Here is a 116922-nt window from a genome sequence, read left to right on the forward strand (position 1 = left end):
TCCAGGCACAATGGGATTAATTTGAACCGGCAGCGCTGTTCGCAGCACCGGTCTCTCCCTCCACCGCGCATGATTTATTTTATTAGAGTAGCTGCGCTTCGGTCCAACAAGCTGGCCATCATTAGAATCGTAAAATGCGGCGCGGACTGGCGTTCGCGTAAAACACTAATGAGACGCGGCTTAGCGGTTATGGATTTAAAGCGATTTCAGCGAAAGAGATCTAGCTCGAAATTATTTTAGCTCTCGACGATAAATAAATATGCATAGATGCGCGTTACAAATAATAATGGCCGGTTTAAGATGGAATTTCCGCGTGGTGATCCGCGTGGAAGTTGGAACACTCCCTCTTATTAGTCCGTAGACAATTACATTTATTCGGAAGGGTTATGCGGAAAGACGCTCGAAGGACATGTCAATTCCTCTTGAACGTGAAAGGACATCCAGGCGAATGATCGCCGCGAATAGTTTAGGGTGGATTCCCACCCGGGACTTTTGGGCGGACGGAGGGGGGGGGGGGGGGAGAGTGTTAATTCCATTTTAACGCTCGTTCCCTCCCCGCCGCTTACCGGATCGAAACTACCTTCTAAGACCGTTGCATATTTCATGGCGCTTCGAGGAAACCCAAAGTCTGAAGACTCGGTCCGATTTATAATTCACCTTCGTTCTCGACTAATATCGATTGGCAAGAGTGGCTTTGACGAAACTTACCCAGGTTCTTGGGGATAGGCACCCTCTATTTGCTCCCTGTCCCGCGTATTCTATTCGATCTAAAATGATTCCTGAAAAGTGAGTAGCCAAATATTTATTGAAATAGTTATTTCAATTCTACTCTTTACACGGACTACAAAGAGATTATCTTCTTCCACCTGGAAAATCCGATTCGATAGACTGAATAAAATATTTAGTTTCAAGTTAAACTCTTTTCTTGAATCAAGCGGGATACGAAAACGCAGCGCGATACGAAGACGATGACAAAATAATCGGGTAGGATTACGTCACAGGACACCATTGTGGTCTCCATTGATTTCAAGTGGATCGCCCCTGAGAGAAGCGTAAACATTTCGACGAACTCTCTTTCGACTGTTCTCGATGCCTTTTCTAAGATGAAAAACGGTCCGCCGTAACGATGGGGCGCGCGGTGTATCATGGTACCCCACAGACAAACGTGTCATGTGTGTAAACATAATCGGAGGGGTCCGCTTACCCCCGATTCAGCGTGTGTAACAAAAAAAAAAAGAAAATAATTCCCATGACACATCCCGAGACTTTTGTGTCATTCTGACGTATTAATCGTATAGGTCGTGTTTGGCTGCAATTCATTCGACCGTGGTGAATTCTTGAAAATAAAAATACAAATGGAAGAAAAAAAGAAGAGCAGATGCGCGTTGACTTTGGAACGCGCATGGACTTTTTATCGCGATCGACTACCATCGAATCAATCTGTGATCATGCATCGTATATTCTATAAAATTAAATCATATATATTCCAATTCGCGCGTATCTGTCATTTTAAAAGTTCAGCTAGTCTTTGCCGCGTTCGACGAAAGAATCGGAATTATTTCAGAATTACGAAGCGCCGGAAAAACTCAATTGAATTTCGCAGGCATTGGACGAAAACGGTCGAGAAGAACGATATTTTCGCATTTAATACGATCTCGCAGGAATTTCTTTAGATTTAATTTATCGTAAATCCACGTTGCCGATTGTAAGCGGTAATCCTAGCGGCTTAATCAATTGCAATTTTCCATATGCAATATCTGATAAAAAAAGAAAATATATATATATATATATATATATATATATATATGTAACGGGATAAAAGTAGCGTCATGGAAAAATTGTGTCAGGAAAAAGTTAGAGAATTTTCGCGATTTAGCTAAAAGCTCGATGGTTGTTTTGCAAGTGTAAACGACATTGAAATAAACGTCAGAGAAAATCCATCTAGTGTGTTTTTCACGAGACCAATGCCGGGAAAGTGCGGGTAGGGAAAGGCGATCAAATCGGATTAAGGCTGCAGCCTGGAAGGCATACGTCGAATCATTGTACAGCTAATCTGTTTTTCAAACATTGAGCAATGTGATTATGTCAGATCGAAGTACTTCGTATCTTGAGATCTTTGTATTTCTTCATTTCAAGCCTCGAGGATTCTCGAAATAATCTCGCTAAGAGTTTGAAACGACTCTCACATGACGAAAGAAACATCAACAATAGATCAATCTTTTAAACAAATTTTTTTTTTTAGATAAACTATTCTACTCTGTTATTTGTTTTTATGTATATAATAATTTTATTTCTCATTGTAATTTTCTTGGATTAAGCTTTATGATGGAAAACCTCTAATTCATAGCATCGTGTTTGTTGCCTCTTAATGCAAAAGAAAGTCTGTTAACAAAACAAAATTAGTTATTTTTCAAACATTAAGCAATGTGATTATGTCAGATCGATGTATCTTGAGACGTATCTTTATATTGCTTCATTTCAAGCCTCGAGGGTAGATCAATCTTTTAAGATCACAATTTTTTTTTTTTTTTTAGATAAAATATTCTACTCTGTTATTTGTTTTTATGTCTGATTTTATTTTTCATTGTAATTTTTTTTGGATTTGGAGGAAGCTTTATAATGAGAGAACTCACCTCTAACTCATAATATGTCTGTTGCCTCTTAATGTAAAAGCCTATTAACAAAGAAAAATTAGCATTATTCTATGAATGTTACTCGCTTGGCACGAACGATGGAAGGAAGAATACAAAGAAAATAAGCTTCCGCGACGGTGCACTTCTGTGGCGCACTCGAGAGGGGAGCGCGTCGTTGTCCTTTGTGCAAATCGCTCACCTGATTTAACGCGGACACAGCGGTACCAGGAGGAGTGATACCTGACAGATGTTTTGGGATTTCTTCGGTTCCACGAGACCGCACCGGGCCGGTGAGACTTTGAAGTAGCCGTTCTCGTTGCGGCGCCCTTGGTCGTGTCACGGTTGTCGAACGTTCTTCCGCGTAGACCTCCTCAAACTCTCCGGTCAATCTCCAAGGTACATCTAAGTCTCCGTACATCTTTACCCTCGTATTCTCGACCCCTGGGCTCGACCGCGAAAAAAACCGGTCGCGTGGCTCGTAATCCGAAAGCGACGGTGCTTAACAAATGCGCCAGCTGGAGCATTTTTTCCACGAAGCTATAATCAATGCCGGTTTAATACTAGCTTTTTCCGTTAAAATCGCGATTACATATCTTTATGTTTTTCCATAGTTTTACACTAAAGCGGACGAATGCTGATTATATCGCGAGGTTACAAAAACAATGCAAAATGCAAAAAGATTCTTATTATATTCTTATTATAATTAACATTATTTATTAAATTATTCTCTCTTTTCTTTATTTTACTTATTTTATATTACAAAATTAAAATCTTGATTATATATTCCTTAGTTTTTTCCATAATAATTTTACACTAAATTATTTTTTGTTTTCTCTGTTTTGTTTATTTTAATACAAAATTTAAATTTCGATTACATATTTTTAATTTCTTCATAGTTTTATACTAAATTATTCATTGTTTTTCCTGTTTTATTTATTTTAATACAAAATTAAAATTTTGATTACGTATCCTTAGTTTTTTCCATAGTTTTACATAAATTATTATTATTATTATTATTATTATTATTATTATTATTATTATTTTACGTAGATTATTTTTTCATTTTCTCATTTATTTATTTTACTACAAAATTTTTTCGATATTAATTTTTATCGTTTGCAATATAAATTGCAATTATATCATATACTAAACCAAGCAAATAGATAATGTTAACATAATAAGAATGTAATAAGAATCTCTTTACATTTTGCATTTCGTATTCCCGCTTTTCGCGATGTAATATATCGGCATTCGTATGCGACACTGGCGGTAGTAGCGGCGTGTGCAAACCAGTAATTCCATTGCGTATGAATCGCAAAAGCCGGACTCGTCGGACTTTGGGAGCCGTTGCAACTGCATCATTTCCCCTCCTCCTCCCCCTCCCCCTCTCGCTTCCTATCTCGGTCGCGCGAAAGTTATCGAGTAATCAGTCGCGTATTGTTTTACGAGCCGCTGAATCGGAACGCCGATTGGACCGGCGATCACATGCGCGACACCGATGATGGCTGCAGACTAATTTGGCGAGCAGAGAGAGAAGCAGATGAAAAAAAAAAAGAAAAAAAGAAAAAAACAAGAAAAAATAAAAGAGAAGAAGTCACGCGAGACATTTTCGCTCGTGGTCTGCGAGTGTGCTTCCGAGTGGCTGGCCATCGGCCAAATCGGCGGGATTCTCGGTCACGATTTTACGCCGCGAATAAAATCGCCCGGTGATTTCTCGTTTGAAAAATGTTTCTAACGTGTATGTGGAACGGAGGTGACTCTCGGAACGGCCATTTTCGGAACGACACGACGAGCGAAGACCTTCAACAGGTGGTGTTTAAGTTTCCTGAATTTAATAAGCTACTCCCGCGAGGGTGTCCCTCTCCTGTGAAAATAGCAATATTGAAAAGCCGCGGGCATTTCCCCGTTATCAATTATTGTGCTTCTGCATCTTAATATTTAATCGAGATATTTAATCAAATCCGTGCTTTTTGTCAGTAGAGTTTTATTCTAATTGAATATCTTTACGTCATTATCTTATGATCGGTAACTTATTATTAATTTAAGTACTAATGACGTAAGTATCTTTTTCATATTGGTCGCGTTTGTTACGAGTATTCTTCATCGAACGGATTAGTATTTCTGGGACATTGCTCTTGTGCAAGTAGGCCGTCACGCGAGTAACGGACACAGTGATCTATATAACATTTCCAGATGGTTTCGAGGATATTTGTCGGATCGTCGGGGAGAAAACCACCCGCCCGTGCCGTTGATTAGCGGTCGAATCAGTCGTAATTGTCCGTAACCGAAATAGAATTATCGATCGATCCTCTTGTCCGATTGTCGTGTGTAGTTTGCAAGTCGCGACTCACCGAGCTATAGATTGATAAAAAAGTCACGGCTCTCTCTCTCTCTCACGGGGGTGCACAGTCAAACTGTGTGTGGTATAAAGAAAATTAAAACATTATTGCTAAAATAAATTTAATTTCTGCAAATGCCTGTAATAAAAAGCTCATGAAACGATTTTTAATTGTCAAATTATTAAGCGACGCGCTTTTTTTTTGGGCTGATTCAAGCGATGAGTTATTTTAAATCTTTACAAAAGTTTTTTCGATTGTAATAATGCGGATGATTTTTATACCATTAGAGAGAAAACATTTTTTTTGCTGCCTGTATTTTTTTTTTGCTAGTTTACCGATCCTCGCGATTTCTGATTCCCCTCGTAAGGAACAATTGATTCATTCATCGGTCCATCAGTATCAGTTGCGTGGAACTTTATAATCACCCTGTACAGAATCGCGGAGAGAGGTATTGCGAGGGTGTTCGAGGGGAGGAAGAGGGTACGGGTCGAGGGATCGGGCGAGCTCGCGGAATGGAAGAAGGGTGCGGGGAGCAAGCGAGGGGATGGACTGAACTGACCGGGGGCGGTGGGGACGCGGACATATATACCTACCCGTGTTAGCAACCCCATTGATCTGGCGGTGGACGCGGCAAAAACGAGTAGAGGAAGGGTCGGGGGTTAGCGGGTAGGAGGAAGTGAGGCTCGGAGGATGAGACGACGGGGAGTGGGTGGTGGTCGAGTGGGTGGCGGTTGAAAATTTGCGGAGTGCCGAGCTGCACTGCTAGTATCGCGTGCTTTCTCTCTTCTCTCTTTCCTCTTTCTCCCTCTCTCTCTCTCTCTCTCTCTCTCTCTCTCTCTCTCTCTCTCTCTCTCTCCGCGTCTCGGCTCTCTGGCACTCTTTATATTTCTCTCTGTTACTCTTTGCGGGATGAAGCTTTCGTTGCTCGTAGCCGGTGTGACGTGGTGCATCGGTGTGTCATACCCGCGTTACGAGAGAAATCGTAGCAGCGAGCATCCGCACGCACGCACGCACGCACGCACGCACGCACGCACGCACGCACGCACGCACGCACGCACATACGTACGTACGCACGCATATATCGTCGGGGGGGGTGAATGCAACGTGTTTCTCGCTCTCTCATCGATGCCGCGGCGCGGTGGCAACCGCGTGTGCGGAGTGGCGACGGTGAAAACGCGGCCTATCCATCCGTCCTGTCGAGATTCGGTCGGTTTGTTGGTCCCGCGATATATGGATGGATTTGATCGGGCTGCACTCTTGCCGCGTGTAGATTCATCCACGCACTCCATCCTGCCTCGGACGCCTCGCGCGCTCTTCGCGCGTTCTCTCACGTCCCCTCGCTCGAGCCCCTTTCCCTTCTATCGCCCCCGCCGCGAGTATCAACCAGAAATGGGCTATCTATTTCACTGGGTTAGCGTTACGTCGCTACGCGGGTGTACAGGGATAGTTGCCGGGGTGCGCGAATACGTCTCCGAAAACTCGTTCAGTGACCTTGTCCCGGTGAACGTGCAGAAAGCGACGAAATCCTCGGCTTGCCGCCGAGAGCCACGAGCTGTCGACGAGGGCTCCGATAGGTTCGAAATTATTCGGCCCGTACACGCGCGTACGCGGCCTCTTTGAATCTAGTGCATTTGAAGTGGTGAAATCGGAGCCGCCGCCAAGCGTGCTCGACGTAGGTTTTGATAGGTTAAAATTATTTTTCTGCACACGGGTTCGATGCGCGAAGCCGCCGGTTTATATCGGTTATCGAGATGCGAACGCGTGAAATCGGTAAAGAGCGAGCAGTTGCTCGACATTTTTTTTGATAATTTTCTTTTTATTCACAATTTGAACTTTGAATCGCCAAAAGCGACGATCGTAGTACATATTATTTCCAGCCGTGTCCAGCCGAGGTCGTGTTATCGTTGGCTTTCATCGATCTGCAATTTTGCGCAAAGTATTCAACTTGAGGCACTTGTTGCCAGAAAGAAATAACAATCCGGTTTCTCTGCGCGAGAGAGACGTCGAGAAGTAATGTTAATTACCGGCGCTTCCGCAATGGATACGCGAGGGGCAAGTCAAACGGCAAGGGGAAAGCTCACTTCCTTTCGAAATATTTCATTCCGTAAGCCCAGAAATTTGAAAATACGAGAAAACGGACTCATTTACATATATCTCTGCTCTGTAAACGCGGGCGTATTCTAGTTAATGAGAGATTGAGTAGCGAGAAATACGATTAAACAGCCGATTTAAACGGTCGCGATAAAAATCGGTTTGAAGCCTCTAACTCTATCGATAAACTTTGCGGCCGAGTGGAGCGATAATAACGGTAGGTACATATATTCGACAAACGATATGCAATCACTGATTAAAAAAAAATTATCTTTCCACGAGCTTTGCTGTAATTATAACTCTATCGCACGGGACGATCGATCGAATTACAGTTTAATAGGGAATTATTAATTCCGCGCGATTTCAGCTGCAAAATTTCAAATAGCGCGAAACATCGAAAAGAGGGTAGGCGAGGAGGAAGGACAAAGGGAAGGAAAAGGGGAAAACTGTTTCGTGAAAGAAAATCCACCGTTTCGGAAAACCAATGGTTAGTTTGCAAAAGATCAGAAGAAGAAAAAAACAGAGGAGAGAGAGAGGGGGGGGAGAGAGAGAGAGGGGAGAGAGAGAGAGAGAGAGAGAGAGAGAGAGAGAGAGAGAGAGGGGAGGTAGCCGACCAGTCGTATTATAAAAATCCACAAAATAACCGACGCGGTAGCCATTAGCGATGCTCTTTTAACCCTCGCCATTCAGCTTCGCCCTCGTGATGCGTGTAAATTTTCCAGCGGCGGTCGCTCTCTGGCTACATTTTTCGTCGAGTGCCACTGTGTGTGCCGCTCGCGCGCGGATCCACGCCATACCGCGCCGCGCCAACCACCCACCCAACCTCGCCTCGCCTCGCCGCCGTCCATACCCCATCCCAACCGAACGCGGCCACCCCAACGAGAGAACCCCCCTCGAATCACCCTCCCGGTGGTAATCCGACTGGCTAGCCACTCGCGCCAACAAATACCCTCACCGTCAGCCACCCACTGCCACCACCACTGCCACTTCGCTCCTTCCGCGCACCCCCGCGATACTCCCCTCGGATACTCACCGCTCGGAGCGCTCTGGTCCCGCGCTCACCCCTCCCCCCTTGCCGCCCTCGTCCCGCACCGGCGTCCCCGCACACATCACTCCCTCGCCTCACCGCGCGCTCGCGTCCAACACCGTTGAGGACTCATCCCACCGTGACCCAACCCGCGGTACACTCTCTGGTGAACCACCCCCGACACCCCGAACACCGCGAAATGCGCGGTCCTGGCCTCGTACACGGGCCACCACACGTCGACGGGAAAATTTTTCACGGCTACTTCCGGCTTTCGAGAGGAATGAGCGAGCGAGCGAATGTGCGAGCGAGCGAGCGAGCGCACCCCCTGGAGCGGATCGACCGGGATTCCGCGGATCCAACGATCGCCCGCCCCGGCACACGCTGGCCACCGACGGCGCATGATTTTCGTCTCTCGTTGTCAGATGCTGTATACGAGTGAATCGCGCGAGGCTGGGCGGGTTTCCTGTTCCCTTTTTTTTTTGCCCCCGAATATGCGGTCGGCGGCGCTTGGTCGGTATTTAGTTTTCCGGCTGGTAATTTATCGTTTATTCTGTGGCAGGGATTTTCGTAGCGTTACTCGCGGAGATAGTGTCCGTAGCAAAATAGGTCATTGATAGAAGCACAAGGAGATTTTTGAGATCTGCGCGCAGAAGTTATGTGCTTGTATGTAGAATTAAGATACGATAACAATTATCGGAGAGAAAGGAAAAGGAAAGTTTGTCTCAAATTATAATTTTAAAGGAATATAAATAATATAAAGGAATATAAGAAAATGGAAATTAAAAAGAAGAGAAGAAGTTGAAATAAAAATCTAAACGCGCAAAAATAAAATTCTAAAATACACATACAAACTGATGTTCCAAGATGTTTCTCATCTAGAAAGTTGCGGAGCAAAGGAACGATACTAATTTTTGAGTTTCATTTTTGCGTGATTTTAACACACGTTATATTATAACGAGTTACGCACACAATCTCGATAAATCTATATGAAAATCTATACGTATTAATTCAATTACAAGAATAAATGTAACTAAACGCGTTCAGCGCTTATAAAACGATAGAGTAGATACTACTGACTATCGGCGATAGCCACGAGGGACGATGAACGTAGCGATCGGCATTTTCCAGCATCCAGCGATGTGTGTTCGGGCTGGGTACACGTACACAACGTGCGCTGCAACGAGGTCCAGAGCGCGATGCCTGTCATGGTCCTCCAGCATCCCCCTCCGTTATCCCTCCCCTGGCCTATCGGCCGTCGTCGTTCCATCGCGACCGCGCCGGGCGAACCCGTTCGGTTCGGTTTTTAGTTAATGCCACGAACCCGTCGCCTAGCCAGTCACGCCGATGGACTTTAACCCATTAAGGTTTATGCCTGTATCAGGGCTCGCGCGCAAAAAATTTCCCGCCCATGAAATTTGGCTGAGCGAGAGGTTCCGAAATCAAAGGGAAAACCGTGCCCCAACGATGGCCACGGGGAATCGACGTCCATTAGACCGCGCGGGATAAAATGCATCGGATCGCGCACTCGACGATATCGCGCGATAGTCGCGCGCGAGAACATAAGCGAGCGCGAACGAACGAACGAACGAACGAACGAACGAACGAACGAACGGACGGACGAGCGAACGAACGAACGGACGAGAAGCGGGGCCGGGTGAATAACGGTGAAAACGCTGAAAATAAATGAGCCGATGAATCGAGCACGACATCACACGCCCGTGGACGTGATAATTGGCCTTTTGCTTTTGTTTTCAGTCCCGGCGAGCGGGCGAAATTAAAGTTTCATCTTCCTAAAGCGCAGGAACGAGGGGGGAGAATTAGAGACGAATAGCAAGTGACAGAGCGACTCGTTTACCGGCGATAACACATTGCGGCGACGAGTCGGTCCAGCGGCGCCTGTATCACGGTTTACGTTTTGGTGGTCTTTACGGGCTCCATATCACACGGTTGTTTGTCTTCTCCTATCTGACCCCCGCGCGCTCTCAAGCGCGCAATGGCGAGCATGGGAGAAATTAAAGTTAAACGAAGGGCCGTTTCGCGCGTACAAAGGGGATAAAAGGAAACGATACACTTTCCGAAGGCTTCGGTCGGTCCGAGGGGATGGGTGGGGAAAAATACCGTCGACAAATATATCGCGGATATTGTATACTGTGATTTCCGTACTAGAGAGGGAAGATATTTACCCTCGTTTATGATGATTTCGGTTTTGAAACCGCGCGCGGCCGGACTTGCCTCTACTTGATTGATAATCGCGTATCGCTCGATTCGCTCGGGGCCAGAACATTTGATTGACTTCGCCTCGCCGGAACGGAAGTTTAAGCGTCTGGATAAGCGTAGGAAAATAATGGCCAGTAATTAATGTCCGTGCCCTTTACGCGCGCCCTTTCGTTCTCACGGAGAACAACGGTTACATTTGGGAGGGAACAAACTGCAGCCAGGTACTCGGCCGCGCTCGGCCAACCGGTTAACCGGCAATTAGCCGATCTCGCTCGTAAATGTAAATTAGCGCTGGGCGGTCGAATCGACAACCGAAAAAAAACAGTAAATTATCGCGAGGTGAGAGCAGGTGAGCGGATGCTCGCTGGCCGCGCAGAAGCGCGGGGAAGAAATTCCGTCTGCTTTCTGACGCGTGCGGCGGAAATGGTCGGTTATTGAACGATACCGCTATTTTAGATTGCGGGATCGTTAGGCTTTAATGTTTCTGTCGTCGTAAGACAGAGAGAGAGAGAGAGAGAGAGAGAGTTAATCGATCGACTCACTCCAATCCGGCAAACGTTAGATTCGATATCACGGTCTCACGGTTTAATGAGACACTTTTTATTTGCAAACATTTTGCGCAGTTTTACATTGGGTGAAAAGTGTGAATTATTTATAACAATATAATGGATTATCAAAATATGAGAGTGGCTTGATGTGAGCGGGAATAAATCAGTGAGCGAGTTTTTAATACAAGATCCGATTTTACCATCCAATTCCATTCACTCGTCATTATTCTATAATGGCGAGTCGATCGATTTCATTACATTTTTAATGAAATAATTTTACACCCGCGTCTCTCTCATTAGGGCCGGAAATCAAATTAGCTCGCGATGCATTAGTTTATGAATATGGCTTTAGCCAACGTGAAAATTTTCAGTCTAGATCCGCTTTTGGATCCGAGCTGCTCTTTCTTCTCTCGTTTCATTTAATCGTAGACACTCCAACACATATAGTCGAGTCGTTGTCGAGCTGATGGCACAGATTTCGAGGCGCTGATAGGAAGCTTCCGGACTTCCGGTGCTGACCCCGTCTCTCGTAGCCATCTCCGGAGACCCTCCGTCCTGGAAAATCGTTAGTGCGCTTCCGATCGTTGGCATTTTTCTTTTCGAATGTATATCTAACCACCGCAGTCGTGTTCCTCGTTATCTTCCATGTGTCTCCGGCACATTCGCGCGTTTTTTACCGTCCAAGAGATATCGGAAAACATTTAAAGAACATTATATTATACATCCACGTAATAATAACGTCGTTCTGTCTTATCAAAATTTCGAGAATATATTTTAAATAAAAATTAATTTGAGTAAAAATTTTTTTTGTAAAAAGTGTATATACAGCTACCAGGACGCTTTGTTGCGTTAAACAATAGCGTCCTATTGATATGCAAAGATTAATGAGTCGTAATGAGAGGCGAGGTTAATTCTAGTGGCATCCAGTAAACCGTCTGCGTATTCGTCGACCTTATGTCGTTTCCTCGAACCGCTCGGTAATTCCGAGTATCGCTGCAATTCCACGGCAGCTGTACGGTGAGATACCTTTCTTAATTAGCACACGTCTTAAACGCTCGTAACAGGGTACAAAGGGAATCGAAATTCATTCGAGGTCAGGATGTGGGGTCACGCGAATCCGAACAGGTGTGTCGAGAGTCCGGGATCAATTAGGGCTTGATCGATCGATCCACCGACTCGGTGGTTCGACTCCATCGCGGTCATAGCGGGAGAGAGTACGGCCAATTTCCACTTTCCAGAAAAACCTACTTCTCGTAATCAAACGTGTCAAGCGGCTCGTGAAAATCCAAAAATGTTGGTAACCGTACGAATAAAATTCTCTTGCGTATAAAAAAATCCAGCGGAAAAAGTTCTTTATCTTTCCGCTGATATTTTTCAATTCTTTGCGTATCGTTTTATATTTAAAGTATTATATTATAACGACATGCGATACGTTAATTCATGTATTATAAAAGATAAGTTATAATGTTGCGCTTACTTTCACATTAAACTACTTTTATTTATAATATAAATTATTGTAATAAGAGAAATAGTTGATTTCCCTCAATAATGTTGCAACTATTTGAAAAATGTTTTTTTTTGTGAATTGAGTAATCATAATAATTTCATTAATTTACAAATTAATATTGAAATGTGAATTTGTATAGATATTTTCATAGCGATTTCAGCAATTATATCGTAAACGTCATCACGCGCGAACTTCCTTCGCTAAAGGATACGATGGTATCAGTGCAAATTATACTCTCTCTCGAAAAATATGACTTTCGTCTATCTGCTGGGACATTTTTATCGTTGTGGAAAAAACAGACACGAAGTTTCCGTGCCTTCGTTTTCTGTCACCTCGCGACTTCACCGCTAACGGCGGTCGAAAAAGGTAACGAGCAATAAAAGCTCTAGTGAACGACAAAGAGAGAAAGAGAGAAAGGGAGAGAGAGAGAGAGAGAGAGAGAGAGAGAGAGGGGAGGAAAGGGCGAAAGTTTGAAAGTAAGAGAAGAGAAAAGATAGCACGATAGGGAAGGGTGAAGGGAGAGAGAGAGAGGGAGAGAGAGAGAGAGAGAGAGAGAGAGGGAGAGAGAGAGAGAGAGAGAAAACTCGCCTGACGTCACACACTGGTAACGGCGCTTTATCGAACTCTCATTACCACCGGGAGGAAGCGGCGGGAGGAGGGCGCAGAAAGGGGTAGGTTTGGTGGAGAGTGTGTTTTTCGGCCTCGTGTGGTCGGCCGCCACTCCCTCGTTGCACGCTAGCATTTCCCTCTCTCCCATACTTCTCTCTTTCTCTCTCTCCTGTGTCCTTCCGCCCTTCGATTCCCTCTACAGCGTTGCCTAACCCTTTTGACTCCCTCTGTCCACCACCCCCCCCCTCCTCCTCCTCGCCGGCCCCTCCCCCCCGCGGGCCCCGCACCCTTTCCTCTCGTAAACCGCCCTGTACCACCCTACGACCGCTGGACGCAATAATAAACAACCGCCGGTCGCTATGGCGACGCGTCCATCGCGCGCGAACAAAACACTGAACTCTCTCCCTCGCCTTGTCACTCTCTCTTTCCCTCGCTTTTCCTCGCACCCTTTCGCGCTCCTCTCTTTCGGCTACCCTGCCGACGCGCGGTCCCGTTAATCGTCCTCTCTTTCTCCACGCACGGTAGTCGCTCGGGTTTGTCGCTCGCGCTGTTACACGCGTGCTGGGGCCGAACGACAAAGTCGTACGTATACGGGTGACGTTAAAGCGGGACCATTGGCTCGGTCCAGATTGCATCGGATGTACTCTTGGTCGGATTGTTGAGGTTTTGGGGTGTACCTGACCGCCGGATACGCGCCCCACCCGGTAATCCGTGGAGAAGTAAACCTTTCGCTGTCGTTTAAATTCGGATGGTTTTGCCATCCGATAACCTAGATTATCTGTCATGATCCCATCATTACGAGCTCGCGAAGCGTTATGTAGTCGATACAAATATATATATATATATATATATATATACATATTTTCCGCTTCTATTTTGATATAATAATTTATCAAAATCAATGGCCTCGCCTTTAAAAATGTACGAACTTGACGTGGTTCAATTAATAGAGAAAAGTTAGAGATTCGAGAATTATCGGATCTTGTTGATTTAAAATTTATTTATATATGAAAGAAATTTTAAAATTTATGAAATAATTAAACTTTTTGCAAAAAAATTTTTTGTTTGTTCTCTATGATACTTTAGTTTTAATTGTGGTTGATTTTAAGTCAAGCATTTTACTGACGATTTATCAATTTTAGTAGATGTACTTGTACGAATCTAGCGGATTATGCGTTTATCTGTTTATTAAAGTGGTGTGAGAGACCACCTCTTTCCGTAATGGCGCGTGTCGGATGCTGCCTTGTACGATTGCTCGTAACTCGTATCGGGATAGATGGAAAAGTGCCTCTGTGTCGCCATCTCTGTATCCAGCTTCGAACGAAAGCGTCATTTCCTGCGTTTCTACGCCGGGAATGCATCTGGATGCAAAAAAATTTATTTATGTCAAATGTCAAATTAGGTAGAAAAATGAGATAATATAAATATTATTAAACGCAGAATTATATCCATTGTCATAAGATGTCACTGTTCAATTGGTGAAAAAAGAAGGAAAAATATATCTATATTTGGCGTATTTAATGTACAGATTTAAAAAAGTGATACCAGACGGATATTTTTACATGATTGCTTATACATATGAAATGACGTTGAATATACGAGACATCTGCCAACATACAATTTTGCTATTGGTTTCTTCAGTTCGTATGAATCTCTTTCGAGTTCGTTTTTTTACGATAGCTTCCCATGTAAAAGTTTTATTCGTTAAATACGTTGCAACATTGCTTTCGCGTTCGTAAAGAATTGCATATTTGCTCTAACGAAGAATAACACCCTTTTCCTCTTTTCTCTCTGCCGAGCTTTTAGTAACTACTTTTAGTTGTTCGAGAAGCCGTCTTCTTCTGCCGCATGTGTACCACCCACCCCTACAATTCTCTCGCTCACTCTTTAGGAGTCTGCAACCATCCCCGCTGAAACCGCAAGCCCCCTTCACCCGCCCTTCGCTCTCACACCACGTAGCTACTAACCGTTCAGGAAATGTTTATTCTGGCCTTTTACGGAGTGTTCCAAAGGATTTTTGGATTTTGTTCGTCCCCGCAATTTGAAAGTCAATGACTTCTTCTCCCTTGAAGTCCTCTACGACTTCTTTGATATTGAATTCGTTTACTCTTCCAGATTATCTTAATATCTTTTTATACGCCGTAAGATTATTTTTGACCTTCCTTGACCAATAATTGACCTTCTCTTCCAAATCTCGATCAACGTCATAATTGCCGAAATTTCTGAGATACAATAGACGAGAATGATTTAAATTAGAATTTGCTTTTAAATTTTGTTTTCGATTCAAGAAAGGGTGCTTCATTCTTAAAGATTTAGAGAGATCATGATTCGGTTTTGTTTTTACAAAAAATTTGTGCTCTTTACGTATTTGTTTCTTTATTCGTTATTATGAAATTCTAACAGTGACATACGTTTATGAATGAGCTGAAAGCCGTCTGGTGTCTTCGAGAATGGGAGTTCTCCGGCGATCTTAGCTCTTGCAGGGAGAAGAGAATGTGGATGCCGCCAGTGGGCTGGTCAGGCCACAGCACCGCCCCTTGACTCGACTTACTTTTGCCATCTTGCCTCCGATTCTGCGGTTAGCCCCACTTCGACCAGAAACCAGGGAAGCTGGCTTGTATCCGTCGGTCGCAAATCGGCCTCACGGATCGGACACAATGTATGATTGACAGGAAACGTCATTTTTTTCTAGGTCAAGTTATAATTTCGAAGGTTTCAAAATAATATATTTTTAACGTGCCCAATAAACAATGTTACAGAAAATTTTATTGCTATTCAAAATCGTTCTTTTGTATCACTTTATATATATATATATATATATATATATATATATATATATGTAATATTTATATATACCCATATTTATATATATACATATATATATATATATATATATATATATATATATGTGTGTGTGTGTGTGTGTGTGTGCGTGCGTAAACATTATTTTAATTTTAAAGAATATTGAAAAGAGGTTATTTTTAATTCGATCAACAATAATATTAAATATATATATGTAAATAAATATATGTACAAATAAGTATTAACATACGAGATGATTGAATAATGCATTTAACGATATGCTATTTAGGTAGAAATGAAACAAAAGCTATCGCTTTGATTCGCTGACACGGAATGCTATGTAATGATATTTTTCTTTCCATCCAATGACCAGGAATCGATGTGGGTATGTCGTGTGTATGCGTTTATTCAACGACGTTGTTTCGCCAAGCTTTCGATCAATGATGCATTTTCATTACGCGATTCGGGCTTTCCGCCGGGTATCATGCACAATAATAGAGATATTTTTAGCCTCACACATATACGTAAAGTATATATTCAGTTTTAACTTATGCGACAGGGATATTATTTCTTCCAAACCTTACATCAACTTTTATGTACGAGCTTGCATATAAAATAATATTATTTAAATAACATATATGACATATTTTTATTCGCGTGCGCCTATAAAGATAAATTTTGCAAAATCGCTAATAATATATTTAGATCTTTTATTTTAATTGCGAAAAATGTATTTAGTAGTACAATGTCTACACAATGTCAATCATGTTTATTATTTTTTTTTTTATTGGAATAAGATGTTTAAAATTGAAAAAAAAATTGGAAATTATTAATTTTTATTTTTAATTTTCCTGCGTCAAATCGGGCCATGGAATTGGCAGGTGGAAGGACATTGCGCGCTTTAGCCTGTCCAATATTCATCGGCTTGAGTGCCACGACGAAAAGAGAATCAAGGGTAACGAGGGTGCAGAAAATCAGCCGTCCTGCCGTGCCCCGTCATTCGGTCGGTGCAGCGCGGCATGTGGAACGCAGCGCGCGCGGCCATAATAATAATTTTTACAAGCCCGCGTGTAATCAAGGCTGCGCGTTACACATGTTCTGTCCGTGGGCGCCCCCTACTCACGGCACGTACGACCCCCCTCGCCGGCATCGTAGGGGTGGCTACGGCATGTAGTAGGGGCGGCCATTCGCGAGAGGGGGGCGAAGAGGAGAAATGGGGAGGGGAACGAGTTGGGGTGCCAGTGGGGTGGCTCGTGGATGGCAAGGAGAGGAGATCGACGCGCGGAACCGAGACGGAGTACAGTCAGGGTTGGTGGCGGAGTGTAGATGGGGTAAAGGGAGTGGTTGGCAGGGATGACGCGGAGGGGGGTTCGGCGAGGGGGTGGTGTAGTATTCACGCGGCACGATCGCTGGTGCTGCTGCTGCTGCTGTTGTTGCTGCTGCTTCTGCTAGCGCCCCGGTCTGCCGTTCTTCGCGTATTGTTGTCCAATCGAGCGTACCGACGAACCGGTTTTCGAGTCGGACCACACGCGCCAATATCGCTCGCACGGTATGGCACGAGCTTTTTTTGGGTGGGCGGTCATTGAACAACGGGATGTTATTGGTCGATCGCCGTGACACATGCCCGCGTGCATTGGGATCGGGAGATCTGGTGACGTTGCTATTTATTTCGCGGCGATTTTACCAACGAGTCGCGATACTCTCGCGCGATCATAGATTATCGGATCCGCATCGATTAGCATGACTATAGATCTTTAGCTGGTGTCATTCGTTTTTTTTTTTTTTTTTTTATCGTAGATCGGCAAATGTGAATAGTTTGATCCTTCGAACGTCATTGCATTATACGTGTTGTGTATCGGATTTTATTTGGTGATCCTTTTTTTTTTTTTTTTTATTATCTACTTGTCATTTTCATGGTGCTCAAGTGAACGCGTAACGATAAGCATAACTTTTTTTTTAAACGATCGTTGTACATACGATCGTTCGATCGAGGCTACAATAATTCTTTGCAATGTCCGCGCGATAATTGTTCGTTTTCCCTGCCACGTGTTCGTGCTTGGATCCGAAGATCGGCGTGGACGAACAGTGTTATCATCGATTGATTGTGGTCTCCTGTAAAACCCATCAAGCTTTGATGGGGTTGTCACGTGTCGGTGGGACGTTTGTGAGCTCGAGAGTCATCGTGGAGCGAAGAGTGTCGTGCTGGAATTGACTAGTCAGAATCTGCGGTGAATGATGGTTCTTTCGATCGATTGCAGCTTATGGCAACGTGCCGAAAGACACGACCATATTCGATTTATCCGAAAAGGGGGACTCTCATTTCAAAATACAAAAAATTAAGTGAGTATAATATTAAGTTAGTATAATATTATACTAGAAATGTGTGATGAGAATATCAAAGCACGGTTGCCAGGCATTATTTCATTTTGTAATACAAGCTTTTTAATCAGATGATCACGTTTATACCATAATACGTATATCCCATAATAAATTCTCATTAAGTTAATTTGTCATTGCATACGGATGCGAGATTGTAAACAGTACGCGTAGGCAAATAGATATTCATATTTTATTTCCTAGACACATGTAGAGACATCAGTATTTGCGATCAACAATTGTGTCGATAGTGCGGCTTATTAATTAATTAACGTCCTTCAATGCATTGCCATACGTTGTCGAGAAATGAATTCTGCAGCCTCACGATTATGTATCTAAGAACAGAAAAACCTGAAATGATATACCAATTCTTTTTTATAAAATATTGAAGCAATCAGATTAGTTTAATGTTTGATAAAAATATATTTTTATCACGAATAAATAAATAAAAAAGAAAAAAAAGGTGATCTTAAATAAGACACCTAAATATTGATAAAATACACAAAGGGGACTTTACGTTATATAATTATCGTTCTATCTTGCTATACTATCGTCATGGTGTTCAGAATTGCGATCATCTTACCTCTTTTCTACAAGCTCAAATTTGAAATTGTGAAACGACGGGAGGATTTGCGGATTTAAACGCGCGGGCAAAGAAAGACGGTGCTCGCGGAATAGCGAAGTACCTGGTTTGCCATGCCCGGCAGTTGATCGGAGCGTGACGAGCGGTAATTGAATGTAGGTATGGCATTTGCATTGACAAGCTCCAACAGAGATAATTCGAATCTCGTCGAACGCAACGGTCCACACGGGCGTTAGGTCGTTTGTCAATACGACGGCGGCCGTCCAGTTTCCACGTTTCCAGCGGTATCGCTGTTTGTCACCGTCTCGTCGGTGATCGTTCGCCACTGAATACACCCGGTGCATACTTCTGCGCGTTTCGTTCCGTTTCGTTTCGTTTCGTTTCGCGAGCCGCGCCGTTAAACGTCAAACACGGCGGCAAACCGTCCGAAGAATATTACCGGCCGATCGTCGCCGATAAATTGTTCTGCCTCTTCTCTGAAGACGAGAAAAAAAAAAAAAAATGAAGAAAAGAACTTTACCTTAAGATTTTTCATTCGATTTCAATCTTACTTCCAATATCTTCAGTTTGAATTTGATCGGCCGCCGATTACAAAAATTTTCATAACGGAATAATACAAGTACACGGAAAAAAATAAAAATTCGTCAAAAAAGGTTCGAGTAATGTTTTACGCTGTTTTTTTTTTTTGTAAATAAAAAAAATTGCATTTTTCTCCGATAAAGTTTTTAATTTAAACGTTGTTTCGTGACGTGCGATATAAGAACGCTAAAATTAATGCGGAAAAAAAAATCTTAACTTTGTGGATTTTCTATAAGTGGATCCGTACATATCCGTAGAACCTCGAGTGTTTGCCTGCCGGCAGGTTCGCGACCGGTTGGATATCGTCAGGATATATTCGCGCAGGAAATGGGTAGTTCCATTGTTTGCACATTCGTACAAACAGTGCAACTGCGAGGATGCGCCGGGACCTCTGTTTGATTTTCGAAAGTGAAGCTTCATTGTACGAGATACTGGCGTAATACGAGTGTGTTCCCGTTGCATATGAAACAACGATGCGTTTCGGAGGAAAAAAAAAATTGCAGTTCTCGATTGAAAGGAGCGATCGATGATCGCAGTCGAAACTGCGCGGATGATATTTTCATCGACTTTCGCGCGATACCGATACGTACGGATGCCGGAAATTTCGCACGTTACGCAAATTCAAACATCGGGCTTGACGTGATTAATTCCGCGGAAAACTTTTGCTCGGGGGGAGGGGGGGGGGAGCCTAATTGGAAGTATCGAGGTGTTGCAACACAGATCGCGAGTTACGCACGTGAAAGAAGAGAAAAATGTACGCGCGCGCGCACACACAAGCCGTAACGGAGAAAATCGGGGTTCGATAGATCGATCGAAGGCACCCACCGGCTCTCCACCGATGTCCAGCACGCGAGCCGTACCGCAAAAGGGTTGAGGGGGAAAGAGAGCGTGTGGGAGAGCGAGAGAGTGCCGAAAGAGAAAGAGAGCTGCCGTCGCGAGAGGGAGAGAGATCGGGTCCGGTGGGAGATAAAGCGATAAAGAGCGACGTGCGCGCGAGAGAAAGAGGTTACGTGCGAGACGGAATGAGGGACGGAAAGAGAGGGTGAGGAAGAGGACGAGGGAGGGAGGGAGGGAGAGAGAGAGAGAGAGAGAGAGAGAGAGAGAGAGAGAGAGAGAGAGAGAGAGAGAGAGAGAGAGAAAGTGAGAGAACCAAATAGGGAAGGAAGGTTGGAAGGAGTGGGGTGGCAGAGGGGTGTGAGAGAGGAACCTGGTAAGGGGAAAGGGATGCTGCGTGTGTTGGCATGGACCAGTGCGTCAACGGCTGTTGCCTCACACGAACCGCCGAAATTATAGTTAGTGACCCCCAACGGATACTTCGAAAATACACTCCCGACTACCGAGAGCGCTACACCGAGGTGGAACTGCCACTTTCGTACTGCACGCGGGGGACGAAGATGATTCGAGGGTGCCGCTAACGAACCGCCGAAGGGGTCCCTTAAGGGATCACCTATGGGGGGACTATCGTTCGTAGATTGTCCTTTGAGCTCGACCGAGTGATCTTGACGAGACGAACGTTTCGAGAAGATTACTCTCGATTATCGATAGCTCGTTTCAGTGAAGTGTGTCGTTTCGAAGAGGCTCGCGAACATATGTTCTCATTTTAATAGGACTACATACGTCAAAGTGCGTGATTATGCGGAGAGTTTTAGTGTCTCGATGAATGTGATATCGTGTAATATTTAATCGGTAACTGCAGTTGGACGAGTAATCAAGAATCCGGGATGCGAGGATTTTGAAAAGAGTTATTTTCAATTACTGGCCATTATTATTCCAAAAAAGTGAGTTTTTAGGAGTGTCATCTCGACATCAGTAACACCGAGGTACTTCTTGATTAGACGCTTTAATAAAATTTAAATAATGCCATGTGCAATTAATTACAACTAATATCATATCTCGTTGTGCCTTTTAAAAAGAAGATTTACATTATCATAGCGTTTTTTAAATCGGTCTTTTTGGTTTTTCAAAAGCTCCGTGCAATCTGGCACTCTGGAATGCTCAAAGAAATTATATTCCACATATTCAGTTCGTTTGTAATACTTCTTTATTTTTTTATGAAGTTTTTGGAAGTGGACAATGTGACGTGACCGGTACCATAAATTCTTTCCGAAAGACGGTAAATAGAACGAGTTTAAGAGATTTGAATGCGAAGTTAAGCGAGAATCTTAGTTGTCGCAACATCATTGAGCATTACAAAAAAAATCATAAGAAAACTAACGCAAATGTCATTATTACTGCTCTTAGTCGCAAAATTCTACATTCTACGTTACTTTTTTTTACGTGCTGTGTCAATTTTTAGTCGTGCCTCTAGAAAAATGTTTAGACGTAGCAAAACCGTTTTTCTCATTGTACTTTATATAATATATAACAATATAGATATGTATTCAGAAATTAAAGTAATTAATTGTCATTTATATGTCATATAGAATTAATGTAGTAAAATTATATTTCGAACGTTGTCCCGCGAAGTTCTTCTCATGTACGGCTGAATGTAGTGGCCGATCTCGATTAGCGAATAGCATATTTATCGTGTAATGAGCTGCGCTCGCAATCACTTTAATTAGGCTATCTTTATCTTATCAATTTAATACAGGCTGATTTCGTAATTCTGGGATTACGAGGCCGTCATTGACAGGAAGCAACGTGGTAAACGTAGCCACGTGCAGTTTGACACGCGGTCGTACGTGCGTAGGGGTTGGGCATTCGTGTGGGGGGATGCCTACCGGCGGGCGTTCTTTTTCCCCTATTTTTTCCGTCCCCACTACCGTGCCAGTCTGCCCCTCCTGGAACCACCTGGATCTGGCGTGTCAGCCCCGGTGACGTGCGCAAAAATTACTGAATGAACGGTGACGTCACGAGCCAGCCGCGTGAAAAGTGTGCGAGTCGTTCCTGTTCGTGTCAACCGTTTTTACCCCCTTTCGTTTCTCTTCGCGCGTTACCTGTTCGCCGTCCGACCACCCCGTCCATTTTTCCTCGATCGTCCGCGAGATATCAAATTGTCGCAAAAGCTGGAGACAATTCGGTTAAAGGATTTCGCTCGTGATAATGGCACGTAAAAGATTTCGTTAAACGGATTAAGAGCGGTTAAGGCATCGCCGGTCACCGACGGCCGCGAGAATTCCACGTTGCGACAAGAATTTTTCTTGCTAAATTAATCTTTTGATTTTTTTTTTATATTTGATTTTTTGATATAGCTAATATATTAGATTTTCTGATTAATAGAAATTAATAATTAATTGTAGAATTTAAAAATTTTTGTAACTTTATAAAAAAATAGTGATAAATTGTAGCAGAAATTTTGTATGTTAAAAACAGACTGTTTCGTGTTTCATTTCAGATATTTATGATACAGCTGCATATTAGAAGATAAAATCTTAGAAGAATAAAACTGCCTTGGCTCATTCCGTTGAAAAGTTCAATTTTTATAAAGATTGATATTACGCTCGGTAAAAATAACGAAAAATAATGCATTTTCCTAGTCTACCGCGGACGGTTTTAAGATCGAAAGAATAAAAATTCACTTCCGTATTTATACAACAATGCGTAGTTGTATGAAGGAGCTTGAAGAAAATTACGAGTCGAGTTGACTCTTCGCTTCATCGCCAGCGTTGTAAAGGAGAGTCGTTGAAATTAAAGACGTCTCATACACAAGCTACGCTCGCTTCAACGTTTTGGAAAAAAAAGTTGTGAAAGTCTCTTTCGCGTGGAATGTCAGGCCGTTGAGCCTGGCTGAGGAGGTCGCACGTTCTCGAAGGATGCTCGCGAGGCTCTTCTGGTTCAGCAACTGAACCGAATGGAAGGATGTTTCATCCGGTGTTCTGACTGCCTATGGATATATTCGGCCGTTGCAACGGCGGCGGCAGCGGAAGCACGGTAGCCGGAAACGGTGCTGGCTCAGTAAGGACATCCAGCAACGAGTCCGCGGGTGGTGGCGGCACGTCCAGCGGCACCAGCGAGAGCGGCAGCAGCGCAAGCGGCAGGATGCAGTTGACAGGAGCCTCGGCTCCTGGCGCGGCAGCCTCGCCGGAGTCGGGCGTATCCCCGCTGACCGATGCCTATACCAAGATGACCAGTGACATCCTCGCCGAGCGAACTCTGGGTGACTTCGTCAGCGAGCATCCCGGCGAGCTGGTTCGAACAGGTAATTGAGTGACGATCGGCAGATAGAGATTAGTAAGGATTATCGAAATTGCAAAGTACTCTCAATCTTGTATCGCACCTCTAAATTTGAGGTATTTTTTTTTTTCAATTCATCAATTTTTTCAGAAAAAAATACTTCGAATTTAAAAGTATTATGCAACACAAGATTAGTGAGAAAATTTTTGCATATTGTAATTTAAATGATGTGTTTATTTAGCGTAAGTAACGTTAGCCATGTTGCAGCTAAACGAAATCGGACATTTTGGTTGCAGGTTCGCCGCATTTGGTCTGCACCGTTCTGCCCGCGCACTGGAGGTCTAATAAAACTCTTCCGGTGGCTTTCAAAGTTGTAGCCCTCGGCGAGGTAGGCGACGGCACCTTGGTGACTGTTCGCGCCGGCAATGATGAAAACTGTTGCGCCGAGCTTAGAAATTCAACAGCTCTGATGAAGAATCAAGTCGCCAAATTTAACGACTTGAGGTTTGTCGGCAGAAGCGGAAGAGGTGAGTCGTGGTACTTTTTCATTTAAAAATTCATCGCCAGTGAGAATCTATATAGTATTCGGATGAATAATTTGTCACATCTAAACGAGAAATGAAGGTCCAGGCGTCGGGCGATGTTTTCTTGCCCTACTTTCCTCTTCATTCATAAAATTCCAAGGTTCCTCGGTCTTTGCTTGAGGCGTGTCGCCCTTCGCCTTTTATGCCGGAAGAAAATGCCGGAGGGGTGAAGCGCGACGGTGGAAACCCCTTCAAAGAATTCGTATACACCGCGTAGTAAGGGTAGGTCGTGGACGTCTTGAGACAACCCTCGTTTTTCCTTGACTCCTCGAGGAAAAGTCTCGCGTCTCCGCTCTAGGGGTTCCTTACGCGGGCGGGGTGGATCCGAGAAGATGCCTTGGGGTGGGTAATGGCTTTTATTTGTTCGCACCACCGTGCGACCTTCTCTTCTCATTTTGCCGCCCAGCCTCGTCGTGGAAAGGGCGAAATGAGAGGGACTGAGCCTCGCTCGAAGTCGCCGATGTCGACTAGACGCGCAGGGCCGGGTGATATTAATTGAGGTTTCAGTTGAGTTTTAATTAACGTTATTAGAGCCGGTATTTCGTCTAACTGCGTCTTTTGAACTTACACTAAAGCCCTTGATTAACGTAACTTAAAGTAGCGGTGTGTGCATCCGACCTACTTCTAATGATTTCGACAAAGTTGTTTGGCGTACTAAACAACATAATGTGAATTGCAATTTATCCTAAACATATTATATTAATTTTTTGTGACATTAAAGTTAACATTAACATAGAAATATAAAGGAACGTAACAGGAGTGTATGCGTGTGTATGCTTTTTTTTAACGTAATTAATAATTATTAATATCTACGCTGTCGTTATATTTTTGATGTAAGGTTAGTAAGAGAAGGCTAATCGTCTGAGAATCAGGAAACTCGCAGATTCCCTAGCTGAGAAGCGGGGAACTCTCCCAAGTTCACGGGAACGCGTCAGTCATTTGTCTGGGATTAGCTCTCAATTGTTTTCGCCGAGCACGGAATTAACATAAGCTAGGATGAAGAATGTAAGAGAAGTGTCTCTCTCGCCAGAGATTCCTAACGGCTCCCTGATTCCTTGAATATTCCCTGAAAACCGATGTGCGCCGAACTCTCGGGAATTCTTAATGATCCTTCCGTTTTGTCGAGCATGGAGATATTCGCATGTATGAATTTGTGATAATTTTGCCATTTTTCGAGATTCGACAAGTAATCTCTAAAAATTTCTTTCAGCTATAGCTTTTAGTTTATATCAATAGCAATATTAATATATTAATAATATAAAAAAATTTACGTATCTAGGGCATGTCGAAAGATCGAGATCGTGCATAACATACGTAAAAATAAAGACTAGTGAACTAGCGCTATTGCATTTTGATATATTGCTATCGCAATAAACTTAAGGGATCATTAAACGTAACGCCGACACCATGCTTTTGTCTTCGCCTAAAACCGCTTTTAGCCCGGACAAGATTGAGCGTACTGCCACGATAGTCGAGAGCTTTGCAATATCGATGATAAGCCGTAACCCCCTTCCCGCACGTTCGACCGTAATGCCTGCTCCATCACTGCAAAGTCTACCCTGAAGGTACCGGATTGTTTCCACCCCTTCGGCCCTAAGCCCTTTAACGAGATAGATCATTTGCGCGCTTATAGTTCCAACCCATAGCAGGCAAGATATCCTTCGACTTTGTTGCCGCGAATAAACTTCGTCATAGAAACATCGCCGATCTAACCAAGTTGCTTTAATTCCACAACACACTTTCTCTTGAACCTATTAATCATCTTACTTGTAATATAACAAGGCATGAACAAGAAGATGAAATAATAATAATTCGAGATAGCGACTGTCTAAGAACTGTCTTTTACGAGATTTAATATTAATAAACAGATAAATATCTGGAAAATGATCTGATTACAATTTGGAGAGCGCGTGTGCAATGTTTAAACATAATATATGTGAATAATTTATTGACTCTTCTGGGTGTAATAAAAATGATAATTAAAAGTAATAATTGCCTATGATAAAACCTTTTTTACGAGATTTAATTTTAATAAATAGGTAAATATCTAAAAAAAAATTGTATCATTATAATTTGAAGAGAGCACGGTGCAACGTTTAAACATGTATTAATATATGTGAAAAATTTATTGATTGTTCTGGATATAATAAAAATGATAATTGAAGTTAGTAACTGGTGATGAAAAAATCTTACGAGATTTAATAAGCAGATAAATATCTAAAAGGATTATTTTATTATAATTTAGAGAGCATGTGTGCAATGTTTAAACTATGTAATATATGTGGGTAATTTATTGACTTTTTCGGGTGTAATAAAAATGCGATGAGGTACGGTATCGGATCGATAAAATGCATTTATTCGCGAAATGTTGATTTATATTGACCGCAACACGAGACTCATTTCATTTCGAAAAGAAAAACGGCATTCACTCGCGGTGACGACGGCAGTTTCTGACCGTAATCAATTTGTTATCAGACTGCAATTGCGCATTTGCGTTTCGTTCGGGAAAATTGAAATTAATTAATTGGCCCGACAGTATACCGACAGCGTACAATGCCGAGACATGTGTACGCACGCGTAATTCCACACACACGCTTGCAGAGAACTATATGCTAACGAGCATAATCAGCGAATGGGAGAATGAGTTTCTCCATGTCGCATTTATTCTAAATTTGACAGCTAATATACGGTACTTGTGTAAAAATATTTAAAAAAAAGTCATCGGTACGGTTATATTGTTTTGTTGCTACTCGCATCTGAAACACAACAAATCGTCAATATTGTATTTAATATATAACTGAGCTAATATATAACGAGACGAGGACTCGCCGAATCGAAAGAGGGCGATAGGGCCCCCTCGTTTGGACGAGTTAACGAACATTTAAAGAATACGTAAAGATGGCGAAGCGTTCAAGCTCGGGCGATCGCGGACGACCTTTAATGGCTGTACGGTGGCGACTGGCACCGAGGGTGATACCCGTGTGCCTACGCGTACCTACCTAACTGGAACCATCGATTCTGAGACAGTAGAAGTGAAAAGGTTGGCTGGCAGGGCACACGGCGAGAATGGCGTGACTCGCGGCCAAAACCGAGGGGAATCCCCGCTAGAAAACGAAAAGCTCGCGGGGCGAACCGCCGTGTGGCCACGCTCGACACTCGCCATTATTTCTCCCCGAGAAGTCTCAAACCTCCATCTCCGCCGGTTCCTCTTTTTTTCCCCCTGCCTGCATCGATCATCTTACGTCATAGCGCGGCGGACCTGCCGTCTCTATCGACGCGGTCGGCGAGTTCAAGTCGACTCTGTGAACTCTGACCCGATCGATTATCGCATTCGCCAGAAACAGTACAGAAGCGTGTCTAATGGATCTGATAGAAAAATACAGTAAATGGCTGCTTGAAAGGGTAACGCGACGCGTTGTAATGCATTAGCGAAAGGACTCGTTTATGGGCGAATATAAATAACATAATGTGTTATTCTTCATTTTGTAAACCGATAGCGAATAAAAGCGTGCTACTTTTAATAGCATTATCGTATCTAATTTCAAGAAAACATGTTTTTGAGGATATCATCCATCGCGCAGGAGGTCCGTCGACAGAGGTCGGTTGATATGTGGGTTAGTAAGATGATCATTAAATTTCCGTCATGCGACAAAGCGGTGCTTGCAAACTATCTCCTTGTTCTCCTTGTCCTTGTTTGTCGCGGGCGGGGTGAGTTTGTGACGACGGAGAAGGAGAGATACGCGCGGCGATGAAAAAAATGGCAGGATTAAAATTGCGGTGAACCCTCCCCCTCCCTCCCCCCCTGCGCGTGCAATGGTGTTATCGCGCTCGCAATTTTTGCTGCGGCGACTTCTCGCATGCGGGACCGAATTGTCGCGAATTTTCGCGCGCTTTCGTCATATCACGTCGAATCGATGGTGATCGCGCGAGCGTTGTTTTTGCGGCGGCGGAGTTTTCGGCGCTTAATGCTCGCGGGATGAAATTGCGGTGTACCGTTGCACGCGCGTTTTCACCGGAGAGAGAGACAGCGGCGGCTGGCCCACCCCGGTCCACCCCGCTTTTTCCACGACATTATTTCGCGCGCCAACCAAGGCTTTTTAGCATCGCGCGCGCGAGAGAGAGACTTCCTCCCCCGCGCCGCCTGATCCACCCCGTCCGAACGTCCGGCCACCCTCTGTTCCCTTAACTCGGCCGCGCTGGCTGGCCACCGTCACCGTCGACGACACCCTCGATACATTACCGACGTATAATTCGGTTACCACGGAGTTTCGCCCGGCTAACCGCGTTTGCGAAACTTTCGACGTCGGCTGAATAGGCGCGTCCACGGAATCGACGCGTCGCGGGACGGAAATCGACGCTAAAAACCCCGCCCGGCGAACGCCGTCTGTCGTCGTCGTCGTCGTCGTCGTCGTCGTCGTCGTTTTTGGAGCTTGGCTAATTTTCCACCATCTCCATTCCGCGCGACGCGTCGTTATGATTAAAGCTGCATGCTCACGCCGTAGGCCTCGGGCATAAAATTTATAAAATGAAACCAGCGTGAACGTTAGAGAACCCGATGAGTCTTTCTCGTAAACAACGTACGTTGAACTTCACTTTCTGTTCCAGGCAAGAGTTTCACCTTAACGATAACGGTATCGACGACGCCGCCCCAAGTCGCCACTTATACCAAGGCGATTAAGGTGACAGTGGACGGGCCGCGCGAGCCGCGATCCAAGACCAGTGAGTATCACTGTAAGCATTACTGTTCTTATATATATTTCTTATACTTTATCTTTGTTAATAGTCGATAAGACGATAGCGTGTCCTGTCCCGCCGGACACGCCGGGAGCGCCCTCGTCGACGGCTTCTCGCGCGCATTCGCGCCTACCTCTCGCACCTACGATTGTCGGGATTTCCGATGATAACGGCGATGTTTCACAAAATTGCAAAATATAGGCAAGCACGCACGAAAACGGGCATTACCGGGGGACCCTCGACGCGAATCGTAATGTCTAACGAACGAGCGGCGTGGCACCGGAGGTAGTAAAAGCCGCAAGTTCGAAATGGCCCCAGAGTGCGGCTTCGTGCTGGTGGTCGGCCGTTTACCTTATCCAAGGCTAAGTTTCGCGCAATTGTCATTATTTATAACCGCGGGGGCACCGGGTTACTCGCCATAACATTGATAAAGAGCTGCGGGCGTCGCCCGCGGAGGTGTGTATCGCGGTGCTTTGGCCAAAACGCGGGGCCGACGCCTACAAACTTTGCGGATATCCGCTCGCGGAGAAACTCCTCCGCGAGAGAGCTACAGTCGAGACATACAATTACCGGGGGGAATTCTCCCCGTTATTTCGGTAGGCTGCCGTCGAGTCTGACTGCAGGGGTTCACTTCCGTGGAGGTGAAGAGAAGGGGGGACGTTCCTCACATCCTTCATTTATGTTATCCACCGTGTAACCTACCGCGTAACGTCTTGGAAAGTTCCGGTTAATTTGCGGCGAAACAAAAGTTTCTTTTAAAAGTTGTATTGTGATTCTATGCTTGAAAATTTGACAAAGGAAAAATATTTAGGTGTTGTTGGTCCGGCGATATTGCGTCGGAAAGTGCCGCAGGTATCGCCTGTTCGAATTGATTATAAAAGGTCTGTACGAAAGGAAAGAAAATTATTCTTAAATCGAGACACATATTCTCATACATAATATTTAAGCAAGAATATTATAATCTTGTTAAAAATTTTAGTCTTGATTTAATTGAATTTGTATTAATGCAAGCATTTTGCTCAACTCAAGACTAAAAGTCTTTTATATGAAAATTATAATATTCTTTACGTTTATACATGAGAATATATTCAATAAATTCGATCAAATCAAGACTAAAATTATTCTAAAAAGATTAATAGATAATAGATAAGGCTCTATATAATAAATAAATCAAGAATATAAAAAAAGGACTGTTCGAGTCAAAGAGCATTGTCATCTAGCTTTAACTCGAATAGATTTCTTTTTTTTTTTACGTTTCTTGATTTATTTATTTTAAAAAGATTATAACATTCTTGCTTATATATAAGAATATATAGTCTTGGCGTTAGACTAATCTTTTTTACCGTGTAAATATCTTGTTGAGAGGACTTTACCGTACCGGCTCATTTTCACTCGTTGTTGATTTAGATATCGGAACGCTAATACGCATAATGTCGTCTCGTGAAAGCGTACCAAAAATATCCGATAGCTTTAATATATCGAGGCGGTCGCTCTGGGTAGCACGGCATAAGTTTGGTACCTTGGGAAATTGCGACCACATCCGCCGGCTTGGCCGCATCTGCGGACCACCCACGAAACTTCCGTCATAAATCCAAAATATGAAAACGCGAAATTTCGGTGTACCGCTCCGAGATGCGCATCCAAGCAAAACACTACGTAACACTTCAGAGAAATAATTTCTCTTGCGATATTAATGCTGCCGTTTGTTATTTTATCCGGGATTAAAAATGAGATTTTTATTTTAGATTATATGGATCACTACGAAGATCGTACTTTTTTAACGGGGGGCAGACAGTTAACCCTAAAGCGGAATAATAAAATTCACTGTGACCTTACGATTTATCGAGCATAACGCGTTTTTGTAAGTAAATAACGGAAATGGAATTGTTAGAGATCGTTAAGGTAGTGTAAGAACGTCGGAAATAGACGTTCGTTATGTCGGCGCTTTGAATCTTCTGTGAAAATAAACCGTTTGCTGAATCAGGGACAATTTCAAGGGTGGCGGCGCGAGATGAAAGAGCCTCGGCTTTCCGGGTGGTCCTCATGCGTTTCTTTCGAGGCTACGATCTATGTGTTTCATCTTGTCTTTGAATAAGCTGCAAGGGCTTCTAATTATTATGTTTCAATACATGACAAGTTTTTTTTTTCTTTTTTTACACAATTTATATCGAAACACTTAATAATTTGTGAAAGATGCGGGGAAAGTAACATCTAAATATTTCCTTTCTTAGTTTGAATATATACTTTATTTAATAATCTTGATTTATTTTACGCAACTAAGGAAAAAAAATCGCAATTCTACGTATGAACGAATATGCATTCGGAGAAATGTGGCAAATTGTGCATTCGACGATCAAATGCGAGAACGAACGAATGAACCTTATCTAAGACAATACCGAGCGAATGCTTCCGAAGGGTTGTAATTAATTAAACAAGCAATTCATTACACATTCTACCCTCGTCTGGTAGCCGAAGGTGGCCGTTGCCGCGGAAAGGCTGCGGGACCAAGGAAATTGATTGAGGGAGGTTTAGCCCGGGTTTCGATGCTGCCTCGCGAGGACTCGCCCATCCGGAACTAGGATTCGAAGGTTCGCGGGGGTGCATCTTCGGCGAATGAAACGGTTTCTCGGAGGCGACGGGAAAGATCGAAAATGGGCGCTCTGCATTTACCACCAGCTCCAGCTCGCGCGTCGAGAGAAGCCGATTTCGTGACGCGGGTCGTGCGGGGTGAAGGGAGGAGGGGGGGGGGGGGCGGGAATTGGCGACGGGACGAAATGAGGATCTGTCGTTGCCAGCTGCTAACTCTCGAGAAATTCCCTGGCAGTCACGGCGCGCAAAGAGGGTGTCCAATGAAATCGATAGCCGCGACTTGCCGAGGACTTACGACTTTGTCCAATCATCAAACGTTTCCTATTCCGCGAAGGAATACATTCGAAAGTGTTGTCGAGGATCGACGACTGCTACGACAACTCGGAATAATTGGTAATGCTCGAGTTACTAGAAAGATCGTGACACATTTTTTTCAAAATATGCGCTAAAAAGAACGCTTTTGATTAGAGTTGGAGTAGTTATGTAAAAAATTGACCACTGATTATTTGGTTTAAATGGGAAAGCATCATGGGGTTTAGAAGGACGAACGATCACGCGTGCGTCTATCTGGAGGGACGCACGAGTGCTCGACGCCTAATGAAATACTGCGAAGAACGGCGGTGCGCCGAATTCAAAGGGTTAGGGTGGCGTGATAAATTCGTGGGTCGAGCGGCATAATTTATTAAATCTATCAAGCCGCCAACGTCGGAGAAACTACCAGCATCTCGAAACAAATCCTCGCTCGAAACTTGTCGTTTCTCTCGATCCACACCGGTTCCGGTCGCGTGGCATTCCGCATGCGTGTGTGTTTCTCATCTTGCAGCGAAGGCAACGTTGAAAATGGAATTTACACGTTAACTTACGACGCAATAAATAACTCGTCCCTTAGAAAAGAAAATAAAAGATGCGTCTCTGTTACGTTAAGAAACACCACGAGATCCCTAGAATTTTCTTCCGGGGGGGGGGGGGGGAGGGGGTTCTTCCTGCGGCGTGCTGGAATCGCCGGTCGTTTAACAGGATCTCGTTAGTCTCGGTACCCGTCGGTATTCCGCCGTCGCGCCCCCATTGTGTCCCCGGCTCGAGCGTACCCTATTCAGCAAACCGGCGGGAATTTCGGGTTGCCGAGTTAGAATTAGGGCTTCGATTGGATTATCAGGACGACGGGAGTCCGCCACCTCCCCTCCGTCCCCCGCGACCCTTCGCGTCGGTCTCTCTGGCCTCCGGTGCCTTCCACGTTGAATCGTTGCCTTTAGGGGAAGAGAACGAACCTGCATGGCGCACGACTGTCCTGTGCGGCGACCCTCCAGCCAGGGACAGCCGGGATAGGACGTCCGCCTGTTGGGACGTCTTTAATTGGGTTGGCGACACCGTAGCAGGGAAATAAAATGTATCGATGCCTCTCTCCATGTCTCCCTCGTTCGTTTCCGCGGCTTCCGAAGGGAGCCGGTCACGGCGTTTGGTTATATATACGTTCCGTCTGTACTGTTTCGATAAATGAAAGATGCGCCAAACTATTGTTAAACGAGAAAATGCAAAAATCATTTATCTACGTATGTCTGCGATACAGGAAAATTATAATTATCGTTTTTAAATTTTACAACTTTATAAGAATTATTCACGAATTATATTTGGAATAATGGCGCAAATGAAATAGTCGATCGGTACTGAGGCGTCCGCTCGCCGGTGCGACAGAAAGAAATGTACGATACGTAGTTAAAATATGCGATTGATACGTGTACCGGAGGTCCAGTGGGCAGGCGCACGGTTGATCGCAGTGCTGTCTCTTTTAGGGCAGCAACAACAGTTTCATGCCTTCGCGTTCGCCTCGCAACGAGGCGGTCCGTTCTTCGCCTCGCCCTTGGTGGATCCGCTGCAACCTCTGCCAAATCCGTTGCAACCGTTACCGAATCCGCTCCAGCCGAGGGATCCGCTGTCTTCTTTCAGACACGCGATGCCTGGCAATTGTCAGAGTAAGTAATCGATCGAGTTTACGCATGATCGTGTTCTCGCCTTCAATCTCGCCGTCGGCTTAGCTTTGAGTTTTTTTTTTTAATAACTTTCTTTATACATATATATATATATATATATATATATATATATATATATATATATGCATGTACCGTTTCTTTTGTAGCCGACTTGCGTATAAACGTTTAATTTCATACTTATATTATTTCCGAAGTAGTTTGCATATCGTATAAAAAGATTTCGAAGAAGTACATAGAGATTGAACTTCCGTAAGGAAGTATTTAAAGTAATTGTTTGCGTCAGTCTTTTGCTCGGTAACGTTATGAAATTTAGATAATTTTTGTCATCGAGAGGTGGCTTCTGTTCGGGAATATTTTCAACCAGACTGCTGCTGGGGGTCTGAGTACAGAAGCACGGCTTTTGGGTAGGCTCGGCAGCTAGCTTCTCGACTTCAGAGGCGGAAACCGCAAGCCTGTTCAAAGCTAGATTAAATATTATATTAAAGGGGTTGCCACGGAAGCGCGTCCCAGTCGGTTGGCTTCCAGTTTTGGAGGCGCAGCCTCAGCCTTCTCTCCGCGTTTATAACATAGATTCGCGAGTTTGCGCGTAAAGCGCGCGTTGTCAAAGTAATGCTGAGGGAATGTTATTCGTTGATTATTCAAAAAAAGAAGCTGCATTGATTAAAATTGTGCAGCTCTGATCGGCGTGATCAAGTCTGACCGCCGAACGTGCGAACGATATATATATATATATATATATATTTTCCTATACGATAAAATTTTTAATACTTTTCTCGAGCGCGTACATCGATAAACGAGTCTGATAACGCGCAAGAAGAGACGAGAAAAAAAAGCTTAAACAATAATTCGAGATCAGCCGTTTTAATGAGTTACCTCAGACGTGAGGGCTGACTGTTCCGTTACTAGCTAAATTTCCCGATAAAATACGAAGCACGCTGAATATTTCCTTTATTAACTTTTTTCCCTCATCGGGCATCTGGCCGTCCGATATAATATGCGTACGCGGCCATATTATTCTCACGCTATATGCTTGGCGAATTCGATTTCGAGGGACACTTTCATATGGTTACTTCTCTCTAATAAAACTGTATAGAAGAATGTAACACATTATGTCACGATTAATTATCTTTTTCCGCGCGATATATAATTAAAAAAGTATATAAAATAATATTTTTATTATGAAAGATATGGCAAAAAAACCGACTACACATAAACCTTTCTGTAAATGCAAAGTGAGCTCGAGGCGAGGATTCAACCAGATATTTGAATCCCGCAGCGATCCCCGAATACTTTGGGCAGAATACTCGTGCGCGAAACTTTCGGCGATTTTCCATAAAAAGGGAGGCTCCTCTTCGGACCGCAAGGAATCCGGTAATGCCGAAGGACGTGAAAGCACCGGGCGGCTAGCACTATTTAGGGTTAGCTCTCGTGACGACGGTCTCGTGGCGCTCGCCGAGGCGGGCTCGGTTATTTGAGTTGGCCCCAGCTACGCGGGGGATGACCAACCCTTTGATCTCGATGTACTCCTCCGTTCTCCTCGTCCCCCGCTGTGTCCGCCGTGTCCCTCTCGCGAACGCTCATGCTCGTCCTTTCTGCATTCAACCCCCGTGACTCATTGGAAAATTTATCGGGGATGCTGCCTATACTCCGCAAAAATACATTCGCCAAGGGGCGCACAGGACCGCCGCCGCCGCCGCCGCCGCCGCCGCCGCCCGCCGCCGCCGCCGCCGATGCATCTCGTCAAGTGATTCGAATTGGCATATAATCCGGCGAAGATTTCCCCGTGCCTTTTCACCCTTCTGTTGTTTTATCCGACTGTTGCGATTATTATTTATCTTTTCCGCCGATGCGCCGATGCGCCGTGTGTCATCACGGGCATTGCTATCGATGTTTTTATATTAGCACGCTTTTCTTGTACGTGTTGTTGTTTGACTGTGCTGCTGTGTCTCTCCTCGTTCATTAATTACTTTTCCGTGATCGACGACGTCTCGAGGACGTCTTGATGCTTTCGCAATTTAATTTTTGCATTTTTGCAAGGTATCTCCCGCTTTCTCCCCGTTTGATTTTTTTTTTGCCCCTCACACTCTTGGCAAGGCGTATCGCAATCGTAGATCGTTTCTCTAGATATGTCCCAGTTTGGCCTGACAGCGAGCAATTCTTGGGGATACGGTAGCACGGCCGGCTATGCCGGTTATCTTCCGGGTCCCCTCTCGTCGTGCGCCGCACAGGCCTCGTTTCCACCTCCGCCACCGCCGCCTCCGCCACCGCCGCCATCGTCCACGTTAGCGTCTTTCGCCGGCACGGCATCCATGACCACACCGACGGCACCGGACTCGACGGCGGGTTCGACTGTCACATCTGGCACCGGTAATACCGGCACCACGCCGCAGCAGGATGCTTTTTCCGCGGTCTCCTCTCGTAAGTTTAGCTCCCTGCACGATTATCATCGAGATTTTTTGCACGAGGTTTTGTACAAGTGAACGTAACAGTGAACGAGTGGACCATGGGGTGGTCTCATAACTGTTACTTTGTCGCGTAGTGCTTCGTTTAACCTTGACTCTATTATTTCATTATTTATTATAAATAATAAAATTGTATCAACGATCGAAGAGTCAAGGTTAAACAAAGCACTACGCGACAAATATTTCCGAAGCGTCATACCTCACGGTTGAAAATGTAATATCGTTCGAAAGATCAGTAGAATCTTAGAGTCTCGAGAAGCAAAATCGGGCGATTTTTAGCAAAACTGAATTAGCGTAGCGTCTCCTTCCTCGAATGTCACAGTCGTACCGGACACCACGACACCGGGTCAATCGGATCCGTTGGATCCGCTGAGCAGCCTCATGTCCGGCGGCTCCTCCAGTCAGAGATATCAGGACTACGTGTCGCCGAGATCACTGTCCACTGACTCCAGCACGACCGAGAGCCCGGTGCACGAGGAGCAGGGCTTCGGGCAGAATTACGGCAACTACTTTCCCACGCCCGGCGTGCTGCCCAGCATCCTTTACTCCCAGCTCTACGGGAATCAGTTCCAGAATCCCGAGAGCGCCGAGCAGAGGGCTGTCGCGGACAGTTGCAGCGTGAGGCAAGAGGAAGTCAGACCGGACAACAATGTCTGGAGACCGTATTGAAGGAACAGAAGTGATCGATATCTCGATCGATATCTCGATATCTATACAATCCATCGACCATCGAAAAATCGGGAAACTTCTGGAAGACAGGACTGGAAGTAACGTCTCTTAACAGATCGCTCTTGAGGACGTCGAGATCGTCGATAATTGTAATGTGACGTGATGATTCTTTGAGAACTATCGAAAGTCGAGGACCTTTCTCGACTGTGAAGTAGCACTAGTGGGCATTAAATCCGGAAAGAACTCGAGTCGGGGCGAGTTTCCGTTCGCCCCGAGGGATGTTCTTCCGGAAAGCTTCGGGAAATAAAAATTGTTTTACCGGTTGTGTGTGTGTGTGTGTGTGTGTGTGTGTGTGTGTGTATCTCACGCCAACAAATTTTAGGGGGGTGCAAATGAGCGGGGGGGAGGAGGGGTTGTAACTAAGTGAGAACGAATTGCGTACGAGAGAGCGAGCACGGGTGTGAAAGTGGTGATAACGACGACTACAATAATAATATCCACGGGATGTATATACGTGTATATAGCTAGGCCATTGTCGTTTCCATCGAATCATTATTCGCAGTCGTTTTGAGCGATCCGACGCGCTAATTTAGTTTCATCGATTACGTTTTCATAGTATAACTGCGAACGATCGCTGCGGGATCGTGCAATATCGTCGAGACTGTGACACATCGGCGACAAGCTCTCTTTCTTCCTTTCTTTCTTTCTTTTTGTAAATACATGTATCTTCCATCGTTGCGCGTTCAGTTTTCCGTTGACCCGCAGTTTCCTCAAAACAAAAAAGAAAAAGAAAAAAAAAGGAAAAAAAACCATTTTTTTTTTGGACTTGGAAAAAAACCGGCTTCGCGCTTTTGGCGAGATATTCGCAGCGACTCTTGAGTTACCTCGAGGAATCGACGCTGATTCGCGAAAGGCGATCACGTGCGGTCACGTTCGGATCGAGCCGACGATAAGATCGAATGGGATTCGATTCGCGAGGTGAGAAGGTCTCTTGTCGCATGAAAATGTCGTCGCGGGGAGCGTGCGGGCGGCAAAAATGCTCGCGAGTATTCAACAAACGAATGAACGAACGTGCCGGCATCGAAGACCTTACATCGAAATTTCTGCTAAAGAAACGAAAGCTCCCCCCCCCACGGAGGAACACAACTTCTCGCGAAATAGTTTCGTGAGAAGCACCGCGCCGCGTCGGCAGGAAGCTTGTCCGTTTTTGTAAACCGGCGATGAGCACTCTGCGTTTCCAAAAATGATTTCCGATATACATATCTACCGACCTATTGTTATCGTAGTTTTTGACCGAGTCGAAGTAAAAGTGTATTTCAAAATATAATCCGTAGTGAGTTTTCTCTTCAATTTCCCACATGTCGCTCCCACTTGACCTCGTCCCCGATTCGTTATTCTAGATTTTTCGTATAATTACAGAAGCACATATCTTTTTTTCCGTATATCTTGTTACTTACTTTCTCGAATCTCGGTTTATTTTTCCAGTGTAATATTCATATTTTAATTTCTCTTTTTCTTTTTAGTGTCTTATTTTTTGGACGGTATCCTTCCTCTCGAAGTCGTCTTCGCTCAGATTATCATCATCATCATCTCGAAGGACTAGCGGCAGATCTACATAACAGGTAGGTAGAGAAACGAATCTCTACAGGGGTCTCGGTAACGCCGAGGGTTCTAAAGGATTCTCACTGACGGAAGTGCGTATATGCAAATTTGCAAAAGATTTAATTAAACCTGGTCTCGGAAGGGGAATTCGCGTCTGCTTCGTAGCTCTAGCCAAGTCGTATGTACGTATATATGATGAAGGCGTATTTCATATTTAGTACACCAAGTTAAGCTTATCACCGTAAATGGCATGCCATGGTTGCGCTGCAGCGACGTATTTTTAAAGGCACGTCGCACCATGCCTCTCTCGAATATCAATTTTAATACAACTGTGCCAATGCAGATACATACTAATTACATTGATATCCGAAGAGAAATACAGAGCATTCGCTACTGGTCACGAGGCAACGATTACAATTTTTTTTTTTTGTCGAACAATTCTTTTTGAAAGGCTTCATAATTAATGCTAAGCAACATTCGTTATTACCTCTGAGTTTTGCAAACGAAGAGTGGACTTCAAATTGGTCAAAGGGGTATACTTTGGCGAAGTTTGACGCGGATTATGAAGCGGTCCACATAAAGCAGCGTACTTTTCTCATTCGATAACCGCGCTTGGGCTGGTGTTTATCGCTGTTGCGCACAGCAAGGTACAGGACAACGAGTAACCTGATGGACATATGGCGGTTCGCGTCGGAAGGGCTGGGGTGGGAGGGGGTGGGTACGACTCGCCGTTTATACGCGGTGCCGGCATAATGGAGTAGAGTGGAGTAGAGCACGGATAATGGAGTATGAAGAATAGCGTGCGGTGAATGTCGGGGATAGTCCCTCTCACCCTTCCGCTTCCCGCGGCGACTCTTCGTTTCTCTGTGTCCCCCTTCCTCTCCGCGAGAATTCGCGTCCACCGAGCCTCTCTCTCTCTCTCTCTCTCTCTCTCTCTCTGGCGAGGGGCGGCAAACTGGACACGGCTCGTTGACTCGAGCAGTTGGCCATACCGATTTATCGTCCCGCAGCCACGCCGCGCTGCCGATTCCACAGTTAAATCCACGATTCTGTCGGCATCGCCTGGTGCTCATTTTTCCTCATGCGATTCTCTCGCGTTTTCTTTTTCATCCTTTATCTCGCGGATATCCTTATAAGGATGCACAGTTCATCGTGCAAAGAAAATTAAAAGTTGAAGAGGGGAGGGGTGGATTTTGAAATATCGAAACTTTTTTATTACAACTGCGCGTACAATTCTGAATACTTCATGCGTAATGAAAAACAATAATTGTTTTGTTCGCAATAATGCAATTTATAACACCGACTATTTATAACGTCATCCTAGTTTTTCTAGGTAAAAGAAACAGTTTAATCTGAATAGGTTCGTAAAAGAATTCGAATGTATCATGTATTTTATGCGATACGTAATAATTTATGAGAAATTTGTTTTGGGTATACAACTTGAAATTAATCAATTGGTATTAATATTTAATTTTAATTAATATTATTGCGATAAATATTGTAATAGTAATTATAAAATATAAAGTATAAAGAACACTGATTTTGATATAATTTCTTTTTCTTTTACATTTCGTTTCGGCTGACATTATTGTATTAATGCGTCAATTATTTCACTGATTTTGTTATTATGTTAATAGGACAATAGTACCCGTCATAGTACCCGTTGATTTTTCGCTGAAACTAGAGATAAAAAAAGCACGAACAAAAAGTGCCCCAGAGCCCCACATACCAATCGAACCAAACGCATTGTACACACGTACGCACATCTCCCACATCTTTTCTACGCATAGAGCGCACGTGGCATTCCCCGTAAACGTTCTCTCTGGTCGACAGTGGCGGCAGCCGCGGTGGTACGGGGGTGGTTTTGGAGGTGGCAGCGAGGGAATCGCGGTGACGAGACGGCAGGGGAGAATGGTCGTTACACGCACCGGTCACTGCCACCCCCCCTGGCTATCGCCGACACGACCCCCCCTCCCCCATGCAAAATCACCCTTTGTCGCGCACGATGGGAAATTACTTTTTGTCCGTCGATTACGGGGTGAATTTTCGGACGACGAGACTCGATCATTTCGAACGAGATACGATTCGAGACGTTTTGGGGAAAAGATGTTGTATGAATATAACTGCGTTCATTCGTTTCTCTTAAACTGTCTCTAATTTGATCAAAATTAAAAAACATAATAATTATCTAATCAGACAAATTAAATCAATCTTTTTTTCTTTCTTTTTTTTTTTACCGCAGTTGTCAATCAGAATTTCTCAGTTTTATTGTTAATGAGATTAATTATTAAACTGTTAGGAAATAAAAAGAAGATAATTAAAGTATTGCTGATATATAAAAAATTATAAGAATTTAATTTTTAATACCACCTGGCGGATATTTACCAATAAAAAAAAATCCTATCGTAACAAAAGCTGTGAAAACCTTTTTAATTTTTTGTTTAACGTATGTGAGATAATTCTCTACTCCAAGATCGTGTAAAACTGTTGGTAGGCAGCGTCATATTAAATTCCACGCCGATTCGTGCATCGCATGGCAATGCTTGGAAATAAGAGAGAGACTTGACGAAGTGTGCCCGCGGGGCCGCCAGCCCTTGATTACCAAGATCTTCATCTACATGCTAAACATCGTTCTACGGCACCGTCTTGAATACTCTTGTACTTACGTATGTATCTAGATCCATGGCCCGCGGATCCCCGTCCCCATTCGCTTGCCGAGGTATTCCACCCTCCCCGATCTCCCTGACACCCCGTGAAACGCATTGCCGTACTATCTGTATGATGTTTGCTTAGATTAAATTAACCGACCGTGAAGCCGTCCTTTGTTCTTCGTGCGGCGCGGCGAAAACGCCGACACGGAACGAAAGGAACGGGGCAAGAGGGAACATTGGGGGGGGAAAAAAGCTTTGCTCGTACGGAGATTCTGGGATTTTTCATGTGTTCGGATTGTGATGTAAAATCAGACTCTGACGATTAATCAGTGGTACAAAATATTTCACGCTGAAATATAAGTGACGTTGCAATAATTCCTGTAATCTCGAGTGATAAATACTATCTTCTTGTTTTTTTTTATAATAGAAAAAGAAACGAATTTGATAAAATTAAAAGACTGTAACTTATTAATAATATTCTTTAGATAAGGCGCCATCTTTCTTGGCGGTGTCTAAGCGTACTAAGGCGGCTTCTTAAAAGGCGCTTGCCGGCGGTGCAACTTCTTTAAGAAAATATCCTTATTCTTTCTTTCTTACCGACTCGCGTTTTGCCTCAGGTTTAAGTTCAGTTGTTCACCTTTTAATCTTACGTCGATTCAATACCAAAATATATGACTTAGAAAAGTTAATTCTTTAAAATGTTAGTTTTTATACTATTTTTTTAAATCTCTATACATTTTTCTGAATTAAGAAACAAAGTTTTTGTGAGAAAAAATATTTCTTGCATTTTCCGAAAAATTATTAAAAAATTGACCTTTAAAGGATAGTAAATTAATGAATTATGTTTTATTAATAGTAGTCAATTTTTAATTTTTTTAAATTCATTTTTTTACCGACATTTTCGAGAGCTGCCTTACCACGAGGGTGACGTTTTCTTAAAGCTAAAGAAGGGTGCTAGAAAGAGGAGGGTGAGTCTTCTTAAATGTCTTTACCATCTTCCTCGTACGAGGGCGACACCAGTATCGCCTTAGGAAAAAAGATTGATAAGAAAATGTGTTTGTCTAAATTATAATATACAATTTTTGTTTTCTTTTTTAATTTGATTTTTAATTTTGCCAATATTAAAGATAAGTTTGCAAAGTTTTTTGTGGTGAGTTGCGAGAACTTTTCTATGTAATAAGTAAATGTTTCATTTGATCTTATTTAAAAGAGATTGAAAAAATTTATATCGTTGTATTCTACTTACGAATAATCTTATTTACTCTTCTTGCCTTTTACATTTAAAAGATATACTATGAAAAAATTTTTATGAGAATTATATTTGTAGCTCAAGAAAATATTTTGATACTTGTAAAGTAAATGAAGAACAAATTTCTAATATCATTTCTTGAAAAAAAGATGTATAAGAAAATATTTCTTTATACATAGTATCTACATATAAATATATTTATAATGTTCACATAAGTTGTTACATGTATTGACTTTAAATGATAATAAAGAATATTTGATTTACTAAGTTCTCATGTGAATCATAAGCGTCAGGGCATCGGGACATCGTCAAGTTGGTCGGTTAGCCATTTCTCCGCGTTCGATCCCCCGACTCCGAAGAACCTGGTCAAACGCGCCAGAGAAATATGCGAGAGCCCGACCTGAAGCAGTAGAGAGAGATCTCGGAGTATCTTGGCCGGGTCTCGCCGGTAGCTAGGCAACCCACCCCCAGGGCCCACGTCTCCTCCTTCTCCTCATCTCTGCTCTCGCTCTCTACCCCTTGCCACCTTTTCCTCCACGAGACTGTGCCTCCTCCTCTTCCTCCTTCTCCTCTTCCTCATCCTCTTCCTCTCCTCCGACTACCTCCGCCACTACCACCTCGACCACCGACCCTCTTTCAAAATCCCCCCTCCACTTTCTCGACCATCCATCCACCACCCCCCTCAACGGCCGCGCACTCACCTCCTCCCTCACCGCGGGTGCGCGGGTTCCCCCAGTCGCTGCCGCAACGGCCACGCTGGGGTACCTCAGAACCCCAGGCTGCAACCTGCCAGGTTGCCCACCTCCGCGAGGTGCCAAGACTCGTGAGAACTCTCACGGAAAAATTCTAGTCGATCGCCGTAACCTGACGACGGCTATTCAGAGCGGGCATCCCCGGGAGGGATGAAATAGGGACGCGACTTGACTTCTACGTGAATATTCTTCTTCGTATTGTCATGACGGATGTCGCTCTGTCATTCTTTTTCTCAAGATAAAAATATAAGATGGATTTAAAATCTTTAAAGTCGTATCAAATTACTATTATGCTGATTGACATATATATATCAAAAGAGTATCAAATTAGCAGTTATTATATAATGTAAGTTAATATGTAACGTAGATTCTCTCATTTTTTTTAGTCATATAAAGCAGGTAAAATACATTAATAACTAATAAAACGTGTTGATAATTTATTTAAAAGCAATTAAAATATTCGCCAAGATCTCTGTAAAATACATCTCGTTTAATAAATTTCTCTTTTTTTGTTTAAATATTCTTGATTATTGAATTCAATCTAAATTTCTTGGAGAATTTGCCTTTAATGCGAACTCGCTGAAAATCTTAACTGTTTCCTGGACTCCATTTTGTTTTGCGGTTAGAATGCGCGGTGCGTACATGAACGAGGCGGTTCTGCGCATCGTCTTGCGGTTGGTTTGTGGTTCTGGGGGTGGCTAGGCCCGATCATTGGCCGCGGGGGTGTCAGGGGTGGTTTTTGGGGGTGTGGTGGCACCTTGCGGTTTGCGGGCTGATCTGCCACCAGAAGGGGGCGGCCCTCTTATCGACCTTCCATTGGTTCTCCTTAGGATAGTGACGAGGAATTGACTTTAGAGTGAAGGGTTCAGTCGACATGTCGATTGATACTCCATAGTTTCTGTTATATTTTTTTTCTTTTTACTGATTATTCAGGAAAAGAAAAACTATACATTTTACAACTTAAATAACAATCGATATTTATAAAGTATTAAACATCTTTTTATTTCTTAATACATTACAATATTAAATAGCGCAAATTAAAATATTTAAAAAATATTTTATTTCTCCTTCCATAAGTTTTCTTTCCATATGTACAGAAGAGTATTCTAACTATGAATAAGACGCTTTAAGAATTCGTTTGCCGCAATCTCGTGTGTATCACAGTATACATTGATTGGCTCAGTAACGTATGGTATAGATCCAGCAAGCGAATAGAAATTAAACGATCTTTTCAAATTCGTAGGCTTGTATATTACTTGGCTCACCCAGCCAGCATTGAAACAACCCTCGCCTGGGGAAGCTACTCCCGACGTTTAATTACGCGTCCCTCCGTGAAGCGACGAAGGCTCCCTTTCATTAAGGCAATAATTTTAATAATTTTTATCTTTCCGTATAATCTGCCTAATTAAAATTACGCTTTGATCGCGCCGCAGCGCCCGCCCCTACTTAATACCATTTCTCCGACGGCATTTTGCACCGTCTACTGTCTTAATGTATGGTATCGTTTGCCGAGTTCTTATCTATGGCCGTGATATCTATAAAAATCTATAAAGTATTGCACTTAAGTTTTATTTTATATACTAATATGAGCAGTCTATAATTGTTTTTGTTGCAGCAAATGTTTTTCAAGATTAAAGAAAAGAATTAAGCAGGGATTTAAAAATATCTTTTTTAAGATAAAATCAGAATTTTGTGCAAAGCGACAAAAAGAGTATCACATTGCGCCGAGTGTCTCTTTGGAGACTATGAGGTTTACGTTATCTATACGCGCATTTCCTTAACGCTTTTCGCTTTTTAGCCAACACTTTTGAAAACTTCCCAACCCATTCGTCTCTTTTCGTTCATCTCGCTTTTCTCAGCTCTTTTCGCTAGTCGACCGTCCAAAAGATCTAAAGGGCTGGAGGTTGTTTAGGTAGATCCGGAAAAGTGGAGAGAGAGAGAGAGAGAGAGAGAGAGAGAGAGAGAGAGAGAGAGAGAGAGAGCGAGAAAGGGAATGGGAAGAAAGCGAGAGAAAGGGAAAGAAAGATAGATCGACTCGCAGAGGAAAAGGAAGCACGTATTCAAATGTTGATGAAATTGACCAGACGCGCTTTGATCTGGCCTCTTCAAATATTCGCCAAGAGATTGGAGTGAACATCTGAGGAGAGCGAGAATTATCTTTACCGGCTGGAAAAAGAGGAAATTCGACGAACATGCTTCACTGGCATGCATCATCCGAATTATTCGCTCGCAATTATTGATTGCTATGCATACCAATGTTTACATTGAGACAAAAGAAACTTTAAAATATATATATATATATATATATATATATATATATATAATATATTTTAATAAAGAGAGAAAGAGAGAAAAATTAAATTGTTTAATTTAAAGAATTAACGCATTTAAATTTTCATCATCCAAGTAAGAAATATGTATACTATTCCTTTCTTTTTTTCACGAAACTGAATAAATTACGCACACATACACACCGCAAATAATAGATGTAACGAAGTATTTTCTATCGTAATAAACGAGCTATCGAGTTTTTTTTCCCGAGTAACGGAAGTCGCAGACTTTCTACGAGCCCGCACACATCGGCGGTATAGCATTTGCTCCGCCGTTCGACCGAGCGAGCTGTGCATTAGTGTGCTTTATGTGAGGAGCGGCTGCCGCTGCGAAACGAAGGTAGGGCATGTACCCTCCGCTGCATTTAATATTTAAAAGCGCATCTGAAATATGTCGATTCTGGCACCATAAACACGAGGGCACTCTGCACCGACTCGCCTCTTAGGGTCGCTCCGAGTGTCTCGCATGATTTATTCGTCGCGTTACTGTCTGGACCGTGAGGTTTACCCGAGACGGAATTTGCATTCTCACGTACATCCTCAGTCAGTGAACTATTTAAACGAGCAGCTCGGACTAGAGCTTTGAAATCATTTTGGAATCTGCGGTGCAAAATAACGTGACGATTCTTCTTTTTTTTTTTTTCAATCAATTTTAGAATTAAATTCTCGGTGCTCCTTTCCTGCTCCTTTCCAAAAATTATAGAGGCAATTTGTTATTTTTAAATGATCTATAATCATAAATAAAAGAATTGTTTCGCGTGGTTAATGATGCGTATCTCTATAAGAATTCTTCCTAATTGACAACTCATTCCATCGATATTACAGCCACGAGGAGCACGTATTCCGAAATTTCTCGGCAGACTGCAGGGTCCAATAAGAACTTTCTCATCTCCTTCGAAAGTTATGCGCAATGTTTAGTCCACCCTACAACACTGTAAATCCCTACGTAATGTACACACATGAGACGCGGCCCCCTAGGTGGCGTCGTGGCCTTTGCAACCCTCTCCACAGTGGCACCATCGACCCCCTTAAACGCGAATTTGATATTCGTAAATCTGCCGGCCGGTCTCCATAAATCAAAACTACCCTCCCTCGGTCTGGTCCACGGAGAGAGATCTGCACGGCGGTGAGGGAGGTAGAGTAAAGTACCCTCTTGGTAGAGTCTGCAACATCCGCTCGACATCTTTCTCTTTCTCTTAAAAATTGATTTCTTACGCGCGCTTTGATGCCGGCGCGGAAACTTGGAATTCTTTTAGGCAGCTTAGCGTGCACTTTATTCGTCGATGAACTTGAGTCTCATCATTTTAATATTTCAGTCCGGTAAAACACTAACAGTACGGTTAGAATAATGTTGTCCTTACTTTTGTCCTACTTTTCTCGTTTAAATTAAACAGCGTCTGTAATTTTACACGACATGACTACACGATTTTCACGATAACTGAATACAACGAATCTAAATTTTACACTTCCGTCCAAAAGCACATGCCATTGTCGCAATACAGGTTAACACAAATTATTAAATAACACAGCGTTCAAGTCGAAGTACGTCGCGAGAAGGGGTAAGCGTGGCTTCGGTGGCAGCGGGAGGAGGTTTTTCGACGAAATACCTCGCGCGATACCGCGCATTCTTGCCGTGGGAGTCACCGCCGCGCCCTTAATTAAAAATCCAACGAACCCCCAAAAATGAGCCCCCGCGGTAGCGCGCGAAAGAGAGACGCCGCTCAGAGAGAAAGGGCACTCTTTCCTCGCGCGAAAGAGAGATGGAGAAGGGGTGCCGGAGGGCCACGGTTAAGGGTGGGTGGGTTGTACGTCGAGGCAGACCGCATTCTTTCGTTTAATTCCCGCGAATTTATAGAACCGAGAGACGACAAACCGTGCCGCAATACCCATTGCGTAGCCTTTTCCGTGTTCCTCCTCGTTGTAGACTCACCCTTAAAAAGTATTGCCATCCCACGTGGCCGTAATTGGATCTGACGCTGTCGTGGGAGAAGCACGCGCCTTTATTACCCCTCTCTTTACCCGTATCTTGGTAATCCTGCATTTTTATTTAAACTTTTAGCACAGACATATTGTAACATGGTTGTGCGAGGGTAATAATACAAAGAAAAAAAAATTATTTTAATCATTGTTACATAAAAAAGTGATCGCGCATTAGACAATTATTAAGTACATTGATAAGTTAGCGCGTGTAGCAGATCGTCAAAATGATGTTCGATAATCGAGAGAGAAATGTATGCCGCGTGTCGTTGACGTCGTTTAGTTTTGAGGGAAACCAAGGCCGAGAGGCTCGTGAACGAGGGTAACCGAGCAAAGCAAGCCAAGGAGGGAGCCAGCTGAAATAATTAAACCGACGCAAGTTTTTACGACAAGGTGTTCATTACCGTGGGTAATTAAGACGCCCCTTAACTAGACCCGCTAACCACCCCCGGGGGTGGTAAACCAACTTCTCGGTCGGCGCCGCGTGGGGGACGTTGCCGCCTTGGAGAAAGTGGAAAGTCGACACGGTGGCAGCCGACTCGACGAGGAAAAGTTTTCCCGTTTTTATAAGCGGCCGGACTATTATCGGCGATTATGTTAACGTCCGGCTTTCCGGCCATCGTCGAACTTACGGCGAATCGTTTTAATGAGAAGTCTCTTTGTGCATCCTTAAATCTTTCTGTTGTCAAAGGCTCAGACCCTCAGCACTATGTCTATTTAACAATTTCCACGGCTAATTCGAGCTATCGGATACGATAATTGCTTGCTTATTGTTTTATTCAAATTTATTTCGTTTCGGAAATCTCTCAAATTCTCAAGTTCTCGCGAATTGCTGCGAGAATTAAATAGAGCCGTTGCTATTTTGAAAGACAAGCGGACCCCAAGTACGTCGAGTCGGGCATTAGCGAGGATCCAAATATCGGCTAAGTCCTTTCTAAGCTGTGCTCTGGCTAGGGAATTAGCTTGGCCCTGCGCCCGCATTAATAAGTGACCGTCCCGGGCAAACAACGCCAGTGATCCCTTGATTTCAAGGCTAGCAGGATCTTCTACGTTAGCGCTAAACTTCATAAGAGATCATGATGCTTTTAAGGCATCACGTTTCCTTTTCGTCCTATCACTTTATGCATCGCAATAACGCTATTCGATTAATGTCATTCTAATATACGGAAATGAAAATATCTATGTAATTCATCAAAGACGTAAAATAAAGATTTAACAAGTCTGCATATTTTTAAGTTGCGTTTTTAATAGGGTTTGTAATAGTTTTAGCATCAGTCAGAAACATCTATATCGGATATGGTTAATTTTCTACGTGCTTCACATCGGGTAAGACTTAATCGGGAAATCGATCCTAATCTTACCCGAGACACTGGAATACTTGTGGGCGAAGGTAAGGCAGTCAGGGTCAACAAATCTTCGACCGGCAAACCTCAGACAGATCTTGATATATATATCGAAAACAGCGGCATGTATCCAGACCTCGCAGACAGAGGATGGAGAGCGCGGGATAGTCGGAGTCTGTTGGAGTATAGGTGGATAGGTACGAGGCAGGACCGTGTGCTTGAGGGGGGCATAACTCATCCCCCGAAGCCAGTGTCGGTGATGTACGGCGGTTGTGGGACAGTCCGGAGGATGAGGTCTATCGGTAGGAGACGATGGCGAGGGCGGATCAACCCTTAATAAGGCAGAGTGCACGCGAGCCGAGTGCAAAAGAGAACGGGCAGAGGTTAGGGATCGAGTGTTTTCCTAACTGCAGGTTTGAACGCGAGATTCTCGGGTCTCGGTCCGATTTGATACCGATCACTCGTGATGTTTTGAAATAAAAAGAATGAAAATATTGAATTATTACTTTATTTTGCATATGTCATGAAATTGGATGCATAAGTTGCTGTCTTGTATTTAAAAATTATAACTAAAAATCGTTGCATTAAGATTCGTGTACCATTTGATAAAAAGTAGAAAATAACAATTTTTCATTTTTTATTAAAAGTATGTATTATATGTAGCATTATTATAAATAATATAATACATGTTGATAAGAAATAGTACATCAGATAATTTATTTAGTACATCGTTTAAATTTAATATTTAAGAAATCATCAAATAACTTATCGCTTGACGTTTGAGAAACGTGAGATAATGTTTAGAATGTAAATTTCTAGAAAATGTGTTATAAATATTTCATTAAATTCGCTGTTGAATTTATCGATGCGTGTGCTTAAAAGCGAAGTAGATTCTTAAAACAAAATACGCGCTGAATCACGTGAACGTGAAACAAACCGGAGCATAGATACACCTTCCGATCGTCGTTGAAGAGAGTGAAGGGAAGGGGAATGTGTCCATACACTGAAGCGTGGAACACAGAGGCACCGACCACCACCGTCACCACCTCACGAAAGGGGGAAATTCCATGTGGCAGAGTTATGGCCCTTGGAGGTGCCGCTGGAGAGCCTGTCTCCAGGCTGGCTCTCGAAGAGCCCTCTCTTTTTTGCATCCGGCGCCCCGTGACAAAAAAAAAAAAAGAAAGGGACAGAAGAGAAGAACGGCCGAAGAAGAGGAGACCCCGCACCATCGGCTTCTCCAGTCTCGTTTAAAAGTGATAAATGCGCAGTTGGGAATATGACTGAGAAAAATAACGCCAGGGGCTTGGCGGAGGAGAGCGGGTTGCCGAAGGGGCTGAAGAGAAGCGGGACGGGAGAGAGGGGGAGGGTCGCCGATTGGGGCTCGAGAAATCGAAAAACTAATATCCGCCCCCGGAGGCCGTTTGTTTCGTATTGTTTCGGACGCCAGACTCCCAGGCGGTTGTCTTTGGCGTGATTGAGTATCGCCATTCTTCATGAAATTCGCGCTTTCTTTTTATCGCGTCTCGAGCTTCCCGATGACGACCGGGTGTAACGAAGAGCGTAGAAGCGAAGGGAGCTGATGGAAGAGTTAGCAATATGGCCGTAGACTACACGTGAGATAGGCTAACGCTAAACGATTTCTTATAAACGCGTTATTTATAATAATTAATTGCAATGCCAAAAAGGCCAAAAGGAATGATTATTCATTCGACAAATGGTACTCTATTATTTATATATGTAAGAGAGAATTAATATCTATGTAATATGTAATAGGTAATCTGCGAATTGCTCCGGCAAACATAAGGGATGCTGAAGTTTGGCCCTTTCTACGTAGTTGGTCAACAAACTCAATGACACCGCGCTTTAAGGGAGGTTAATACGAATACCCTGAAGGGTGTAAATACGGAACTATCCAATATCTCTATCTCTCGTAAGCCCTAAGCCCCGCCATCCTTAATTATCATTTACCAAGACGAACCGCAATGAAGCCGATTAGGAAATTTAATATATGAACAATGTAATATTTCTGTATATTTACATTTCTTTCGGAATATAGGATAAACGATGATAAGAAAAATTCGGAGGAAGCGTATATGTTGCGTCTTGCTAAAAATTAGCGCGATACATTTTGGGGAGAGACAGCGTAAGGCAGCGCGACGGAGTGGCGCACAGCGTTGTTGCGGCAGTTTGTTCTGCAAGGCAGGTAATGACCATTTAAATGCATGGAATTAACGTAACGTGGAAGGAAACGTCCTTGTCGCGTTTGCGGGAGCAGCTGCCGTAGCCAAATAAAATTCGCGGCGTTGTACCCGCGTGCCTCGTTTCATTCCTCCGCGGGCCGCTCCGATTCGGCTAACTAGAAAGTCAGATCAATCCCAGGATCCCAACCACGAGAGCTTAACCGAAAAAAATAACTCAAACGACCGGCCAATCGACACTTTCACAGATTTTTCACCGATCGATGAATCCGCAAAGCGATTTGCGATTATATTTTAGGGAGCGTGCGATGCGGTTGTCCGCTTAAATGGCGACGAACACGCTTTTTTTTTATTCGCGATGCTTTTGAAATTGGCCGTTATTCAGTTCTCTCTCTCTCTCTCTCTCTCTCTCTCTCTCTCTCTCTCTCTCTCTCTCTCTCTCTCTCTCTCTCTCTCTCTCTCTCTCTCTCTCTCTCTCTAAATCGCCGAAAATTTCCTCTTATTTTCTGGCGATCTTTTCCCCGCGTCTTGACGCGATGAAACTTTTTAATTCGACGGATTTTGCAACTTGATTGGCCAGACCTCGCCGCAATTCGCGTGGGGTTGCGCGAAATGAAACTACGGGCGGCGTCTGCGTAACCGAATTTAGCGATTTTTAATTCCCAGGATCGGCCCGCTCGGAGCCAATACAAGGGGCAGCCCACCCTAAATCGCTAATAAGGCTTCGCAAGCCTCCGTACATCCCGCCGACAGGGATTTTCCTACTCGGTTCTCATCTCGAATGTTGCGCGCGTCCATGCGATTAATCTAGACGAATCCCGATAGGAGTTATCGCGGGGAGAGCGAATTTTAGCGACTCAATTTCAAAAAAAAAAAAAACGCCTTCTTTCTCGTTAATACGTCACATGATTTTTAACGATGCGCGACACCAGATTACTTTTCACGAAATTACGTAAAAAAAATTTTTCCCTTTCCTTTTCTTTAAATATTGCGCGTCAGTTTTCGAAATTATTGAAATTTTGTCGCTTTTGCGCCAGGTTCGAGTAAATCCCGGCTGTATAAATGTTCCGAGAAAATTGGTTTACATCAGCCGTAATTCGCAGCCGCAGCAGCTCGACGCAATTAATTTTCTTGCTGCAGCTGCATCCGTAGACTTTCTGCGCTTTAGATACGTTCTTGCTGCAAGAAACAATCTGCTTACTCGGTAGTCGAGTTTCTCGCATGCACATCACCGATCGATCCCGTTTCTAATTTATATACCGTGCAAAATATTGCTTTCCAGCTGTCAATTGATAAGATTATGCGATGTGACATAATTATAGCAAGCGTATATCTTTATTGCAAATAGTTTCTCGTTTTCTGAAAAAAATAAGAAATTCATTTACCATGAAATATTTTTACAATTGATAAATATATATTATAATTATTTGTTGTGTACCGTTATCTTTTTCTAACGTAGCAAAACAGTGAGAAAGATCTGACGTGTGGATTATTTAATGTTTTGCTTTTTCTGAGAAAGATCTGAGAACCGCTGGGTATTGATGCTCGATCAGGCAGCCCCTGGAGGTTTAATTAAATACAACCCCCCCACTCCCTCGTGGCCCGGCTTCTACCGCCTGTAAAACGAGCAATATTTTTCACGAAAACCACCTCAACGGGATGAGCTCATATCTGGCCTCAGTGTCAGAAGTCAGACATGGTGAATATCGTTAAACGTTAAAAAATATTTTAATCAAAAATATTGAAATCTCGTTTATCTCAATGCTTCGTACTCTAATACGTAAATGACATCTCTCATTACTTGTGCGATTGAATCTAATTAGTTATAGATATAGATAGATGGGTCAATAATGGGTCATTGAGGTATTGGTCCTTCGTCACTGAATAGTGATGAAAGACGATCAATTATCGCAGTTGATTTTTTTATATGCCGATATTGCCAGTTTGTTTATTATTCGCAAATGCACTGTGCAGCTATTATATAGATATGTATATATATGGAGGAAAGGGCGTTATCCTACATTAGGCTGATCGCGTCAGCGTACGATCCTATCGTACCGATCGGCGCGTGACGTTGGCAGTAATGCTGCTGGGGATATGACAGGCGCGCATGGCACGGGGTGTTGCAACACCCCCCGCGTCAAGAATTCATGCAGGCCCGATGGGGGACCATAATTAACCGAATACCGATACTCACCCGCTTACCCGACTCCATCTGCGACATACGCGATGCATATATAGTCACCAGCGCGTAATTCTACGTACACCTGTCCGTGCGAGAGGTGCATATTATCTGCGTCATACGCATTTTCCATAAAAAAAATCAGATCCTTCTATAAAACTTCTGCTCAGATATAGTTTGATATATATATATATATATATATATATATATATATATTCGATGCGATCGATCTTGATATTGGATATTCAATATCAAGATTAAATATTGCCACATTATTCCGAGAATCGCGTTATCAGATTAATTTATGATCTTATCGTTGCCTTCTATTAACACAACTTAATCTGACAGCGCAGTTTTTGTGCACAAAAACATTTTGCATATATCTCATCAAAAATTGATTAAGGCGTAAATTACGGACGGGTAGTGGCGTTAATGCCGACTCGAACCGATTTTCCCTCGGTCAAGCGGTAGCGGCGGTGAAACAGCAAGTACAGAAGAAAATCGGACGTAGAAGGTCGATTAAAAATTCCGTCTATCCGGTACCGCGAAGGCAGCCGACGCGCTCTTATCTACGTCCGTCGGTGTAACATCTGTGCCGCCTGTGCAAAAAGGAGGCGACGAAGCGCGAGGAAGGAGGAAGAGTCCTTGTCGAGTGTCTCCGTCGTGCTCCTTGCCATCGGTTGCGAAGGAGCGAGGCTGCGTCTCTTTCTCCCCCCCCCACCCCCACACGAAACCCCCCCCCCCGCTTTTCCTGTGTCGTCTCTACCCCCCCGCCCCGGTGAGGCAAGCAAACCCCGCTAACCCCTCGCCACCCGTTCGGAAAGAGAGAGAACCCCCGCCCCTTTACGGGTCTGCTGGCGGTGGCGGCGGTGTCGTATCTTGGCCTCCGTGGCGCGCCGCTCTATCGACGTACAGCCACCCTCGGCTCACCTCCTCACCTTCTCTACTCCGTTTCCTATTCTCTCTCTTTCCGACTTGGCCTTACGCTCCCTCGATCCTCCTTCCACCGGCGCTCGCGCGCTCGCCGTCCTCCTCACTCCTAGAGACTCCGCGCTTCCTCGCGCGTCCGTCTATATCCAGCTTTCTCTCCGGCACATTCGCCTCACCGACCTCCGTAACTCGCGATTGCCGAGATAGCAAGGATATAGATGCAGTCGGGGGAACTGCCTCGGCTGCCTGCCTCCTGCGAGGCCTACGAACGAGCGGGATCAACGCGTTATTGAGACGTCTGTCGACGAATTAGGGCGTCTTCCACGTCTTATCGTTTTACCGGTGTTAGACGCCGATTAGACCGACCATGGCACCTAACCGATTAAGCGAGACGAAAGTCTTGCGGAGAATAATGATCTGTTAATCCGATCGCGAAATGAGAAAGAGATCTCTTTTCGGGTACATTATAATAGCAAAGTAGATAGGATAGATTAAGGATCCGTAGTAATCTACAAACTTCTCAAATTTATTTAGTGTCATTGTCCGTTGGAATAAATTGTTGAAAATATTTGATACTCGCGGTATTACAGAAAGCTCTCGATCGGTATTGAAACTATTAAAGTTTGCGAAACGTTTGTATCTTCAAACGTTCGGACGGCGTTGACGACCGAGCTGACGGCGCGAAACTTCGCCGAAGAGGGAAACGCGGATCCGCAAAACACTGAAAGATCACGCCCGCTGGTCAGACAGTACTCGCGGTGTACTTGGGGAATACGCGTGGCCCTAAATCAGGGTTGATATCCTCGAAACAATTCGACCCTCCGAGGATGGTGTCCGGCAGCAGGCACTGGCCCGAGCGGGTAGCACGGAAGAAGATTTAATTAAGCCGGGACCGATTTATCTCTCTGACAGCTAACCCCGTCCTTTCTAGATCCCCTTCCTCCTCTTTCCCTCCTCCTTTTCGGATTTTCGGTCCCTCAAACCTCGCGACACTAGATTCTGGACTCGCCGAAAGGGCAAAACCCTTTTGAGTGCAAACTACAGAGTAGGCGTTCCGTTGGCATCCACTTTCCATCGATACTATCACACGGCTTCAAAGCGATCTAGAAATTAAATCTGATCAACTCTTAACGATCTTACAATCGCTAAGGATAAGATACGATAATAATAAGGAAAAGATACATGGATAGAACTAAGTATCCTTTTTAAAAGGATCTTACCTTTCCATGATGTTTCTTTTGCAATTATTATCTTAAATTAGAAAACATAGATATCCCTCGCAAATAAAAATATATATTTGCATCTTCTGCTAATTTGAAAAATGTGCAATTGATCGCAGGGGTATAAGGCAAGAACGCGGGTGAATGCACTTTGCTCCGAATTACCGGCGAGCCTTTCGCGCCAACCAATGGATGCACTTTGTAACGAGATAAAGATGCGACTCGAGGAAAGAAAGGTGAACGTACTTTGTTGACGACGATCGATGATCTCTACTTGCCGTTAGATGCACGTATGGTCCTCCAGCTCTCACGCTCTCGGTCTTCCTCTTTCCCTTCTCCTTTCTCTCCCTTTCTCTCCCTTGAGGGACTGGTGGCACCCTCCTGCAATTATTAATTAACGCTCCCCTCTCAAGGCATTAACGCGGCTAAGAGCAACCCCTCTTACGTCTCCGCCAACCCGTACGACCTCCTCCAACCCCTTGCCACTGACTCAAAGCACCATGAAGTAACGATACACCTTGGCTAGGGAAACGACTCGACGTAGAAGGAAGGAGGAAGTCGGAGGAGGTCCGACCTGGCGACCTCATCGACTTTGCTCCACAAAGAGAAAGACCCTTGTTATGGGGTGAGCGTCGATACGCACGGCGTGAAAACGACGTTCAATGGAAAGGGTTAACTCATCCGTGTGGAAAGCCGCTATATTTTCCCATCTTCGATTCGTTCATCTCTTCTCTTTTTAACACGTGTGTGTGTGTGTGTGTGTGTGTGTGTGTGTGTGTGTGTGTGTGTGTGTGTGTGTGTGTGTGTGTGTGTGTGTGTGTGTATGCGAATAATACATTTCTAACTTATGCGTGTGTGTGTGGGAGGGGGTGCGCGCGCGTATGTATATATATATATATATTATTGTTGGATATTATTACACTAAAAAGTATATACATAATAGCAGAATGATAGAAGAAACTTACTTCTTTTTAAAGGGAATGATATCATAAGTAAATACTAAAAAACATGTTGAAAAACTCTAAAAAAGTAAATGAATAAATTACGTATGCGTATCCTTAATTAATCCGATAATCAATTATTGTGAAATGAAAGAGACAAGATAATGTAAATTCTTGCTTGTTCACGAGTGTTCGTTCGCTATCACGATTCAACAGCCGGAAGAAGGCCGCGGTGAGAGCGGAGAAAGGGCGTGTGAATCCAGCATAACGCGAATCCCGCGACAGAGGACAAGATCCTCGACGTGCATACGGAACCGGAGGGTTCTGGCGGTCCGCGCGCGTAGCGGGATAAGGATTTATAGTTTAATATCTCGGGCGGCCGGGTCGTCGTCACATTTTCAACCCCCGGGAGAAACTGTACACACGAACTGCCACCATTCGCCACTGCCTCCTTCTCTTGGCCCTCTATGTGCCGCCTCTGCCCTATCCGCGGAAGTCGTCCTAGACTCGGTTGGTTTGTAGCTGGTTTTTCGCTTTTGTGTTGTCGCCGTTAGTTGTCGGGCGATGGAAGATCGCCGGGCAAGGATTCCAAGGAAGATTTGTGTCGGTTTGATGGGGCCGTTTAGACGTGTAGATGCGCTCGTTAGATTGGAAACGCGTGCCCGGGATCGATGTTAAACTCCATGTAAGAGAGAATGGGAACGTAGACGAGGGGGGGGGGGGGGGGAGGGAGAGTGAGCGAAAGCGGATGGATAAAAAAGGAGGGTGATGGCGGTTTATTGGAAACCCGGAGCTATAAAGCTCGCGCTAGATCGTACAATTGGAGAATACGTAGAGCGAGCTCGCGGAATTGTCTAAAAAATTTACTTCTCTTCTGACGTACTTCTCTTCGAATTCATTAAGATGTTTTATATAACATTTCATTCGATTTCCAGTTTTCGGAATAGATATACATTTGACTGTCGTAATATTATTCATAATATTTCGCAGTATTGCTGTAACTGTAATTATTTCTTACATAATGGATTTGAGCAAAAACAATTTAAATAATAAATTTAAAATTGGAATAATACTGTTGCGGGAGTAATTGCAATAGTTTTATTGAAACGGAATGACATCCCGCGTTTCCTTCTGGACCTTTTTTTGGCTTAAATCTACGGCGCCATGCACCCTTTCGCTCCTTCTCTCTTCATTGGCCAAATCTCTCGCAGCACACGCACGTCATTAGAGCATGCTCGGACTATCGATATCTAGCCTACGCTGGACACTAGTGCGATCGTGTTAAGCGAATAAAAAGCCTATTGCTCTCTTATATAACGACAACGGTCATGATATAATGGTGTCTGGTAGCCGGCAGATAATCGAATACAGTTTTTACCTCGTTTTGGTTGTCAAATAATAAATTATTCCGAACAAAAGGATAAACTCATAATCATTCTTTTGCAATTTACTATTCCAAACACCCTTAATATCGGTTTTTTAATTTAATTTTATAAATTTATTTAATTTTATAAATTTTCAAGTTGCGGCATTGTATTACATATTGGAGCATTTTATATATTAAATGTTACAAGTAAAAAATATTTATTGCAACAAATATCTATCACAGATAAAAAATTATTTAAAGTTTTAAAGATTCCTGATTATACAAAAATGAATATCAATAGATTCCTTATTATAATATATAAATTATTATTAGAAATACAATATTACAATATTAATATTAGAAACATTATTTAATATATAGTTTTTGTAATTGCCACATTTTTTTTTCTGTAATTTACAATTATATTTCAGACAGAATCAGAAAAATTGGAGATAAAGCTGTGCCGAAATAAAGCTTTCGATATACGAAAGTTTCTTTACCACCGTTTTCTACCCTTGTGCGCGGGGTTGAAACATTTAGATGCCGGATGCGAGACGCCTACCGGTAGCATGAACCCGCCGGAAGTTCCTAAGACTCGCGAGAGTGCTGTAGGTCGTCCTGAGTACGGGCCTCGATAGGGTGGCCATCTACGGATATTAAAGGAAATGGCGGTATGATTAGTCGAATACGTGCGCTGGTTTCGTTTTAAGCAAGCACGTATTCGAAGCTTCCGATTGGTTTTGATACGAGATTTGTGCCATTATCAATTGATATATCTATTTCTATGTAACACAACGTTTCTACTTTTGTGACTTACATTACATAATATTAAATAACCAAGTAAATTATTTATTTACATCTTTATAAATATTATATAATTGGAGAAAATTTTGCATGAATATTATATTTAAAATCATAAGTCATTTATCAGTAGGTATAAAAGGAGACGATATGGCTGAACGAAAAATCGGCAACATCGTAATCCTGAACATTGTCGGAACCGCAAATGACCAACCAGCTGCGTAACTACTTGGATTCTCGTGTTTTTGGGGGTTGTTTGCTTGATTTAGGGGCTGAAGACCACATACCTTGACACATGGATAACCCTTTTTCGCGCGTATTAATATGGTCACCAAAGATGTATCTTTTAATCGGTTCAAATTTATTTTTTTGATGTCTGATTTCTTATATTTATTTCTGCCACAATCAAAACTTTTTAAAATTTGATTAAAATCTTTTAAAATATTTTCAAAAATTTTCTTATTCTGCAAAATTTATTATATAAACATATGTGTGCGTATGTATGTGCGTATATCGTGCGCGTTTATTGTCCTCTGTACCTTTGTAGAATTATCCTCAATGAATTAGAACTCGTGAATCTTTGTACAATAATTGAGCTCGTTGTGAATCATTAAATACGATCAGATATTCTTGGTCAAAACGGTCTGAAAATCAAGATGTTACAAACGCAATTAAAGTCCGAGTTCTCCAGAGTCCAGAGAGCCAGCTGGTTCGTCGTACAAACATCCTGGTTATTTACATACGGGCGCATCTCTCTCTTCCGCGCCCTGGTGTTCTCCTGGTTTGTCTTATAATATTAATAAGGGTAGTTTCCGCCCTGGCGTGCCGCGGAATAGGGGCGGGGGAGGGTCTAGCAAGAGCTATGCTCGCAATGTCCGGCAAGGGTGGTATGTTGTAGATAGTCCTCGACGCAGTCCCCTGAGGGATGAAGTCTGGACCTTGTTAGAACGAGAATGCTAATTTATTAGGGAGCGCTGGTGGGATGGGAATACCAACTGAAGTCCGCGATTTTGCGATTTTTTGTCATGTGTAATTATTTTAATTATAATCCGGATTTAGATGATTTTGACAATTTTCTACAAGGGTATGTTAAGGATTATAATAATTAATATTTAATAATAAATATTGAATACATTAGCGGTACACGGTACTTTTATTAAGAGATATTCAAGTACAAGATGGAATAAAACATTGTGGATAAAAGTAAGCGCGCAAAAATTTTATCTAACTATACGTTGGAAACATTAAAATAAAAAATTAATATAGCTGTTGCGAAATAATTGTCGTGAGCAATAAAGAATACGTTATAACATGCGCCGAAGTTTTTTAAAGTTCGCGTAACAGAGTATGAAAATTTACAGGATCCAAGGAAAAGTGAAATCCGTGATCAATGCCGATGAGAATAGATATCGGGAGTTATACTTTTAATAAAGAGATTCCCGAGTATCTCTACCAAGAGACGATATCCACTACCATCAGCAGCCTCGGTATTGCCGACACACCAATGTGCTGGTCGGATAGCGTCGACCGGCGGGGATAGAGGGTGGTTGGATGCGCGAGCGCCACACGTGTCTTGAGGGTGGTAATTACGCGGCATCTGCAGCCAGCCCACACTACCCTGCGTCCGCCACCTCCGCCTCTACCTCCGACTTGCCCCACAGCCTTAGATGGGATCGGAGGGGGAGGGGGAGGTGGGAGGGGGGGGGATTAGTAGGAAGGGGGAGGAAGGTTAGGGATGAGGCAAAGGGGTGTCGAGGGATGGGTGGCCACAGTATTGATTTTGTCCAAGACAGCCGACGCCGCCGCCGCCGACGCCGCGGCCAACCAGACCCACCTCTGGTGGTACCCACTCGGCTACAACACCGATCCCCACCCCACATTCCACCCCGACTCGTCTCTTACTCCTTCTCCTTCGAGCACCGTCACTCAGCCCCTCGCCCCTCTTGCCTCCTCGCGTGTTCTCTCTCTCTCTCTCTCTCTCTCTCTCTCTCTCTCTCTCTCTCTCTCTCTCTCCTTTCTCTTACCTCTCTCTCTTACATTCTCTCTGCCTATCCCTTTTCCACTTTGCCTCTCTTCGAATCTACGGTATTCTCTCGTCGTTCATGTTCGCAGCGGGCGCTAGATAAGATGCCTCGCAAGCTCCGTGTCTGTAGAACACCCGCTTCGTCGGCTCGACTTTATCGACATGTACATACGGGATCAAACGAATTATCCACTCTATCATGTATCGTGTCCGAATCATGAGAACGACACTCGATGATTTCGATAATGCGCTGACGAAGTTTTTTATTCCCAAATAAAGAAATTATTGTTTCCGTTCAATCTACGATTCTTCCTAATTCTCAACACAATACTCTTGATTTGATTGATTTTCGGGAAAATCGGACGCAACGCAATAATCAGACATATTGGCTTTAATTCCTGACGATCTAAGTTGGCCGAGGAAATTTTCGAAAGAGATACTTCTCTTCTTATCGTTCGGCGAGCTTCTAACGGAAATCGCTTTCATAGTCGAGTATAGCCGGGAGTTCAAAGTGGAGGCTGTCTTTAGGATTCAAGGCCCCACATCCTTGGCCCGAGTAACGATAGTTCAGAAACTTGACGATGCCTGGGCGACGGGACAGCGTGAGAGCCGCGGCATCTGGCCGGTAGTTAAAATGCATGTAGTCCTCCGAGAGTCCCGTATTCAAATACAGGATCAGTCCTTCTTCGACCTTACCCCCGTAACTGATCCCGATCCCGATCTCGATCTCTCCCGTCGGCTGCTTTGGGAGAAGAAGAACTTTCCGTCTTGTCGCACGGGGGGGGGGTGCGGGGAGGGAGGGGAGGAGGGGGGGGACAGAGAGGAGGGAATGGGAAGAGCCTCGAGAATTCGCGACGTGCTACGCGCGACTTGGATTTTCCCACACGGAGTTTTTGGTCGAAACGGTTGTTTCGCCCGAGACGGAATGACCATCGCGATCAATCTCTCTGATAGATAATCTAGATTTTTTTTTTTCACTCTTCGTTAGCGTCCACGTCATGAAAAAAATGTGCATATTTTTTCTCACGTTGCCGTCGCGCGCAAGTCGCGCGCGTTGTTAAAACAGTTGTTAAAACAGTTGTCGCCTACGAACGAAGATTGAAAATATGAGTATCTTTCGAATACGGCAGGAAACGAACGAAAGCGCTGTTTCGCCGGGTCGTTTTTATCGCCAATTCTGACTTTATCCCATCCGGCATAGGCGACCCCCGCTTCTTACCATTCGATATTGTATTCATAGCCGGTGCTAAGAGACAGAGATATCGGAGTGATTCACGGCCGTGGAGCCGACGGAATTCATATTAGGAGAAAAATATCCCCTGCCTGATTCACGTGAATCGCGTCCTTCGTAGCGTGCCGACTGGACATTGAACAAGCTGGTCCGAACATGTAATTTGCGCGTGTTCTTTTCAGACGCCTACGGTTGGTTTATTTCTGCTCGCAAAGTAATTTTATTTCATACAATTTGCTGAACGGAACATTATATCTTTTTTTTTGTTCTCTGTTTAATTTTATACGCTACGTTATCTATAAACAACTGCCTTGATTTTTTTCAAAAAAATTAATTCGAATAAATTTTCATCGCTTGTTACGTAAATTTCGTTAAATTGTTTAAAGAATCTCTAGGTGAGAGAAACGGCAGGGCAATTACAGACAAATGAAACTTGAATACTCCTTCGCGCTTGATCAATCCGAAGTCTCGTGTCTCCAGGATCGTTTCGTGAACTCTCGAAACGTCGGTCGCGTCCGACTAATGCGCTCGCCAAATAAGCTAAACATAGGTTCCGGTCCAGTCTCATGTCGCATCAGAGACATTGTTACGTGGCAGTTCGCGAAGAGCAAAGAGGATCACGGGGTCGAACAAAAGAGCGAGAGCCGGCGCAGGCCGCTTCGTGGGACCCTCGCATGTATCCAGCTTAGCCGCGACCGCAGTTTAAGGAGCTTTGGCTTTTGTTTAATCCCGAGTGAGTAAAAACGAGAGGAGGCGATCCAGCTGGCCGCTCGGTGCCGCAGTCACTCCTGGGTCTCTCATTCGTGAGGAAATCCCCGCTATTCGCCGACGCGAAGGCAGTGGGATCAAGCCGGAAGCTGACGGCGTCAGCAGCGGTCGAGGAAGAGTTTCTCGAAACTTTGAGCCCGTATCGAGCTGACAAGGTGATCCGGTGATCTTCGCTTTTATTACCGAGCGTACTGGTAATACCAAAAATGCCTCGTGCCTAAAAGTTTCTCGTTTTCTTAAAGACGACGGATCTCTTTACGCGTAGCAATCTCGATTATGGCCTCATCATAACACGAGCGAGATAATATCGATCGCGTAATGATACTTGTTAGAGGAAAAGAAAAATGAATACGTTGACAAAAATTGTACACGTTATCAAAATATTTTTTTATGAAATTAAAGTTTGTTAAAAGTTTTAATTTGCTGTTTTGTGGCACATTTTTGCTCTATTTAATAAAGTCGAAACGCGACTATTTCAATTATTTCAGTGTTACATTGAAATCGATTTATGAACAATCGTTTGGCGGATAACACGAATGTGAATGTGATTTTTTTTTTAGGTCGAATCAGCATACGCGCGAAAAGTTATCTGACCGTTAGAGTCCAAAGAGTAAGTCGAAAGTTGATTAATTGCGGATCAAAACGCTCGCGGAGGGAGGAGAGGAGGAGACCGCGAATTTTGCTCGATTCTGCCGCGAAATGACGGTTTGCATCGTGTTTTCTCCTCAATTACGTCAATCCACTCACGACCCCCGCATAACGGAACGACTACTCGAATCGAAGCCCTCCGCTTTGGTCCTTAATCGGTCAAGTGATCGTAGACCCTACCCGATGACCGAAGTCCATGCTAGACGCGGTAGGAAGAAGGAAGGTAGTCTGAGCGAGCGCGAGGAAAGACACAGAGAGCGCGAAAGAGAATGAGGAAGAGAGAGAGAGAGAGAGAGAGAGAGAGAGAGAGAGAGAGAGAGAGAGAGAGAGAGAGAGAGAGAAGAGAAGCCAGGAGAAATGGCTAATTCCGGATATTTATGTGGGGGGTAAAGTAGGGGTTGTTACGGGCCTCGAGATCGCCACTATAACCCTGGAGAGCCAGAAGCGACCAACTGACCAGAAAATTAACCCTCCCGTCGATCCGATGGAGCCGGACCACGAGAACCGGCCGAATCCTTGGTAACTTTTCGCGCAAAGTGCCTTCAATCTTTCTCCATTTTATATCGAGCGCCTTAAATTAAAATTCTGACGATACAAAAAAAATCTCGATCGATTGTCGCCAAGCTCGGTCGGTTCCGATGTTTCGGACGATTATTGTATTCCTTTCAAAATTAATCGTTGAAACAAAAGGAAAATAATAATTGTCACGAGATAATATGCAAGAGCGAGAATTATATCGCGATATTTGCAAAAAAAAAAAAGGAGACTGTCTTACTTTGTTAATCAACGGTCTTGCGCCGTCGGATACCGGGAGTCACGTACCAATACACACAGACGCGACTGCCAGCATCCCCCAATAAAAGTCAACAAAAGACTAACGATTCATCCGGCTAATGGAAAAGTCCGAAAACAGAAGCGTGCCCGCGCCAGCACGCCGCTCGGATATCCCCGCGCCGCTACCGCTCATAATTAAGCAGACTTTTAGCAGATTACATGTCCGCGATTTCGCGCACGCTGGTCCATTCCGCGCGCTGTCGCGACGAATCGTCAAGGATTCTTTTTCGGATAGCCGTGCGTTCGGAAGAAGCGCAAGATTACGACTGTTTTCAAGTAGCCCCTTCCCCCTCTCTCCCTCCCTCCCCTCGTAACTTAAACTCGCAATTCCTCAGGAGGATTGGAAAAATATACGCATTTTCCGCCTCTGTCGCTTGCGCCGCACGCAATGTCGTTATTTCACGAAATCTTGAACGATGATGCCGGGGGCACTTGAGACCATTTTCGTCCTATTGTACATGCGACAGAAAAACATGCAAAAACAAACGCGATACGTCTTCGTCAGATCAGATAGAACCCTTTCGCGCTCCGAGGTTTTCGTCAAGCGACATCTTCTTTTTCGCCAAATGATTTCGCGAAGTCTGGATTAGGTGGGCTTAATCTGTTCGACTAAGTAAGTAAGAAGGAACAGGGTTGGCTGAAAAAAAATCCTTACACCCTCTTAATCTGTCCTCGAGTTTCTTCTTAAGGCGGGTGTCGTAAGCTCCTTGTCAGCATATTGCGACGATTCGCGGCTATAAAAACTTACGAAGGCGATGAGTGGGAGAAGAAAACGGTGGCGCGCGAGGGAGCGAGAGAAGCGAAAGGGGTTGTCGGCTTGCCCGAGTGACAAATGGTTCGGAATAATACCACCCAGCCGAACGCCCGGCACCCAACATCCAACATCCGGCGCTAGTTCCCGTCAGCTACGGCTTGGAGGAACCATTTCTGGTCCCCCCGAGGGGATTCCCGTGACAATATCGTTAAACGCTCGTCTTTGTTTTCGTTTCGAGCCCGGCTCGGTACAAACTGTAAGGCACTGATGGATCTCTATGCGCTTTGTGACATTCTCCTTGACTCGCGGTGAACCAAAGCTCTTTCATGCTCGAGTCAAAAAAATAGAATTTACAATTGCTCTTTTGAAGTACAGAAGCGAGAGATAAAAATTTGTCGTCGATTATACATAAGTGTCTCTATTAAAATAGAATTTGAATAAAATGTTTATTATAATTTTTATAAAGATATCTAAGTCACTAATTGAACTTTATTTAGATACCCGAAATGCCAGGAAAAATAAAAATAAAAATGAATAAAACGTCCTGTTGCTTGAATGAATTTGTCGTTAATTTTTGCTCTTCCCGTACTTCCCGTATAATCAAGTCTAAGACATGAATCTGAATGTATGCTTCCTTCTTTTAATTTTGCTGGTCATCCGCACGGAAAAGCGGATCCACCAGTCGATCTGATCCAGATTTAGATCTAGATCCAATAGGTCAGGGTAAGAAGAGGGTTCAGCAGTCGAGAGGACACAAAGCTACTTTAAATAAAAGAGCGCTCCATCCATTGAACCTATTGTCAACCTTTGACGTTGACTGAACGAACGGCAGGTTCGTCGAATCCATCATCTCCATAGAAAACCTTAATTATTTTTTGATGAAAGAAATCCCCTTCTCGACGTGGCTTGTTCTTTTTCTTCCTGCGTCTTTCGTCATTGTCGTTCTTTTTTTGTGAAATGTCCAAGATGTTCTCGGCGATTTCGGAAAAAGAGAGCGTCAGATTCAAATTTCATTTTCCAATTTTATATAAGTACCTCTATTAAAATGTAATTTGAATAACATTAATTTATTATAAAGATATCTAATTGGTCGCTTCATTTAATAATAAATTTATCCATTTAGTACACTCGAAATGGCACGCGACAAACATTGGAATTTTATGATATAAATTTAGATGAAAGAGCGCCTCTTCCTTTCCGATGGCATCCAAATGGCGGCTTTTTTTAACCATACGATCACATATCTCCCGCGAATGCATCTCGCACCCCTTTTCACCCCTCGAATCTCGAGAAGCCACGATCGAGCCCATCCAAGCCGCCAAACAAATGACGCTTGAAACTAACGAAAGACGACGATAACGGCGTTTGTCCGTGCTGGCACGCATGGAATTTAACCACCCTCCGGTCGCCTCCCCCCGCCTATCACGAAGAAGGGAACAGAAAAATATCGCCACCGGATTTTTGTCTCGGTTAGCCAAACGCTTCTGCTTAATGGTTCGCGCGACGCTTTCGGGGGGGAGGGGGGGAATGCTTCAAGCAAATCGTGATGGTATAACTTTGGTGCGGAAGAATAAGTTTCTAGGATGTAGGGAGATGGGGAGATTTTTTTAATTTTCAGCATATTATTTTGTTCCCGTGTCATTTGCTATAGCAATTTGCTATAACAACTTTCAAATAATGACCTAACTACGACTGAAACGACGATGTCAACGCGAAGATATCTCTCATGTTTTACTTCTTTGAAATTTTTATACTGGAACTTGACTACATGAGAAAATTATAGAGCCTAATAAAATTGCTTTTTGTTAAAATTATAGGAATCGAATAAACAATGTAACAAAATATATATAAATGAAAATATATACATAAATATCATACAAAAGATGGAGGTTCGAACATCGTTTAGTACACCCTACTCTTCTTCCTTTCAATACCTTAATGTTAGCCGGCGTTACGAGTCTTTGTCTTGGATTTGTCCCCTTTCTGTGCGCGTGGTGCAAAGGGGTTTTCACCGTCGCCCGAGTTGTACTCGAGGATGAAGCTTTATTTAGCAGATGATATTTACGACTTCCAATCCCACGAGACCCTCCCAACTTTTATATTGTCTTTGGCAGAGTTACGCTTTTGGCGATGCTGCACCACCTCCCGCTTCGCTTCCCCTTTCATCGACTCCGTTCCGTTCGATTCGTTCGTCTCAACCATTGAAAAGATGCTGCCGACGATTTGGAAAGCGCACCTAAATGGAATTAAGGTCGTTCACGGTTTGCCGTAAAGCTCGATTTTGCCGCCGAATATCTACCGTGAATAAAATAAAGGATTTCGAAACGGTGCACAAGCTAAAAGTCGCCGTTAAGATTTTGATTATTTCTATAATTTTCACGAAATAGGGCTCTACTGCAAAATTATATATATTTCTTCTAATTACTAGAACATTATACGTCATGGATCGTTAAATATTTCATGCGCACAAGAAACAAATACGGATATATTCGCCTTACCGAGTCACCCTTCATTCGAAATATCGTCATCCGGAGCACGGGGAGTCGCAAACACCAGAAGCAAACATAATATGACGAGCGCTTCGGGCTACACGGGAGGAGCAAACCTCTTCTCTTACAGTTATTTCTGCGTTGACATTTGATACGCGGGAGAGCCGCGATGGACAGACCCTTTGTAATCCTCCTCGAGTCTCTCGTCAAAACTAATCATTGTAATTTAAAAAATGCTGATGAAAATGATTTCGCCGCAGAAAAAATTTAATAAAGTCTGTATGCAAAATTTCGGAGAGAAATTTCTTAATAAAATCTCTAGAAATTTTGCATTTTGTAATCACGTGTGTAAAATCTAATATAAGACTGGCTTTACCTCGCGAAAGAAATTGAACAACTGCCTGATCTCATTGCCGAGCTGTCGATAGTGCGCTTCATTTTTCATCCGGCTAACCGAATTTGTCGAACTCGGACCTGCGCCAAGGGTGGGATCTAATTTTAGGGCCATTCCGATGGATACGAGCTTCCACCCTCGTCGACCGATAGTCGTGAACTATCATTTGTACGAATTACATCGCCATCCCTTCTTGCATCACCGATCGTTTGTTATTATTAGCTTCAGCGTGCAGCTTGTAATAGTTTCGTTATATCTTCCGCAAGACGAAGCGAACGTCTTACATTTCGGACAGTTTCCTTCGTATATTTGTGAGCGCTTCCGAAAAAAAGTATTTGACATTGGTATAAATATATCTTATACAGTATCAAAAAAGATAATACTGTTTTTGATTTGCTAACCTATCTATAGCTAATTTATCTCAAAGTACGTAGGTTGCGTTTGTCTAGTAATTGATGACGCTGAATATTAAAGGACGATAATGGCTGCGGCCAATTGAACTGGGCGAACCGCGTCAAAAGAATCGACGAAATAATTACGTCAGGCAGACATCTTCCAATCTTCCTGGCAGGTGGCTAAAGCTTTCATCTTCAGGAAGCATGAGGAGACTCTGGTATCCGCTGATAGGGTTCGAGCTCGTCCCGATCCGCTGATACGAGGATGACAGGAGGGGGGAGGGAGTTGTGCGCGGTGGATGGAAATTATACGTACATAAGAGGAACGGAAGGTGAGAGACTGGTACGTTAAAGAAATTAGAGAGATAATTCCTCGGACGAATACCCAATTTACCCTTTCGTCCGTAGCGAGCGCCCTGGCCTTATTATCTAAAGTGCTCGGCTGGCGAGAGAGGGTAGCGAAAAAATAAAAAAGAACACTCTCTCCTAACGGAAAAGGCGGAGGGTCGGGCGGGGCTGGTGGCAGCTTGGAAGGACAAAAAGTACTAAAGTATACCTCCGACCTTCTCCTAGCGAGCGTCGCGCTATCCGGAACTCGGAGCGGTAGCGGGATGCCGGTGTGCTGGGAAACTTTTTTCGGCTCCTATAATTTATTTACGGCTGAGATATTTTTCTCCGAGCTTCAACACCTTCGCCAACGTGAAAAAGGGGTAAACGAACGCCCCTTAAGTGATTCACCTTTCTTATTTTATCCGCAATTGCGTCTTTCTTCTTTCTATTCTTTCTATTGATACTTATTCTCTCTTTTTTTATGTTCGCGTTTTATGAATACATTTAATTTCTTTAACTCCATTCTTATTATTTATGTTCTCGTAAACTTTTATCTAAAACATCGAGGAGAAATACACAAGTGTTGCTTTGATATTTAAGAGCGGAAAAAAGTATTTAACAATATGACAATTTGATCGGTATAGCGTTAAGCGATGGGTTTTCCTCGGCATTCCAAATAGCTGTCAGAATCTGTGAAAGACACGCAAAATACACCGTTTGTTATCGTAATCGAAAGAATCAGCCAACCAGCTCCCGAACTGTCCCGAAATGCATTTTCCTATATTCGGCGACTTGCTGGCGGCGGTTTTAGTGTCGCGAGCCTGTATACGAACTATGCGCCACGAGAGGACTAGTCTTTGTCGCTATTTTGGGGAATGGACGCAGGGACGACGCGAATACGTTCGATCGATGAATCACTCAGTACACCGTGACGTTGACGCGGCGCGTTGGCGCGAGGGAGACGAGAGCCACGAGTTCCATGCCGGCACCGGCCGGAAAGGGGGGAACGAGGGGGAGACCGCTCGCGTAGAGGGGTTGGATGCACCCCGTCTCTCACACACACACACACACACACACACACACACACACACACACACACACACACACACACACACACACACACACACACACACACACACACATATATATATATATATATATATATGGTATGGCGGCTCACCGGTTGCGGGTGCAGCCTATGCAGGTGCGGGTGTATTAAAAAGCGGGGGTGGCTGCGGTCGCGTACCAATCACCCGACAGGGACGAGGGGGTGGCGGAGCCGTGGGGCGAGAGACGGGCTACGGGGATCGGATAGAACGGCAACCGGACGATCGGGGGCAGTCACGACGCAGAGAGGTATCATATATAAACGGTTCATTGAGAGAGATAGAGAGAGAAAGAGATAGAAGGCGCGAGAGATAGAAGGGAAGAGGGAGTGAGAGAGAGAGAGAGAGAGAGAGCACATTCGGGTTCATGCAGCTTGCCGTGAAATTTTAATCGTGTCGTCATTGGGGTAGTTTGTTTCGATAACCTGACCAGCATAGACATACGGATTTCGGGGGGAAAAAAAGAGAGCAAAGGGTAGAAAATCGTGCCATCGTCGAACATTACCGTTCTTTTTTTTATACGTTTTTTTTTTCGTGCTCTTCTGGGGAACGGTATGTCGACCGCATGTACTAAGCGCGACACGCGCGTTACATTCATTAGCGGTGCGAAAGTAAAAGTCGGTGCAAAATTTATTTGCATGGCGGAAATCTGGACATTCCTAGAACGATTTGCGTAAATTATACAGATTGATTCTGTTATAGTTTATAGTATTTGGTAGAAACACTTATAACGTAGGGAGTCTTGTAGCAAAGATAATTGTGGTGTAAAGATGTCACGAGGGCACTCGCACAGAATGAAAATAGATCGAAAAATGTGAAGCGGAGAGAGATTCATGGAGGCACGGACGTGTCGGCATTATTGCTCATTTGATCCGCGCATCGGAAAATAATGTAGAAAATTGTTTTGCGGTCTTTTTATCTCGATTTCAGGGACGCTGGTCAGCGCGCGGGGCTGACGGGTGCTTTGTCTGTTTTCCATCAATCACGCGGACCTTTTCACCGTGCGGATATCGAGCCTGCCCGTTTTTGCGTGCGGTGCATCCCGCTCGATTGCAATCGCGGCGAATTATTGAATCTGCTGCATCTCGTCCGACCGGATTAGGTTGCACGCGCGGATCGTTCGATACACGATTGCAATTTGTTCACTTTATCACGAAGCGCTGTAAGAACGCGCTATCGCGTGCGATGCATTTTTTAAGAAATAATGGAAGTAAAATCGTTGAAGAATACGCATTAACTTCAATTATTTCATGCATAACGTTTCAATTATCGCTCAAAGAATACCGAAAAAAATATATTGATTATTTTAAAATTAATTAGATTTTACATAAGGATAACAGCGATTGCAAATAATAATTCTATGATATATGTGTGATGTGTGTGCGCGCGCGCACACACACACACACACACACACACACACACACACACACACACACACACACATAATTAAGCATTGCTGCACTTACCAGCTCGATGAGCACGAGAGGTCCTTAACGAAACCTGCATTAATCATATGAGAGAGTAAATCAATATCATGGAACGAATGATATTACTTTATTTGATGACGTACTTAAACAATGAGTGATTTTGATTAAGGCCAGTAGTCACGCGTACATACAGCGTCGTCAAAACGACTCGTAGATTATGTAAACGATAATTACATAACGACACTCTTTCTATGGATATCGATATCTCTGCGTCTCTTAAAAATGACGTTGTCTCGTAAAAAAGAGACAATGGCTTGATAAAGAATGTGACTTGGCCAGGACCTTTTAATATGATGATATTTACAATAGGTAGGTTACTCGCGTAATTTCGCTTTTACCCGAAAAAATGTCATCTGCCACACGAGTATTTTTTTACGCATTCTTTCCTGAAGTCGACGGTATAACATTTCGGAGAACAGAAACAAAGTAACTTTGAAAAAAAAGAAACAAATAACAAATACATTCCAATTTGAGGAATTCGTTTTTCTACGTTAAGATATATCATGTTGCGCGCGCATCGATAGCGTACTCGTGTAGTCGATAAGACATTCAGGAAGTTTAAATATAATCGAGGAATGACGAGAGGGTAGTGTGCTGCTTAACGTTTACTTGGAACATTAAGTTGTATAATAATCGGACGTCATTGTATATATGTACATACTATATGCGAACGTAAACCCTGGTTAGTCCACGAGTCCATGACAGTTCTTAGACGATACCGCAACGGGCATACGAAGAGACACGTAATTTCGACAAAGAAGTTCGTCCGAGAGTTTTGATAATTATTTTCCAAGCAGACAATTACCGCGTTACATTGCGCGAGATGTTCGCGAGCATCCGCGGGTTTGTTTTCGTTTATCTCTCGACAACTTGACGACGATGATGATATATCGCTTAGCATTGCTAAACTACTCTATAACATCGTGCAAGCTCCCACTTTTAGTCTCGGATTATCGAGACTAAAAGATAATAATCAATATCTGCTGATTTCTCAGCAAAATGAAGTCTTCTTCTGTGAATAGAATATATGATAAAATTTATCTAGATCCATACTTAGATCGATTCGTACTTCTTCAACAATTAAATCCCCCCCGTCTTGATCATCGAATTCGTTCGAAAATCGTCGCGTTCGAAGGATTCTCGTACGTTGATTCCTCGAAGCAAACGTACTGGCTCTAATAAGGTCTCCACACTTGTCTAGGTTTGGGACTTCTCTCTCTTCGTGATCTGACGGTCTCTCTCTCAACGTCTATCCCGTCCTCCTTTCTTCGCGTCGTCAGATCCTGACCGACATTTTCCTTATCTTGACCCTTCTTCGTGCTAAGATCGACCGTGCCTTCTAGACGGATTTTTACAGTTAGGTCACCGCGGCGAACGATCTGATCCTGGTCGATCTGTAGATCCGAGTCGTTTAGATTCTCTATGCTCTGCCGTAAATGAATCGATGCTTCTTGGAAAGTAGCGTCTGTGGACGCCGCGTCCTCCAAGTCACTTCTGATCGGCGAGATTCTTGGGGAATCTTGCTCAGGTATAGACTCGTCGCTTCTAATGCGGTCTCTATTCAGATCTTGATCGTTCTTATCGTCAACCTCGATACTATCGTCCGGACTATCTAGTCCGGATCGACGTAAAGCGCCTTGATCGTCTCCCCTCCGCTCTTCGTCCTTCGTACTGCTCTCAGGACTGTCGCTGCTGCTTCTGAGCTTCCTGAGTTCCTCCAATCGGGCGTGATCTGGTCTCTGCAATCGCTGCTGAGCCATTCTCAAGGCCAAAGCGTGCCATTCCGGCTCCAGGATGTACTGTTGCGTGTGATACAGGGGGTTGTAGAGCCAGGAGGACTGCGGTAACAATGGCGCGAATATCGATCCGAAAATGGATCCTGTGGCACCCAGCAAATGAAGACCTGTGTTACAAACAAGAAATACGCAACGTCAAACTTAGCGGGTCACGTGTTCAAGAATCGAACTGGTTGGTTGGATGATCTTTTTTACCTTGAAAATGCGAGTGATGTCCAGACGGGCTGGGCGTCGTGGTGGTAGTGGTCGACTCGGCAGGAGGCGTTGGCGCCGTCACAGAAGCCGTCGTCAGCAAGCCCGGTCCGGGATTTCCAGGTGACGTTGTCGGCGTTACTTCTCTCACCGACACGCTGATGGGACCCAGGTCATTTCTCGAAGATTCTTACGGACACATCAATTTACATACTTATTAATCGTTTAATATCTCGCTCGAAGTAACGCCATTATTTAAATAACACGTTCTTTTTTCGTTTCATTCAAATTTCGTTGCTGCAGAATTTTTTTTTAATATGAGAATTTTGTGCCTTTACCAGTATTAGGTCCAGGTAGTCTCGGGGACCTCTGTTCGATAGCATGATGGAAGGGGTTGAAGGCCGATGCACCAACTGGCTGTGGATGTGTGTGCGGGTGGTGACCGGGGGGTGGTGGAAGACAGTGCGGTGGTAGAGATCCTCGGGGTAACCCACCCCATCCCTGGCCCGCTCCTTGCTCCAGACCCAGGTGTTGCAATCCTGTGCAATCAAAGAAATGCAGATTACACGTTTCCAAGAATTCTGTTTATTCAGCGTCTCCGCTGTCATCACGCTACAGTGATCTCTAGATCGTCTGGAAATATTTGCAATGGAAGAGATCTTTATTTTACATGTAATTTATATGCATCTACATATTAAAATATTGAGATATTCTGTTAATTATTTATGAGAAAAATTGCACGAAAGGAACAATTTTGCTTGCAAATTTAAAAATTTAGTCAGATACAGATTTGAATATAATTTTGTGAGTCCCTCAAAATTATTATGTACGACAAATTGATTGCTAGAAAATTGAAAACTTTATTATTGTGTTTAAATGTCCTACATAATAATTTTGATGGTTCAACAAAATTATTTTCAGATCTATATCTGGTCAAATCTTCAGATTTGCTAGCAAAAAAATCATTCTCTTCGTGTGACATTACAAAATGTGATAAAATTTTTCAGAAAAGACTAACGCAATGTAGCCGACAATACCTGAAAGTGACTGATACGATCGTTTTGTGACAAGACGTAAAATATTTCTGGGCATCACGGTAGTGTTGTATAATTTTTGGCAGGTAAACGGTGATCGACTGACAGTTGGAGTCGTAGAAACGCATCCCTTTGACATAGAGGCGGTTTTGACATGGATGGACAGTTAAATTTATCCAACAGAGAATGCAGAGACGATCGATCACCTTTTTTTCGATAATAGCCAATATCGCGTGGCCGCACAAGCATGTGTTTGAATGCAATTAAATTTATGACATCAAAAAGTTCGTTCAAGCGTGATTGGTTGGACAAACCAACTGACATAAGTCGCATCAGTGCTTTTGCTATATGTTTATATGTAAAACAATAAATTTTAAAACAACTAATTTTTTTATCATTTTTTTTAAATGTAAGATGTGCTTCTTCTCTAGGCACTATTCATTATCAAAAGATTACGAAAGAGAAGAAAAGTTTATTTGTTCGCTTTACATAATGCGTAAGCAATATAATGCGATTGATTTTCGATGAATCGCGGTGCAAGAAGAACGGTGCAAGAAGTAAGCACCGTGGTCATCAACGTGGTATCGGTTTTTCGAAAGACCTTGATCAATAACAGATTATGCCGTCATCTGTGCGGGGCAGTTTAAAAATTCCGTGAAGGCTGCCGCGAAGCCACCGTGCGCGACGGGGGTTGGAGTTCCGGCGGGGTGGCAAAACAGGGGAAACGTGCTTCGACGGAGCGGGGAGAATTGTCCGGTCACTGGCACGAGGGCGTGACCATCAAGACACGCAGATCGCCCCATTGGCTGCTCGTACGCTCCCACCAGTCGCGCCGCGACGGGTGGTGGGACGTGAAAAAGCTCGGTAGGGGCTGAAGGGGTGATTTTTAAGCTCTCTTTAAGCCGCGCGCGCTCGCCAGGGAGGACACCGCTATCTCGCGTCCTACCACACCGGCGTGGCACACTGAACGGACCAGCCGTGTGAGAGCTCGTAGCCCTCCTACTTTATGAGGGGGATTAAGAAAACGATAAGAGACGCGCGAAAGCACCGCTGCCACCGAGCTTACGAAGGCCAAAACGGACGGCTTCCGTTGGCAGGAGCATGAATAAGAACCGCTTCGGTAAGCTCTTCAGCACCCGGATTCTTAGATGACGGACGTACCGTGCGAATATTGTCCGATAACTGACAATTCGTCAGTTTTTCCTCAATCAAATTTAATTCATTGCTTTAAAGATAATTTTTTTTTTTTTATTAATTCTATCGATAAAATTTACATATAATTTGTATAAAGATTAAATCGTTTTGTCTATCTCGCAATAATAGAGAGAATTATTTGAGAATATAAATTTGATATTTAAAAAAAATATTTAGCAACGTCTCTTCATCTAAAACAATTTTGTCAAATTTGCATGTGAGACAGAAACGTTCGACATGGCATCCTTTTCAGAACGGGTATGTAACATATTTTCAATTTAATAAACCTCGAAAATGCCGTGCACCCCTCTTTCGACGGAACTCGCGTGCCGAGTTGGGTTCGGCTGGCGGGCGATAATTCCGAAAACAAATGAAGACTAATGAGGGGTGGGTCCCGGCGAGATCTGGGAAAGAGTGAGAGCGAGGGAGACAGAAATGCGGGAGACGCGAGGCTGAAAGGGTTCAAGGAGCCGCCGCTACCCTTTAAGGGGTGAGAAATGTTAAGCTTAAACGTTACGCCCTAGGGTTAGTTGCCTTTGCGTGTGCCTTCCATCGGGGGCTTTAAGGGATGATGTATTATCGAGCAGCGTGCTCAAAATGTGCTACGTACTTTGGTCGCGCCGTTCCCGAGATGCGGTAATGTGACGTCACGTGTAATATGAGCTTTTAAGCGTAGCTTTATATACGTTTCGCCGCCGAGCCGCCCGCGGGGTGAATTAAATTTGGTCACGTCGATTACATCGGCGCGACGCGAAATTTTGACTACACTTTTCACCCGCAATTATTATTACCATAATATCGTAGCGATTTCTTTAAATCTGAAGATAAATCGCATGGGTTATGTCTTTTATATATTGGACTAAGGTCTTTTATATATTGGACGTCTTAAAAATTTACATATTTGTTTGCAGCGATGAAACTTAAAGAGCGAACTTTGAAAATATTTGAAACCCATCACGCAGTTTGTAAATGAAGGGGAAAGTCCTTCAAGTACTTCGCCTTAAACCTCCTTGATCTCACCACCCTGAGATACATAATAAATTAATTCGCGTATTTTCCTGTCTGTCTTATCTATTCAAATCTATGCAAAACAGGCGTTAAAAACGCCCTTCTTGCTGCTAAGGCGTTAACCCTTGCGGAGCTTGATCTCTTCCTCTTTCTACAGTCTCTTCGTTTCCTCTCTGTTACTCTCTTCGACTCGCTCGTCGTTCCTCTTTCCGCCTTGCGTTCTATCCTCTAGCTACTGCTGGTTGGATGTCTTTGCACACCCACCCTTTGCGCCCGTTCTCATTATCGCGTCGCAGCAACCCCTAAAATGCCACCCTGGAAAGGTCCCTGGCACCGATCTAAGCTCCACGAGGAGATATTTCGAGAAAGGACGAGAAAATTGCTATCTCTCTCTCTCTTCTTCTTCTCTATCTTTATCCCGCTGCTGTGAGATTTTCTCTTTGAAGTCGAGAAAGAACGCAAAAATGACGGATCTTTTAAGAAATTGGCAATGCTTAGCGATGCATAAATTTTCATTTTTCATTTACTATTTATTATTAGTTCGATGATTACATAAATTTTAATAATAATAATAATAATAATATTATTATTATTTAATAATAATAATAATAATATTATTATTATTTAATAATAATAATAATTGTATTATTATCATTAATTGTGTAATAATTAATTTAACAAATGCGTTAGAAAATTATGTAATTTTATTAAATTGTTAGAGAGAAATTGACATAGGTAAAAATTAATTTTATCAAAATACCTATCAGATGTTAAGGGATAAATTCAGGATAAATTCCTATCAGTTAAAACTTTTTCGCACATAAATTTTTGTAATAACTATTACTTGATTGCGTTTGGCATAGTCAATATTAAGTTTAATAACAACATGTGATATCATAAATAGAACGTGGCTGAACGCGGAGAAAAACCGTGTTAAAGATAAATCGATTTCAAGACTATCGCAAGACGCTATCAGGTTTCTATCTTTTAGGCTCGGTGGATTTTCGTCGGTGATAGGAAAGGAGACGGGAGAGGAGACCGAGGCTACAGAGAGCGTCATTAGTTACCGTCGCTTCCAGAGAAAGGTCCCGGTCGCCGGACCTGATTAAAAGACGGAACACCCCGAGACGCCCTTGCAAGACGCACTGAGGGGGTGAAATGTGACGCGAATTTAAAGGATCCGCAGTGATTCGACACGGGGATGGACAGGAACAACCCTTAAAAAGGTTCCCTTTAAGGATCGCACGCCTGAAGGGTTGTCGTCGTGTTCAGCTTTTCGTATATGTGAGAAAGAACCCTTTAAACGCGTCGCATTGTAAATCAGGTACAATGCGTTTAAATTTGTGAGAGAAATATAATCTAACGATCGTAGCAGATTACATAAAACTCGTCGTGATTACATTAATCTAGTAAGATTTATAGTATTTTCACATTTTGCATTACATTTGGTAGTATTATTATTATAGTAGTACCGATATATTTGTATAAAATGGTTATTAATAACATATGGAACGTGAAAGAGATTCTTGCAACTTTTTCGATAGCAAATGATATGTTTGGCGAGAAGAGAGATCCGCTTTAAAGAAAGTCGCGAATTTACTGCAAAACGATCCAGAAACGAAGCGACAGTTTTAAACTGAGCGTTCCTAACAATCTCCCCCAAATGAGGTAAAGGCCACCTTATTGAAACAGGGGTCGCGATTTTTCCGGTTCTCTTCTCAACCTCTCTGCTATCCCGCCTCTCCCTCGTAGGCGGTTAATTGACACGGGAGAGCGGAAAGAGGAAGGGCAGATTGGGGCTGCACGAGCTGTTCTTGTTAACTCGAATCTTGGCACCTTGCGATTTTTCATCCCCTTAGCCAGACTGACAAAGACGACGGGCTCGGCCTCTCGGGACGCGCGCGATCGGGGTGTTCATGGACAATCTCAGTGATGATCAGATACGTGCGGTATCTGTCACCGAATACATTAATAGTAGTTTCTAGAGATCGCTTCTGAATGTATCGTTAAATTTTCAAAAATTATTATAGTAGAAGAATCGGGAAATATTTGTCCTTCAATTTTTCGGATATTAGACCTTAAAATTCTATCTTTAATAATTCAATAATTTGTTGCAAGTAATTTTGAATAAAAACAAAGAAGACAGATTGTGTTAAAAAGAGTTTTAAAAATCGTAAATGCTGCTTTTAGATGCAAAGATATATAATATTAAATTAATAATAAAATAAGTGACATGTAATATCGAGATTGATGGAAAAGATAAAATTAAAAAACGATATCGGAGATCGAAAGGAGGAAAAGACGCGTGGCCCGTCCGTCGGACCTCGGCGTTCTCACGAAGCCCTTAGGGAGCCCATAAAATTCGTCCCTGCTGTCGAGGTAGGCCCGAACGAAATTTAATAACATCCCCCTAGTTACACCTCAATGGGCACCTTAACAACCCTGCACGGACAGCCACTCGTCTCACGCCCTCGATAGTGCTCTTCCCTTTCTCCTTATCAACCCTCCTGGCGTAGATATCTAATAAACCACCTCTTGAACACCCTTACCTAGTCAGCGATACCCAGCGGCTGAGCAGTTTGGAAAGTTCGAAAGGTGCTCGACTGACCGACCCTCTGCTGGACTGGACGGAGGCGCAACCTGTGAGTCAACCGGTGAACTCCTAGCGAAAGGGTTGAAAAAACTCGCGAGCACATCACTCGAAATAAACCGATCGATATTCGTTGAGTGCCGTTTGCAGCCGTTTGTAGCCGAAACAATGTAGGTGACCCAATTGTGCGAATACAATTTATCCGGTGGCGTGCTAAAACCGTGCACCAATAATTCGCACTGTATCTCTAATGAATTTGCATTCTTATAAATATTGACAAAAAGCTCCAGATTGATTCCAACCGTAATTAAGCCGTTAAGAATTTTTATAAAACGCAATTTTTTTCTTCTTTTTTTTTTATATTTTATTAAAAAGCGATTGTAGTCTCTGAGAGATTTATTTAAAAAAAAAAAAAAATGTCGCTTGATTTCTGTGATTATTCAGCCTAAGGCTACCATCGGTGAAAAATCACGTTAGAACAATTCACGGACCGAATCGCGACGACAAGAAATGCAAAGAGAAGAAAAGTTAAAGCTTCGGCGTACTACCGGGCGCGGCAGTGGCTGATTCTTGATTGAGCAGACCGGGGTTGCGAGGGTTGGGCGGGAATAGCAGCGAGAAATCGACGGCAGGACTGCCATCCCGTAGTACGCCTCGGGGATAGGAGGGAGCGAAGCTCCGTTAAGCCGCTTATCATGCCGAAACAATACACTGTCGGTGCACCAGTATCAGTACCCGACCCTCACTGCTCCGGGCTAGTCCCATCAAAATTTGGAGCTTCGAACGAGTTTCAATGGAATTCGTGCCACCCGACTGTCCTGTCGAACCGGCCGGATACCTGAAAACTTTTTCGAAAACGTTGGCGACGGTGAAACGTTTAAACCATCGTTTATATTACAGCGAACGCATTATTGTCCCAAAGAAAGATGCTGTTTGATTACGCGCTAAAAACAGCCCCGAGCAATTTCGTGATTTATTTAATGAAATTTTTTGCATTTATCAAATATTTTTTGCAAATAGTACTGCAAATATCATAAAATTGTGATGTAAAAGTCGAAAAAAAAAAAAAAAAGAAGAGATTCAATTTGATCGTTTAAGTTGGAAAGGTATTTTATCGCGCCCGTAAGCCACTCGATGGCAAAGTTAACGGAGCCAAAGTTTATTCGCGACTTCTCCGGGTGAGCGGGAACTGAGCGGCTTCCTCGAAACGAAAAGGCAGAGTTCGCGCCTGGGGCTTAATCAGAGTCTTCTCCACTTAGAGGCCGGTGGCAAAACTCAATTTTGAGTCGGTGCCTGCCGACGCTCAATTTTGACACCCTTCGCAGCCACGAAGCTAGCGCGCGAGAGAAGAGGGCGTCGACCCTGGCCCGCCAAAGTTGCCGCAGTTGCTCTCCTCTCGGGAGGGGCACGGCACAGGGTTGTAAACTTAGTTATCTATCGACGGGGAGACGTGCCGAGAGGCTGAAGGTGAGCTCCTCACTGGAACCAGGTATCCGCGTAAATTTGCTGCGACGAAGACGCGACGGAAGCCGCGCGCGTGTCTTTGATTAGAAAGCACCCGACTTACCCGACAGTTTGAATCCCAACGGGTCCTGCGGGTGTCCGAAGGGGAATGGACGAGGTCCGAAGTGAAAGGGATGAAAAGCCTGGTGTCCTGCAACGTGGGATGAATTCATAAATCGTTTTCGTCGAGCGAGTCAAATCGCGACGGTTCGGGACTCATGAATTTTTCCGACAAAATAACATTTGCCTCGTTCGCTTCGTTAATCAACATTTGTAATTAACTTTGGTCATGGGTGAACTTTAATTAAAAAATTATTATCTTCAGTGGGTAAGGTCGTACTCACTTGTCTTCGAACGTGGTTCTCTTGGGCCGTCCACGGTCACCTTGATCGCCTTCGACAAGGTGGCCACCTGCGGCGGCGACGTCTGCAGCATGATGGTTAGAGTGAAGCTTTTCCCTAAAAACAACGAGAACGAAGGCAGATTAGGAGAGGACGAGAAAGAATTATCTCCCGGCGGTAAAAGGCGAGAGGCGAGATTTTCTCAATGGGACGATGCATATTCATATCTTGGCTCCGTTGCCAGATCACAAACCATAAAGACACGGTTGATCTCGCGCTCGTTGGTTCGTATAGACTTTATTATTCATATCCAATTCGCGGGTCACCAAGAGAGATATTTTCAGTACGTTCAACTTTATAAATTTGCACTCGCTTTACGTTTTTTTTTTTACCTTTTTTTAAATCAAATACTTTATTAAGAGCACATTAGGATATCGAAGTAAAGATATGTTTTACATAATAATAACTGCGACATTTTGTGCGCGTTAATCGAATTACGCTGACATTTAAATGGCTGCAACTATCGAAATTTCTTGGCGGATTTAATGCGTTGCTATCGTGAAGGATATGTGCTCGATGGCGTGCACGCGCGAAACGGCAATACGCGCGCGGTGCGCTCGCTGGAAACAAAACACAAATGTGCCGGAAGTAAGGGGTGAACGAGTGACGCCACCGCGTCGATGTTTGTTCCCGTATAGGCTGGAATATGTTAATGTTGTGCCGGCGCTAAACGCGACCCCCCCCCCCCCCAAAATACGCAGTCTACCATTACGCGCGTTTCGTCCTTTTGGTCCTTTTAGTAATATCCAATAGTTCGATAGATAGATCTTCCCTGCCGATTACATCGAAATTTTGAGACGATAACCTCATCTGATATGGTATCTTGCGATATTGTGATAATTATATTTTTTTGTGTTACGCGTATTATTACTTAAAAAAAAATATATATATTTAAGCATATAAGCGTGTTTTTTAATCTTTTATTAAACGACGGATTATTCTATCGAAGTTATATTATATTTACGCATTGATTGAGGCTACCATAGAAGTGAAATACAGCTTTTGATTTTTATAATCTAGATACCTCTCGCCCTATATTAATATATTTTTTTTTGCACCGTTACTGTTTTTCGTTCTCCAAGTTCGTCGATGACCTGAAACAATATTGGCAAACGCGCAGATGAAGCGCGACTCGTAACTGGCCGGGCCGTTTACTAAATTTCGATGTTTTCAGCACAAATATTTCAATCGATGACGCGCGCGCGTCGCACGGAATTCGTCACGCGTTCGACGCACCGGACCCGGTAATCGCGCGTACGCGAAATAAAACGCGGGGGCGGCCGGCCATCTCGTCGGCGTCGCATCGCGCGATCCCCCGAGCGAAGAAAATAGCAGCTCGCGACGAGCGGGGCAAAAAGTGCCGGGCAGCGGCAGAGCACGAGGCAAAGCGCGTTTACGCGCTTTTCCGTACGTCCGCGACAATAAAGTTATACAGCTTATAATGGCGTTGCCAAGTGCGGCCGGTATGTACATACACGCGGCGCGGTTGGGTAGTTTTATTTTATGGCGGCGCGGCCGGGCCCCCCCCCCCCTCCGCCCCGGTAAACGACCGCGTTTTTACGGTGAACCACGACATTTAACCGGCTTACCGCCCGTCGCCGGGCGAAATACCGGACTTTAACTTCGCTAAGGGTGTCGTGCCATTTCCAGCGCGCTCCCTTCCGCTCGCGTCGCGCGGTGATTGGCCGCTATTTTCGCGCCACATTGTTTCACAATGTCTATCCAAATAGTTTGGATTGATTTTACATTTTGCGCATATCGTTTATACTTCGTTCTATATCGAGGATATGGAATGGATTTTGTATTTCGCCTCTTTCGCCTCGTCGTTTCTCCGAAAAAAATTAATTTTCTGTATTTCTTCACGAGGTGCACGACGCGCACTCGAGTGAGATACCGTTTTTTTTCAATTCGTGAAAACGATATGTCGTGTCTCACGTGACGGACGTGACGAAAGATTTTGTTGGAGAAATTTCGCGGCTGAGAGCTAACGAGACCGAAGTTTATTGCCAACGTGGTGTCAGGCGCGAGAGAGCGGCGGCAACGCGAATCAGGGGTGATGGCAGGCATTTTGAGGGTGTTTATGAGGCATTATGTGTAACTCGCTGGAAGAACGATCCACCCTTCGGGGTTTACACCATTTCCCTCTCTTCTCCGACTTATCCGTATCTAGCGAGATTCTAATTCATCGGTTGTACACGAATAAGATACGATCACAGTGACCAATTGCACGTGAAAACGACTTTTTCATTCTTGGAAATTTTGTTGTAATCTGATTTCAACAAAACTGATTCCGATTTACGAGATTCGATTTATGAGATTTCGCGTATCGTCCAGCTTTTTTCACCCGCTTTCTTGTTTCTCGTTTTAAACGCTTCTTTACGCACCGAGGATTTTATCGTCAATGATAGTATCCTTTGTACTCGCAAACAAGTTTGAAAAAAATTACTAATCCACACGCGTCGTACGTCACTTTTATCCAACAAAATATTGCCTGGTCGCAGACGCGATTGAGAGGATCCATAAAGATTATGATGTCCGAGTGGGCTGTAGAATTTTTCGTCATACCGGACTTTTTCGGAAGATTACTGAAAGGATCGCATTTTTGCACGACAATGTATTCTATAATATTTCCCAAATACATATTTCAAAATTTGTGTCGAGGGGAAAGACGTAGGTATGGAAAATTAATTCTTGCATAAGAATCGTGCATATCGATCGTGATAGAGGCGCAGTTAGTTAGTTTGAAGTATTTACTTTCTCAAATTCTCCTCGCAATGATTTAGCAGGTCCAAATAACGGCTGAGAAATTAATTCGGGCGAGGTTGGCTCGCGTCCACTTACGCGACAAGAATTGTGCGAGAAGACACGAGAACGCTCACGTTCGCCCTAAGTTTACTCAGGGATCATGCAGTGTTAAAAACTCCCCTGTTTGCCGGCGAGGCGAGTGCGAGTGCGAGTGCGAGGGTTGCTCGGATCGTTATTTCCGAGTGTTTGTCGTGTTTTAAGATTCTGACGTTTTGACTACCCCGAATCACGGTAAACGAGGCCGAGCGTGTGTATCGCCGTGACATGTTTGAAAGGAAATTCTTCTTTTTTTTTTTTTATCTTTTTCACCTTCACACGCGCATCCGTCGCACAAAATCTTAAACGAACGCGTTGCGGCTCGACGAAAGATTGATAATAAATATTAATATTTTACATTTTCGATTTTTTTCACGATGCTGCATTAAACATAAAAAATAAAAATAAATTAATTATAGTAAGAAACGTCATTGTCACAGACGCGACGTTAATGTCGCGATGATTTTGGTTGAAATTTTGGTTTGGTATAAATTTTCGGGAGGATCAGATTCTCGCTGGCGATAATCGCAACGTCGAGCATAACGACTTTCAGATGCGACGGCGCGACTGGGCGAGTGGTCATTGAAGCGTTTGCAAAAGCCTGCCTTGCTGTTGGCGCGACGGAATGAGGAGCGAAAAATATCGAGAAAATAAAGTAGGGAAACGTGGAATTAATATATGTGAAAGAAACGGATATGTACGTACGCATGCGACCCATACTACAGACCAGAGCGGAAAATAATGTTTAATCGGTAGAAAATCTCGGCGCAGCCATCCGCCATAGAATCTCGCGCTTCTCGACCTCCCCCGCGCCCCTTGCAGTCCCTTCCGCGATCCCTTGACTTGACCGAGGGATGGATTTTTTAATTTTTAATTGGCAAAAAACGTCGCCGCGAGGTGGTCGCCGGATGAGATTTGCGAACCACTCTCGTGAATTTAACTGGCGTATTCGGAAATATCTTTAAAAGTATTTCTTCAGAAATTGCTCACACACACACACACACACACACACACACACACACACACACACACACACACACACACACACACACACACACACTCGTTGCTGGAAATTAATTTTTCTATTTCAAAAGTAACTTTTTTTTTTTTAAACATCAGTCTATTAATACTTGACGCGAATCTGAGAGATTGGAAACTATAATCATCAATCATCGTTTACCATTTCAAAAAATTTCCATTCGATTATTCGGCAGATTTTTTTTTTAGATGAGCGTTACCGTAATGAAGTGTCTGTGGCTCGTTATAATTCGGAGAATTAACAAATCGAGGGGAAGTTTTTAGTGGATCGGACGCGCTTCAAAGCAAAGTATCGCCGATGCGGGGGCAAGCGATTGCAACAGCTGTTCGGTCGACCAGAGCAGAGAGCCGCTATTTTAAAAGGTCGATGAAAACGAACGTCGACCCTTCTCAACGACGACGACGGACCTTTACGACTTATTAAATCATTTTCGTTCCGTACAGAACAACTCCTCCTGACAGCTTCTTTGAATAATTTCTCGTTAGATTTATTACGAAGAAATCTTGTTGCAGTTTTACCCAAAAAAACAGAAATCGTTATCATTTTAACCGGTTTGGGAAGATGTTATCTCGTTCGAGGAAAGAAACGTGGACGTAATTTATATATGGCAATTTGGAGGCAAGCTTCTACAGCGCGCTGGCATTGACTAAAGTGTCGATATTCGAATCGTGCGTTTTTCTTTCGAATCTCTCGTAAAGGAGATATCGAAGATTCGGATCTACGCTCGCGACAGCGGCGAGCTCTCGCACACCCTGTGTGTTGCGTACAACGCTTGCCATGCGGCGGCGATCTAAAACGAGTCCTCCTTCCACGAGAAGGGAGAAAAAGAGAGAAAAAGAGCGAGAGAGGCGGAGGCGGCTCTACGGGCGAGACGGGGATCCATTGCGCCAGGACATCGGTCAGGATCTGGCTGTCGATAGTCGGAGCTTTCCCTCGGATTCTCGCGCTCTCTTCCTGCCTATACCTCGGCCGGACCGTCATAAAACACAGGTAACTCCGGTATTTATGCCCGTCGTTTTTACGCCCGTCGCCACCCTCCCCCGTCGCGCCGCGCCGCACCGCGCCGCGTCCGCGTTTCTCTCCGCTCATCCGCGCCCCAACACCAACGCAGATCGCAGAGAAACACGTATATATGTATATATATATATGTATATATATATATATATATACACACACACACACACACACACACACACACACACACATAGATATATATATATATATACATAGCTGCGTCTCCGTACGGCCCGTGACTCCTAGCAGTCGGAGGTTGACGCTAATCCCTGTCGGGAGCGAAAGGGGTGGCCGAGTGATATACGCCCCTGCGCCGGTATGATAATATTCCGCCGCCACCCCCGTAACCCCTGACCGTAGTCGTTACACTCGCTAGCCGCACACATCGTGCTAGAAGAGGTCCCCTCTTTTAGGTCAGCGCGTAAGACCGAATGAAAGCGATTACAGTCGATTAAAAAGAGTCGGCATGTGAGTCGGACGAGTCGGGAGAAAAAAAAAACTTTGCCGACTTTACGCATTCAAGTTTTTCTCGCGTTCGACCTCATCCGCGTGTTCATTTCGCGACAAAAATGAGGATTTTTCGGGAAACAATCGACAATAGACATCTCGAGACATCTGCGAGAGCAGCCAAGCAGATTGTATTTTGTCATCTTTCTACAAACAATGATTTTCACGTAGACTTGTACATTTTTAGCGATCATCGATAAATCTGAAAAATACTATTCCGCGCAAGCGGAGTTCTATGGTTTTTAAATTTCGTGCAGCCTGCCCTTTTCGACAGATACGCCGGCCAATTTTGCGTACAAAAAACGGTACAGGAGAGCGCCTAGCCTCCGTCTTCTTCGCACGCAGTGCGTGGATCTCTACCCCCCCCCCCCCCGCTACCCCATCAACGTCGTCACGCATTTCGACCACGATCAATTCTCCTCCGTCCGCATTCGCAATATTAAATTGGCCTGCCAAAGCCCGCCGGCGAGAGCATGAGACAAATATTTGCAGCCGAAAAAGTCGGTAGCGCGCGAGCACGGGATGCGTGCAAAACAACGGGGGCAAAAAAGCGAGTGAAACGCGTGAGGAATCTGTATATAAAATGCACTCCGGGTGCTCCTCGCCTCGCTGCGGTATTATGCAGCGATATGCGCGACGTGACTCGCGCTAACAAACATCATAAATTTTCGATTTATTCAACGGGATCTGTTTGTCCTTTCTTTCGCTGATAATAACGTTCACCTGTCCCTACAGCTACGGTCTCTTTGCGCGAGGCGCGCGTTTTATATTTTCTTCTATTTTTTTCTTTTTTTCCCCTCCCCTCCACTCCCCCCCCGTTCTTTTTCAGATCTTTCTCCCTCTCTGCCAGGCCGTATCTGTCGCACGCGCCCGTTGTTTCTCCCGTATCCCGTATTTGAACATTTGAAACCGTACCGCGATGGATGGACAGGATTCAAGCTAATCTCGGAACGCGTCCGAAATTCGTCGGCGGTGCGTCAGATACGGTGCGGAAAAGGAAAAATCCGGCCGATTCGGCCGAATCGTGATGCCGCGCGCGGAACGATCTTGCATCACTCTCATATAGGGAATCTAAAGGCAAATCGTTGCATACCGGCGGTAGTTAGGGGCTGCCCGTAATACAGTAATGAGGGCTTACTGCCATGGAAACCAAAGCCGCTTACAGCCAACCACTCTACCTCCATCTACCCCCCTTCGCCCTCCTCCCCCGCGCTTCCCGTCCCTCTCGCTCGCGCTTCGCCGTTCCCCATCCCACAATTTCCTATATATCCGCGATATCTTCATTCGCTAAAAAATTCTGAAAATCGTTTCCCGGGTCTATTGTTCCGTGATGAGTATCTTGGATCTCTTCATTTTTGGAGTGGAAAAGGCCAATGTGCGATGCGACCGACGCAGCATTGTAAACGCCATTTGAATGACGCTTCGAGCTTAATACGGCTCGCAAATCAAATGTCGATACCCAGAAAAAGACAGTGAGAACAAATTGTAACGATAATTTATAACCGTATGTTTATCGGGATAGGAATAAAACGCCGAAATGAGCCGATCGGATCCGCGGGAAGAAGAAGAAGAAAAAGAAGAAGAAGACTGGAGGACCTACCGTTTAGGGTCTACCGTCGGAGAAAAGTAGCGCGGAAGTTGTCGATGTCGCGAACCCCGCAATTTCCTTTTCCAATTTGCCATAAACAAGTCGACCACCCCCTCGTTAACCGGGTACGCTCGTGACTGCTCTCTCGAAAGTTCGACGTCGTCGGGAAAAAGACGGGAAAAGGGAGAGCGACGGGAGAAGGCGGACGGAAGAGAACAGTGGTGCAACTCGGTCGAATTAAAGGAATTAAAGGACGCCTCGTTATTCGTATCTTCCGATTCCCTACCTCGACCTCTACACGTGGAAAAGGGAGAGACGATAGAGAGAAAAAAAAAAGGAAAGTTGAAAAGTTTGCTCTTTTCCCGCTGCGATCTAGATCCTCTCTTGTACCGCTTCTTCCCACCCTCTCTCCCTCCTCCTTTGCTACTTCGGCTCCTCTTCAAGGAGCGAACGTTTGCATTAACCATCCGTAATGGCTGCGATTATTAGGGAGCATTATTCAGAGACTGCGGACCCCAATTTTTTTCCCCTTACCGCCCTGCGCGCCGCCTCCTTCGAGGACGAAAGGAACGTTGAATTATTGAAACGCGGAGTCGGGAATTAAAAAAAATCTCCGCGCGCGCTGTCTTACTTCGACGTGGCGTAGCGTGGATAGCAGTCGTGAGGAGATACCGGGTCACGATATTTGTCGCGTGAATTAAAAATGAGGACGGAACGAGGGACCAGGTGGTGGCCCGTGCTTGGCTTTCGACGCGGGAAAAACGAGGCCATCAGTCGGGGCACCACCTTAATGTAGAGAAGCCTGAATGATTTAAGACGCCGCGTCGGGAGAAGGCGAACCAGAAGAAAAACCGATCAAGTTTTCGACGTCAGTCAGCGAGAGAATTATTTTTGTAAAGCAAATATGCAGAGATATCAATTGTGAGGAAGGAGAAATGATGTTTACTTTTAAGCGCTTTGTCGCATCAATATTTAAAGAAATATCGTAATTATATAAATTAGGAATTATTGTCATAATTATTATTTAAATTATAAAGGAATGTAATGATATAATATTACTTACCTCTACCACTTCGACCGACGAACCTAAGATCATTGAATTTGGCGACTTGGTTTTTCATTAGGGCAGTAGAATTTCGTAGTTCCGCGCAACAATTCTCATCGTTTCCGGCCCGGACAGTTACGAGGGTACCGTCTCCGACTTCGCCGAGGGCTACTACCTTGAAGGCTACCGGAAGAGTCTTGTTTGACCTCCAATGTGATGGCAATACCGTGCACACGACATGTGGACAACCTTATATCAACATAAACAAGTCATAGTTTTATTTGAATTGACAAATCTATATTTATTAAATCAATTCTGAATCAAATTATTATTATACAATATATACAACATCGTCCAATCTATATTTCAGATATATATAATTAGAAAATAATTTTCCAAGATTTAAGATTATATTTAAAAAGAGAAATCGAAAAGGTTTTTTTCATATAATAATTTTCTGAAATAAAAAGTGAAGCTATATTTCTAAAATTTCTGTTCAATTTACTCAATGTATTCAACTTCATTTTTTTTTGCTTCTTTAGTCTACCGTATTACGATAAAAATATGACAGAGTGAATAAAAAAAAAAAAAAAAAAAAAAAACACCGTAAAATATAGTAAAATTATTTGTACATTACATAAATATTACATTTTTACCTGTTCGAATAAGTTCCCCGGGATGTTCGGCGAGAAGCCCGTCCAGTGTCCTCTCGGCAAGTAAATCAGCGGTGAGAGCGTAATCGGGAAGATGATTTCCGCCGGCGGAACCTTGAGGAGGGACCTCGTTGGCCAAGTGCATTCTTCTCCTCGACGACGAGGCCCGAGTCCTCCGTAATCTGGGCCCGCCGATTTGGCTCACTGCTGGATGCGCCTGATGACTGCCACGCGCTGACCTAGGATCAGAATAGTCTAGGCCGGGAGGCCGATCCTCAGGTCGAACATCTCGCGAAGGATTCGTCATGAGAACGATATCATTGGTTCTCTCGTTCGAGACGTCACCTTTCCCTGTGTGCTTCCCGAATAGGTTGGGCTGCTCAATTGTTTACGCCTTATCCTTGCCGAATTCTAATGTTGTACAATTGTGATCTACACAGGCGAGGAGAAGAGATCGAACCTTGTGATCTAATTTCGATATGATACTTGGTCCTTTGATGATACGTCTGCGTTTGTGATATTACTTTGTTAAGTAGTTACAATCTCTTATTCCGCAAACCTCGAAGTCTCGTCGTTAGAATTGATTGCTATGTTCGACCGGTCAGTATACCAAGTCCACTCGGCAACAATCTAAGAACCTTGCAAGCACAAGTTTCGGTTTTACTAATGGCGAGGAACGCATTACGAACGTACGTCGAATATCTTCTCCCAGCGAGAATTGGATTTGTTTTCTTCGAGAGGCACGCGCGACTCCTCGCACGGCTTCCTCGGCTGCCCCTGGCGGGCCCTGGGTTCTTTGATCCTTATTTCATTATTCTGCCGCGGGACGGGAAAGGAAAAGCATCCGTTTGCAAATTCTTCCTCGTCTCGATTGCTAACTCGCGGAGAAAATTCGTTTTATTGGAATCGTCGGCAATCTCGGCGACCCTTGTTTCTACGTATTTCTCGATTCTTTGATCGAGAGCCTTCTGCCTACCGACCGTCTTATCGAAGACGCACTCGCGGTTGCTTAAAACACTGCTTAAATCCGCTTGTCGAATCGGAAATCAACAGACGTAGATTCATAGAGACGTTCTTCTTATTATTAGGTTAAGTTAGGTGTCTAAAGCACTGCTTCGCACTGGTGGTCCTCATGATTAATGGCGTTACGTTTGTGCACTTTTTTTTTTCTCTGCGTGTTTTCACTAAAATTACATCGGGAGATATAACCATGAGCCAGGACGCCTTTTTCGAATCAAACCATATGTTCCGCGTGCGTGGCGCTCACCGCGCGAAGTTTCGCCGAACTTTGGCGAGAGCCGCGCGCGAGAGCCGCGGCGTCCGTCACGTGTATCTCTCTCGCTGATCGAAATCTTGATCAATCACGAAAATATATTATTTATACATACGAAATAAAATGATTTAAAATTTGTTTAAAACACTGAGATTGAGATTTGCAACTTGCAGCAACGATTGAGGCGACGATCACGATTCGCGGTTATATTTTTATATTCCGCGCACACTGACACTGATTCTGAAATTTTTCTGCTTCGAGGATCGCAAGATGTCCCAAATGTCCCCTTCGCCGTCAGAGTCAGTCGCCGTCAGTCGGCGATGGTGATTCTTCACCTGGCCGTTGCTTCGGCGGGTGGCAGGACAGCTTCTACTCGGAGGAAGTAGGATAGGGTGTTTAACTCGCGCGGTCTCGTTTCGGTTCGGCGGTGGAAGATGGCGGCTTCTGCGGTGGAGCCGCGCGGTGTGGTTGCGGTGTATTTTTGAGGCTGCCGCCCCCAGCCACCACCGAGACCACCCTGGGTAACCCTCCTCGTCCCCTCTTTTCGTCGCCCCCGCAGCCCGCCGCGCGTCTCTTCCACGCCGCCGCCACCGTCGCCTGCCCCCACGGTACCCGGCTGGTGGGGGATTGGTTTTTCCAAGCGGTGGGGAAAAATCTCGCTGCCTCTCTCTCTCTCTCTCTCTCTCTCTCTCTCTCTCTCTCTCTCTCTCTCAGATTCCCTTTTTCTCTCTCTTTGTCCCTTCGCCGCTGCGCGCACAACCTCCCACAGGACCACCGCCGCGTATTCCTGACGATACTCCCGCCGATGACGACTCGCGGACTACACAAACCTCACGCTGTCTTCCGGACTCCGTCGTCGTTGCGCCGGACGACGGGGGATCCGTGGGATGTTCAGGGGGAGATGAGCTTCCAGAGATGAATCTCGGCGTCGCGTCTCGCCGCACGGCATGATTGCGGTACGAGATTGACACCCTAGTCGAACGATGATTTTAACCATACACGGTCTTGAGTCTTGAGTTGCTATGTGCAGACAGGTGCGTCTTGCGGAATGCAGATTCAAGCACGATGCACGATGGCGTTACGTAACAAATTATCTTTCGTTTTCGAATATTCAACAACAACAATAACATTCGTGAAAAATATTTTTCTCGTTTGTGAAATCTCACGATCTCTTTATTATATGATAATTTTATCTTGTATTTCTAAAGCATTATAAACACACACTTTAAACACTGTTAGTATTTCACTTTTAGTTTCACTATTTAAATTTTTTTAATTATTCACAAATTACATATTCCATCACTTGATGACGCGTAATGATCACCAAATGACCAATCAATAAAACTTTCATCTGATGTTAACTGTCGCAATAACATTTGCGACAAAAAAAATTATATCTTCTTTCCTTTCGATCTCTTTGTCAACGCAATTTGTTTATGCAACGTTTGCAGATATGAAATAAAAGTTATTAATTAATTTTGCTTATATGTAGATCTATTTGTCAAAAGTGGAAAATATTTTTGATTGTTCTTCCGAACGATATCTTGTCTGTCGGACGGCTTTTTGCTCTTCTCGGTTGATTTCTTCCTGCTTCCGTCATTCAACGACCACCCCGCGCGAGACTGCGAAACGACACTGGGAAGAAAGGGAAAACAAAGACGGCAGAAAGGCCCCTTGTGTAGTTGCGTTTAGCACCGAGGAATACGGGGGTTGCGCGATGCTTGGGGGTTCTCGGAGAGTGCGGGCGAAGGAACAGAGTCAAAACGAAGACAAATGCCGCCGGTCAGAGTGCGAGAAAGAGAGGAACGTTGTAACGCACAAGTAGTCATCCCTAGATTTAGCGGACCAAATAAAGAAATAAAGCACAAGTTATTGTAAAACGTATCCCCTGCGTATCACGTAAATTTTTGTACGTAACATAATACAGTTTCGACTTGATATGTCGAAGAATATGAACGGAATGCAAATATTGTCTTTTCGAAAATTTTAATAAATAAATTTTAATTTTCGTAACAGAGATCATACGTATTTAATCAATTTATCATCAATTCCTTATTCTTATATTACGAAAGCAATTTCGTCATATAAAAGGTGGCTGATCGAGTTTGAGGGACGGATTGTAGATTATCAAATAAAATGGAACGCGACGCGGGAATTGTAACACGTCACTCTTTCGAGAGACAACACGAGACTATCGATCATGACGTATCTGTACCAAGCCGTACGAGAGTACCCCTAAACGAGACGAGCCCCCTATATAATCCTACGCCCCTACGAGGAACAATGCGACGCTTCCACGTCCCTAAATGCAGACCTTCCGAGATGCATTTCGTCATGCGTAGGTTCTTTCACCGTGCAATGATGTCCCCTGCTTTCAATTACATTTGCCAGTATCCTAGACCCTGGCATTTGTATTTTATTATTTCGTGAACGATATAGCTAAAAGCAAAAGATTTTTTTATTCAAATGTAAATATAATTTTAAATCAAGTATAAAAATAAATTTTATTTAGATTATTTCGACTATATGCAAAAAAAAGTTGTAAAGAAAATATGAAGAAAAGTACTGTATTTATTATACTAATTATCGATAGTAATATTTTTAAGTACAAAATTAAAAGTTAATTGCAGTTGTGATTATTGCACTTTTAAATATGTATTATGTATTGTCAAATAAAAGGAGATGTTAGAGAGGAGAAATAGCTTTACCTCTCGAGGATATAAAAAAAATGTTAGAAAATTGCGTGACATTATGTTTAAATTTTTGTCTCGTAGGGTAGAGAAAATGAAATAGGGTGAGAATGTAGTGAGAGAGAATGTGATTGGTAGACCAAGGAAACACTAAGGAAACGATTTAATCGTTGATGCATAAAAAGTGTTAAAAGATCGATAAACATGTGATATTAGATACTGCAAATTTCACATATAATCTGAAAATTGTAATATACATAGCGAAAAAAAAAAAATTATTCAGGCATGCCGCAATATTAAATTGCTTTTAAAAAACACGGCTTTTTGCTGTTTATTCAATAAAAGAAAGGATTATTGAAAAATATTAGATTATTTTATAGCTTTTATATCTTTGATGATGATAAAATTGTTATGAACTGTTATGTCTTTATATTAAAAAAAATATACATGGTATTATATCTATTTTATTTTATATGCGCCTAAAATCTAATAGTCTCCCAATATCTGTTGACGAGCATTGTAATCATACGATGTGAACAGCAACAAAATAAAAACTCAATAACTTCACTACCACGCGCAGCCAAAACGATTGGTTTCTGTTTGCGTTTCGGCTATTTTTTTTCGCCGATGTCCTTTCGACGGTAACGATATTCTATAACCCGCATACGACACGGTTCACATAATCGGTGAATCGATGAATGCACAACGATTATCGACGCACTTTTCCGTTCAAATTAATTGGACCAATTATCGATGCCGAACAATTATCTGCTGGCGACCAATTAGATCGGCAGGATTTGTCGATGACGTGTTACCTAGCAAGGAATAATTGGAGCTTATATATTGTAAAAAAAAAAAAAAAAAAGAGAGAATCAGTGAAAAAGTTACGTTAATAGATAATCGGTTTAACCAAAATTCGCGAGATGATTTCGACGGGCGATTGTTAGTTTAAAAGAAAAAAAAATGTTTTGCAGAACAATTTAAGTGTCATATTTTAATAATAATTTAAACTTATATTCGATAACGTATTTTTCAAAACCACTATTATCTTTATTTTTAGTTTCCAATGTTCCAATGGTGTGATTTGAAAATTATTAAAAATTATAAAATATATAAATTGCAACGGAATGATATCGTTGGCGTGAAAGGTATGTCAAGTACTAAAATACTTTTCTCACATACACAAAATTTCTTCTTCCTTTCTGGATAAATTATCACCTGCCCACTGCACACTGATACTTAATCAAGGTCACTGATTGATTCGTTCGCAAGAAACTGCAAACTTCTATGAGTTTGATCAGTTCATTCCCGGTTTTCCGCTCGTATTCACTCCAATATTCACTCATTTACCGGCCTGAAAGAACCGTAGTCACGATCTCGCCCGCTGGCGCGCAAAACTTTGATTTTCGCGGGCGCGAAAAAAAAGGTAGATCGACGAGAGGGCGATAAAGCGGCGATAGCGTGGCGACGTAACGCGGCGAGAGGGAGGAGGGGGGGAGGGGGGGTACGGATAGCGCGCGGGTACGCCCGCGTTGTAGAGCGGAGGTAATCACACACGGTTAGCACATGTTACCCGGGGGGCAATTCTCGAAAAAGGCCGCGGGTCGTTCCGGACGACGTCTTGCGAGGGGCGAAGGGGCGCGGGGGAGATCTTGGGGGCCCTCCACGATCAGGGGCTCGAGGGGGATCGGAGGGGGTGTCGGAGACGATAGAGGCGGCGCCGGAGGCGGGCCGCAGTTTTTCAGGAGTTTGCGCATGCGGGTACTTTTATTCCCCACCAGAGCGTCACCGCCGCCTTGGCGTTCTTAGAAGCTTCTTAGGGTGAGTTTTGTCCCCTGCGAGGCGCACTCCACCTACCTACCTACTCACACCGCCGCACGGTTGTCGCGGAGGAGTCGGCGGATGCCTCGGCTCGTCTGACTCAAAAGGGTTGTGTCTACCAGCCGTGGTGCTTGTGGCCTTTGCAACAAATTTTGAATAGCTTTATAGGCATTTTTCAAGACTGCATTTCTCGTCGTAGCTTTAAAAAAATAAACATATATGACTAGAATCGAATAAGTTAAATTCTTTGATGATATATGATTCATATATAGAACTGTCGTGGTTATAATTTTCTTGTCCAGAGGCGATAGATTTTCTATTTGCAAACGATACGAGGTTCCTAAGTCTGCCTAATGGGGGTAACGAGATTATTGAGAGAAACCAAGTAGGAGTAGCGTTAAGGAGTTCTCGGTCTGGAGGTAGCTAAAATCGGATTAGCAATGAAACGAGTAATCGGTACTGGAGGGTTTCTCATCAATCTTTTACACTGTCGGACATTGTGTTTTTATCAAGGGGGGGGTTCTATCAAGACGATAAAACATTTGACAAAAATAACCCTTTAAATAAATTGCTTTGATCGCTATAAAATTGCGATAAAATAACATATTATATAAAATAGTATATTTTTAGAAAGTTTCTCGAACTTTATAAAAGAGTGATATTATGATATTACCAAATTATGATATTAATGATGTGATGCCAAATTTGAATTTGCAGAGAATAGCGATTTTTAATTATCGTTTTTAACTCATCGTGTCCTACTTTCGCTGTAAGCTACACCTTATATTTGTATAGAAGAGTTACAGAAAGGATCAGAAAGGAATACAGTCAAAGTCTTCCTTGAAAAATTCTTTCGAACAAAGATTCTCGAAGAATTTATTTCACGGAAGGAATCCTTTCGGGTCAGTCGCGTCGTGATTTAATTCTCGCGCGTTTCTGTAGGCATCAGCTGTCTGCATCGAGAGGAAAATTGGCGAAGCAGGAGTCCGCGGGGTGCGAGAAATCGGCTTCTTAAGCAAGGGTAGCAACGCGACAAGCATTTGGCGAATGGTGAAAGCCGAGAGACAGAGAGAATGAGAGAGAGGAGGAGGAGAGGAGGAGAAAGAGAGAGAGAAAAAAGGGAACACGGCAGGAGCTCCGTAACGGAGAAAATAAGAAAGCAAATTACCTAGCAGTCACCTACCCTCGGGGTGAGGTGTCGATATGACATGTAGGGTGAGAGGGAGGGGGACCCACTGGTGGCAACCCCTGGGGTTTATTACAAGGGTGGAATCAAATACACCGGGTGTCAAAAAATGAAATGCCACCCTACTGCGTTCCTTGCCGACCCCCTTTTCGATAGGTAGGGTGAGATCATGGTGAGTTACGGAAGAGAGAAAAAGAAGATCCGTAATAGGGTGAAACCGCTGCTCTTCGCGGATAAAAGATCGCAGATCGTTTCTTCCTTCGATGTCCAATGTCAGATATTTAATTAGATATTAAGCAAGAGATCTTTTTCTATATTTTGTTTTTGCATCATAAGATATATGTTTATATTATTCTATTTAAATATATGGGAATTTGGATTTTTTTATTTTTATTTCCTACTTAAATTTCGCTTAGAAAACTTTTTATAAATTTATCATACAGAATCGTGACTTTGGTTGAATGATTGCTTTCCTCCATGAAACAATTTCGAAGGGGTAGCACGAACGCAACATAGTCACCCCATTTGCCAGCTTCGCGCTCTTGTTTGTTTCGTAATCTTTAAGATCGGAAGGGTTCGAAGTATTCAAGGTAATGCGAAAATATTGTCAAACTTGGTATTGCCAAATTATTGACAGTGTTACATCGATCAAGTTTATTATCCCTCTTCCTTGTCGTCGTTAATTACTTTTTTTTACTAATAATAAAAAATGATAAAATAGTTTTATGTGTATGAATTATGATGTAATATTGAGATTATATAGCTTGTATGTTTGGACGATATATTTCCTGCTCGCATTGGCGGAACTTCTTACAGAAACTGCCTTCAGAGGGAGAAGAAACGACTAGTGATTAAATATTATGACCGGCTCAGTCTTCCGCAACGCGACGCCTGTGGGAGACGTTACTTAGCATAATTAAAGGGTCTCTTTGCCAAATATCTATGAGACAAACCACGTGCCTATGGAGATCTCTTTCCTAAATCATTTTCATAACTAAGGCGAGTATTGCATAATCTCTTAGAAATTATATCACCGCATACCGATAATATCATTCAGCGTATGCATATATGAATATACATGTTAACATGTTAAATATTTCTTTTCGTCAATTTTATTTTTATTAAATGTATACGGTTCATTTTTCGTAAGTCACAATATATAACAATGTGTAATTTCCTATTAAATCTTGAAGTAACAGATGTCGCAAGCAAGACGCTTGTCCTGGTGGATGATGTATGATGAAAATGTCTTGTAACTATCAAGTAATGTCTTCTCGGGTGCAAGTACGAGGAAACGACGAGGGTCCGTTAGCAGTGTCGTGAAACGACTGGTTGTCCGAAGGGTGTGTGCGTGCCGCTTGTTCCGCCACTTTCAACACGGTACCTTTTTCTCATCGTTTCCAAGCAACCTCCGATTAATATAGTATATGAAAGTCCTCCATTTTTAGGAAAGATTGGTTGACATGATTGATATAATTAGTGTCAACTTTTGTCATGCATTTTTCTATTCTATTACAAATAATTGCATACACGTACGAAATAAAAATATAATTTATTTATAAATTTTATGACGTAAATTGTAAGAGGAATAAATAGCATAAAAAGATTATCGATCGAAAAATGTATTTATAATATTATATGTAAAATTTTATTGTTATATAATAAGTGTATTTATAATAATTTAAAAGATTATATTACACTATCACGTGTGATATTGACCGTATTGATCGTAAATGGCAAGTTACAGCTGCTCGAGAAACAGAATCTCTTTAATCAAGATAGTTTCGTTATTCTGCCTCTCGCAATCGTCATCGCGTCTGACCAAGAACAACCCTAGAGAGCCCCCAGTTCGGAGGCTGTCCCAGGGTCATTTCCATTTTGCCCCTTGCAAAGTGGAATCATTTCCCAGGAGTCTGCATTCCCCCGACCTTTGGGTTCCCGTGGCACAGATGTGTTGGCCAGTAGTTTCTTTCTCTTTTCATACAATCAATGAGGTTAGCTGAGTTGTAAGCATCGATTATCGATTTTAGCTCTTTTATTTATGAAAAAACATATTTTGAAATATTCTTTTAGTTTTTTAAATTGAAAAATATTTTTCCAATTTTTATTAACTGATATTTATAATAAAAAAAAAAAACTTACAAGTAAATCCATCCTATCAATATCTTGTAGGTTTAGAAGCCGTCGCAAAGCTATATTTCTTTACAATCTCTATTCTGGTTTATGCTCCGGTGGTTTCATCAAAGGCAAGCTTCCACCCGGAACTAACTACTAATGCAGCAATCTTTTTCGAGATCTTATGTAGCCGATTTATGATCGCGCGATTTACATGGAGATAGAAAACGTGACGTTTGTTACCAGGCTATTCGCCTTTATGAACTTCGCATTCGTATAAGAGCTCCGCATAATTTCAATACGTTTTACAAAATGATAAATGATATCTTAACAGTTTAACATATAAAAGCAGTGCTTCAGCGTAGAATCTCGTGAAATTTTCAGCGTTGTCGAAACGAAAATGGATAATCGAGCGAAGAAATTCGATAGCCAAGAAATTCTCCCAAGTTCCTGGCTAGTTTCGGATAACATGGTCGTACGCTCGTGACAGTTTATCAAATTGCAAGGCTGCCCTCGGTACCCGTAAAGGGATGTAAGGGTCGTAACGTGGAACGAGGTTTGAGGGGATAGCTTATTAGAGCCGGGACAGCAACCCCGACTCCACCTTGAAACCTCCGGCCAACCGCCGCCCTACCAGAGTCTTACCACCTTGCTTCCTTCCATCCACCCGCTTCTGCCACCTGTCTTCGACGCTCCCTACACCCCCTTTCATCGCGATCTCCTCACCTAACCAATTCACGACCGTACAGTTCAAACACCATGAAAAAGATGGCTCGACATAAAGGGTCGCGTGGGACTAGAATACTTGGTGCTCCTCTTTAATCTGCTAAAAGACCGAACTAAAAAGGCCATCTCTCAAGCGATCGGAGGGTAGCATACGCATAGATATATTTACATATATTTCTTCGTCGAGGATTTGAAATGTACGCAAAATAATTTTAACAATAGTTATAATTAAATCTGTGAAAAAAAACTAGGCATGGAACTTATTCTCTTTCTTATCGACAATCCAGATGAAATATCCTAGTTGAAAGTTTTGAGAGAACTTCAATATCGGCTTCTTGAATGACAACAACGAGGGATATTGACGCGCAATCCCGAGGGACATGTAGTTTCTTACGCAAGGACAGGACCGCACACGGTCTGATTTCGAAAGACGCAGAGCTTCCTACTTTTCTCTAGAGGGTAGTTTTAAAATTCAACCCCACGCGAAGCGCTAGGGGGACATGTGTTACACGGTATTCATATCAATATCCCGAAGATCGATATGGAGTTCCAATAGTGGGCATAGTGGAGGATAGATATTGACTTCTAGTATCTTATAATTATATTTAAAAAAAAAAAAAAAAAAAAAAACGATGTCGCGGTAAATACATTTATAAAATATTATAGCTTTGTAATCTCACTAATGCTCACAATGAAAAATAACAAGTTCTCCTGCAACGTGAAAAAAAAACTCCGAATAAAACGGTAGATTTAGATCAATGCAGTTATCCGGTTGTCAAATTGACAACATAATTCTTTTCACAGAACGTTTTTATTTCCCTGTTTTCCAATTAATCACCTTCATGCAGGACAAAATCATGGATTCTGGGTTACGTTTGAATGCATGTAGTGCATATCAGAAGCGGCTGGCCACGTCGCACTAATCGTATCGATCGAGCACTCTTAATCCATTAATGAACTTCCCAGGCTCGTTTTACCCTGGGTATCCGGGCTTTTCGCAGGCGCCGTCTGTATCTGTTACATCCCGCCGTTAAGTGTGCGTACGTGTGTGTGTGTGTGTGTGTGTGTGTGTGTGTGTGTGTGCGCGCGCGCGTGTGCGTGTGTGTGTGTGTGTGTGTGTGTGTGTGTGTGTGTGTGTGTGTGTGTGTGCGCGCGCGTGTGCGTGTGTGTGTGTGTGTGTGTGTGTGTGTGTGTGTGCGTGCGTGTGTGTGTGTGTGTATGCGCCTTTACTTCACGTACGGTCATTGACAAAAGTTTAAATTAAAACTGCTGCTTCAATCGCTAATTCGTGGCTACGTAAGTAATTTTTAACATCTCATTACACTCATGTTTCTGTTATATATAATAAAACGACAAGGCGAAATTGATTAATTATGTGCAATATGAAATATACATAAGATATATCAAACACTCATAAATTCTAAGACTTCTAAACAAATCTTAAGTTACTTTAATATACTTATCTTCTGTCTGTTTAACTTAATTGCTCTATGAATTAAACTTTGCGCCTCTTAATGTATTTGTTTAGAAACTTTTTCAACGCGGTGATCATCCAGCACTTTTGGCCACGACTCTACAAGCGTGCGTATGTATGTATGTATTTGTATAATGCTACACTTTACAGACTCTTGTTGGTTGACAGTGATTTTCCATGGGATACAAAACTGTCGTTAGACCCTTTTGCGAAAAGGTCTGTCTCCAACCCTCGTACGCAGCTCACCTAAAACTTTTCCTACGAACCGCACACGAGGGTATAATGCTGTATATCGAAGGGTTAGAAATTTCACGTTGCTCCTCTTTCCTCCTCCGTCCGTTGTGTCTTTCTTCCATTCATGTCGGATACTTCGCTAAAATTTAGAAATCCTTTTCTTTCGAACGATGAAAAGGAAAAGTCAGGTATTGGTTGTAGTACTTCAGTATAAAGTAAAAGAGGAAGCCAGACGATAATCACACGTTTTTTTATAAAAATTGGCCACGTCTTGACGAGCTGAAGTAATAGCGTATATCTTTTAGTCGTTCTTGATATCTTCTGTATGCAAAACTATAGAAATCTCTCGAAATCCCTTTTACAGAGCCGCCAAACAAGCGATAAGTCTCTTACGCCTTCATCCTCGACAACAAATTCCTCAAATATTTATCCGTCTTGCACCCTCAAAACCCTCTAGTACGTCGCCCCAAACGCCACTTCCGTTTCGCACTCGGAGAATGTGTCAATTCTGACGCCTATCGACGTATGACAAACACCCTTCTCGTCTCCCACTAGCTGTCGTCTTGTCGTTTCTGACAACCCTGACAATCAGGACAAAAGAATGATGCGAAGGAAAGTTGAAGGCGAAGACACGCCACAATTTTCCGATATTCTTTTAGAGAGATTTATTTACAACTTTAATTGAAAATGATAACAACGATCAGTAAATTTTATATCTTTGCTAAATTAAATTTATTAATGTGACTTTTCTAAAAATTAATTTTCTAATATTTCGACAATATATCTCATCTATTTTATATCTATTATTATAAAAAAAAAAAAAAATATAGATTGTTACGCTATACGAGAATTTATTTGTTTATAAGCAGAAATATATTCCTATAACCTATAATGAAAGTAGGGAAAAGAAATCCTATTTATCTCTTACGCAAGACAACAGAATCTCTTGTCGATTAGATCGAATGTTCGTGACATGTCTCGCACACCGGCTGCATGCAATTAATTTATTTTTCCCCGCTCTAGCGTTAATTGTTAAACTTAGATGGGCGGTCGTCGGCGATCCCGCAGTTAGACTCCGAGATCGAAAGAAGGAGGACGGCGTGCTGCTAAGAAGAGAGAGGAGAAGAGACGAGGATGCGACCGGACGCATCCTCTAGCGTGTGGACGGGACAAAGAAGAACGAAGAGAAATGATCGTACGAAAGACGACGGTAGCAACGACGGAGGGGTGAGGAGGAGTCGAGGAGGGTGACTGTGCTAGAGGCCGGCGGCAGACCGAGACGAGAGAATCGAGAAGTTCCGAAGGGAGGCGGGAAGCCAAGACGCGGCACGACGGATAGATTGGGTTACTGAGATAATTAGAACAACGATCGGGAGCGAGACGCACGCCTCGTTGAATAATTCTTTTTAGCCGGCCGGCAATTGGTTGTCCGACACCGTCGCCGGTCAGCGGTCGGTTTTTGCGTTTTCGAGGACGGGGGTGCGATAAGAGAAACGAAAGCGCGTCCACCCCATTGAGGGAAGATACGATCGCTGAACGTGTTGTGTCCGGGAATCAAGACTCCGGTGGAGGGAGAGGGGGGAGGGGGGAGGGGGGTGACAAGGCGCTTTTCCTCGTCGATAAGTCTCAACAGCGGAGATATTACGGCACCCCAGTGACATATTTTTATGCGCCGAAGCTACGACGCTACGTCGTCGTGCTGGTGATTGGTCGTTGAAATCGGCGCCCCCGTGAGATCGCTTGACCGGAAATGTGTAGCCGTCGTAAAAGCGCCCACGCACAGGGGGCACGTTGTCCGGACCGGAATATTCATCGCGCGATTCTCCGCGCGAGGGCCATTATTCCTCTCCTCGCGCAATCCTCCTCCATTGGTAGGACTTTTGAAAATGGTCTGCCGGAGATATACGTCGTAGGAAGTTCGTTATCAGGCGCAAGGTCTCGCCTTCGACTAGTCTCACATAGTTTTTAGATTACGTGTGCTTTTGCGCTCGACGTCGCGCTTGACTTTACTCTATTTGCGTTGAGGGACATCTGAATATTTAATCGGCTCTTCAACCAACCCCGTCTCCTTTGCTCCTCCGCAAACCCCGCTTCTCGTCCGACTCTCCCAGTCCCAGTTGTGGTGAATTATTTAACGTCCCGAGGGAGACCGGTTACCTATGCGAACCGACATGTCAGCGAGATTTTAGTATTCTTTGTTTATGTTTCCGCGTCACGTACGATATCGATGGCCATGCAGCTCTGAGCACCACTGCGCCATGACTGCATCAATGTGCAGTAATAATACTTGGAATGGCTGATCACGTCATAAATTAAATTTATCAGACGCAGAATTGAGTGGACGACCAAATTAGGCAGACAATTGCTTGCGGAAAGAAAGAGTGCGAAGAATAAGGGAGGATATCATTCTTCTTTTTTATATAAATTTTCTGTGTGTGTATGTGTGTGTGTGTGTGTGTGTGTGTGTGTGTGTGTGTGTGTGTGTGTGTGTGTGTGTATGTATATTTTTTTTATATTTTATATATATATAATTGTCAATGTAGGTATACGATCAATGTTATTCATATTTAATGCGCATATAACAATTATTATGATACAAATTCATGAGATTATTAAAATTTATAGCTATGAGAGAATGTAATGTGATATTTCCGTTATGTTCTATAGTTACTGTATTAATTGTACGACGGGAAAAATTAAATTTTATTTTGCTAATTTTTGCGTATTTTATTCACATGTTTAAAAATGGTGAAATATTTCGATCCAAATAAGACGCGAGGAGGGAAGATATTTATACAGGAGTTTCCCAGCTCCCCTTGTTGAAACCAAATCGGTAAATGCATAGGGCGATTGTTCGACAAATAGAGGTCGGGAGTAAATAATGTGCAAACACAATTCCTGCTATGTATAGAAAGACGCAGTCCTCAATCTATGCGTGCATTTTATATTTGATAAGAAAATCAGAATAGAATATTTGCGTACTTACTGAATCAAATTTCCAAATATATTTAAGTATGTATATATTTTTGTTTATATTATAAAAATATCTTTTAATTTAAAGAAATATAATGGTTCGTGATAAAGCCTTCGGATACAACGCTTCGCCTGGAGGATGACGGTACTTTTTGAATGACTATGGTGAACATACCTTGCTCAATGAAATACCTTATTTTTCTTCCATCGGTAATGTTTTTTTTTTTGTATATTATTTCTCATTATTCCAAAAAGATGCTGCAACCTTTCAAATTTATAATAACAATCTTACGAAACATTGTATTTTTTCTTGCCTGATTTATATTTTAGAATATTAGTAAAACTTTATAATTATAATTTAAATATAATTAAATTTAAATTATAAAGTTTTATAATTTATATATAATTTAAACATAATTTTACATATTTGAAAATATATCTCAACAATTGCTTGAATATATTTTATACATTTCAACAATTGTATCATATGAATGTTGAGATCTTTAGATGATCTTCACCAGAGTGCGTTAGATTACATTTCTCTGTTCATTCCTTATACTGGTGCTTTCCAACAAGAGACAAATTAAAAGTCTAGTTTATATCGATCATCATTTGTCTTTGTTTAGCAATTCAGTAAAGAACAAGGATAATAGATAATATAACTAGATTTGTGTTGTTTTTGTGTCTGTTGCTGAAAAATACCCATGATTACAGATCACGAACGAATGTAATGACTCGAATGGTAAGTATGTGAGTAAACTGTCATCGATCCTGAAATGAACGCCGTTGAACACGTCATGCACTACCTGCTGTAGTAATTGCGATAAGCAGATGGTCATATCTGCGGTCTGATTTTAAGAGTTACATGGATTCAAGGAGATAACTTATTGTTACGCGGCGCAGAAGCAGATTCGATTCTAGCGTTCGAATTGAATACCGTAATTTTATAATGGCGGAGGGACCGGAGTTAAATTTTTTTGATTTACGTACGGTACATGATCATTTTGATCAAGCTCTTTTGGAGAATGACGATATCGATTTGAAAGAATATCTGGACGCCTACAATGAACTGTACAAGTAAGTTAGGTCATTTACTTTTCTATCGTCATTCAACATAACCTTATTATCGTGCAGAGATTTTAATTTTAGATGAACAATTATGTGACATCTTTTTATGATTTATCAAAGTCAAAGTCATAAGTAATTGAAAGCAAATGATAACTAAATTAAATAATTTTTATATTATTATACTAAAATCGTTACATTATTTAATTGTTATATTATTTTAAAATATCAATTTTTAATAATAAATTTGGTTTAAACGATGTGACAAAAAAATGTCATAAAAATTTTTATAGTAATTTTATATTATTTGCAAATCGAGCTTATTTTACTGTTATCTATTTTACTGTCTTATCTAGCATCTATTTGTTTTGTTCAATCAAAGAATTGATTGTGCTATCTGTCATTAATTTGATATCAAATTTGAGATTATTAATCTATATAAGATCTATGTTTCGTAACATGCTACGTGCACATATAGATTTTTTCAGCTGATGGGCAGTGTCTTCAGTTTTGTTTCTTCTGATCTAAAGCAAAAAATAGATATCCTGATTGATTTGAAAAACAAGGATACCCAAAATTATATGACTGTTAAGTCTATGATCGAACATGAGAAAGAAAATAAGCTCCTAGAAAAAACTGATTTTGTCAATGGCGCACGTACTTTATTGCGACTACATAGAGGTTTAGGTAGTACTGTCATTGCTTCTTAATACTGTTTAGAAATTTGCAGTTAATTTACTTTCTTTTTTGGTTTTTTAGATTTTATTAGGGAATTTTTGCAACAATTGGGTGACCTCTCCGATGTTGATAAAACAGCTTGCTGTTGTCAAGACGCATATAGCAAAACCTTAGCTAAACATCATCCATGGGTGGTCAGAAAAGCTGCAGTAGTTGCAATGTACACTATGCCTACTAGAGAGGCTTTATTCAAGAAAGTATGTATTGATACAGAATTATTTTAAGTAATACATTGATACAAGCCAAGTACATGTTAACAAACAACAGTGAGAAACATAGCCGGTTTCACGGCAAGCAGGATCTTGATCGCTAAATCTTTATATGAAATAAATTCAATAATTATATCACCAATTACGTGCTACTTAGCTTAACAGACTTTCAACGTAGTGGTTCTATAATAATTCGATAAATATTTTCAATATCGATTAAAATCTCTTTTATTATCCCCCAAGAATTATTTTAGACTTATAATATGGATGATTTTTTAAATGGCTTATTTTATTTTGAGTTTTTCTAACTCTCAGGTTTGCGGTGAAAATGTTCAACGGAATATAGATGTTCTGCCCAAAATGTTGGAAGTGACTGCCGACGTATTTAACCGTACTGACAGCATTTATGAAGCTTATCAACTACATACTCTACCATAAAAGAATATGGGAAATATTAAACTGATACTTTATCTGGTGCTTTTAGTTTCTCAATACATGGCACACGATATTCCATTTTTGTGATATTACTACATTAGAATATTTCCAAGATATTGTATAGTTAATATTAATTTCGCATTAATTTTTAATAAATAAGCACGTTTATTTTTGGGAATGTATTTCATTATAATTGATATGTCCAACAATACATATGTATTGTTGGACATATGATTATTAGACATACTGATAACGTACAAATAGTGGCACAATTGTACAATAAATATGTATCACTTATGTAATGTGATTTTATTTTTTTAACTTAAGTATGTGTTGTTATGCGCGAAATTGATTTTATTAAATTTAAGCGTCGTTTCTAATAAGATTCGACAATCTCACGTATTTATAAGCCAAATGTTTCGATGTTATATACAAATTTATATTAAATAATAATAAAAAGAACGTAATGTAATAAAATTTATTTACCTCTTTACAATATCACCTACTATTTAACAAGAGCAGTTCTTTATGTACTATTGCATTTTTTGTCAAAGATGAGAATTGAAATTTGAATCTCAAATATGTATAATATAATTTTTTAATTCTACAATATTTTAAATTATATTTATTGAAATTGTTTTTTCTGAAGTGACGTTTAACGCTGCCGTTGTGGATAATAATGAATCGTCATCGAGCAGCATACCTGAAACAAAATTAAACTTATCCAATAACGTAAAATAGTGCAATAGCTTCAGGAAAGAGATGACAAAGTTCTGTTGTGAATTGTCAAGATTTCAACTTTACCGGCAATGCTAGCGGTGAGAAAACAGACGGCGCTACCAGTAATAAATGCTCGCACAATGCATTCCGTTACTTCTTTTTTCTTTTCTGGCGCTAAAGATGAAAAGACACCGATCTGGATACCAATCGAGCTCGGATTCGCGAAACCGCAGATCGCAAATGTAGCTATCGCTTCCGACCTTCCGAATAGTCGGCCCTGCTCTTTGAATTCGCCCATCTTTTGATAAGCGACTAATTCATTGACCACTGTCTTCAAACCTATCAACGTTCCCACATCCTCGCAATGATTCCAAGGAACGCCCATGAGCCAACTTAGAGGCATGAAAACTTTTGCCAATATGATCTGCAAAATTATAATTCTAAAATTTGCCCAAAAGGATGTATTTAAAAAAAAAAAATAAAAAGAAGGAGCGTTGAAAATGTTTTTACCTCTAGACTCAGTTGATCGTAACCGACCAGGCCGCCAAACCAGGAGAGTATTCCATTTACAAATGCAATGAAAGATACAAAAGCCACAATATTTGCGATTATACCTAAAATAATCGGGATTGCGGCTAATGCGCCATTCGTAGCGGCGTCTAAAATACTGGTGTCTGATCTATTCACAATTTAAGTTATCAAAGCTATTAAGATCATTAAGACCAATGATTTATAAAAATTTTCAATTTATAAAATTTACTTACGATTTTTCAAGCTTGATGTTGTCAGACTTCGTGGAACTTTGCTCAGTTTCTGGATAAAAGAGTTTGGAATAGGCTAAGGAAGTTGGTGCAGACATTATCGAAGAGGTTATTAAATGAGCTGGTTTAGCACCAAACGATATGTAAGCAGCAAATACCGTGCCTGTAACGGATTGAGTAATTAATTAGAAATTAAAATTTACACTGTTGATAATTCGTACTTGTGTGTTAAGTGCGTACGACAGACCAGAAACTGTGGAAAATCCTGAACTTAATATAGCATGCAGCTCCGAAGAAGTCAATTGTTTGATGTATGGTTTGATCATAAGAGGAGATTCGGACTGAAAAACAAAACAAATTAATTAGTAATTTTGAATAGAGATTGGAAATTATTTTCCATTATTTTCTATTTTATGAAAATAGGAACGAATTGTCGATTTAGATATTTAAACAATATAATATTCGTCCCAATAAAATTTCTAATTACCATTCCAATAAAAGGATTGGCAGCAGCACATAATGATTCACAGAGCGTTGTACCCATTATGGTTTGTAAAATCCATCCTAATTTCATAATAATCCATTGCATTATACCAAGGTAGCACAAAATCTGCACCGTGAAGCTGAAGAAAAAGATCACGGGCAGTACCTAATGAGCAAAATGTACCAATTTATACCAATAGTGGTTTGTGATAATAAAAAATTGTAAATGAAAGTAATTGTAATAGTGAAATATACAAAGCAGTGCAAAATTTTCTGATGATAACATTAATAATCTAATATTTCTAAATAAATAAGTGAATAATCATAATTAATAAGTGAAAAAAATCAACTAACAGCGAAAGCAAAGACTCCTTTGTCGACTAGATCTGCCGAAAATACAAAGCTGGAGCCAACTTTAGCATAATCCAAGAAAGTGACCACTTTACCAGACAAACATTCGAAAATATTGCGACCAACGGGCCACCGAAGCGTAATAATTCCAAATACAAATTGTAAAATCAGGCCACAAATAACAGGTCTCCAGTTAACCTGTAGATATTTATTAAAACTGTTAAAATAATATTTGTACTTACTCGAACACTTTTCTTTTTTTCTTTGACATATCTTGAGTATTGTATACTTCGCAACAAAGATTTACAAGATAAACAAGAGAGATTCCGCGTGCATTAAGTGCATTAGACTGCTTCAACGAAGTAGGTTAATTTCTGCGGAATTGGCAACGCGTCTTCCACTAATTCTCTCCGACACAGCTCGTTTATGTTTCATAATAATTGGAATGCGTTCAATGTAACAAATAAAAACAGTAAAGTGTAAAATTATTATTTTTAAATGTAAAATTAATGAATATATTATTATTATTATTATTATTATATTTTTTATTTACTTCAAATAACAGTGAAAAAAGAGATTTATTTCCTATCATTGTAAAAATTGTTAGATAGATTGAAATATAATTGGCATCGGAAATGGAATTGGTATCGGAGATAACAACTACGGAAATTAAGCTTCAAAATGATATGATCTACTTGCCTGTCCCGGATGTTTAGAGAATAGCCAACCAAATCCCAGTATGACGATAATGCAAAGAATACTGATTAGTCTGTATCTCGAATCTGCGGTATCGACGATAAGAAAAGCAATGATGACTATTAATACAACTAAATAAATAATTGTCACTCCGATGCACGTCCCATATCTGGAAATATTTTATAAAGTTGATATTAATGCGTATAATTTTCATTATTAAGAATAAAGAGAGATAATGATAATTTGTTTACTTGGTATTTTGTAAACGTTCCAAGGATTTCGTTGCTGGTCGACAGCATCGTATGATGTATTTCCCGAAATATGGTTTTACTATTAAAAAATAGAATACGCCAAGATAAGTAAGACCCGCGAGTATAAGTAGCATACCATTTCCGTTACACCATTGAAAATCATTATAATCCTTTTCTAAAAATTAAAAGGAAATGTTATGTATGTTACATATATCATAGTATTTGTAAATTTAGCTCTATTGTTGAACACTAACGGTATTAAATATGTAACGTAAATTCTGTTCCGAGGGAAATTAACTTACGTTCCTTTTTCCAATGTATACTAGCGAAAACTATATAACTTATGAATAAAAGATTTAAAATTATTATGCCAACAATTTTTAAAATCTTTCGGTGTTTTGAAAGATAAGCATTGATCGCGTTGACAGTCCGAGATTTTGTTAGTTTATGATAAAAATTGGCATCCTGCGAAAACAATTTTATATGTTACTACAATTTTAATTTATTACTATATGTTATACGAATAAATTCTGAATGACATTAATGCGATATTATTGTGCTGCGCTTTATCTTTAGTTTTCACATTAAAATGAGAATACGATAACATTATATCATAGAACTATTACTCATTAACTGTTGTAAATTATACGCTTTGCTCTCTGTTCATTACCTTCAAATATATATTTTAAACTGTAGTTGGATATGATCAAGTTGTGTTTCGAATAAAGACATTCTTTTGCAATAAGATGAAAGTTGAATAAAAATGATGCGCTTACCTGATATGTGATAGGTTCGCTTTTCCGACGACCTTCCTCTATCACGTCTAACTGATTGTCCTAATGATCGAAAAACTTATATATAATAACTATTTTCCACAACCATCTTTGATTTCTCTAATAAACATAAGAGTTAGGAGACAACAGTATAAAAGATATTTTATTTTAAAATATAAACAATGAGATATTTTAAAGTAATAAAAATAGAAAGCTATATTTTGTTAAATGTATATTTTTTAACTTTGAATAACATGATAAAAAAATATATTATTGATAATTCAAAAATATTACTGATTACAATTATCTAAATATGAAGTTTATTAGGCAGGTAAATTACTTCAAACGCTTGATTCGCTCTTCCAGACATGCCCACTTCTTTCCACCTCACTTTATAATTAAATTATACGTAGGCATATACGTATATCTTCCTTTTGTCGTTCTTCCTACAGTACTGACTCAAAAGACGGAAGAATGTACTTTTCTATACACGCAAAGAATAATAATTCTCATACACCTCGTAATCTCATTGAAGTTTCATCAATAGATAACATTGATAACAGGACGCCTTGTAAAACTTTGGCCGTAATTTTCTGATGTAAGTTTGCACTAAACACTCACACACTAAACTCGGGCTCTTGTCATAAACATATTATATATTATATAAAGAGCTGTTCGATTAAAATCCAAAATTGTCCAAAATTGTTTTAAATTGATATCCATTCAGTCGCTTTTAGAAAAACTGATGAAATTTTTTTACATAAATATAATTATCAATTTTAATATCGATGAATCGGGCATTTATCTGCGCATTAATTAAAGCTTCATATTCGATAAATATTTCAATCGCATCGCTTAACGAAAAAAAAAAAAAAAAAGATTCGATCGCTTAACGAAGAAAAAGATTTTCGATGACAGGCGAAAACATATGTGCACTGTAGAAACACTGAGATATTGTTTCCTATAACTACGTGCAAGACTACGTAGTGATAAGACACTCGATGAACTACTGAAAATCAGCGACGAGGCATTGTGCGAGGTACAACGAGGTACGTGGAATACGTGAGTGGGGACACTCATCATTCTTACCGTGACATTTTGAATGAAAAAAAAAAAAGACATTGCGAAACCTGTTTTATCATCGTGACAATTTTTTATAATGGATTTTGTTGAGATATGGATTATCTCAATTCAGATTTATTACATATCTTTCCACTCGTGAGCTTTGTAATCTAATAAAGTACAATTTGTGAAGCCTTCAACCTTTGTTTTATCATACGATATATTTAAATATATACAATTTCCTACCAGATTTATATGGCATATGAATTTTTCGACACACACGCGGCAAACACAGCATACATATATCTCTGAAGACGTTAAACGTATCGCAGTTCAGTTATATTTTATTAAAAAATTTTATATCAAATGTTTTTCAAATAACAATGAAGATAAGTACTACTGATGAACGTTTTGTTATCTTTTGTTATCTTTTTTATGAAAATATAAAAATGTTTTTATAAATATACGCGTATTGTGTGTGTATGTGTGTGTGTGTGTGTGTGTGTGTGTGTGTGTGTTATACGTATACACGTATATATGTATGTATAAGACTTCTCTGTGTAATAATTAAAATTATTAAAAACTCGTTATTCGCTACTTTGTTATATTTTACAGATATAGATGTAGCTAAACAAAAATTAATTTTTTTCGTATACTTGAAAGACACGCTTAGAAATATTCGTACTATAATATCCGAATTATGTACTACCATTTAGCAATTTATATAATTTCTTACATCATTGATAATCTCGAAAATTTTGTGATAATCTTATTTGCTATATGATATTGTTATATTTATCCTTTAACTCAAAACATACTTAAAAAAAAAAAAAAAAAAAACAATGGACGTTCAGTCGAACATTTCTTTATATGATATATTTATGATAAGATCGCGTTTAGCATGCTAGATAGATTATATATAGATCACTATAGATTACTTTGGCGAAAACAATTTTTTAATATACTTCCTGTTTCTGCGCTCTCGTCAGACGATTCGCGGACATTCGCTCTTTTCAAATTATCTTTTTTTTTTTTTTTTTTTACATGAAACTTTTCTATCCATCTATCTCGTCGTTAACGAGAAACAAACGACAGTAAGCGATTCAGTTGGACTGATAGCAAAAGGCAATTGGAAGGTACATTTCGAAGTGCATTTCGTTTCGTGTTATTCTCGCACGCACACGCGTGCGAGCATCACGCGACGTGTCACGCAACGGATCGCTGCAAGGTGCGACGCGTGAGATGCAATCCAAATAGATGCATAAAAATTCTTGCGCCGCCTACGATTCAAATGCATGGCCGTGCGGTTAATCGCATTGTCGATGAACCGGACGAGAAACTGGAGAACTAAACCGGAAGACGAAACCGTGCGATCATCGCGCGATTCATCGCCGTAATAAAGAAGAAGAACGTTTTGAGACGGACATTGCATAATTGTGTATGATGATTGTGACGTAATTGTGGGAAAGAGTTTGATAATAAAACGTGCTGTTTGACAGAAAATTATTACCTATGTTTCGACGATAACTTATAAAAAGTAATGCAAGAACAGATGGATTTAAAAATGTCTAAAATATGATGTCATGGCTATTAGTAAACGTCATGAATTATCACATAATCAATAATATTTCAACGTTTATTCGTTCGGTGCGATTTTTTAAATGATCTTAACTTTAAATATAAAAATAATTCGCATTAAAATTAAGATGAATTTACAGCTGATATTTAATTTATTTAAGGGTTTGATGTAATACAATGAAATTATATTTGATGATAAGAAGTGGATTTGTTTATGTTAATGTGAAATCGTATGTTTACGGATATTTTTTTTTTATCTGAGACTATATATTTTCATAACTAACAACTATATATTTTCATTGGTACGCAGCCTATATATTTAGTTCCTTTAACGGGCATGTGATATGATCAATAGATAAACATACATAAATAAACATACATAAATATATTATTAATATATTACACAATTAATAATTTAGATACTAATATTCTGCATTTATATTTATATGTTACTTGAATTTTGAGCATGTCAGATAAGAAAGGATAGTCGTAAACATACACGATATACAGCTATAATTAAAGAGATAAAGTAGACAATTTCATCATATATATAATTATTTCTTAATTACACACACACACACACACACACACACACACACACACACACACACACACACATACATAAAACAAACATACGTAGAATGACGAAATTCGGTAGATAAGAATCATACATGTTTCGTATAACATTAATTGCAGTCCGTTGATTGGTTATTTGTAAGTTCGAGGTCATGAATATATATTTGACTTCGAAAAATGCATTTGTGTTCAAAAATAGCCGATAATCGCTAGTAGAATATTTTAGAACACGCGAGACAATGAATAGACTTTAAAAAGGCACATGATATAATTGCGCGATAATGTAATCAAATAACCAAACAATTAAGTTAGTCGAAGAATTTAATGCAAAAATGCTGTCTTTTTGTATAAACCACAACATCCTGCATATTTATTGTCTGCGGGTATAGATTGCTTTGTAAATCACGAAGCAGGAAGTCCGAGTAATCGGAGGCCCTCAAGGCTAAACTGTCTGGCTGCTGGCGAGGAACAAAAAAATCGGGAAGATGATGCTTAGCTTATCTCGTCGAGACGACGATGCGACGAGAGAACATTATTTTGCCGAGAATCATGTTCAAATTTTTGTTTGAAGCGGTGCACGACGGCTCAAGTTCCTCCTCGCTGTAAGCGTTCTCCCTTCCGTTTGATAAAGTCAGATTACCTAGATCTATTTCTTGGACGAGAGATTAGATCTTGTAGATTGTAAAAGGAGCGTTGTCATGTAAAAAAATTATTTATGTAAAAGCTACTGCCACTTTCCCTTCCATCCTTTTCGACTTCTGCACTTTCTGTTTATTATAAATAGCGAAGAAGTTTTGTGACCGGACAAATAAATGTTATGATTAGATCAGCGTAATTTCTACGATATAAACAGAAATATTTCTCGCCGACGTAAGGCTTGCTTTCATTAGTGGGTTATATTATGCTTGGACTCCCTTTTCGACACTGTCATATGACGTAATAATGTGTTTAGTCTGCCGAATGTTTTAGACTTCGTGGTATTTACAGATGGTATGGTATCTTGGAAGGGGGTAAAGATTTCCGAGGGGAAGGAGACTAGCTTCCGGCAATTTGTTAATTTGAAATTACATAATCGTTATACAGAAAATAATTGAGATAGCAACAAACTTTTAAAATTTATGGTAAATTTTATAATTTGATTTACAAACTAATAATTAATTGAAAATTTTAATCCAATTAATCGCGTTTCATAGCATATTTGTATACTTTTTCATGGCTTCCAGACTGTTCCAGGCAATCTTTTTTCATTTACGTTACGTTTGCTTTGTACCGCGCGGCCTTGATAATTCTACGTGAAAATTATTCTATTTTCTATGTGTACGTATGTGGCTAGCGTAGCTAGGCGAGCCAGATTTAGATTTTCTGGCATCGAGCCAAGAGCAACATAAATAGCCCAATTTGAAAGGCGTATCTCCCACCGTTGGTGGGAAATAATTGTCCTACTTACGCGCGTTTATTAATTTGCAGAAATGATCGGTATGGAGATTCGAAGATTTGAAAAAGACCATCGTATCAACGTGTCGAATGGTGTCGCGAATTCTCTCAGACGAATCCGATGCGCTGCCTCGCGCGCGGAAATAGTACCCTGCTGATCTGCTTGATACTGGACACACGAGAGGACAGGAAAATTAAGTATTCCGCAGAATTCCGTTGTTCCTCCCCTTCGTTGGCCTCCCTCTACGCCACGCTCTCTACGGCCACCTTTGCCCGGTTTCAAACGTCACCTCGAGACGACTACGTCGTCAACATCGGCGTCCATTTTTTATCGCCTCCCTTGGCTTGAAAACAAGAGCGTCGAGTTTAACCGTTTCATTAGAACAGAAATGCGTACATACACATTCAATTCCATTTGTATACTGTCATTCGAGCCCCTAAAATCTAAACCCTACAACGACTTAAGTTACAAAAGAAGTGATTTTTTTTTTTCTTCAATGTTCCTTATTTATCAACTTTCCACGGCGCGTCTTACGTTTCTTGTTTGTTTTTTTATAATCCGTTTATTATAGATCGATATAACTTTTCTAATTTTTTTTTTTTTTTTTTTCCCCAGCTAATGCGAATTTCTCCAGCGTAAATGGCAACGGGACATGGGCCGTGCAGACGACGTTTGTTACGACGGAGAAAGAGCATTGGTCGAAATGTTATAAGTTGAAGTTACATAATCGCGACGCACGACGACGGATCGGTTGTCGCGTACGCAGCATAATTCGTGATTAGGCACCTCGTCATTATGCGATTTAACCAGACGGAACGCGTACGTGACTGCGCGTACGCTTCCTTCCTCGTGTTCTCGTGTTCCTTCTTTACTCTCGTTTCGTTTGGAATGTCGATTCATCCGTCATCGTCTGTCGCAGCACGCGACACCCTTCGGCGGCGGCTACGCGGATCATGTTCCACCTTGTAATTCTTTTACGTCACTTCCGATATTCGTCCCCTTCTCTTCAATTTCATTCGTATAATGAATTCTGTTTAAAGACGAAGACTATTTAAACTATTTAGATTGATCCAGACTGTTTTTTATTTTATCAAATTGGAGTCAACGCTTTACAAGAGAGGCACACGGCTTCAATGCTTTTGAATATTTATACTTATTGACATTTATTAATTAATCGTGAAAATTTAGAGACTTATGATCTACGTGTGCATTTTCGTTTCTTGTTCAATTTGCAAGAGACACTTAATTTTTAATTGTTTAAAATTAAAAAGCGTATTCGTGCGACTTTTACTTTTTTTAAAAGTGCGCTCGCAGGAAGTTTACGCTCAGTTTAGAAAGCTTATAAAAGTGCGTCTCGCATTCCGGTCTCAGAGTGCGTGTCTGCGCTGCGGAACGAGCGCGGAATATATATATATATATATATATATCGAAAAGTCGTGAGGCAACAGTGAGCCAGGGATAAGGAGAGGAAGATAGGGAGATCTTTTCTCCGACGATTTGCGTGTTCCCGATAGGCAGGTATTGGTTTTAAAATGAGCGTTTGCTCCGAAGACGATCGCGTTGCGCGCCCACGCGTGGGTGCCGGCGCGCGGATTGCGCAATCCACTCCGAAATTCAAATCTCAATTCCACGAAGCGATCGAAGAATCGGGAAGGCGAACCGAGAACATAGTATCCTCTGACGGATCCCGAGGAGAGAAAGAGAGAGAGAGAGAGAGAGAGGGGGAGAGAAAGAGAGAGAGAGAGACCTTATCTTGATTGCCGTCTGCCTCCGTTCTCTTCGGAGGCGAAGATGTCGAGGGCCGAGTGTTGGCCGGAGAGACCATGCAAATTGCACGATTTCCATTTCTTTTTTGTTCCGTTTCTGCATCTTCCCCCTTCCCCCGTTACCATCCTCGCTCGCAACCGTCTCGCGAGTCCTCGTCCCGATCGGCCGGCCGGGCAGCGTCGGCGGAATTCCTTTTTTTTTTTTTTTTTTTACGATTCCGATCGGAGGAAACGGGCATAAGGTGGAATAATTTGGCGCGCGTGGGCAGAGCGGAATCTTAAATTCTCACTCGGACATCCCCCGCCTCCCCCTCCCCCCTCCCGGTCTCCTCGGAGGAGAGGCAGAAGTGGAGAAGGGTCCAGAGCGAGCGAGGACTCTGTCATTAGGGAAGGCGTATCTCGGATGCACCCGCCGCGCTGCGCGTCACGACACAACTCGACGCCAGGTGAGATGACGTTCCCCCCGAGAGACCGGGAGCCCGATGTTTACGCGCGGATTTTTCTGCCGTGCGATGCGTTACTCTCTCTCTTTCTCTCCCCCCCCCCCCCCGATGTTGTCTGCATCCGCCGCACCGCGAGCACAGTCGCACACGTCTCTCGCATGTTATCCTCCCCCCGGGCTATGAAAACAATTCCGAGAAATGCACCGGCGGACATATCATGCCGGTTGTTATG

The 116922-nt window shown here is 42.4% G+C and overlaps 4 protein-coding genes and 1 pseudogene across 18 annotated transcripts; 3 read left to right on the forward strand and 2 right to left on the reverse strand.

Annotated features, from left to right (window-relative positions):
• The first annotated feature begins 17176 nt into the window (after positions 1 to 17176).
• LOC105434202 (uncharacterized) lies at positions 17177 to 103732 on the forward strand. Of its 12 annotated transcripts, XR_016139920.1 has the most exons (9): positions 20536 to 21131; positions 22646 to 23449; positions 23721 to 23951; positions 28614 to 28739; positions 33107 to 33301; positions 35444 to 35737; positions 37974 to 38072; positions 96643 to 96825; positions 97026 to 103732. XR_016139920.1 is itself a non-coding variant. In XM_011649854.2 (8 exons), the coding sequence occupies exons 2-7, from the start codon at positions 23137 to 23139 to the stop codon at positions 38051 to 38053; spliced, it is 1239 nt and encodes a 412-aa protein (XP_011648156.2). In that variant the 5' UTR covers positions 20536 to 21131; positions 22646 to 23136; the 3' UTR covers positions 38054 to 38072; positions 96643 to 103732. The 12 variants fall into 12 exon arrangements, 11 of the variants coding, with proteins under 11 accessions (XP_011648151.1, XP_011648156.2, XP_088936041.1 ...); XM_011649854.2 differs by having other exon boundaries at positions 96643 to 103732; XM_089079915.1 differs by lacking the exons at positions 96643 to 96825; positions 97026 to 103732 and adding an exon at positions 76667 to 77106.
• LOC105434204 (uncharacterized) lies at positions 70497 to 94331 on the reverse strand. Its single transcript, XM_089079906.1, has 8 exons — positions 94002 to 94331; positions 88860 to 91960; positions 88222 to 88452; positions 80113 to 80226; positions 79833 to 79919; positions 72778 to 72978; positions 72443 to 72628; positions 70497 to 72354 (listed from the first exon to the last, which is right to left on the reverse strand). Exons 2-8 carry the CDS (start codon positions 89161 to 89163, stop codon positions 71627 to 71629), a joined length of 1851 nt encoding a protein of 616 aa, XP_088936032.1. The 5' UTR covers positions 89164 to 91960; positions 94002 to 94331; the 3' UTR covers positions 70497 to 71626.
• Positions 74389 to 78282, forward strand: LOC148935909 (uncharacterized; annotated as a pseudogene).
• Positions 103733 to 104290: 558 nt separating the features above from the next.
• Positions 104291 to 106272, forward strand: LOC105434205 (ceramide-1-phosphate transfer protein). Its single transcript, XM_011649856.3, has 4 exons — positions 104291 to 104425; positions 104892 to 105100; positions 105173 to 105348; positions 105676 to 106272. Exons 1-4 carry the CDS (start codon positions 104298 to 104300, stop codon positions 105796 to 105798), a joined length of 636 nt encoding a protein of 211 aa, XP_011648158.1. The 5' UTR covers positions 104291 to 104297; the 3' UTR covers positions 105799 to 106272.
• Positions 106260 to 114826, reverse strand: CNT2 (Concentrative nucleoside transporter 2). 4 transcript variants are annotated; one of them, XM_011649847.3, is made up of 12 exons: positions 110171 to 111030; positions 109834 to 109893; positions 109360 to 109522; positions 109058 to 109232; positions 108810 to 108975; positions 108114 to 108308; positions 107764 to 107925; positions 107524 to 107617; positions 107280 to 107439; positions 107026 to 107194; positions 106600 to 106939; positions 106260 to 106498 (listed from the first exon to the last, which is right to left on the reverse strand). In XM_011649847.3, the coding sequence occupies exons 1-12, from the start codon at positions 110198 to 110200 to the stop codon at positions 106410 to 106412; spliced, it is 1803 nt and encodes a 600-aa protein (XP_011648149.2). In that variant the 5' UTR covers positions 110201 to 111030; the 3' UTR covers positions 106260 to 106409. The 4 variants fall into 4 exon arrangements, with proteins under 4 accessions (XP_011648149.2, XP_088936035.1, XP_088936034.1 ...); XM_089079909.1 differs by having other exon boundaries at positions 110132 to 110929; XM_089079908.1 differs by lacking the exons at positions 109360 to 109522; positions 110171 to 111030 and adding an exon at positions 114494 to 114826.
• Positions 114827 to 116922: the final 2096 nt, after the last annotated feature.

This window comes from Pogonomyrmex barbatus, unplaced genomic scaffold (genome assembly GCF_055798465.1).
Source record: "Pogonomyrmex barbatus isolate J1 unplaced genomic scaffold, ASM5579846v1 scaffold3, whole genome shotgun sequence".
NCBI lineage: Eukaryota > Metazoa > Arthropoda > Insecta > Hymenoptera > Formicidae > Pogonomyrmex > Pogonomyrmex barbatus.

What these genes read in the sequence shown, in the direction of transcription:
- LOC105434205 (XM_011649856.3), top strand. Translation starts at nt 104,298, where the DNA reads ATGGCGGAGGGACCGGAGTTAAATTTTTTTGATTTACGTACGGTACAT. An exon ending in GCGACTACATAGAGGTTTAG is followed by an intron (nt 105,101 to 105,172) that starts GTAGTACTGTCA and finishes TTGGTTTTTTAG; the next exon opens with ATTTTATTAGGGAATTTTTG. An exon ending in GAGAGGCTTTATTCAAGAAA is followed by an intron (nt 105,349 to 105,675) that starts GTATGTATTGAT and finishes TCTAACTCTCAG; the next exon opens with GTTTGCGGTGAAAATGTTCA.
- LOC105434202 (XM_011649849.3), top strand. Translation starts at nt 23,137, where the DNA reads ATGGATATATTCGGCCGTTGCAACGGCGGCGGCAGCGGAAGCACGGTA. An exon ending in GATGCCTGGCAATTGTCAGA is followed by an intron (nt 33,302 to 35,443) that starts GTAAGTAATCGA and finishes TCGTTTCTCTAG; the next exon opens with ATATGTCCCAGTTTGGCCTG. An exon ending in TTTTTCCGCGGTCTCCTCTC is followed by an intron (nt 35,738 to 36,103) that starts GTAAGTTTAGCT and finishes CGAATGTCACAG; the next exon opens with TCGTACCGGACACCACGACA.
- LOC105434204 (XM_089079906.1), bottom strand. Translation starts at nt 89,163, where the DNA reads ATGACGAATCCTTCGCGAGATGTTCGACCTGAGGATCGGCCTCCCGGC. An exon ending in CGGGGAACTTATTCGAACAG is followed by an intron (nt 88,453 to 88,859) that starts GTAAAAATGTAA and finishes TGTTGATATAAG; the next exon opens with GTTGTCCACATGTCGTGTGC. An exon ending in ACTACCTGGACCTAATACTG is followed by an intron (nt 72,629 to 72,777) that starts GTAAAGGCACAA and finishes TGTGTCCGTAAG; the next exon opens with AATCTTCGAGAAATGACCTG.
- CNT2 (XM_011649847.3), bottom strand. Translation starts at nt 110,200, where the DNA reads ATGTCTGGAAGAGCGAATCAAGCGTTTGAA. An exon ending in GCGAACCTATCACATATCAG is followed by an intron (nt 109,523 to 109,833) that starts GTAAGCGCATCA and finishes TTGTTTTCGCAG; the next exon opens with GATGCCAATTTTTATCATAA. An exon ending in CCAATCCTTTTATTGGAATG is followed by an intron (nt 107,618 to 107,763) that starts GTAATTAGAAAT and finishes TTTGTTTTTCAG; the next exon opens with TCCGAATCTCCTCTTATGAT.